The sequence below is a fragment of the Carcharhinus amblyrhynchos genome, chromosome 18 (assembly GCF_965287045.1).
Source record: "Carcharhinus amblyrhynchos chromosome 18, sCarAmb.v2.hapA, whole genome shotgun sequence".
NCBI classification, from domain to species: domain Eukaryota; kingdom Metazoa; phylum Chordata; class Chondrichthyes; order Carcharhiniformes; family Carcharhinidae; genus Carcharhinus; species Carcharhinus amblyrhynchos.
In genome coordinates, this window is record NC_137341.1 from 15,387,174 (window position 1) to 15,531,352 (window position 144,179).

Here is a 144,179-nt window from a genome sequence, read left to right on the forward strand (position 1 = left end):
TCAATTATAAGTAGAGGCTAGATGGGCTGGGACTTTTTTCCCCTGGAGTGTAGGAGGATGAGGGGATGACCTTATAGAGGTTTATAAAATCATGGGTGGCATAGATAAGGTGAATAGCCACAGTCTTTTCCTCAGCGTAGGACAGTCCAAAACTAGAGAGCATAGGTTTAATGTGAGAGGGGAAGTATTTAAAAGGGAACTGAGGGGCAACGTTTTCACACATAGTGTGGAGTGTATATGGAATGAACTGCCAGAGGAGGTGGTAGAGGTGGGTACAGTTACAACATTTAAAAGACATTTGGACAGGTATGTGGATGGGAAAAGTTTAGAGGGATATGGACCAAATGCAGGCAAATGGGACTAATTCAGGTTAGGAAGCTTGGTTGGCATGGAGGAGTTGGGTCAAAGAGCCTTTTTCCGTGCTGTATATCTCTGTGTCCCTATGCCTCTACTCTATGTAATCATTAATATAAAAGACCTGGTGGTGCTGGTTACAGCCCCCCCAGTATCATGGAGTAACACAATGAATGAATTTCAACATTAAACATGAATCTGTGTACCAATGTGCTGTGCACACGTACATCTGACATTTATTGGGCATAGGAAAAGTGAGTTTGAGAAATGGCCCAAGATTAGGTGGCTATCCTTCACATTCTGTAAAATTTATTAGAAATATTTGTGTCTGTGTTGAATGGACATTATGGATAGAAAAACACATTAACAATCAAGTAAATCAAATGAACTTTGTAAACCAGTGAAGTGATAAATGTATTGCAATTCCTCTTGTATGTAGTCAAACTGATGCAACAGCCCATCACCAGAGCGTATTACATCTAATGCCTTGTCTCTGTGACTAAGTGATGAAAAGCTGACACTAATAGTTATTTCCCATGGAGTCAAGCTACTGCTATGTTCCAACAATAAAGGGAAGAGAAACTCATTATCACCCTGTCAAACTTCATTTTTGGAGTGAGGAAAATAACAAATTTAATAATTACTCAGCCTGTCAGTTTTGAGACTTTTTTGTGATTATTGATTCTTCATCAGAGCAAAATGAACTTGTTCAACAAACTAGAATAATGGTGCCAGAGGTTGTGGCTGATGTTTATTTTCAAATCATTTATGGACTTCTCCCCCATGAAAGGATGGAGGCTTTGGATGAAAATATTCCAGAAATGTAATCACAGGATAGCTTGCTTCTAATTGTCCCACCATGCCAAACAATCCTTTTCCCATTTCTAATATCATTTTTAAAATTAATAAACCCAAGAGAACAAAGAAAATGAAAAAGAAACCATCATGTAGTTGTTTTAATGTGATCTTTGTGCCTGGTCTGCTTGCAGCAGTGCTGAGGACATTAATCTACACTCCCTATAGATGGTAGGATAGTCTGAGAGGTTGGAAATCCTACCTCTCAAGAATGACCATCTGCATCTTTTCCTTTTCCATGTGATCTGCTAGAGTAGTTTCGACCATCTGAGAGTGTCAGAGAGCAATTTTCCAAAGTATCTTTTTCTTGATTGGCCCTGGATTTGATTGTGTTTCTTTGCCTCTCCAAGAAGAGTTTATGGCTGTACGCGTGGGAGTTGGATGGAGAAGGGGGATGGGGGGCGGGTGGTGTTAGGATTGAAGCTTTACATTGACCATCATAACTTGGGGAAGATATGATGGACCAAACAGTATTTTCTGCCTGTCAATTTTGTATGTTTATAATCAATCAGTTGAGTCCATTAGGAAGAATTTTATCAGGTCCTTAGAGATAAGTTTAGGGATGAGGGAGCGAAAACTAAATCAGGGAAAAAATGTATTCTACTAGGTCTCCAGCATACTTCACTCTTCCTCCCGCTTTTCCTTCAAGCAACCTCTGTGCAATGATATAGCAGCAGTGGGAAGCCCATTAAGCTCATTTAATGGACAATTAGTAACATGTTTCCAAGGGTGATACAATTTGGATAATGTTGCATGGCCCTCACGCAGTGGCAGAACCTTAGCTGCTAAGAGTGGGCAGCTGCACAGCAGAACATTGGAAGAGGATGGAAACATGATGTAATCTGATCACTTTTTGGTGCAAATGGTGAGGCTGAGGGCATCCCCAGGCAGAGGCTGGCTGTTGCAAGGGCAACTCCTGGAGACTACTTTCACGGATGATGCTCAGGTTACAAAGATGGCTGCTGGTCCCAGCAGCCTTTACTCACAGCCCATTCCACTCTGCCCTGTTCTCTATCTCAGTGGCAGAGTAACACTCCAGCCAGTGTGCTGATTGGCCCTCCCTCCATCTCAATCCACCCACCATCCCTCATTAGATGGCGAATGAATCGGAGGTGGCTTGCTAATTAGTTGCCTCGACCCAAAGGGTGGGCTGCTCTGTTGGATTGGTTATGGAACTGTAAGTGGTCCTGACCTCCGAGAATCTTCTATATCAGGAAGATTCAGCCCATTGTTTTTAGTAACTTCCAGTCCATCTCCCCATGATATAGTAGTACCTTGGTCCAGATTTAATCTTTGGCTCAAAATTGCCCATCATCCGCTCACCCGTTGCCATTGTGAGGCCAGGCTGCATGGTAGCACAGTGGTTAGCATTGCTGCTTCACAGCTCCAGGGACCTGGATTCAATTCCTGGCTCGGGTCATTGTCTGTGTGGAGTTTGCACATTCTCCTGTGTCTGCGTGGGTTTCCTCCGGGTGCTCTGGTTTCCTCCCACAGTCCAAAGGTTAGGTTGATTGGCCACGTTAAAATTGCCCCTTAGTGTACTAGGATGCTTAGGTTTGAGGGATTAGCGGGTAACATGTATGGGGCCTGGGTGAGATTGTGGTCGGTGCAGACTCGATGGGCCGAAGGGCCTCTTTCTGCACTGTGGGGTTCTTTGATTCTATTATGGCTTGGGTCTCCCTTGTGCCAGTCTATTGCTGTGGTGCTGATCATTGATGAGGGGGGGCAGGAAATAGTCCAGGTCTACTTAAGGTTTGTGGGCGTTGGGGGGCTGAGGGGAAACTATACAAGGCTGACAATCCAGGACTGCAGTGGTGAGAGGGCTACCACACATGGCTGACAGTTTAAGGCTAGGTGGGAGAGGGAGTACAAGGGGGTAAGTACATAAGGGCTGGTGACAAGCTGCATGGGACAGGAGGAACTTTCTTTGTGTGCTTTGTGGGACCCCAATTTTCCAGTTAAAAGTGGCGTGTCAGACATACCCACTGGCTGCCGAATGGCATCTATCAAGGTGATAATGGCCAGAATGCCAATGTCCCAATGCCATTTTCAGGACACTATAACCCAGTTTAGCTGAGCAATTATAACCACCCAGGAAATGTAGCCTTTACGTGACAGAGGGACGGGAGGGCAAGGCGATAAGTGAATTTGATTTCCGTTGGTACGTTACAATGGTAAGAAGATTCATTAGTCATCTGGAGACCAAAATGTCAAAGTTCACATTCACAGGAAATATTTGTTTTTCCTCCAGCAGCTGATTGTTCTGTTGCACATGAGGGATGGCCTTTGACTCAGAAGTAACTGTTTGGAAAATTTGTAATTATTTCAAACTGTTTGGAGAATCGGTAATTGTTTTTAAACATTGTTGAAGATGATTTTTATGTGTAGGTTTGGACAATTTCTTGCTTTCCCCAGCCAGTGATTAGCATCAAGCTGCTGGATTGGAAAAGGGAGAATGGGTCTCTGAATGCCTACTTTAAGGAGTTAGTATCAAATGTAAAGGCCTCAATTTCACTTTTTTGGATAATAGGTAATGTCGGTCCATGTTACCTGGTGAGCCTTGACCTGGAAACAGTAGCAACAGGAAGGAAGTTAAAATACAGAGGCCATGTGGTGGACACAGAGGAAAGAAAGTTTAAGTTACTGTGAAAATCCCCTAGTTGCCACACTCCGGCGCCTGTTCGGGTACACTGAGGGAGAATTTAACATTGCCGAAGCACTTAACCAGCACGTCTTTCAGACTGTGGAGGGAAACCGGAGCACCTGGAGAAAACACATGAAGAGCTGGAGAGAGGAGGTAGTCAGCAAGTTGAGTCAGAGCTGGACTTCAGTCTGATCAGAAAACACTTTGAACATGCTGTTGTGCTTTCTTTCACTTCCAGATGACTGAATGGCCAGAATTGCCAATATTGTGCAATAGTCAAAGTGGTTCTGACAGATCTACGCCCCAATGACCGATGCAAACTGAGATTTGAGAAGGTTTTAGCAAGAAGTATGCTATCGTGCAGAAGATTGCATGGGCAGATCCCTGTTATATGTGGAAATTTCTGCTTGCAAAGGATCAGGTAAGTGTTAGAAAGAAAAAGGACTGGAATTCTACCCAAAAAAGGGAGAACCTTATTCCTGAAACTGATGCCAGATAATTTCTGGATTAATAGTCTAGTGATGATACCACAAGGCCATCACCTCCCCATGTGATGTGCCCTCACAACTTTGTACTAATTTGCAGAATTGATGATCTACAGCCCATGATGTGTGAATATCTGCATTTGTGTCTGGTTCCAAGAGACAATGTGACGTTGGTACAGGAGTGATGTCTTCCTAGGGTTTAACTGGGGGTTTTCAGGCTCACCTGTGGCTCCTGCAGATTGGGTAGGAAGATGGAAGATCAGTGAGTTCAATCACCATAGTCATTATGCATGCTAAGAGGGCTGAGGGGACAATGGAGAACTACGTCAAGGTGAAATCTTCAATGGAAATTCAATGGACACTCTGGCTGCAACAGATCACCTGTAACGTTTCCCATATATGGCACATGCATCTGGGACCTTCAGTCTTATCTTCATCTGAGACCCCTGACTAGAGGAGTGAGATGGCCAATGGCACTCCAGCTCCAATGTGTCATCTTCATACTATGTTAGCACAAGCAGACTTGGGACCCCCCACTTCCCCTGCACCACACCAGGTCTGCAGCGCTCCACCGTGAAGCAATAGAAAGCCTCATTAGAGCTCCATCTCGCTGAAGGTCCATTCCACCTTCACTGCTCCATCTACATCATGATGTCCTTTGAAGCCCCTCAATTCAGTGGTCCATTTCACCATGATACAAACCACCCCCCCCAATGCACCGAGGCCTACTGTGTTGACATTTCAGTGCCAGTTGGCATACACACTCAGATCCCTGAGTACACAGAGGAACGGGAACTTGACTATCCTTCTCTGATGTGGATATGCCGGCGTTGGACTGGGGTAAACACAGTAAAAAGTCTGACAACACCAGGTTTAAGTCCAACTGATTTATTTGATAGTAAACTCACTAGCTTTCGGATTTGTCCCTTCGTCAGGTGAATGGAGAGTTCTGGCCTCAGACAGAGCATATAAAGCATAGACAGTTTACAGATTACTGATTAGAATGTGAATCTTTACACCTAACCTGCTGTTCAAGTCCTAAAGTGGCCGACAATGTGAGTGGAAGGAGCACTGATCACAGGTTAAAGAGATGTATATTGTCTCCAGACAGTATGGTAAGTGAGGTTTTGCAAACCCAGGCAAGTCAGGGGGGTTACAGATAGTGCGACATGAACCCAAGATCCCTGTTGAGACCGTCGTAATGTGTGCGGAACTTGGCTATCAGTCTCTGCTCAGCGACTCTGCACTGTCATGTGTCGTGAAGGCCTCCTTGGAGAATGCTTACCCGAATGCATTCAGCCTCTGACCTTCGGGTAAGCATTCTCCAAGGCGGCCTTCACGACACACGACGGCGCAGAGTCACTGAGCAGAGACTGATAACCAAGTTCCGCGCACATGAGGACGGTCTGAACAGGGATCTTGGGTTCATGTCGCACTATCTGTAACCCCCCTGACTTGCCTGGGTTTGCAAAACCTCACTTACCATACTGTCTGGAGACAATATACATCTCTTTAACCTGTGATCAGTGCACCTTCCACACACATTGTTGGCCACTTTAGGACTTGAACAGCAGGTTAGATGTAAAGATTCGCATTCTAATCAGTAATCTGTAAACTGTCTGTGCTTTATATGCTCTGTCTGAGGCCAGAACTCTCCATTCACCTGACGAAGGGACAAACCCGAAAGCTAGTGAGTTTACTGTCAAATAAATCGGTTGGACTTAAACCTGGTGTTGTCAGACTTTTTACTGTGTTTATCCTTCTCTGCACAGGCCCATGCTATCTCTGCACTTTTGCCAGTCGTAGATGATCTTTGAACCTATGAAGTGACTGAAACCACATCATGGCAACTGACTTGGGCGGTGACCTCTGCCCAGGTCTTCTTGGTCAGGTGGAGCGGTCTTCTCTTGCTGTCCCTGGGCATGAGAATGTGCTGCCGACCACTGACCTCCTCCAGCAGGACTACCAGGCACTTATCAGATAAGCACGGCACAGAGTGCCCACCTGACCTGCCTTCCCAACTTCCACAATCACAGGGACAGAGGCCATGACTGAGGTAGAACAGGAACAGTTCTTGGAATCCTTCCAGGCAACTCCCTCAGCCTCCCCCCCAAGTCCTGGCAGCAGTCAGCCTCTTCCATTTTTAAACACCCCTCTTTCATTGGGTCTCCATTGGATCTGGCGCTGGATACATTCCCAGCTCCATGCAGTGCAAACCCGATCAGTAGACATGTTTCAACTGAATGGATCTTAATTGACCACCTAGTGTCATATCACATTGTGATTACAATGTGATCTCTGTCGAGAGCAGGTATTACTCCGTCTCCTGGGCACATCCTGTCTTTTCAATGATTCATACCAACTCTAATTTGCCTGGTGACTTATGTTGAATTTATTTTGATTCTCATTTGTGTTCAAAAGTTCCAACAAATGAAACCTTGTTTGGTAACTTCTTCAGTTTGGGGGGTCATTTGGTAAATGTAGCTGCTTTACTATACAGATTCCCCAGCTGGCAGGAGGCTGGGGTGGGGTTGGAAGGCTTATAGCGCATGGTTGAGAGTCCTTTGGAGATCCCATATCCAAACAGGGACCGGTTAAGTTAAACCTTGTGGTCCCACGGCAGGAAAATGTGGACTATTGTAGATGCTTAAATCACAAAATAATATTGCATTTCTAGAACTGTGTGGGAGGAATGAGTTGTAATGTGGCCACATGAGAGAGCTAACTATTGCAAAGAAGCCTTCTCTCAGTTGTGTGGGTCTAAACTGGGGCCATAATTCACAAGAAGGCAATTATCATCTCTCCAGGAATTGAAAATGACTATCATTATTTATTAATGTTGTACTGTAACCTTATTAATTTCTACCATGAAGCTAAATAATATCTAAGGGTTCTTTGGCCAAGCAACCAGCTCAAACAGAACACACTGGAGCATTTGGAAAGCAATTTATTACATCCAACAATTCAGAAGGGACTTTGTGCGATTATTCGGAAAAACATACTGGGATTTGTTTGACAAATGTGACCTATTTGGGCAGACTGTTCTGATATTTCCAGAGAGAATACAAACACTTTCATATTTCTTAATGTTGCATGCCCCTTCCACCACTAAATTCATTTGGAAGGGGAGAGTGAATGGTGGTAAAGAGTTTGGATTTTAAGTCCATCCAACAGTCTCCACTTCCCTCCAATTGCTGGTTACTGTTTTGATTGCCTGAATCACATAGTGTCATCCAAAGATACAACCATTTCAGAGGAACAGACATGCTCGATTGATGTAGACAAATAGAATACTCCCTTTGCCCCAGAGTTTTTTTAATTCATTTGTGGGACATGGCTGTCACTGGCTGTCCAGCATTTATTGCCCATCTCTCGTTGCCCTTGTTCAGAGGGCAGTTGAGAGTCAACCAAATGCTGTGGCTCTGGAATCACATGTAGGCCAGATGAGGTAAGGAGGGCAGATTTCCTTCCCTAGAGGACATTACTGAATCAGATAGGTTTTTCTAACAATCGACAATGGGTTTTATAGTCAATAGTAGATTCTTAATTCCAGATTTTTTTTTATTGAATTCAAATTCCACCATTTGCTGTGGCTGGATTTGAACCTGGGTCCACAGAACATCAGCTGAGTTTCTGGATTAAAGTTGAGCGATAATACTACTAGGCCATCACCTCCCCAGAGTCTATCCAATAATACTCATATTGGTGTGATTGACCTGTTAGGAGCTCTACTATCAGCTGGTAATTGATCATACATGTTAAATAGAAAACATGACCAAATCAGATCCCACGGATTTCTCAGTAACCTACACAGATATCAGTAAACACTGTAAATCATCCAATTTCATTGAAACTCTGTTTCACCAGGGTGGGGTGGGGAGGGCTATACAATAAATGGCAGAACCATCAGGAGTATAGACACACAAAGGGTTCTGGGTGTGCAAGTCCACAGGTCCTTAAAGGTGGCAGCACAGGTGGAAAGGTGGTGAAGAAGGCACATGGCATGCTTGCCTTTACTGGAAAGGTGTAGAGTATAAAAGTTGGCAAATGATGTTGCAGTTATATAGAATGTTGGTTAGGCCATATTTGGAATACTGCGTCCAGTTCTGGTCATCACGCTACCAGAAGGACACGGAGGCTTTGGAGACAGTGCAGAAAAGATTTACCAGGATGTTACCTGGTATGGAAGGTATTAGCTATAAGGTGAGATTGAGTAAACTGGGGTTGTTCTCCCTGGAAAGACGGAGGTTGAGGGGCGACCTAATAGAAGTTTATAAAGTTATGAAGGGCATTGATAGGGTGAACAGTAGGAAGTTTTTTCCCAGGTTGGAGTTGACAAACACAAGGGGTCACAAGTTCAAGGTAAGGGGGGCAAAGTTCAATACAGATATGCGGGGGACATATTTTACACAGGGTGGTGGGGACTTGGAATGCACTACCAAGCAAGGTGGTTGAGGCAGACATGTTAGGATCATTTAAGACTTATCTAGATAGCCACATGAACAGACTGGGAATAGAGGGATACAAACGGATAGTCTAGTTAGGAACACATGATCGGTGCAGGCTTGAAGGGCCGAAGGGCCTGTTCCTGTGCCGTTTTGTTCTTTGATTAAAGTATTTGACTCAAATGTTACGGCCATTCATTCCAGCGGGATTTTCCCATCCTACTGCAGTGAATGGAGATTTTGCTGGGCACCAAAGACTTTGCTGCAGCAGGAGTGTGGCATGAATGGCTGGTAAGGTCATGCCCTTCACCTTTGAATACTGAGGCTGGGATTCTCCGGTCTTGTTCATCCTGCCATTGCTGCCAGCATGAACGGAAAACTTGGCGCTCAGCCAATTCATTGTTCACTGCAGCAGGATTGGAGAATCCAAGCCGTGGAGGGAGTTTGGAGAATTCCAGCCCTAACCTCTGATTTCCTGCCAAATGTTGCCTTGGTAGGGTCTACCTCAATGACTGTTCAGTTTCCAGGGTTTCAGGCTCCTCTCCTGGTATCCTGAGTCTGCACTCCACCAACTCACAAGAAAAGCTGCAGCTCTTTAACCTTGCTAGGCAGAATACTGCAGGTTATCTTTGCTCCAGTGGCATGCATCACGGTGTCACCAACATTCTGCTGTCTTTTTAGGTCTCCACAATGGTGGCACAGTGGTCAGCACTGCTGCCTCACTGCACCAGGGACCCAGGTTCAATTCCGGCCTTGGGTCACTATGTGTGGAGTTTGCACGTTCTCCCCTAATCTGCGTGGGTTTCCTTCGGGTGCCCCGGTTTCCTCCCACACTCCAAAGATAGAACATAGAACAGTTTAGCACAGCACGTGCCCTTCGGCCCTCGATATTGTGCCGAGCTTTGTCCGAAACCACGATCAAGCTATCCCTTTCCCTATCATTCTGGTGTGCTCCATGTGCTGCCCAATAACCGCTTGAAAGTTCCTAAAGTGTCCGACTCCACCATCACAGGAGGGAGTTCATTCCACACCCCAACCATTCTCTGAGTAAAGAACCTACCTCGGACATCTCTCCTACATCTCCCACCATGAACCTTATAGTTATGCTACAAGATGTGCGGGTTAGGTGGATTGGCCATGATAAATTGCCTCAGTGTCAGGGGACTAGGAGGGTAAATGTGTGGGGTTAAGGAGATAGGACCTGGCTGAGATTGTTGTCAATGCAGACTTGATGGGCTGAATGGCCTCTTTCTGTATTTAGATTCTATGAACTTCTCCCAAACCTTTGCTACTTGAAGCTTGCCAACCCCAGTGCTTTTATTGCCTGGAGGCTTTTTCTTTGTTCCTCTCCCCAGTGGTTCCTCCTCCCACTGGTTGTCTCCTCCTCCCACTGGTCTCATAGATCATAGAATCCTACAGTGCAGAAAGAGGCTATTTGGCCCATCGCATCTGCACTGACCACAATCCCACCCGTGCCCTATCCCCATAACCCCATGCACTTACCTGAGCTAGTCCCCCTAACATTAAGGGACAATTTAGCATGGCCAATCCACTTAACCTGCACATCTTTGGACTGTGGGACAAAACCGGAGCACCCGGAGGAAACCCATGCAGGCACGGGGGAACATGCAGACTCCACACAGACAGTGACCCAAGGCCAGAATCAAACCCAGGTCCCTGGTGCTGTGAGGCAGCAGTGCCAACCACTGTGCCACCATGCTGTCTCCTTCCTTGGTTTCTCTCTCTCTCTCTCTGGGACCTCCCCGTCCCCTCTCCCTGCGTTCCCTCGCTGGATTCCCTTTTTTGGAATCTCTCCCTCAGGTCTCTCGCTGCCCTGTGTCCTGGGAATCTTTGATTATCGTGCCTCGCTCCAAGGACCAATGATTAGGTTTCTTGGGTTATCGGTGTATACACAATAATTTTGTCCTTATTCCTGGACCAAATAGTTTCAAACATTGGACTGTATATACTCCTGCTCCTGATCTGCACATGCTCTGAAACTCCTAAGGCCTGTCAGGACTTGTGGTCCCTGACCTCTGCCTAATGACAAAGTAAGTCTGGACCTCTTATCGCCCATCATTTTAGAAGTTCCTTAATCATAGAATTACCTTCATAGAAAGTCCTTAATCATAGAACTTTATTGTGTAGAAAGCCCTGCAGGCCAGCTCTCTGGGTGAGCTTTCCACTTAGTTCACTTGTCCAAGTAAACCTTAACCAATTTGTACCTGGAAACCTTGTTCAGTTGGACATGTAAATATTTCCCAGCTATACAAATGGGGCAAGATCCTCTTGCCTCCCAGCCGCGTGTTTCCTGCTGGCCCATTATTTGCTAATGGCTGGAAATTCCCATTGATGTCACCCCACACCAACAGGAAACCCTTGGGCAGGGTGCCCTGCCAGTGGGACTAGCTGGAGAATCCCATTATTGCTCACCCAATTTTTAAAATTCATTCATTCATTGGACATGGGCTACGTGGGCTGGCCATATTTATTGTAAAAAGTCTTACAACACCAGGTTAAAGTCCAACAGGTTTATTTGGCAGCACAAGCTTTTGGAGTCTCGCTCCTTCGTCAGGTGAGTGCGGTGTTGTGTTCACAAACAGGGCACATACAGACACAAACTCAATTTACAAGATAACGGTTGGAACGTGAGTCTTTACAGGTAATCAATTCTTAAAAGTATAGACAATATGAGTGGAGAGAGTGTAAAGCACAGGTTAAAGAGATGTGTATCATCTCCAGCCAGGACAGTTAGTGAGATTTTGTAAGCCCAGGAGTTACAGATAGTGTGACATGAAACCAAGATCCCAGCTGAGGCTGTCCTCATGTGTGCGGAACTTGGTTATCAGTCTCCGCTCAGTGATTCTGTGTTCTCATGTAAGAACACCATCCACCAAGTACGCGGTCCATATTCTTGAGACTTGGCCAACGTTGTCTACCTGATACGCTGCAGGAAAGGATGTCCCAAGGCATGGTACACTCTATGATAACGGATGAATGAACATCACTCAACAATTACCAGGCAGGAGTGTTCTCTTCCTGTTGGGGAACACTTCAGCAGTCATGGGCATTCAGCCTCTGATCTTCCGGTAAGCGTTTTCCAAGGTGGCCTTCATGACTCACGACCCATCTTGGGTTCTATCACATATGGATCTTGGGTTCATGTCACACTATCTGTAACCCTCACGACTTGCCTGGGCTTGCAAAATCTCACTAACTGTTCTGGCTGGAGACAATACACATCTCTTTAACCTGTGCTTAACACTCTTTCCACTCACTCCTTTAAGACTTGATTACATGTAAAGACTCGCATTCCAACGCTTATCTTGTAAATTGAGTTTGTGTCTGTACATGCCCTGTTTGTGAACACAAGTGTTCACTCACCTGATGAAGAAGTGAGACTTCAAAAACTAGTGCTGCCAAGTAAACCTGTAGGACTTTAACCTGGTGTTGTGAGACTTCTTACTGTGTGCTTACCCCAGTCCAACGCTGGCATCTCCACATCAATATTTATTGCCCATTTCTAACTGCCCACAGGCTGTTCAGAGTCAACCACATTGTTGGTCTGGAGTCACATGTAGGCCAGTCCAGGTAAGGATGGCAGATTTCCTTCCCTAAAGGACATTAGTGAACCAGGTGGGTTTTTCCGGCAATCGACATGATTTCATGGTTATCAGTAGATTACTAAAAGCAAATTTCTTTTCGTGAATTCAAATTCCACCGCCTGTCTTGGCAGGATTCAAACCTGGCTCCCCATAACATTAGCTGAGTTTCAGGATGAATAGTTTAATACCACTAAGCCATCATCATCTCAATGTGAAGAAATATGGATATACTGGAATATCAACACACACTTAACTATCAACACTGAAGAGTGAGTTGTGAGAATCATTGTGGTCATTCCTATTCCTGGTATTAATACGTTCAGGTTAATTATTCCATCGCTGACAAAACTCAGTCATTGTCCTTAATCAGCATTGTGTAAGCAGCAGCTACAAATGGATTTAACACACCAGCTAATATAGAACATATGCAAGCACATGATTAATCTTAGCATGTGAGGGCACACATTCCTGTAAGTGTACATAAGCAAAGCATTAATTCCGCCTCATTAACATCAAAGTGCAAATCTTCAAAGACAAAGTAGCTAATAGTGGCAGATGCAATTTCTTTGTACACAGTGAGACATGACTTTCATTGGATTCATTTTAAACTTGTGTGTGTGTGTGTGTGTGTGTGTGTGTGTGTGTGTGTTCTGTTTTGTGTGGCATGTGTGCATGTTCTGTTTTAGAACAAAGAAAATGACAGCACAAGAACAGGCCCTTCAGCCCTCCAAGCCTGCACCGACCATTCTGCCCGACTGAACTAAAACCCTCTACTGTTTTGGGGACCATATCCCTCCATTCTCATCCTATTCACGTATTTATCCAGAAGCCCCTTAAAAGTCATTATTGTATCTGCTTTCACAATCTCCTCTGGCAGCGAGTTCCAGGCACCCCACCACCCTCTGTATAAAAAACTTGCCTCGTACATCTCCTTTAAACCTTGCCCCTCACACCTTAAAACCTGTGTCCCCTAGTAATTGACTCTTCCACCCTGGGAAAAAGCTTCTGACTGTCCACTCTGTCCATGCCCTCAGAATCTTGGAAACTTCTATCAGGTCACCCCTCAACCTCCATCGTTCCAGAGAGAACAAACCAAGTTTCTCCAACCTCTCCTCATAGATAATGCTCTCCATACCAGGCAACATCCTGGTAAATCTTTTCTGTACCCTCTCAGAAGCCTCCCAATCCTTCTGGTAGTGTGGCAACCAGAACTGAACACTATATTCCAAGTGTAGCCTCTATAAAGCTGCAACATGACTTGCCAATTTTTAAACTCATTGCCCTGGCCGATGAAGGCAAGCATGCCATATGCCTTCTTGACTATCTTCTCCATCTGCTTTGCTACTTTCAGTGACATTTGTACCTGTACACCCAGATCACTCTGTCTATCAATACTCTTAAGGGTTCTGCCATTTACTGTATATTTCCTATCTGTATTAGACCTTCCAAAATGCATTACCTCACATTTGTCTGGATTAATCTCCATCTTTCATCTCTCCGCCCAAGTCTCCAATCGATGTATATCCTACTATATTCTCTGATGCTCCTCATAGCTATCCGCAAATCCGCCAACATTTGTGTCATCTGTAAACTTACTAATCAAGCGAGTTACATTTTTCTCCAAATCATTTATATATATTACAAACAGCAAAGGTCCCAGCACTGATCCCTGAGGAACACCACTTGTCACAGCCCTCCATTCAGAAACGCACCCTTCCACTGCTACCTTCTGTCTTCTATGACCGAGTGAGAAGTTTCACAACACCAGGTTAAAGTCCAACAGGTTTATTTGGTAGCACAAGCCACGAGATTTCAGAGTGCTGCTCCTTCATCAGGTACAACCTGGTGCTGTGAGACTTCTTACTGTGCTTACCCCAGTCCAACGCCAGCGTCTCCGCATCTTTTATGACCGAGCCAGTTCTGTATCCACCTTGCCAGTTCACCTCTGATCCCATGCGACTTCACCAACTGCACCAGTATGCCATGAGGGACCTTGTCAAAGGCTTTATTGAAGTCCATGTAGACAACCATCCACTGCCCTACCCTCATCAATCATCTTCGTCACTTCCTTAAAGTTAGTGAGACACGACCTCCCCTTCACAAAACCATTTCCCTTAACCCTGCTGGCCAATGCTTTTTCGTGACTCCTTTTAGTCCTACTTACTCCTTAAGTTTCTTTCTACTTTCCTCGTATTCCACACTTGCTTCTTGTGTTCCCAACCTCTTACCCTTGACAAATGCTTCCTCTTTCCTTTTGACTAGGCTCACAATATCTTTCGTTATCCAAGGTTCCCAAAAGTTGCCATACTTATCCTTCATCCTTACAGGAACGTGCTTGTCCTGAATCCCCATCAACTTACACTTGAAAGCCAATATTGATGTGCTATCAAACATCTGCTCCAACCTAGACTTGCATTCTTCAGTTCCTGCCTAATATTGTAATTAGCCTTCCTCCAATTTAGCACCATCACTTGAGGACTACACTTATCTTTATCCATCAGTTTCCTGAGTTGTGGTCACTGTTCTTAAACTGCTCCCCTACTGAAACATCGACCACTGGCTGGGCTCATTCCCCAATACTAGGTCCAGTATGGCCCCTTCCCTAGTTGGACTAGCTACATACTGTTTCAAGAAACCCTCCTGGATGCTCCTTACAAACTCTGCCCCATCCAAGCCCCTAACACGAAATGAGTCCCAGTCAATATAGAGGAAGTTAAAATCTCCCACCATAACAACCCTGTTACTTTCACATTTTGCCAAAATCTGCCGACATATCTGTTCCTCTATCTCCTGCTGGCAGTTGGGTGGCCTATAGTAAACCCCCGACATTGTGATTCACACCCCCATTCTTCAGCTCTACCCATATTGCCTCGCTGTATGAGCCCTCCGAGGTGTCCTACTGCAGTACAGCTGTGATATTCTCTTTAACCAGTAGTGCAACTCCCACAGCCCTTTTACACCCCCTTCTATCCCACTTGAAACATCTGTATCCTGGGATGTTAAGCTGCCAATCCTGTCCTTCCTTTAACCAAGTCTCTGTAATGGCAACAACATCATAGTTCCAAGTAATAATCCAAGCTCTAAGTTCATCTGCCTTACCTGTTACGCTTCTCACATTGAAACAGATGCACTTCAGTCCACCAGACCCTCTTTGATTTGCAATCACACCCTGCCTGCTCTTTCTCTGAGTCTTATTGACCCTATTCTCTAGTTCCCCTTCAGTTAATTCCCCTTAGCTTTGGTTCCCACCCCCCCGCCGCTAAACTAGTTTAAATCCTCCCGTGTGACACTAGCAATCATTGGGGCCAGAAATATTTATGCCCTTCCAGTTTAGATGCAACCCATCCTTCCTGTACAGGTCCCACCTGCCCTGGAAAAGACCCCAATGGTCCCAATATCTGAAACCCTCCCTCCTACACCAGCTGTTTAACCACATGTTGAGCTGCACTATCTCCCTATTTCTAACCTCACTGGCATGTGGCACAGGGAGTAATCCTGAGAATACAACCCTAGAGGTCCTGCTTTTTAACTTTCTACCTAACTCCCTAAACTGCTGCTGCAGGACCTCATCACTCTTCCTGCCTATGTCGTTAGCACCAATATGTACCACTACCTCTAGCTGTTCACCCTCTCCCTTCAGAATGCTTTCTGCCTATTCAGAGACATCCTGGACCCTGGCATCGGGGAGGGGGGGGGTGCAACATACCATCCTGGAGTCTCTTTCACGTCCACAGAAGCGTCTATCTGCACCCCTGACTGTAGACTAGTTAGTCTATAACGATTGCGCTAGTGCTCTTTGTCCCTCCCTGCGTAACAACAGAGCTAGCTGTGGTGCCACTGCTTTGGCTGCTGCTGCTGTTATCCCCTGGTAGGCCATCCGCCCCCAACAGTTTCCAAAATGGTATACTTGTTAGAGAGGGGTATGACCACAAGGGAATCCTGCACTGACTGCCTGCCCCTTCTAGCGGTCACCCATCTATCTGTCTGCACCTTGGATGTGGCCATGTCTCTAAAGCTCCTACCTATGACAATTTCCACCATCTTCATGCTCTTAAGTGCATTCAATTTTTTTTTAAACTTTATTCCAATCCAATCAAGTCAAATTAAACCCAATTCAGAGTCCCAACAAGTTGGGACATTCCCGATCCAAGCTGACAAGACAGGGCTCTCACCTCCTGTCTTGGGCTTGATCTACATGATCCAAGCTGACTGGAGTAGGTGTAGCTCCTCCTCCAGGGCTTGATCTTATTTGCATCTTAGCCAAATGGCCGAGATGCCGCTTTAAAAAATTGCTTCAAATGAAGCTGAAATGGAACCTAATGACTTCAACCAAGTGCAGCATGTCGATACTACACTTGATCTTAGCCAAAAGGCCGAGATGCATTCAATTGCTCTAACCTATCAATGCAGTCTGTAAGGAGCTGCAAGTGGGTGCACTTCCTTGACGCCAGATCTTCTGCCTCCCACTTCTTAATAGATGTTGCTGGGCCAACTTCTTCCCAAATGCACCAGTAAAGTCCCTCAGCTGCCTCTAACGGATACACTAACTCCTGTTTATCACTGGAGATGATCTTCCGTTTCCCACTTCTTGGTAAATGTTGCTGGGCCAATTTCTCCCAGAATGCACCAGTGAAGTCTCTCAGCTGTCTCTAGTCACGTCTGTGTGAGTGTGTATGTGCATGTGTGTGCACATGTGTGTATGTTTGTGTTAGCACACGTGTGTGTTCTATTTTGTGTATGCGTGTGTGCACGCGCATGTGTGTGTTGATGAGGCCAAGTGAGCAAGGGTAAAAACGACTCTCCTATTATGGCCTCTAAATCTGACTGTGACAAGGGTTTTTTTTGTGACTATAGCAAGGTATTCCAGCTGCTTAACCATTTAAGTGCTGGTTGAAAAGAAACTGGTCTGGCAGTCTTTCTTGATTTGAAACAAAAAGAGGTTAGTTTTTATTGAGTATGAAGTAAAGATATAAAGCTATTTAAATGGGTTAATCTGTGTCTTGGCCCCTGCAGCATGTAGACCCAGACACACAAATATGCACAATTACAAGTTTTACAGTAGGAAGTTATTTTCTTAGCCAAATCAAGTTCAGTGTAAAAAGAAAAATGTAGAGTCCACTGTTTAAGAGTCCTTTGCTTGTACCCATGTTCGTGACAGAGTTTCTTCATTGTAGTCTTGAAGTTCCAGGAGTTGAAGCACATGTAAGGGTATGAATGCTGGAGACAATTTCCTTTTAAAAAGTAATCTGTCCTGTTCCAAAAGATGATGACTTTTGTACCTGATGTTACTTTTGACGGAAATTCTCTATCTCTGTGCTGGTGCTATTTAGGCTGTAACAGAGATAGGGTCATAACTTGGGAGAGAAACGGGAGGAGGAGTATTGCTGCCCCTTTGGCAGGTTTCTTTTAGATCCTGCTCAGCAGCTGCAGGTTGTAATGCAGAAGATTTCACAAATGGTTATTCTAGTCACATAACCTCTTTCCCACTGATGATCTATGCTCATCTCTGGAAGGACTGTGGCTATTGTTTCATGGTTGAGGTGACTAGATTTTATAAGTTCCTCGTCATTAGCTTCTGGATGATCCATTATCCATCTTGATGAGAGAGGAGGAACCTCTTTCCATAAAGTTATTGTCCTGGTAGACTTTTTGTCTTGGTTGAATTGGCTGTTTCGTGGCCTCTGAAACATCAGTCCATTACCATTCTCTCCTTTGGCACTGTATTTCTGTCTCTGAGAGACATGCGGGGAGAGTGGCTTGGGTTTTCTAAACTGCAATGCACTGCGGGAGGAGTGAGGGTGCTGAGGCAGGCTGGTTAGAAGGCCCACCTCCGTTCGTGAGGACAGCAGCCCAGCTTCCAACGTCATTCATATGCCCCCGATACTCACCCCTCACTTTCCACATAGCCCATTCTCTGCTCCATGCTCCCTCATACTCTCCATGCCTTCTCCATTCCCTGTCATACTCCCCTCCCTCCTCCATGTCACCCCATACATCTTCCATTGTTACTCACCCAGTTTCCACTATGGATATACCTTAGGATATCTGTGAATTGGCCATAAAAATCAATAAAATAGAGCTATCATTTAATTTCATATTATAAAATCTGATTCTGAAACATCATTAAAAAATTAAATTCTTCCAAGTGATTAAGCTCTTCTAAGCCCAAACTTATATTTCACATCCAAGATCGACAATCCCTTAATAACCCTTTAAAACTGTCAATCAAAAAGTGAACCTAGCTCTTTGCTGAGGTAAATGGTTATGTAACTGAAACTCAGCCACATATTCACAATAGATTCAGTTGTAACAACTTATACAAATATAAACAAGGGAATCTTTTGAAACTGATAAAACTGATGGTCTTTTTTAAAATTGCAGATGGTGTTTCATTTCCATTTCAAAGCATTTCTTGTCATTCAATGGAATGGAGCAGGTGCTTAGGTTTAAACTTTCCACAGTAGGACTTATTAGCGCAAAGCGAAAAATCTCTGAACATTTAAGCCACATCCAAAGACATGACGGCAGTTTCCTAGCATGTTTTTCTGTAGTTTTAAAGGCAATATAGCGTTTTGCGATGGAGAAAGTATTCTCATGCACCTCAACGCTTAAACAATGTTGTTCAATGTAACAGTGAATCTTTTTAGGGCAGGTAACTATGGTGAAATTCATCAACATTATCATAACATCTAATAGTGAAGTTTGAAGTTGTCACAATATTCGACACGTACCGTTAATGTTTCAGACTCCAAACCAGGTTCCTCCTAATGGTTACAAACCCTTAATCCTAGTGAGCTTCCAAAATCTGCAGATGAAAATAGCATAGTCTTAGGGTGCTGGACTAGAACCCCAAGTTATACCAGACTAAACCTCAAAAATGTTTTCTATTTTGGCAAAAATGTGAGGATAGGATGTTTTGGTCCAGAAGTAATTCCAATGACAAATTAGGGATCTATTATAGTTACACAAACTTTATTTAATAACACAATTTAAATATAACTACAAATGAAATAATGTAACTATTAGCAGTTGAACAATACTTAAAAGTGAAAAGGAAACAGTTTTAGTTTTGAATTTATCTCTGTTTCAGTTCCAAATAAGCAACATTCCTCTTACAAACTTAAATGCCACTTTAAATACAGTTAGCAACCATAAATATACTTGTTATAATGAGTGTAGACATTCATGAAGCTTTCAGAGAAAAAATAAATTTCAGAGCCCACAAAATCCTTCTAAACTCAACCAGGTTTCAGCTGCAACTGCCTACATTCTCTCCGCTACAGATCCAACTCTGCACCTAAACCACATCATCACATGACCCTAACAATCACTCTAATCAGAACCCCAGGAGAACTTAACTAAACAAAAGTCCATTAGCGCTATCAAATTAACAAATTCCTAGCTGAAACGAGTAATTAACTTGCTTTTACAATCCTTGAGCTAAATGTTTACCTGACACACCCACTGCCTGTGGACTAAAGCTGAATTTTTAAATATTGCCTTTAAACATAAAGAACTATATATACATATATATAGTATATATATCTCAATTGCATTACCATCATCACAATGGGAATGGGAATTCAAATTTTGAATGGTCTTCACAATAGCAACTCAATCTCAGGAGAGGTGCATGTGCATTCCGCATCCACTATTTTCTTAGTCCGTGGAAAGGCTAGACAAAAGTAGCACGGGTTGTGGAAAGGCAGAGGAAATATCCCCCCTTCTCAGCCCACAATTCGGTCTAAGGTGTTTTTTTTCCTTAGATAGTTGGGATTATTTTGTACTACGGCGGTAGAAGCAGATTTAATCCTAATTGTCACAAGGGAAGTTGATAAATAGTTTAAAGGAAAGATTTATAGGAAGGGTGATTTCAAAGAGCTGATAATGATGAGGCACTTGGTCCACTCCTGTGCTGTGTGATTCTATGTTGCAGATGCTGTGGTTATGTTGCAATAATGGGTTACAACTGCCTGTAAGTAGAAGGAAGATCCCTAACTGTTTTGAATTGGCCCTCAGAAGATTAATGGATATTTGTATCAATTACAAGGCAAATGCAAGTGTACATTCATGATATAAGGTCCTTATAGTATTCCAATTCCTTTCCTTTTCCCACACCTAGTGACGCACTAACACAGACTTTTGTTTGTTTCCCTAGTGAGTTATTCCTGGAACAGGTCGCTAGTGTGTTGCCAGGGGCTTATAGCTTGAGGAGGGGCCATTTCATGCCACGCATGGCTGACCAGGAACCTTTTCCACTCCTCCACTAGCCATTGGTGTGTTGGAAGGATTTCAAGTTGACACTCAACCTGTTTGGCCATGTTACAAATGCACTTTCCTTGGCCATTGTGATAACCCCCAGTACTTACATGAGGAAATCATTGATTGACCTCTTTGTAAAGACCTGTTGAATATGAGCTCCCTGGGGATTGGTACTTAACTAACCAGGTGGAGCTTGTATGCTGAGCCCTAAGTAAAGCAAGCCCCTAAGCGGGTCCAATATTCCTTTGTCCCAGTTGGGGCCTGTTTGTGTCCACCACAGGTTTTTTGCTTTACTTTATTTTGTGCATTAAAGCACTGTTCATTTACAGCTGACTCCCAATGTTGTAGCCATCAAGTTCAGGGGCTGGCTCAGAGGCAGGGGCATTACCCACTGCGCCACAGGACTGCCTGCTTAGAGTACGATCACACCAAAGCTTTTGACATTGCACCAAACAAGACAGTCAGCATGGCTTTGTGAGTGGAAAATCATGTCTCACAAATTTAATTGAGTATTTTGAAGGAGTAACCAAGAAGGTAGATGAGGGCAGTGCAGTTGATGTTGTCTACTTGGACTTTAGCAAGGCCTTTGACAAAGTACTGCATGGTAGGTTGTTGCATAAGGTTAAATTTCATGGGATCCAGGATGAGGTTTCTAAATGGATACAAAATTGGCTTCTTGACAGAAATCAGAGGGTGGTTGTAGAGAATTGTTTTCCAAACTGGAGGCCTGTGACCAGCGGTGTGCCTCAGGGATCAGTGCTGGACCCACTGTTATTTGTCATTTATATTAATGATTTGGATGAGAATATAGAAGGCATGGTTAGTAAGTTTGCAGATGACACTAAGGTTGGTGGCATAGTGGACAGTGAAGAAAGTTATCTCCAATTGCAACGGGATCTTGATCAATTGGGCCAGTGGGCTGATGAATGGCAGATGGAATTTAATTTAGACAAATGCAAGGTCATGAATTTTGGTAGCTTGAACCAGGGCGGGACTTACTCAGTTAATGGTAGGGCACTGGGGAGAGTTACAGAACAAAGAGATCTAGGGCTACGTGTTTATAGCTCCTTGAAAGTGGAGTCACAGGTCGACAAAGTGGTGAACAAGGCATTCAGCATGCTTGGTTTCATCAGTCAGAACATTGAATACAGGAGTTGGAATGTCTTGTTGAAGTTGTACAAGACATTGTTAAGGCCACACTTGGAATACTGTGTGCAAATCTGGTCACCCTATTATAGAAAGGATATTATTAAACAAGAAAGAATGCGGAAAAGATTTACTAGGATGCTACTGGAACTTGATGGATTGAGCTGTAAGGAGAGGATGGATAGACTGGGACTTTTTTCTCTGGAGTGTAGGAGGCTGAGGTATGACCTTATAGTGGCCTATAAAATAATGAGGGGCACAGATCAGCTAGATGGTCAATATCTTTTCCCAAAGGTAGGGGACTCTAAAACTAGAGGGCACAGGTTTAAAGTGAGAGGGGAGAGATATGAAAGTGTCCAGAGGGGCAACTTTTTCAGACAGAGGGTGGTGAGTGTCTGGAACAAACTGCCAGAGGTAGTAGTAGAGGCGGGTACAATTTTGTCTTTTAAAAAGTATTTAGATAGTTACATGGGTGCGATGGGTATAGGGGGATATGGGCCAAATGCGGGCAACTGGGATAAGCTTAGGGGTTTTAAACGAAAAGGGTGGTATGGACAAGTTGGGCCAAAGGGCCTGTTTCCATGCCGTAAACCTCTATGACTCTATGAGTAAATGTCATGGTGGCTGGAAGCACATTGTATGTAATGCTTTTCAGCATTAATACCCCTTATCAATTCAGTAAAAGCTCCCTGTATAATTTTTAAAGGTGGGGCATGGGGCAGGTAACTTTCTGAATCCGTACTGGTGAGGAAAATAACTGCAGTGACTTTTCTATTTTAATTTGGAAGGAGACAATATGCTGGAGCGATTCCCCTCCACCTCCATCTATTGACTATAATAAAAAACCCACAGAAAATCAAAGCAGTGAGAATTACTGGAAACACTTCAAATTACTGCAATCACGAGAAGCACCCTTTGAACGAAACATCATCAGCATCCAATTCAGATGAACAGGTTTGTACATTAACGGAGCAAATGACAGAATGAATCTAATTCAAAGTAACGTTATCTCTACCTAATTTATGTACAGCATCAGCAGCATTTGATATTTCTATTCTGTGTTCAGCTTCAAATGCAGTGAGCCAATGTTCAAATGTTGATTTATATATATGGGTCCAATTGTCTCCAAGAATTGTCAGAGCTAAACAGTTTATTAACTTAATCACCCTTGCTTAAAGGGAAAAAAAAGTGACATAAAACATTAAATAATCATTAGTGTAATTAAGCACCAAGATGAAAATTAGGCAAAATGTCAATTTTATTATCAGCATTATTTCATTTCTGCATTGCAAAGCTTAAGTACTGACACTGAAATTATGGGTCTCACAGGGACTGGATTTGAGCTCCTTTGAAAAGAGAATTTGTTGCTTTTTTCCCTCCCCCTGTTCTTCTCCAGCAGTGACAGTTACTAGCCTGTGGCCTCATGAGTGACAGCAGCCTCCTCAACACCCATTACCAGTCTGAGAGTTTTGGCATGTCAGATATTGTTGAGGGAATCACAGTTGAATCACAAGTCAGCCTACGCTCCAGGGTGTCAGCTGTTGGACCTGCTGTGCTCATGCCTTGCTGTCAGAAGGCCATGGGTTCAAATCCTGTTCCTGGTCAGCGAGTGCAAAATCTAGGCTGGTACTGGAGGAATGCTGTACTGTCAGAGGTGCTGTTTATGTCTTGTGTGAAATGCTGGCAAATCATGTTGTACCTATATAAAACCTTCGTTAGGCTGCATTTGGAGCACTGCAAGCAGTTCTGGTCACCACGCTACCAGAAAGACGTGGAAGCTTTGGAGAGAGTGCAAAGAAGGTTCATCAGGATGTTACCTAGACTCGAGGGCTTTGGCTATGAAGAGTGATTGAATGAACTAAGATAGTTTTCACTGGAAAGACTGAGACTGAGGGGAGACCTGATAGAGGTCTACAAAATTATGAGAGGCATAGACAGGGTGGATAGTCAGAGGCTTTTTTCCAGGGTGGAAGTGTCAATTACAAGGGGGCAGAAGTTCAAGATGAGAGGGGGAAAGTTTAAGGGAGATGTGTGGGGGAAGTTTTTCACGCAGAGACTGGGCGTCTGGAACGCGCTCCAGAGAAGGTAGTGGAAGTAGGTATGTTAGTAACATTTAAGGGGCATCTGGATGGGAACATGAATAGGGAGGGAATAGAGGGATATGGACCAAGTAAGGGCAGAAGTTTTTTTTTAGTTTAGATAGAGCATCATGATTGCACGGGCAATAGGTCAAAGGCCCTGTTCGTGTGCTGTATTTTTCTGTGTTTTTTGTTACACTGACTCTGTTAGATGGATGATCATAAGAACATAAGAACATAAGAAATGTGAAATGTGATAGTCTTCCACTGCGTCCTGGCCAACATTCGTCATAAACAAATACAGATCCTTTCATTATGGGATCTTGCCGAGCCAATTTTAAACAGTCGTGAATGGCTACATTACAACACTTCAAAATATATTCCAATAGCAGTGAAAGCCTTTGAAAACAGGACGTAAGAAATAGGGGCAGGAGTAGGCCATTTGGGCCCTCCAGCTTGCTCAGTCATTCAATTCGTGGCTGAATTCTACATCAACACCACTTTCCCATTCTTGTATCTCTTGATTTCCTTGGTAGCTAAGAATCCATTGATCTGAGTCTTGAATGTACTCATTGATGGAGCAACCACAGCCCTCTAGGCTGGAAAAGCCTAGCTGGACTTGTTCTCTCACTCAACAATTTCTCTTTTAGCTTTTCTCATTTCCTGCAAATAAAAGCTGTGGTAATGCGTACCCGCTTGTGCCCCAGTCTTTTTGTGGGCATGTGGAACATTCCTTGTTCCAGTGCTAATCGGCCCACTTCCACATGTCTTTTCTCGTTACTTCAATGGCTGTATCAGTGCCGCTTCATGCCCTTGTTCGGACCTGGGAAAGTTTATTGCTTTTTCCTTCCAATTTCCATCCCACTCACATCTTTACCTGTCCCTGACACATCCCTACCCTTCCTTGACCTCTCTGTCTCTATTTCTGGCGATAGACTGACCACCAACATTCACTTCAAGCTCACTGATTCCAGTTATCACAGCCATAGCTCTTCACAACCCTGTTGCTATAAGTAGTCCATCCCATTCTCCCAGTTTCTGCACCTGCGTTGCATTGCTCCAATGGTGCTACCTTCCAGATGGCACTTCTGGCTTCCTTTTTCCTGAACAGAGGGCTCACCCCACCACCTACTGTGTCCGATTCATCTCCCGCACCTCTGCCCACACTCCTTCCCCTCCCTCCCACAACCATGATAGGGTCTCCCTCTTCCTCACTTTTCACCCCACCAGGCTCTGCATTCAAAGGATCATCCCCTGCCATTTCTGCCAATATCAGCATGATGCCACCACCCAACACATATTCACCAATACCACCTCACCTCATCATCACCTTCACTCCTAACCCCACCAGCATTCCACAGGAATGCTCCCTCCATCACTCCCTGGTCCACCCCTCCATCACTCTCCAGCTCCTCCTCCCCTTCCTATGGTATCTTTCCTTGCAATCACAAAAGGTGTAACATCTGTCCCTTTATCTCTGTCCTCCTCATTGTTCAAGGCCCCAGATACTCTTTTCAAGTGAAGCAGTGTTTCACTTGCATCTCCTTCAATTTGGTTTCCTCTACATTGGGGGCATTAAGTATAGACTGGGTGACCGCTTCATGGAAGACTTTTACTCAGTCGACCTGTGTGACACCAACCTTCATGTTGCTTACCATTTCTACTTGCCATCTTGCTCTCATTCCCACACGCTTATCCTTGGCCTGTTGCAATGTCCCAGTGAAGCCCAACACAAATTGGAGGAGCAGCACCTCCTCCTCTAATTAGGCACATTGCAGCCTTCTGGACACAACACTGAGTTCAGCAACTTTAGACCATGAAATCTCTCCTCCAGTTTGATCCCTTTTTTCTGTCCTGACACCCCCTCCCCTCACATATTCTCCTCCTCACTCCCCCACTCTTCCTCCCCCACAGGGTCATCTGTCTGTTGTGTCTTAAGTTTTGTCTTCAGAGTGCTGACTTTGTTCTGTTATTGAAGCTACCATCAACACTCTCTTCGTCTTATGCCCATCACATCTTTGTCAAATGTCTCCTAGTTTGGGGTGGCACGGTGGCACAGTGGTTAGCACTGCTGCCTCACAGTGCCAGGGTCCCAGGTTCAATTCCTGGCCTCGGGTCACTGTCTGTAGAGTTTGCAGGTTTTCCCCATGTCTGCACGGGTTTCCTCTGGCTTGTGTGGTTTCCTCCCACAGTCAGAAAGACGTGCTGGTTAGGTGCATTGGCCATGTTAAATTTTCCAAACAGGCAGCGGAGTGTGGTGACAAGGGGATTTTTACAGTAACTTCATTGCAGTGTTAAAGTGAGCCTACTTGTGAAATTTTAAGAACTTAATACTTTATCTATCTCTGAGCGCCAGTCTGCTTCATCTGCCTCACCTGCTCATATTGAGTATAAAATCTATCATGTTTCTCCCTCATACTGACTTGAAATGTTAACTCTGTTTCCTTCTCCAGACTTGCTGAGCTTTACCAGCATTTCTGTGTTTTTATTTCAGATTTCCAACACCTGCAGTACTTTGTTTTTACTGTGTTTCCTTGCGTGTACATCTCAAATACTCCCCAGTTAACGGAAGGAAACCCCTTCCCAGTTATTTTTCAGGCAAACTGGGACTCAATCTTGACTATCTTTTTCTTCAGTCTTCTTTATTGTGTGACTTTGACAAACACGTTTTAATTACATTGCTCAGGATGATGTGCTATTGTAAGGCCAGAAAGGAAATAAATTAAAGAATGGTGGATGTGTGGGAGACCAGAATGAAGCCTGATTGAAGGACGAGGGTATGGACTAAAACATCGTGTGTAATAGTTGCCCTGAATCAAAGCTGCAGGTCATTGTACTTTGATTACAAAAATATGTTTTCCTGATAGATGTGAATTTGTGTGGGTTTTGACATAGATCAACAAGGTCACAGAAAGCCTTGCATTGCTTATCAAGGTGCTCTGTTACTATGTTATTCCGTCACAATGGCATTGTGCACCCAAGTGAATGACATGAAATCAATAAAATTCCGAGCATATATCAAGCAATTCCATGAATGAGATGCACAAGGTCAATATCGTGGATCGTGACAAGCTAAATAAAGCATTAGTAGTTAGTCCTAATAGATGGCTTATTATAGGCTGGACTAATAGTGATTGCGGGTCTGAATCTCACTGTGGTAGTTTGAGAATTTGAACTTTAAAAGAGAAAGGAAGTAAAGGACTGAATCTCACTGTAAATGACAATAAAACTGTAGGACTGTCATAAAACCCCAACTAGGTTCACTAATACCTTTGAGAGAAGGAAATTTGTGTTCTCACCTGGTGTGGCCTGTCTGCGACTCCAGGCCCCACAGGCTTCTGTTTCTATCACCGCACCTAAGTCTTTTAATTCACTCACAGGATGTGATTGTCGCTGGAAAGGCCAGCATCTATTGTACATCCCTAACTGCGCTTTGGTACCTACCTTCTTGAACGGCCACAGTCTGTATTGTATAGGAACATCAGCAGCACTGGTATGAAGGGAGTTCCAGGGTTTTGACCCAGTGACATTGAAGGAATGAAATATTTCCAAGTCAGGGTGTGACTTGGAGGGGAATTTGAAAATGGTGATGCTCCAATGCTCCTAGTTCTTCTAGGTGATAAAACTCACGGGTTTGGAAGGGGCTGTCAAAGGGGCCTTGGTCAGTTGCTGTGGTGCATCTTGTAGATCATGCTATCACCAAGATGTTGTCAGGGCTCATAAACTTTGCACATCCAATGCCTTCAGCAATGGTAGCAGTGTGTACCATTTACAAGATAAGTAGCATCAACTCACCAAGAGTCCTTTGACAGCACCTTCCATTGTGTGGTAATGGTGGGGGGAGTGGATGTTTAAGGTGGTGGATAGCGCCCCAATCAAGCGAGCTGCTTTGTCCTGGATGGTGTTTTCCTTGAGTAATATTGAAACTGCATAACTTCACAGGGATTGATTCAGATCAAATCTAACAGCTCAAAACTGGTGTGTTATGGACAGGAGAGAGGCAAACTGAACTTCTTTATCGTCCCCTAGTCTGTCCGTAAGCAGAAGTGTTTTTGAATAATTTGTTAAGTCGTCTGTGGGACCTTTCCTCTAAAGTTTCAGTTTTTGTGGTCCAATTTTATAGCTAACATGTGGCAAACTCTCTTTATGATTAACTCAGAAGGTTAGTTTATTTCACATTCAAACGCCACATGGTGGGGAGGGGGGTGGTTTTTCACAAATACACACACACTGCTGGATACACACATACACACACAGACACAGACACAGACACACACACAGAGACACAGACACACACACACACACACACACACAGAGACACAGACACACACACAGAGACACAGACACACACACACTCGAAGAGGGGATAGAAGAGAAGGAGGTTTCAAACTATGGATAGCAAGAACCACAGAAATTAATATTATTTCATGTGTTGTCCAAAATCTGGGAAGTCAAAGTGCAGAGGGTATTTCCTTTGTGCTCACTCGTGTCATGTGATCTTAGGACTGATCTTTTTCTCAGGACTGATGATGTCCCAGCCAATAGGTTGAGTGTATTTGAGTTTCCACAGGGATAAGAGGAGGAATCCTGAAACTTCTACGAAAAGCTTCCAGAACAAATGGTCAATTCTGTGCTCAAGTGATTTGTGGGTTCCTCAGAAAGTTCATTTTAGAAATAGCAAGATGAATAAAGTCTACTGTACGCAGTTTGGACTTCTTTCATGTTTTATTGACATAACAGTAGAATAAAGTTCAACCACAGCCTTAACCTTGTGAGCGTACATATTCCTTACTCCATGATTATCAAGCCAAGGAATCGACAATGAAAAGTGAGCGAGCCATGAACAACACCAGGCATACTGAAAAATGAGATGTCAACCTGTTGAAGCTACAATGCACTATTACATGTAATTTTTAAATTCTTTCATGGGCCAGCTGATGAGGCCAGCATTTATTGCCCATCCTTAATTGTCCTTGAAAGTATTGTGTAGCCACCTTCTTAAACTGCTGCAGTTTATGTTATACAGGTACACACACAGTGCTGTCAGGAAGGGTGTTCTCTGTTTTTGATCCAACAACAATGAAGAAATGACAATTTGGTTCCAAGTCAGGATGGTGGGAAACTTGCGAGTGGTGATGTTCCCATGCATCTGTAACTTGTCCTTCTAGATGGTAGAGATTGCAGGTCTGGGAGGTGCTGTTGAAGGAGTCTTGGTGAATTGCTGCTGTTTATCTTGTAGATGGTACACGCTGCTACCATTGCTGAAGGCATTTGATATTCGAAGTTTATGAGCCCTTACAACATCTTGGTGATAGTATTGTAGGTTGAATAGTACTGAAGAACCAGCCATGCCTTAGTCAAACTCCTCCAGTAAAGCTACAACACTGGCATCTACAGAGACAATACAGAGATTTGCTCAGGTATATCCTACATGGAAAAAACAGGATAAATACAACCGGGCTAATTACTGCCCCATAAGTCCACTCTCAATCATTAATAAGTGTTGGAAGGGTGTCATCAACAATGCTAGTAAGTGACATTCACACAGCTATTACCTGCTCACTGAAGCTCAGTTTGGCATTTGCCAAGACCGCTCACCTCCAGAGCACATTACAGCCTTGGTCCAAACCTGGACAAGAAGAGTTGAATCCCGAGATGAGGTGTCAGTGACTGCCCTTGTAATATTTGACCAAATGTGGCATCGAGGAGCCTTAGCAGATAAAATATATGTATTCACAGGGATGTGGGCATCACTGGCTTGGCACAAATTGCCCTTGAGAAGGTTGTGATGAGCTGCCTTCTTGAATTGCTGCAATCCATCAGATATAGGAATGACCAAAGTGCTGTTAGGAAGGGAATTCTAGGATTTTGACCTTATGACAGGGAAAGAATGGCAATGTCAAGATGTGTGGTTTGGAGGGGAATTGTAGGTGGTGGTGTTCAAATGAATCTGTTACCATTGTCCTTCTGGGGAGATAAAGGTCATGGATTTGGGTCAAGGTCGAAGAGGCTTAATGTGTTGCTCCAGTGCATATTGCATATGGTACACACTGCTACCACTACTCCAACAATCACAACCATCTTCCTTTCTATCCAGTGTGACTTCAACCAGCAAAGATTTTCCCCCAGATTCACATTGATTCCAGTTTTGCTTGGGTTCCTTGATGTTAAGGACAGCCACTCTCACCTCACCTCCAGAATTCAGCTCTTTTGCCCATATTTGCATCAAGGCTGCAATGAGGTTAGGAAATGAATGACCCTGGCAGAACCCAAATGGGATGTAAGTGAGCAGGTTATTGCTGAGTAAGTGCTGCTTGATAGCCTGTTGATGACCTCTTCCATCACTTTGCTGAGATTAAGATGAGACTGAATTGGCAGTAATTGTTGGATTGGACTTGGCCTGCTTTTTGTGGATAGGGCACACTTCAGCAAGTTCCTACTTTGTTGGGTAGAGCCAATGTTGTAGTTGTAGTGGAACAGGTTGCCTAGGGGAATGGCTATCTCTGGGGCACAAGTCTTCATTGCTGAAATGTGGGATCCTGAAATCTCTGCAACATTCAGTGCCTACAGCTATTTCTTGATATGGTGTAGAGCGAATCAAATACACTGAAGACCAGCTTCGGAGCCTCTCTGGGAATCTGAGGAGGAAGTTGAGATGGATCACCCACAAAGCATTTCATTTACGTTGGTGTGCGAGGCTTCCCTAACATGGAAGATTGGGATATTTGTGGAGCCCCCTCCTCTAGTGAGTTGTTTGTCAACTACTATTCACAACCGGATATGGCAGGCAGGTCTCAGCCATTGATTATGGGATCACTCTGCGCTACCGATCACATACTGCTTCCACTGTTTGGCACGCAGGTAACTGTAGCTTTACTTGGGTGATACCTCATTTTGGTATGCTTTAAAGTTTGCTTATTAGTGTCACAAGTAGGCATACACAAAGTTACTTTGAAAATCCCCTAGTTGCTGCACCTTGGTTATTGTTTGGGCATGCCGAGGGAGAATTTAGCACAGCCAATTCACCCAATCAGCATGTATTTTCAACTGTGGGAGGAAACTGGAGCACTCGGAGGAAATCCATGCAGACACAGAGAGAATGTGCAAACTCCACACAATGACCCGAGCCGGGAATTGAACCTGGGTCCTTGGTGCTGTAAGGCAACAGTGCTAACCACTGTGCCACCATGCCACCCAGTTGGTGCTGCTCCTGGCATACAATCTTGCATTCTTTATTGAACCAGGGTTGTCCGTTGGCTAAGGGTAAAGTGGGGAAATGCTGGGCATGAGGTTACAGATTGTGGTTGTATATAACTCTGCTGCTGCTGATGGCCCACATGCCTCATGGATGCCCAGATTTGAGTTGCTATATCCATTCAAAATCTGTTCCATTTAGCACAGTGGTAGTGCCACACAACACGGTGGAGGGTATCCTCAATATGACGATGGATTTCATCTCCACAAAGACTGTGCAGTCCTCACTCATCCCAGTGCTGTCACGGATAGAGGCATCTGTGACAAGTAGATTGGTGAGGGTGGGGTCATGTGGGCTTTTCCCTTGTGTTGTATTCCTTACCAGCTGCCACAGAGCCAACTGTGTCTGTAAGGGGTCAGCTAGCTCGGTCTGTGGCGTGTTACCAAACTACTCTTGGTGATGGACTTTGAAATCCCCCCAGCCAGAATACATTCCATGCCCTTGCCGCCCTTGATGCTTTCTGTAAGTGCTGTTCAACATGGAGGAATATTGATTCATCAGCTGAGGGAGGCGGTAGGTGGTAATCAGCAGGAGGTTTCCTTGTCCATGTTTGACCTGATGCCAAAAGACTTCATGTAAATCAAAGATAGTGAGGGCTAACAGTCCACCAACCTTCCAACTGCATGCCACTATGCTGCCGCTGCCACCTGTGCTGCGTCTGCCCGGCTGGGAGCCAGACGTGATGTGGAGATGCTGATGTTCGACTGGGGTAAACACAGTAAGAAGTCTCACAACACCAGGTTACAGTCCAACAGGTTTATCTGACAGTAAACCCACAAGCTTTCGGGGTTTGCCCCTTCGTCAGGGAGCCAGACACCCAGGGAAGGTGATGCAGGTCTTTGGAATATTGGCTGTAAAGTGTGATTTGATGAGCATGACTAGATCAGGGTGTTGCTTGACTTTGGGACAGCTTTCCAAATTTTGGCACCAGCCCTTCACTGTTAATAAGGAGGACAAAGCCAGGTTGAGGCAGATAATGGGTGAGTGTGCTGTGATTACTGGCACCATGGGCAATCGGTTTCCGATCTTTGGGTAAGCATTCTCCAAGGTGGCCTTCACGACACACGCTAAGGAAAGACTGATAGCCAAATTCCGGACACATGAGGACGGCCTCAACCAGGATCTTGGGTTCATGTCACACTGTCTGTAACCCTCCCCCTCCATGACTTGCCAGGACTTGCAAAATCTCACTAACTGTCCTGTCTGGAGACAATACATATCTCTTTAACCTGTGCTTAATGCTCTCTCCACTCACATTGTCTATACCTTTAAGACTTGATTAGCTGTAAAGACTCACATTTCAATCATTATTCTGTAAATTGAGTTTGTGCCTTTATATGCCCTGTTTGTGAAAAGATCTCCCACTCACCTGACGAAGGAGAAGCAAGTGTTCCGAAAGCTAGTGGTGTTTGCTACCATATAAACCTGTTGGACTTTAACCTGGTGTTGTTAGACTTCTTACCTAGGTTGATGCCAGGTGGTCATTCTTAGCTTCATTCTTAGCTAAATTGAAGTCAAAGGTAATCATGGAGGAGAGACTCTCCATTTGTTGGCGTCATACCTAGCACAAAGGAAGATGGTTGGTGGAGACCAATCTTCTCAGTCCCAGGACATTGCTGCAGTGGTTCCTCAGGATACTGTCCTTGGCCTAACCACCTTCAGCTGCTTCATCAATGACCTTCCTTCCATCATAAGCGAGAAAGAAGTGTTTGCAGATGATTGCAGAATGTTCAACACCAATCTCACTCCTCTGCTAATGAAGTAGTTTGGCCACATGCAGCAAGCTATGGACTGGATTAGTCATATAAATACTATGGCTACACAAGCAGTCTAAGCCTGGGAATTCTCTGGTGAGTAAATCACCACCTACCTTCTCAAAGTCTATCCACCATTTACAAAGTTTAGGTCAGGTGTGTGTTGGAATAGTTTCCATTTGCCTGGATGAATGCAACTCTTTCAGCACTCAAGAAGCTCCACATTCAGCACAAAGTAGCCTATTTTGATTGGCTTCCTTTCCAAGTCAGTTTTTTTTGGCTGATATTTAATGTTTAGACAAGCTCAGACATTCTCCCACCTCCCACTATTCGTGCCAAGGATGTCAGACAAAGATGAGTGTCAGCAAGTCCCAAAATTCCCGTGTAGCCTGGGGAGATAGCGCAAAATTGCACATGGACATTAACTAATTGGCTGAGGTATTGGAGAACCAATCTGCAAGAACTGGAATCTTCATCGAAAGACACAAATTTAATCTTGCGTTTGCTGTATGATGTTGAAGCTGAGAATGTATCAGTGTTCATCCTTGACATATTACAGATGTACTCACATGTGCGTACAAAAGCCTACTCACATGCACTCCCACACCCTCACACATGCACACACTTACTCATGCATGCAATCATCCATATGCTCAGCAGATCATATGCACACTTACCCGCATATACACTGACCCACATGTGCTCACCAAAGTCACACACACACACACACACACACACACACACACACACACACACACACACACACACACACAGCCACTCTTACACACACACAAACTCATACTGAGGGGTGGATCATGGTTCTATTTGATTGTGTAACATGGGTGATGGCAAGTTGGAAGCTCATTTCATTGAATCTTACAGTGCAGAAGGAGGCCATTCAGCCCATCAAGTCTGCACTGACCATAATCCCACCAAGGCCCTATCCCCATAACCCTATGCATTTACCCTAGCCAGTCCACAATTTAGCATGGCCAATCTGCCTAACCCACGCATCTTTGGACTACGGAAGGAAATCAGAGCATTTGGAGGAAACCCTCGCAGGCACGAGGAGAATGTGCAAATTACACACAGATAGTGACTCAGTCAGGGAATTGACGCTGTGATGCAGCAGTGCTAACCACTATGCCACCGTGCCACTCATATCTCAATTCATTATTATTTCCATTGAAGTCAAGATTACCAGTTAAAAGCACGCCCGTGCAAGTAATCTGATATAGACTGAACATATCTTACTTATTACGATCAAATTAAATGAAATCTGATCCTCAGAGAGATGGTTTGACCTACACATCCTCATCAGTTGGCTAGAGCTAACACAGAATAGTAGATTTTATAACAGTTTGCAGAGCTGTACTTCAAAAGAACTTAAGCCAGAGATTTATAGAAGGAGACTGAATTTTCTTTGTGGTTTGTAGAGCAGAAATATGTGGTTCACGATCTAAAATGCTTGGCACCAGCACTGTAGGATGTGTGCAGCAATGGAAACAATCTAACACACCACAACTTACCCTTAGGAAAACTGTCCAAGCAAAGCATCTCCAAATAAATCAACCATGGCCATGTTGCTTAGCGGTTCACTCTATTCATTACAGGGTCCTCCCCTTCATCTCACTCATTTCTTTCTGTCCTGGTACTACATTTAATTTAATTCCTTTCTTCATGTACATCCTAATGCAGGGTTTCCTCTTTGTCTAATCTTTGTTTTTTTTTGTTCAACCTCATCATTCACTTTGATTGCTCCTCTTAGGTTCAGTTTGCTTTGTTCCTTTGTCAATCTCCTTCAGTTCATTCCTTTCTCGATCAAACTTTTCAGACCTTTGTCTGGACTTCCAGGGAGTCTAGAAAACACTATCCCCACAGAATTCCGAGCGGAAGTAGATAGTCTTGATCCAGACGACTGGTCAGCTAAGCTACAAGTTCAAGGCTCATTATTCTAATGAATCTGTGCTTACGTGTCGTAGTTAGTGCAATTAGGGTGGGCAACAAATGCTGATCTTGCTAGAGATACCTACATCCCATCAAAGAATAAAAAAATGGTCAGTGCGATGTCCTTGGCAATTTTGATTGTCTACGGGAGATGGAATGAAATTTTCCAGAGTTTCCCCCCCCCCTCATGTTTTCATTCCCCAGCTTGCCTTTCTATTTCCTCTGCCAGAGGATTGTAAGGCTAATGTGGGGGTGATAAGGTGAGTGGGATAAGGGTGGGGGAGGAGGATGTGTATAAACTCCATTAGTTGCAAGGTGTGTTGAGAATCCCACGGCTGAGAGAGCTGTCAGAGCAATGCAAATCTTTCCATTTCTTTTACGAGTTTCCTTTTGGAGTAATGGGCTGGAACCTTACCGGATTTTCCCATCCTGCTGTATTGAACGGAGATTTAGCTGGCTGCCAAATTTTCTGACCTCGCTGCAGCGGGACCATGGTGTGAGCGGGGTGGTAAGATCAAGCCCCGTGTTGTTTGGGCCCTTTTCCTGTTTGCTATTTTTCAGTGGTTATCTGTTCAGCCATCGACCCTAATCCACAGCGCTATATGGTGGCATGGTTAGCACTGCTGCTTCACAGCACCAGTGACCCAGGTTCGATTCCCGGCTTGGGTCACTGTCTGTGTGGAGTTTGCATGTTCTCCCCATGTCTACTTGGGTTTCCTCTGGGTGCTCTAGTTTCCTTTACATTCAAAAGACGTGCTGGTTTGGTGCATTGACCCAAACAGGTGCCAGAGGGTGGTGACTAGGGGAATTTCACAGTAATTTCATTGCAGTGTTAATGTAAGCCTTACTTGTGACTAATAAATAAATAAACTTTGAAAATTGAGCCACTCTCACTTGTTGAATAATTCCCCATCTTTCAGGTCCTCTGTACTGCACTTGTTCACGTTACACCGAACAGCTTCTAACTGCAAAGCAAGGTAGGTGGCTTGTTACTCAGAAGCTGTCTCTGCTCCTGGGAGAGGGGATGGAACACATTGTGTGAAGCACTGAAACTGAAAGAACCAGTGTTACATTTTACCTGCTTCACCTCCCAATGACAGATAATTACATGCATCAGATCCCCAAATTCTCTAGTGCTCATCTCACACAACTGTACAGCAGCTATATTAAGATGTTATCATGTTTTCACAGCACAAGCCAGGTTTGCATCTGAATGAGTGATCACTTTTATCAAGATGATTGTCAATTGCTGTATATTTGCGATGCATTTAACAAACATTAGTTTATAGCAAGCATGAAACTTGCCTGGTGATATTAAGCGGGCATTTGATTGGAGAGCCGTTTGTTCATTTGTGCGTTCTGTCACTGTAGAAAGAGACCATTGACAATATTCTTGGGAAGTAGCTGCTGGGAAGTGACTTTTTTGTTACTTTTTATTCCTTTCTTAAAGTTATAAAGCCAATGCGCAGAGTGGACTGTGCAAACCCTTAATCCATGTACTGACTTGCACCTAAACCCAATTCAGATTTCAGTGCTTGCAATAACCTGAAGAATTGATTGAATAACTCTTATCCTGCCTTTGTTGCCTTATGGGTATGGGGTCTTGAAGAATGAGCTAATTCGTGATTGCACAGTCATGGGTTTTTGAGATGAGAAATAAAGATAATCTTACATTTGATCACATGAATTGAACCCAATTCCTGGTCCCCACAAGAGAGTCATATGAGATCCAAGCTGACAAGAAAATGCACCTGATCCTGGGCTTGACCTGATGCTTGATATTAGCTATGCCTACAATGTAGGGTGGAATTTTCTGGCTGCACTCACTCCGAAACTGGAAAATCCCACCCGAGGTCAACAGACCATCCCATAGTCTGCCCCTCACCCGCTACGATTCCTGTGGCAGGCGGAATGGGAAAATTCACCCTGCAGTGTCTGCAGCTTTTTGTCACTGAGAGGCTGTAGCTATTTTGCCTCTTTTGTTTCGGTGAACATTGATAGGAGAGTGGAAGGTAGCTGGGGATAGGAATGTGGAGGGTTTGGTTCAGGTTGTGAGTTGCCCAAAGATGTCAAGTTGGAACTCGCAGATTGCCCAGGTTTTCATTAAGTGTAGCTGTGAATCAGTCTGGAAGCACAGTTCTGCAAAGAGTTTGCATTCATACGGTGCCTTTTGACCACAGGGCTTTTCAACAGACTTCATAGCCAATAGAAAGGAAGAAAGACTTGCATTTATATAGTGCCCATTTCACAACTTCAGGACATCCCAAAGTGTTTTTGAGTTAATAGATGAAAATAAAGAATAAGATCTTATCAAGACATCCTGGAGTGCTCCGCAGGCAAATGCATACTTTTAGAATTGTAGGCATGGGTGTAATAGCCTGGCTTTCTCTCTCATTAGTAAATGAATGACGAGTATTGATGGCCTCATGGTTATTATTACATAATAGGGTGGCAATAATGTAGTGGTATTGTCGAATCCCACCACAGCAGATTTTTAAATTTGAATTCAATAAAAATCTGGAATTAACAGTCTAATGACCATGAAACCATATTGTAAAAACCCATCTGCTTCACTAATCCTTAATTGATCTAGTCTCTTACACATGACTCCAGATCCACAGCAATCTGGTTGATTCTTGCTGTCTGAAAAGTTCAGCAATAAATACTGGCCCAGTCAATGTTGCCCATGAATGAATAAAAAGAAAATCACTTATCTCTGTGTCGAGTCTAGTTACATGCAGCTGGAATATCTGAGATATCTGGAATTAAGAATCTACAGAAGACCGTGAAACCATTGTCGATTGTCAGAAAGACCCATCTAATTCATTAATGACCCTTTAGGGAAGGAAATCTGCCGTCCTCACCTGGTCTGGTCTACATGTGACTCCAGAGCCACAGCAATGTGGCTGACTCTCAGCTGCCCTCTGAAATGGCCGAGCAAGCTACTCAATAAGGCAACTAGGGATGGGCAACAAATTCCGGCCAGCGACGCACATGTCCCACAGATGAATAAAACAGTTTACCTTGTCACTATGAATAACACATCATGATATGGAGATAAAATAAGCCAGGAAAAGAAATGGTACAGGAGGTTAACAGGCAGTGAATAATGTTACAAGCAGATACCAGACTTTGGTGTTTTCATAGAACCTTTACAGTGTGGCAGGAAGCCGTTCAGCCCATTGAGTCTACATAGACTCTTAACCAGTCACTGCCTGTGTGGAGTTTGCACATTCTCCTCGTGTCTGCGTTGGTTTCCTCCGGGTGCTCCGGTTTCCTCCCACAGTCCAAAGATGTGTGGGTTAGGTTGATTGGCCATGCTAAAATTTCCCCTTAGTGTCCTGAGATGTTTAGGTTAGAGGGATTAGCGGGTAAATGTGTAGGGGTATGGAGGTAGGGCCTGGGTGGGATTGTGGTCAGTGCAGACTCGATGGGCCAGGTGGCCTCTTTCTGCACTGTAGGGATTCTATGATTCCTCTTGGCAGTCCATCTGAACCTGGATAAATCACCATGCACATTTTCCAGTGTTTTTCCTTGCATTACCTTGTAAAACTCTACTAATGTTCACATCAAATGAGCAAAATATCAGAGCTTCTGTGATATCACTGTTTGAGACAGGTTTCTCTTAACACCAGCTTTCACAAGCACCCACTTGTTTATCCATCTGGCTGCTCATGAACACTTATTGTCCATCTGAACCTTTTCATTTCAAATGCTCTTATTCAAGCCTTGTCACTTCTGGATGGTCCAACCTTCACAGCCATACATTATCACCCACCACGCAAAGGCTTTCAGAAGACAGTTTTTGGTATAGTTGAGATGATGTGGCTACTCCAAACTCTTTTAAGTGAGTTCACACACTTTGACCATTTTAAGTTTAGGCTGAATTACTTGGAGACTCTGCATCTTCTGTATTAGCTGACCCAAGATAGTGGAAGGTATCAACGTGCTTTCAAGTTGAACTCCATCAATCTGAATCTTGCAGGTCTTTCCATCGAACCCCATCATCTTTGCCTTGCCGACATTGATCAGGAGACTGTATTTCTGGTTAACTTGATCAGGCTGATCCCTCAATTCCTGTAGGTCCTTTTACTGTGCTAGTGAACCGAATAATGTCATCAACGTATCTAAAGTTCAAAACTCATCACCTGCCAATTAGTATCTGCCCTTTGTATCCATCAAGTGTCTCTTTCCCTCGGAACTAATTCTGCTAGGATGTTTGATTTGGTTTGATTTAGTATAAGTGTATTGTTTCTTGCATGCTATACAGACAAAGCATCCATTCATAGAGAAGGAAAGGACTGAGTGCAGAACGTAGTGTTCCAGTCATAGCTAGGGTGTGGAGAAGGATCATCTTAGTGTGAGGTAGGTCCATTCAAAAGTCTGATGGCAAGAGGGAAGAAGCTGGTCTTGAGTCAGTTGGTATGTGACCTCAGACTTTGTATCTTTTTCCTGATGGAAGAAAGTGGAAGAGAGTATGTCTGGGGTGCATGGGGTCCTTGATTATGCTGGCTGCTTTTCTGAGGCAGTGGGAAGTGTAGACAGAGTCAATAGATGGGAGGCTGTTTTGCGTGATGGACTGGGCTTCATTCACAATCCTTTGTTCTTTCTTGTGGTCTTGGTCAGAGCAGGAACCATACCAAGCTGTGATACAACTAGAAAGAATGCTTTCTATGGTGCATCTGTAAAGTGTGAATAAATGTGCAGCATGGTGACACAGTGGTTAGTACTACTGCTTCACCGTGCCAGGGACCAGGGTTCAATTCTGGTCTTGGGTGACTGTGCAGAGTCTGCCCATTCTCCCTGTGTCTGCATAGGTTTCCTCTAGTGCTCCGGTTTCCTTCCACAGCCCAAAGATGTGCAGGTTAGATAGATTAGCCATGCTAAATTGATCTTTAGTGTTAGAGGGTATTATATGGGGTTACAGGGAAAAGGCCTGGGTGGGATTGTTGTAGGTGCAGACTTGAATGGCCTCCTTTTGCACTATTGGGAGTCTATGATTCTATGAAACATGGAGAGATCACACTCACCTGTCTAACCCTACATGATCTGGACCATTCTCTCTCCAGCTTGTTGTTTAAGGCAAAGCTTGCCAGCAAGTTGTTTAAATGTGGTGGGTATCTCATGTCTAACATTGTCATTCGGAGTTCCTTGTGTGAGACTGAATCAAATTCATCCTCAAAGTCAAGGAAGGCTGTGTCTATTGGCTGCTGATGTTTTGGGCTTCATGCATTATGGCTCTCGGATTAATGATTTGGTCGCTGGTTTCTCTGCCATGTCAAACAACATCAGCAGTCTGCTCTTTGCCTGGATTTGTTCCTGAATGATCTTGAGCAAGGTGGAAGAGTGAGGCTGTTGTTCGAGAGTTTGTGTGCTGTTTCAGGTCACCTTTCTTCAGAAGAGGGATAAAGATAGAATCAGTCCAGCCTTCTGGCCAATGGCAGGTCTCCCAGAGGATCACACATATTTTACACATCCTGTCCATTACTGATGCTCCTCCTATCTTAAACAGTTGTGCTGCTAATGTCTGGGCCTGCGGCTATATGACTGACCAACTGATGAATGACTTGCTGTCCCTAAATCTGAAGTGGAGGAAGCTTATTTTAACTTGACCTTTAAATTCTGTCATCCTTGTAAGGATACTCACAATATTTGTGTGGCAATTCTCTTTGCTGTTGTTTCACTCCTGTTAGAAGCTGCTGGAATGTAACACAGGCAAAGTTGAAAATTTAGTGTAATTGATTGAGGTGTTTGGGAAAGTTTCCGTACATTGCCTTTCTGAACCTTTGCTTCTATTTATCAGTGTCTCTATATCCTCTCACATCTTCCTTTAAATTCCTGGGTGGGATTTTCCGGCTGCGCTCACCCCAAGGCTGGATAACCTGTCCAAAGTCAATGGACCTTTCCATGGGCCGTGTCCCAACTGCTACAATTCCCTTGGTGGGCAGGATGGGAAAATCCCACTCTCTGTCTTTAAACCTTTGTAGCAATCCACATTCTTTTTCCTCTATGTCCCCTTCTTGGCTTCCATCAGGGAAAGAATCTCATCACGCTTTCTGTCTCACCAGGCTGCGCAGATCCTGCCATTTTCCTTTGTTTACATCCTGGAGGACAGTTTTTGTGGTTTGCCAAATCTCTCTGATGTCCTCAGCTCAGCCACAATCTGTAGAGTTTTGAGCCTGTTGGTGGTTCCCACCGCATACTACACTGTCTAATCCCCTTTAAACTCATTAAAATTCCGTCGTCTCTTTAAAACCTCTTTTGTTCTTTAGCCCACTCTGACCTTCAGTATTGTCACTGCCAAATGATGATCAGTGCCCCAGTCTGCTCTGGGATGGGTCTTACAATTCTTTAGACAGGCTCTCCATCATTTTGCTACTGCAATGTAATCAATCTGATTCTTAGTCTGTTAGGCAGCACAGTGGCACAATGATAGGCACTGCTGCCTCACAGCACCAGGGACACAGGTTTGATTCCCGGCTTGGGTCACTGTGCGGAGTCTGCACATTCTCCCTGTGTCTGTGTGGGTTTCATCCGGGTGCTCCAGTTTCCTCCCGCAGTTTGAAAGATGTGCTGGTTAGGTGCATTGGCCATAGTAAATTCTCTCTCAGTGTACCCGAACAGGCACCGCATGTGGCGACTGGGAATTTCCATAGCAACTTCATTGCAGTGTTAATGTAAGCCTATTTGTTATAATAATAAATACGACTGTCTTTGACGATTCTTTAACCATGTGTTGACCAGAACCAAACCATGATCCTGAACAGAAATCTCAAAAGCGCTCTCCAGCTTTATTAGCGTGTTCTAATCCAAATGGGCCAGTCACTGTCTGGACCCTAACTCACCGTAACCATAACCATTTAACCATTATCCTCACATCAATTTCGTTCTGAGGTTGCTCATAACCAACAAAATGCCTTTCTTTGGAGTTATGTTACCTTCAACACATCGTAATAAAAGTCCACAGCATCTTCTTCCATGGCAGTCGATGTAGGTCAATAAGCTTGAATGAAAGTGATGTCTGCTGGTTTTATGTTAAGGTGCACAACTATGACTCTACCACTGATTGGTTCATATCCCATTAGAGCTCCAGTAAATGCCTGTGTATCCACATTGTCGCTCCGTACAGGCAGAACGCAAATCCAGAGTAAACTCCAGTGAGACAGGGCTTTAAACTAATTGGGGGGGGAGGGTGTGAGGGTAGGTGACATTACGGGGTCTAAAGTTAAGGAGACAGTACAGGTAAGGGAAGAGGCCGAGGATGTCCCAATAATAAAGGGAGTAGGGGGCGTGAGTATGGTTGGTGGCGTGCTGGCAAATAGGGTCCAGGTGAAGGCTGGGATGAAGGCGCTTTATCTGAATGCACGAAGCATTCGGAATAAAGTGGATGAGCTGGTGGCGCAGATCAGCACAAATGGATATGATCTTGTGGTCATTACAGAGACGTGGCTGCAAGGTGACAGGGACTGGGAGCTGAATGTCCAGGGGTATCAAGTGTTTAGGAAGGATAGGCGGGAGGAAAAAGGAGGGGGTGCGTAGCTCTGCTGATTAAGGATAGCATCAGGGTGGTAGCAAGGGATGATATAGGAACCAAAGAGCAGAACGTGGAATCGTTGTGGGTGGAGATTAGGAACAGCAAAGGGAGGAAGACGCTGGTGGGTGTCGTCTATAGGCCCCCGAATAATGATCTGGAGGTGGGGCGGGCTGTTAACGCGCAAATAAGTGCGGCGTGCAGGAATGGGACGGCCATAATTATGGGAGATTTCAATCTACATATTGATTGGTCGACCCATGTTGGACGTGGTGGGCTCGAGGAGGAGTTCTTGGAATGCTGCCGGGATAGTTTCCTTGAACAGTGCGTGTTGGAGCCGACGAGGGAGCGAGCTATCTTGGATCTGGTGTTATGTAATGAGGCGGGTAGAATTAGGGACCTTGCGGTGAAGGATCCTCTTGGGGAGAGTGATCATTGTATGGTGGAGTTTCTGGTGCAGATGGAGGAGGAGAAAATGGGTTCCCGGACACGCGTCCTTTGTTTGAACAGAGGGGAGTACAGTAGGATGAGAGAAGAATTGGCGAATGTTGACTGGGGGAGCGCGTTGAAAGGTAGGTCTGCTGAGGAGCAGTGGAGGATCTTTAAGGAGATCTTTCTTGGTGCTCAGCAGAAATTTATTCCAATGGTTAAAAAGGACCGTAGGAGGAGAGGTAATAAGCCGTGGATAACAAAGGAGGTGAAGGAAAGTGTTAAATTAAAAGCGGAGGCGTTTAGAGTAGCTAAGAGTAGTGGGTGAGAAGAGGATTGGGAGAGGTTTAAATGTCAACAAAGATTGACAAAGAAGTTGATAAAGAAGGGTAGGAGAAACTATGAAGCTGGGCTAGTGCTTAATATAAAAAAGGATAGCAAAAGTTTTTATAAATATATAAAAAGGAAGAGACTGGCTAGGGTGAATGTTGGACCCTTAGAGGATGAGAAGGGGGACTTAGTGGTAGGGGATGGGGAAATGGCTGAGGTCTTGAATAACTTTTTTGTTTTGGTCTTCACGGAGGAAGACGTGAATAATTTGCCAGGTGTTAGCGATGGAAAGGTGGTAGGACTGGAGGGTCTCAATGACATTATTGTTACTAGAGAAGCGGTGCTCGACAGACTGGAGGGACTGATTGTGGACAAGTCCCCAGGACCGGATGGGATGCATCCGAGGGTTCTGAAAGAAATGGCGGAGGTGATAGTGGATGCCTTGGTGGTTATTTTCCAAACGTCGCTGGATTCCGGGGAAGTGCCGGAAGATTGGAAAGCGGCTAATGTTACGCCGTTGTTTAAGAAGGGTGGCAGGCAAAAGGCAGGGAATTATAGGCTGGTTAGTTTAACATCTGTTGTAGGTAAAATGTTAGAATCCGTCATCAAGGAGGAAATAGCGAGGCATCTTGAGGGGAATTGCTTGGTAGAGCAGACACAGCACGGTTTCGTTAAGGGGAAGTCGTGTCTGACAAATTTATTGGAGTTCTATGAGGATGTGTCTAGGGCGGTGGATAGAGGAGAGCCGGTGGATGTGGTCTTTCTTGATTTTCAGAAGGCGTTTGACAAGGTACCTCACAAGAGGTTATTGCAGAAGGTGAGGGGGCATGGAGTTGGGAGTAGGGTGTTAGCGTGGATAAAGGATTGGTTGTCAAATAGGAGGCAGAGAGTGGGGGTTAATGGGTGCTATTCGGATTGGCGGTTGGTGACTAGTGGAGTGCCCCAGGGGTCGGTGCTGGGGCCTCAGCTATTTACCATTTATATAGATGATCTGGAGGAGGGAACCGAGTGTATGGTGTCGAAATTTGCTGATGACACCAAGATTGGTGGAACGGCAAATTGCGCGGAGGGTGTGGAGAGTCTGCAGAAGGATCTAGATAGGCTGGGCGAATGGGCCAGGAAATGGCAAATGGAATTTAATGTTGGTAAGTGCAAGGTGGTTCACTTTGGTAGGAATAATGGTAGGAAGGACTATTACTTACGGGGCGAAAAACTGCAGCAGGCGACGGTGCAGAGGGACCTCGGGGTCCTTGTGCATGAGTCGCAAAAACCCAGCATGCAGGTGCAGCAGGTGGTCAGGAAGGCGAATGGGATGCTGGCCTTCATAGCGAGGGGGATTGAATATAAAAGTAGGGAGGTCTTGCTGCGGCTGTATAGGGCATTGGTGAGGCCGCAGCTGGAGTACTGTGTGCAGTTTTGGTCGCCGTACTTACGCAAGGATATTTTGGCCTTGGAGGGAGTGCAGAGGAGGTTTACTAGGCTGATACCGGAGTTGAGGGGGTTGAGCTATGAGGAGAGGCTGAATAAACTGGGCTTGTACTCGTTAGAGTTTAGAAGAATGAGGGGAGATCTCATTGAGACGTATAAGATGATGAATGGGACAGATAGGATAGAGGTGGAGAGACTCTTCCCGCTCAGAAAGGACAGTAGGACTAGGGGGCACAGCCTCAAGATAAAGGGGGGGCGGTTTAGAACGGAGTTGAGGAGGAACTTCTTCACTCAAAGGGTGGTGAATCTCTGGAATTCTCTGCCCGTTGAAGTGGTGGAGGCTGCCTCGCTAAATATTTTTAAGACGCGGGTTGATGGGTTTTTGATAAGCGAGGGAATTAAGGGTTATGGGGAGAGGGCGGGAATGTGGAACTGAGCCATGACAGATCAGCCATGATCTTATTGAATGGCGGGGCAGGCTCGAAGGGCTAGGTGGCCTACTCCTGCTCCTATTTCTTATGTTCTTATGTTCTTATGTATCCTGCCAATGTTGTAAGGTCACCTTGACCTTCCCAATGCACTTCCACAAATATTCCTGACAATCTCTAAGCTCTGATGAAGTGTCATCTCGACTTGAAATGTTGGCTCTAATCTCTCTCTACAGACGCTATCAGGCCTGCTGAAATTTTCCAACTTCTTTTGTTTCAGATTTCAGTGACCACAGTAATTAGCTTTTATCACAAATATCTGCACCAATTCTCTCCATTTCCCTTACAAGCAGCTTTACTTTACCAAGCTGAAGCATGCCATGCACATTCTATGTTCCAACTCTGAACTGTGCCTGGTGGCATAGTGGTTAGCACTGCTACCTCACAGAGCCAGGGACCCAGGTTCAATTCTGGCCTTGGGTCACTGTGGTCTGGGATAGATATGATGGACAAGACATTATGCACCTCAGAAGTGAACAATCTTGTTGTGTAGATCATATGGTATATATTTAAATAGTTGTATGATTGCTTTAAGAACTGATCACGTGATTTGATGGTGATGTCAGGGTATTTCACAGGCTGCTGTTCAGTTTCAGTTTGTACTCTGCAGGCAAGATCTCTTAGAATAAACCTTATTCTTGTTAATTTGAGTCAATATGTGCAAACCACATCTTTTTCTTTTTGTTTGAGATCCATAATGCCTAACATAGAACATCCTCCAAGTATGAAACTCTTCTATATGGCTGTAGTTGAGAGTGGTATCCTTTTTAAATATCCCACCAGATCATGTGAGGATATCAGACTCTTTAATTGTACAGCCATCACTGAACCAGACAGGGAAGGTATTTGATGAGCAGATCTTGCTTGACGAGATAGGCTCTTGAAGAATTTTGACAAAAGTAAAGTGTCATGAACAATCACTCCCTGTCTCAGTGGTAGTGTTGGTTGCGATCAAGGAAAAGATTACAATCCTTCAGATCCAGGACAGATCAGTTTCTGAACTCATTTGTGGCCTTCTCAATAAGAACATCAAACAGGAATTTGATGTGTGAATGAAGTTATGCACTCAACTTGGGACTCACTGATTATTTTAATACATTAGAATAGTTTTTAATACATATTTAATTGAAGTTAGTTTATTTATATACAATTTTTCAACAAATGAGCAATGTGCCCAAAATGAATTTCTGCATCGACAATAAAGTGAAATTGAATTTGAATTGAATTCAGTATCAGTATAATCTCGTTTTGTACAATTCGATATTGTGGCGGATTTCCTGATAGTTTCCACAAGAAAATATTACTCTTGACTATTGGTATGAATCTCTCTTATCAGGGCTTCTCTACTGCTGTTAGGAGACAGTAAGAAGTTTCACAACACCAGGTTAAAGTCCAACAGGTTTATATGGAATCACGAGCTTTCAGAGTGCTGCTCCTTCCTCAAGTGAGTGACTCACATGATGAAGAAGCAGTGCCCCAAAAACTCGTGCTACCAAGTAAACCTATTGGACTTTAACCTGGTGTTGTGAGACTTTTTACTGTGCTCACCTGAGTCCAATGCTAGCATCTCCACATCATGGCAACCATCGACCCTACAAACCACCAGCACAAAGTAGATAGGATCTCCAAGAAAATCGCGCACTTTGACACTCACCTGATGAAGGAGCAGTGCTCCATAAGCTCATGATTCCAAATAAATCTATTTGACTTTAACCTGGTGTTGTGAGACTTCTTATTGTGCCCACCCCAGTCTAAAGCTAGCAACTCCACATCATGGCTGTTAGGAGATACAAAACACTTCATGCAGGCACTTGTGGTCAGGCAATGTGAACCATACTTTTTTTTTAAATGGATACTATTTAGTCTTTTAAGCTCTCATTTATGGGAAAGTAACCCTTTCAACCTTCTAGCTCCATATTCTAATTCTTCCCGTTAAACGACCATCATTCTGGAACCTTCTCTCTGCCCTAGTGTTCCCCTTTCTACCATTTAAATTGCTCGAATATTATTCAGCGCCAGTCCCTTTAAGAGAGGCAGCCTGCCTTTAAGAAAAGCACAGTAAAAAGTCTGACAACACCAGGTTTAAGTCCAACCGATTTATTTGATAGTAAACTCACAAGCTTTCGAGGTTAAGCTCTTCTTCAGGTGAATTCCCAGTCTAGGATAGATGTATAGGATAGATTCCCATTCACCTGAAGAAGAGCTTAACCTCAAAAGCTTGTGATTTTACTATCAAATAAATCGGTTGGAGTAAACCTGGTGTTGTCAGACTTTTTACTGTGTTTACCCCAGTCCAAAGCCGGCATATCCACTTTAAGAAAAGCAGGCAGAATGCACCAATTGGTATCTGTTAGGCTCTCCTGCTGTATGCAGGGCAGCCAGCATTGTGTGAAGGATGCTGGCAGCTTGGGAGACACTAAACTACGTGTGACAATCATGCAGATGAAGTGAGTGCACCAAATTATTGGTGGTGTCATATGTAAGATGCAGCGTTTAACTCCTTCAGGGAGATGTGAAAGATCCCATGATTCTATTTGAAGAAGAGGGGCAAGAGGTTTTCTGGTGTCCTTCGCTCCGTCATTTGTTGTCATGTCTTTAACTACCAAACTTTGCAAGTCCCTCCATAAATCTCTCCCTCTATCCTCCCTAATGACATTCTTTCAACTTGATCTATCTCCTGTTCTAATATCATCTTCAATGTCTTGGTGACAATATTAATTTGATAATCCTCCTGTTATGTGTCTTCAACACATTCCAACGTTAAAGCTGCAATATAAATGCGTGTTGCTTTTGTGTTGACTAGGGAAGTTTAATCGCTTGGATGATAAATATTTAATCACCAAAAAAATCCAGTATATTTATCAGATTGCAGTTTGTGGAATTTGCTGAGTGCAAATTGGTTGTTGTATGTTTTTCTACATTATAATAGTTAATATTCCCTCAAAAGTATTTAACCGAAGGCACCATGTATATACATACATAGTAATGGAGTGCAATCTATTTATTTCTTAGGGGGCTCAGAGCAGGAAACTTCTCTTGCTCTCATGTCATTATAGATGAAAGATTCATATGGAGAAAGCCCTTCAGCGTTTCCATTGTCAGCCAGTTTCATTCCGGCTAATATCCTAATAGATAGAAAGTGCTCCTGGCCTCAGTAATGTAATTGTGAATGTACTTCAACTCGTTCTTCATTACTTCCAGTGAGTGTTTAAATCATTGCCTTTGGAATACAAAAGGTCAAACTGCAACGCTTCATTATTTAAATGGTTGTTCTTGCACCCTTCAGGTCTCGCTGTTTTTCTCCTGAAGGTCATGCAGGATGCCAGCACCCTCCTGTATAATATTGAGTGCCCATTGTTCACTTGGGCGTGGACAGACAAAATTTTAAAGTGACCCTGTGGAGAGAGAATAGAGCCAGCGTTTTGAATCTGGATGACTCTTTGTCAGAGCTCAGCCTTAAAAACCTACCTCACTGGCCAAGCTTTTGATCATTTGGAATTTTGTTATGTGTCAAATTTAGTTTTATTACACTCTTATTATGGGAAGGCGATAGCCTAGTAGTGTTATCGCTAGACTACTAATTCAGAAACTCAGCTAATGTTCTGGGGACCCGGATTCAGAACCTCTCCTCAACTCGCTGTCACACAATCGTTGTCGGGAATGAAAACACTGACTTATTTTTCCATGTTACAGCCAACCTAGTGCCTTTAAATACCATCACCATCACTCACAACACCTTGTAGCACCTTTAATAAATGGACTTATCATTTATTAAGTTGATTTTTCTCTACATCCTAGCTATGACTGTAACACTGCATTCTTCACTTTCTCCTTTTCTTCTCTATGAATGGTATGCTTTGTCTGTATGGCATGTAAGAAACAATACTTTTTTTCCTATATACGAATACATGTGACAGTAATAAATCAAATCAAATCAAATCAAACTGTAATCGAACCCGGTCCCCAGAACATTAACGGAGTTTCTGGACTAATATTCTAGCGATGATACCATTAGGTCATCACCTCCCTATAATAAGTGTAATAAAACTAAATTTGACACATAATGTAATGCCAAATGACCAAAACTTGACCAGGGAGGTAGGTTTTTAAGGCTGAGCTCTGATGAAAGGTCATCTAGACTCAAAACGTTGGCTCTGTTCTCTCCCCACAAATGCTGTCAGTCCTGCTGAGACTTTCCAGCATTTTCTGTTTTTGTGTTAGGTTTTTGAAGGTCGCCTTTAAAGGAGAGAAGTGGGATGGAGAGGGGCAAAGTTTTGCAGGGGGAGGTCCAGAACTTAGAACTGTGGCAGCTGAAGGCAAGACCATCGCTGGTGAAGTGTTTCAATTCAAGATGCCAGTATCAGAAAAGCAGTTTTCTTGGAGGGTTATGGGGTTGGAGGCTGTTACACAGATAGGAAAGTGAAAGGCTAAGGAGGAATTTGAAAAGAAGGGTGAGAATTTTAAAATCGACATGCAAACAATTAAGAGTCAATGTAAATCAGTGAGCAGAGATGATGAGTGAATGAGATTCATAAATTCATAGAATCATAGAATGGTTACAGCATCGAAAGGGGCCATTCAGGCCATGGAGTCTATGCCATTACGTTGATTAGCTGTGCTAAATTGCCCCTTAGTGTCGAGGGATTAGCAAGGATAGGGGCTTTGTTGGATTATTGTTGGTGCAGGTTCAATGGGTCAAATGGCCTCCTTCTGCACTGTAGGGATTCAATGAATTTATGATCTGTGGTTTAGTGGAATTGGCCTTAACTGCACTCCCCAGATGAACCATCACTCTCACCAGTATTCAGAGGAGAATTATGCCCTGGAGACTCCTACATCAACTTGTAAGCTCCCTTTTGAAAGCTTGATGTGGAGGTTCACCAAGGGTGCCTTGGAACAGTCAAATCTAAAGGTAACAAAGACAATGGTTTCAGCAGCAAGTGACATTACAGAGGTGGGAAGAGGCAGCCTTAGTGATGTCTTAGATGTGTGATTGGGAAGTTCATCACTGGGCTAAATGTGACACCAAGGTTGCAGATTGTCCGGTTGAACCTCAGACAGTTGTCAGGAAGAGGAACAGAATTGGTCGCTAGGCAATGGAATTTGTGGCAGGGCTTGAAGACCTGATTGGTGGAAATTTCTGCTCATTGGACGTTGAACAAGCAATCTGACAGTTCAGAGGTCGAGCGAGGTGCTGGAGAGGTAGAACTGGGTATCACCAGTGCACACGTAGAAATTGCGTTTTTGGATAATTTGATGAGAGGCAGTACATAGATAATAAAGAGGATAGCTTCTTGGAGACTCTAGAGGTTAGAGAGCAGGAGAGAAGTGATTTTCTGGTCAGAATGTGATAGATAAGAATGGAGCCAAGTGAGAGCAAAGGGCAGTCATTGCTACAGGTCTGGAGTCACATGTAGGCTGGTCCAAGTAAGGACAACAGATTTCCTTCCCTAAAGGAGCATTGGTGAACCAGTTAGGTTTTTACAATCAATGATCATTTCATGTTTGTTCTGCTGAGTCTAGCTTTATATTCCAAACTTTTAATTGTTTGAAATTAAACTTGACCAGTTGACAAAGTGAGATTTGTACCTCTATCCCCAGAGCAGCCAGCCTGGTATTACTAGTTCAGTGACATTACCACTACACCATCATCTCCTCACAGCTTGTGGGCTCAACGACATCAGCCTTTAGCTTTCTGACTGGGTTTCACGGATTTCATCCCCTCGGTTCACGTGATGTGCTATAAATGGGAACAACTGTTGGACATTCCACCATCTAATCAAGTTGGTATTGGCGTGGAATTTTGTAATTAACTGAATCATTGCAACAGTTAATCAGTTTCAAAGCTCTATCATTTGTCAACATTTGTCTCACCTGTTTTAGCAAGTCCTCAACTACCTTGACTCTTTAGTCTCCATTCTTTTCAATATACTCAGACTGTTCTGTATTGAATTCTTGTACGTGTTGATGGTGCTGATTTGGACTAAGGTTTTTGCTTCCTCACAGAAGTGATGCAAGCTATTCAGATAAAAGCCCATCTCCAGAGAATCTGGCCCAACTCTAAAGACTCAAGTGAGCCATCTAGTCTGACAGCACAGAGCTAAGGGAGTGTTGCAGTAGCTGATGTGCCTACCTTCAGGCCAGATGGTAAATTGAGTCGCTGTCTGCCTCTCAAATGGCTGTACATACAAACATATGAAATAGGGGCAGGAAAAAGCCATTCAACCCCTCAAGCCTGCTCCACCATTCAATAAGATCTTGGCTATTGTGCTGTGTTTTAAAAGACACAGGCTCAGCTACCCCCAACAACCTTTCATTGCTTTGCCTAACACCAATCTACCTACCTCAGTCTTAAAAATATTCAATGACCCTGCCTGCACCGCCTTCTGATGCAGAGAGTTCCATAGTCACACAACCCTCTGAGAGAAAAACATTCTCCTCATCTCCATCCTAAGATGACAAGATCTAATTTTTAAAGCAGTGCTCCTGTTGCTGATAAAAGAAAAATACTGCAAATGCTGGAATCAGAAATAAAAACAGAAAATGTTGCAAGTCTGGCAGCATTTGTGGGAGAGAATAGAGCCAACGTTTCGAATCTAGATCACCCTTCATCAGCTTCCCTGGTATCCCAATTCACTTCAGCTAGCTTAGCCTTCATGCCAACATACTTTCCCTTGTTTAAGTTTAAATACTAGTCTTAGACCCACTCATAACCTTTTCAGTGTAAAATTCAATCATATTGTGGTCACTGCCTTTATTCTGCCATCATTAATTAATCCTGTCACATTACACAAGTCTAATATAACCTGCTCCTAAATTGGTACCAGAATGTGCTGCTCTAGGAAACTATCTCAAAAGAAATCTATAAACTCCTCATCCAGGCTATTACTGCCAATCTTATTCAGTTTATATGTAGATTGAGGATATTCATGATTATTGGTGTCCCAATAATCATAAGCCCCCAGTATTTCTGCTTGTATTCTTCGTTCTCTATTGTGGTTACTCTGAGGGAGCTTTTAGACCATTCCCACTAGTGATTTCTTTCCTTGACTATTCTTCATCTCCACTTAAATCGATTTCACACCCTGATCTCCTGAACCAAGATCATGTCTAACCATTGCACCAATGCCATCTTTGATTAACAGTACTACCTCTCTACTATTACCGAGCTTCCTATTTTTCTTGGTTCTTCTTGAATGTCAGATAAAATAACTCGTGCCATTGATTCGAGAAGGAACTTCTCTCCTGTCTCTTGGACAACATGTATCCTTCAATCAACATCAGCAAAACGGATTGGGTGCCCTGCACGCCCCGTTGCCACTGCAAGCGAGGATGGAGAATTTAGCACTCAGCCAAACCAGAAAGCCCTGCCAGCTTGAATGGCCATAAGATTCTGCCCATTATCTGGTTGTCAACACATTTATATTGGTGGGATATTGCTCTGTGATTTTGATTTGATTTGAATGGATTTATTGTTGTCACATGTATTAACATACAGTGAAAAGTATTGTTTCTTGTGTGCTATAGAGTCAAAGTATATCATTCATAGAGAAAGAAAGGAGAGACTGCAGAATGTAGTGTTACAGTCATAGCTAGGGTATGGAGAAAGATCAACTTAATGCAAAGTAAGTCCATTCAAAAATCTGACAGCATCTGGGAAGAAGCTGTTCTTGAGTTGGTTGGTACGTGACCTCAGACTTTTATATCTTTTCCCCGAAGGAAGAAGATGGAAGAGAGAATGTCTGGGGTGCGTTGGGTCCTTAATTATGCTTGCTGCTTTGCCGAGGCAGCAGGAAATGTAGATAGAATCAATGGGTGGGAGGCTGGTTTGCATAACGGATTGGGCTAAATGCGAGGCCTTTTGTAGTTCATTGCAGTCTTGGGCAGAGCAGGAGCCATACCAAGCTGTGATACAACCAGAAAGAATGCTTTCTATGGTGCATCTGTAAAAGTTGGAGAGAGTCATAGCTGACATGCTAAATTTCCTTAGTGTTCTGAGAATTAGAGGATTTGGTGAGCTTTCTTAACTATAGTGTTGGCGTGGGGGGACCAGTGATTGCATGTCAGAAGTACTTTATAATGAAGTATGCATTCAGTAAGTACATGATGTGGAGACGCTGGCATTGGACTTGAGTAAGCACAGTAAGAAGTCTCACAACACCAGGTTAAAGTCAAACAGGTTTATTCGGTAGCACAAGCCACAAGCTTTCGGAGCACTGCCCCTTCATCAGGTGAGTGGGAGTTGTGTTCACAAACAGGACATATATAGACACAAATTCAATTTACAAGATAATGGTTGGAATGCGAATCTTTACAGGTCTTTTACCTGTCTTTACACGGAAATTATGATGGAGCTTCATAAACTTCTGGTGTGGCCCTAACGCAAATATTGTGTCCAATTCTGGCAACTGCGTTTTGGCAAGGATACAAAGGCTTTAGTGAGGGTACAGAGACTGTTTGCAAGTTTGATTTTGGGATGAGTTGAGAGGAGATTTGGTGGAGATGTTCAAAATCATGCAGGATCTGGACAGAGAAGACAGGGAGAAACTGTTCCCATTGGTCTACGGGTCGAAAACCAGAGGACACCAATTTAAGATGATTGGCAAAAAACAGCCAGTTAGGGTCTGGAATGTACTGCCTGAGGGTGTGGTGGAAATGGATACAATTCAGGGCATTTGGGGAAAAGAATTTGCAAACTTACAGGAAAAGTGGGCCTGGATGAATTGCTGTTGCAGAGTATTGGCATGGACGTGATGGGTCAAATAGCTCTTTTCTCTGTTGTAACCATTGTCTGTTTCTATGAGTGAGATCAGCAGAATAGTAATGATCTGAAACGTGGTGAACTTATCTATTTCTCCCCTCTGGTCTAAACGGCTTCCCAAATGTTCCCGAAGGCAGGCAGTTGCTCCAAGCTTCTACATGCCGTGTTTCTTATTGTGAAATCACTTCCAGCTGGCTTTACCACATTTTTCCCTTCCCTTGGCCTGGGGGTGATTTACTTTAACGCTTTAAATTGAGTTTTATTTTTCCTGTTGGATCAGGAACAAGGGGCATCTGTGGCTCTGGAGACTTTAGCGCACTCAGCCGCAGACTGGTTGTAGTATTTGGAAAGGTGACGATCTCAGCGCTTCAAGCCAGTGTGCAAAGCTCTCTGTGCAAATGAGTTACGGCCAATGCAAACAGAAACAACAATCAAATTGGTGCTTGACTTGTGCTTGACTGAGTGTTGAGGCTGAGGCAGCTTCGCTGGCTGGCGGTTACGGACTGTTGAGTTGGTGGAAAGGAAACGTATTCATCGCAAGTAGAGGCGAGCTTTCACTGAAGAAGGAAAAGACACAGTCCTTGGGTAAGTTGTTTTAAGTCAGGCACGAGGAAATAAAGACTTAGATTTATACAGCACCTTAGGACATCCCAAAGAGCTTGACAGTCCATGAAATACTTTTTGAAATGCAGTCACCATTGTAATGTAGGAAATGTGGCAGCCAATTTTCAAACAGAAAGCTCCCGCAAACAGTAAAGTGATAGTGATGTTGACTGAGGGATAAGTATTGATGATAACTCCCTTCTTCTTTGGATTCGTGCCACAGTTTCTTAGAATGCAGACAGGGCTGCAGTTTAAAGCACCTCCAACAGTGCTGCACCGCCCCGGTACTGGACTGTCAGCCTCAAGGTTTAGACTCGGATTCACTAGGTTGGGTATTTAAGCTTTGATCTTGTGATTCAGAGGCAAACATGCTAGCCACTGTTTGGAGCGAGAGTGTTTTATCCAATTTAATTCACTGACCGAATCCATTCATACTAACTGTGTGCGAATGGATATGTTTTGAATGAGTTAAAATCTTACTCTATGGTTTTAAGTGTGAGTCCGGTTTGGACTGCTTCCATTAAGCGCACAAGAACAAATACAGCATAAATCTCATTGTAAACCCATACTGCCCTTGGACATATCCTACAATTCATATGCTCTTTCCTGACATCTTCGGAACTCATTATTATTAATAAGAGGCGTACAATGATGGATGTGCAAAACTCTGATTAAAACTTCTGAATGGTGTTCTCATGGTGGAAGATGCCAAGTGTTTATAAAGTGTTTCTTCCTAACGGGTCAGAGTTATCAAGAGTGCAGTGAAAGTATTTAAAAGACTCAGTGAGGGCTGTAATAATCACATATTGAATTCAGTATTGCTTCAAGATTTGGTCTTCTGTTTAGTTGATCTGTCTAGATTGATCACCTATTTAAGCACTGTCTCAGAGATTACTTGTTGTATTTGCTATTAAGTGTAATTATATTACTGCAGGTGATATATTATTGGCACGGTAGAATTGAAGCAATGATCAAGGCTGCAAATTTATGGAGAAGTGACAATTTTTTATGCAATGATTAGTTTTGCTAATTTAGTTAATGAAATAAGTAGAAGCATAAAAATCAATTCCATCCTCTTAACTGTGAATCTGGGGGATGACAACGATCTATACTGACTTCATGTGGGTGAAATATTGCGCCCATTCCTTCTCATAGGATCAGAAAATCATTATGAGGGATTTTGAGTCCAAAATATGGGCGAGTTTGTGTCGGGCAGGATGTGCTACACTTCTCAAACCCAAATCCAACCCACTTCTGGCACATTCCCACGCAGATTTCACTAAACTGGGACAGTGGTGCAGGCATAAGTTGCCTCCTGAAATATTATAATGAGGCTGTATGCATTGTCTTTAATCTCAAATTTGCATTTCAATCTCTTTGGTCAGCTTCCCCTAGCTTTGGGAGAGCAATCAGCTAATGGGTGGGGAGGATTGTGGGATCCAACTGTCCAAGTGCCTTTCTACTTCTAGCTGGATCCTGAAATACCCACCTTTCTCTCTCCCTGCAATTGAATAATCATTCCTTCTGTCACCCCTCCCCACAACTCCCACCCTGAACTATGATGTCTAAAGTACCTTGACCCTTCCAATGTCTTTCTACAATCCAGCCTTTCTGCTCTTCCCCTCTCTTCGTCCCCCCCAACCTGATTTAACTTTAACATACTGTTGCCATGTCTTTGACCCTCTGACATTTCTAGCCACCCTTGTTTCTGAACCCTCAGAGCCAATTTCTCAACCATTCCCAATGTTACTCGCTCCTATAGTGACCCCTCGCTCACCTTGCCTAACCCCACAATCAATAAGCATTCCCCACCTCTACCACTGACATATATTTGCAGCAGCACGTACCATCTACAAGATGCACTTCAGTTATTTCACTCAGGCTCCTTAGACGGCACCTTCCAAACCCACAACCGCTCCCATCTCTAGAAGGACAAGGGCAGAAGTTGCATAGGAACATCACCTTTCTAATTCTGAGCCCATTCCCCTTCTAACCCCACACCATTCTGACTTGCAAACATATTACTGTTTATTCTCAGTTCCAGAGTAAAAGCCCTGGAACTCCCTTCTTCCAGCACTATGGGTACACCTACACCACATGGATTGCAACGTTTTCCACCATCTTCACAAGGGCAACGAGGGATGGGCAATAAATGCTGGCCTAGCCAGTGATGCCACACCCCACCAACAAAGAGAAAATACAATCTCTTGCTCCTTCCTCTCTCTCTCAGCCTGGTACCACATACTTTCCATAGTCATTAGACTAAATGAAGACCTTGATGTTAATCAGGCTTGATACAAAACCTAATGGAAACTTATTCTTCAATTACCCGATTGCAAAACAGCCCCCATCACCCTCTCCATCCCATCCCTCACCAACCTCACCCCCATACCCTTCACCCAGCCCCATCACTCACCCATCCCCATCCCTTACACACCCCGTCACCCTGTCCCACCCCCTCACCCAGCCCCACCCCCTCACCCAGCCCCACCCCTCACCCAGCCCCATCCTCCCCCACCCCTCACCCAGCCCCATCCTCCCCCATCACTCACCCATCCCCATCCCTTACACACCCCTTCACCCAGCCCCACCCCCTCACCCTGTCCCACCCCCTCACCCAGCCCCACCCCCTCACCCAGCCTCACCCAGCCCCATCCTCCCCCATCACTCACTCATCTCCATCCCTTACACACCCCTTCACCCAGTCCCACCCCCTCACCCAGCCCCATCCCTTACCCCTCCTGTCATTCAACCCTTCACCTAGCCCCATGTCCCCACCCAGCACCAAGCTCTCTGTTCTGGCTGGCAGTGGGCAGTGTGGGTTGCGAGGTCAGAGAATTGCAGCCAACAACTCTGTTTCTCTTCCACAAAGGCCGGCAGACCTGCTGAGGTTTTCCAAGATTTTCTGCTCTGTACTTCATACTTCCAGCATCGGCAGTATTTTGCTTTTTATTAAATAACTGGATCATTTATTTCCATGCTGTTGATTGGGAAGTAAATATCAGCTAGGGCAATGGGAAGAACTCGCTGGCGCTCATTTGCTTTATTGCCATGGGATTGAATATGTTTGGCTGAGGAGGTAGCTGGGGTCTCATTTTAATGCCTGTTCAGTACCTCATACAGTTTAGTAATGTATTAATGGGATAGCCTGAATGTTGTGCTCAAACCTCTGGAGTGAGATTTGAACTCACAACCTTTTGACCACTTCATGGCCACTGAACTATATTTTATATTATAAATTTGTATGTTCACAGTTAAACTGAAAACTGCCGATGTCAGTCGGGGAAGAATGTCATTAGACAAGTTTATGTAGGTAGTTGCCATTATAAATGTGGGCATCCACCCCCTGATATCAGTCCCCCAAGAGGGCATTGGTGATCATGGACTTCTATTGGATTGGCCCATGATTGGCAAAGTACTGCAGTATTAGTTGTTGCCTGTATGGCTGACCAGGAAGTGCTTGTGATGATACTGTGCCTTTAAGATATGTATTTTAATCATGTTTCACTGGATGTTTCGAATAGTCCCTTGCATTTTGTCAGAGCCATTTTGTCTACAGTTGGTATCCTCAATTGTTACTGAAGCAGTATAATTGACATCATGTTAGTTTTAATCTGAACTAATGCAGTATTCTGTTGCATTGGGATAATTGATTGATCAATTCATATGACTGACAACAGCTAGGCTTTCACAGAGAATTCCCGCTTATTTATTTCCAGATGCTGTTTTGGAAGCTGCAAAGAGAGAGATATCCTTTCCTCTCTCAGAAGTCTGAAGTGTGCTGTTAGTTTACCTTTAAGAAGTGTTTTTTCTAATCATGTACTCTGTAGTTGTAAGCAAACTTTTTCAGTTTGTTTTTCTCACTGTTGCTGGGCTGTCTACGAAAGTCACTTTATTGCTGCTTAAATGGGGGTTTGTTCATTTTACTGGAACGTTTATGACTCTGCATTATTAGGAGAAAGCTTGGTTGGCAGGTTAGGTGACAGGAGTTCTTTTGTTTTCAGTTTAAGCTGCTGTTTAGTTTGAATTTTAGTTTTAGAAGAGGCATCAAGCTGACAAGAACTCTCTCTCTCTCCCTAGTTTTGGAAATTCTATTGATTAGTTGAAAGCGAGGTCTTGCCTTTCTGAAGAGGGAAAATCAGTTGTTGGTGACTTGCCTAGAGTCTCTGATATTCTTGGAAGCTGTTCTGACTTCTAACTGTTCTGAGTCTATCCAGAAGGCTGCAAACTTCATCCAAAGGTCTCAAGTCCAGTATCACATCTTTGCCGTGTTCAAACTGTGAAAAGGATCTTTTGCCTATGGGATTGGTTTGATTGGATACATTAGATATATTTATTAAGGGCTATACATTATAGTGGTTGTTTTGTTTCTTGTTTGTAATGGATAAGAGTTTTTGCTAATTTTCTTACTATATATGTTAACTATATTCTTAAATAAACTGTGTGATAAAAGTTCCCTAGTGGGTCATTTGAATCAAACCTGAGTTAAACATATCATGCTTATCCGAGCTAAATTCAAGAGACAAAACTGATGATCCAGGCGGGCTCCATAAGAACTTTGGAGTTTATGACCTGAACAATAACAGAAGACTGAAAGCTGCTAGAGAATAGGCTTACTTCCCTGCTTTGCTGTCTTGAGGATATACCCTTCTCTGAAAACTGCCACTTGGATGAAAACTGTCTCTGAACTCTGAAAACTGTCCCTAGGTGTTAAAACTGGAAATCCAGTATCACATGAGCATACTTGTTTTAGTACTAACTAATCTTGAAGAAGAGTGTTTGTCTCTGGGGTACTGTTGGAACAAGAGAGGTAGCTAGCTGTTAAGAATTGTACTATATCACGTTTCAGCCTTGTAATTGGCAAAAGTTATGCTAATTCTTTTTGTTATATTCTAACGGTGTTCTTAAATAAACTTTGTTTGATCAAAGATTCCTAGTGGGTCAGTTGAATCATACCTGGAGTGAAATATACTCACCAATGCCAAAATCAAGTCAAACATAGGGTCTAGGCAAACTTCACAAAACACCTTGGAGTTTCTGGCCTGGGTCTTAATATGCTCTCAATCTTTACTGAGGACTTGCCTTCTGATAATCAAGCTCTTTGAACACATCATGCATTCATCTTTTGTGGCCATGAAGTCCAGAAGTGAGATTTGAACTCAGAGCTTCTTTCCCAGTGGTCAGAACATTACCCACTGTGCCACAAGATCTTTCTAAATATGGGTGTAGGAATTTATAGGGAAAAGCAGGTGACAGGAAACGTGTATGGATGCGTGACATGCTTTGTCTTTTTTTGCCAAGGAACCCGATTTAATTCAAAGTGAAAACGGGCAAGTGTTTACCAGCTTGGAACTAATGCATTGCCAGTTCAAGTTACTTAATTCAATGCAAGCACGCTTGTCTACTGCTCCTCACACTCTGACTAAGATCAAAGCCAAAAACAGAAACTTGTTGAAGTGTCGATGCAATACATGGTAAAGAGGATGGGTTCAGTCAGACCGTTGTTCTAAAGGTCACATCCTTTAGCCGTGATTAGCTGCTTAAGATTCACGTCACCTAAATGTCACTCTCTTGTACCAAACGACCGCCTATGTGAAAAGCTGTTAGAAAATTACAATAATGAACATGCTTCTGAATGCGTGAGGTGAGAAAATTTACGCCAGAATGATTTTCTGGACAAGGAATGATTATCATATTTAAAGCTCTGATTATCTCACAGAATGTCCAATTATTACTGCTTACATCTTTCATTCAGAAATCTTTTCCCAACAAGTCTTTGCAGGAAAATCAATCTGTAGCTTTGCACTCAGAGAGTCGAAAGGTCTTTGTTCAGTTTTTAATTACTTTGACAGATTAAGTAAAATAGAATCATAGGATCCCTATAGTGAAGAATGAGGCCATTTGGCCCATTGAGTCTGTACTAACCACAACCCCACCTATGCCTTATTTCCGTAACCCACATTTACCCTGTTAATCCCCCTGACATTAAGGTCAATTTAGCATGGCCAATCAACCTAACCTACAATTAGGGCTATCTTCCCAAAAAAATTCTAAGTGAAACAAACGTCTGAAAACCAGAGTGTTTGTTTCACTCTGGTCTTTTTCAGCGAGCTGCCCACACTTTTTGCAATTTTCCTACAAACTTGTCAATTGTTTTGGCAGTTGGGAGTTTCATGATGGTGTAGTGAGGCGTGGAGCCTAACCTTGCTGGGAAAGGACCCCTATCCAGACAAACACCCAGACCGCCAGGCATGCATCCCTATCTCCCATAAACTGAGATCTGTCAACACGCCCCCTCTCACCCATAACAAACATTGCTCCCCTAACGACCCAACGCTGGACGCGATTCACGTTATTAGCCTCCCACTCAAATTTCCTGCCTTGTTATGCTAATCTACCAGCACAGCGGGGCAGAAGGTTCATGCCTGATATTCCTCTAATGAGTTAGCGTCTCACAGTACCTGATTTCCAGTGGTGTCTGCTCTGTGCCGGAAATCAGCAGGGAGGCGCAAAGACTATTTAAATGGCCATGTTAATATTATTTGAATGTGATTAGTAGGCTCGAGAGTGAAGTCTCCACTTGCATCTCCCGTCCCACCAGAGTGTTTCACTCCAGTGGGGAAGTACACTAGCTCCCCACTTTCGGAGAACTAGCAGACCGAACCCTGCTGTACTGAAGGGAGGGTGCAATCGAGGACTGGGAGGTGGGGGAAAATGCCCCCTAGACATTGGCACCTTGGCAGTACTAGCCTGTGCCCCCAGCACTGCCTAAGGGGCAAAGTGCCAATGCACAGGGAGCACTTTGGCGTTGCCCATCGGGCTCGGGGCAGTGCTAAGGGGGTGGGCCTGATGGGCCAATCAATGGGGGTGAGGGGGTCCAGCTGCCATTCTGCATAGGGGTCAGTGGTGCAGGGAATGAGGCCAGTGATTGGGAATAATCCCTTCCCACTGTATTTTAATGAGATACATGTTAGTGACCTCTGCAGTGCACCGAGTGTGGGAGATTCTTCTCCAAACTCCCACTGAAAAAACTAATACAAATTACACCAGTTTTCACACAAACTTGACACTTTGAATTTTTTTTGGAGAATTCCGGCCATGTATTTCAGCAGTAAGAGCTTGCAGATTAATTTTTATGTCCTTCTTGTGTGCAAATTCACCCACTAGGAGATTTTGGGGGTGGGGCAAGGAATAAGGGTGGGTAGATAGAGTTAAGGTATGGATCAGCCGTGATTTCATTGAATGATGCAGAAGAGGCTCAAGGAGCGAAATGGTAAACTCTGGTTCCTACTTCAGGAAATCTGACCATCAATTTCCTGCCCACAAGGTTTAAATGAATGCTGCCATCGGGATGGAACCTTGCTGCTGGGAGAACTTACTTGGAGACTGCAAGTGTTATAGAAAATTTGGGGGAAGGATATCCCTGATCTCCAGGATCGAGGGGTGTTATTGGGGTTGAATGCCAAGCATTTGTAAAAGTCATTTGCACAGGATAGAAGCTGATGAGACGTGAAATCCCTCATGTGCAACACCTGTGTAACAGGAATAATCCTCCCGATGTTTACAGAACTGAGAGGTAAATGGATCTGAGGAGGTGAACATGTAGAAACCTGTTTACACATCTGATAGTGGAATGAAAAGGAAAACACATTGTGAGTATGAGAAGCAACGGGGAAAATTGTGCCGGAGGGTATGTCTCATTAAAAAGCAAACACATGGAATAGAACCTCCCCCCCCCTCCAATCCCCTCCTTAAATCTGGGTGGGGTCCAGCGGCTGATTAAGTGATGTTTGGAATTGCTTTTTGCTCTTCAAAGCGTGAGAGAACATGAGAAAATATCAGCACAGAAAGCCGCTCCAGGGCTGAGAAAGGAAGGAATTCAGCCAATGAGAGCAAGTCAACGAATGTAAAATACTGCAGCTGCCGGTAACCTGAGACAAAACGGAAAAAGACTGGAGGTGCTCAGCAGGCAAGTCAGAGGGAGCACCGGACAGCTGATAGAGCCTTCCTCGAAATGAAAAGATGTTACAGCTAACCAAGAACGCAGCAAGGAAAGGAGTGAAGAACACAATCACTACACTAACCAGAAAAGACATGGAGTAGATAAATAAAGTGGGATGCTTGAGAAGCCGGTAAAGTGAAGCAAGATCTATCAAGTCAGTGCTGAAGGAAGAACATTCAGGTGACTTGAGAATTTGCATACAAGGAATGTGTCATGGCATGCTATCTGTTTGAATGACTATCTCATTGAATGAGACTTAGAGCTTAACTCGTGGGATGGAGGAGTGTCAGAGGGTTTTATTTATGGTGCTTTTAGATTGAGCTCAATGACAGAAATTGAAATTTAATAAGCACAGACAAATTGCTTACAGCTGTTTTGTCATTGAACTCTGATGGAAAGAGAGGCTGCAGGTTCCAGCTCCACGAGGCTGCAATGTGCCGCACCAAGGAACCCCAAAACTTCAGAGCAATGGTCTGAGCAGTGTTCCGTGGCTGGAAGGGTGCTGGTATGTGTGTGTGCCATGTGTGTGCTGGGAACATGCAGAGGGGGCAAATCTTGACAAAATCAAGCAGTTTCGCATTTGGCATCTGATTTGCCATTTTAGACACTCCAGCTTCAGGTAATGCACTTTCTTAATCACTCCCAGATGAACATATGTTTAGCTGTTATAAGGGACGCCAGCGTGAGAGCTACATAAAAGGAACAGCATTTAACTTTGAGGTGATTTTGAATTTCTTTTGCTGCTGTTGAGTAGTGGAAACATTTTGTTCAGTACTGTTGGGGGAGCGGACAGAAGTTTTGTATTTGATGGGGAACGGCTCTGGACTTTGACATGGGGGTCAGAAGGGTTGAGAGGCCTCTCAGAAGGGAGCCTGCTTTTAATAACAGGGGAGAAATTCAGAGCCAGGAAGAGAAGTCATTGTTCTTCTTCTGTTTCCGGGACCCTTATTCTCCCTCTCACCAACTGTACTTGTTTCCCCCCCTCCACCCCCAATCATGCATGATATTTATTCTCCTTTCAAGATTCACCAATCAATTCAGCGAACAATCACAGGAAGAGCCAGGTAAAATGATAACACACATTGCTGTCAGTTGGTTACCAAGATTGTCTGCTATAAATGCAGCATGAGTCATTGATATTAAGAGAAACAGCAACTATATAATGCTGTGTTAATTTGTATGTGCACCCTATCGGTGATTGCAATGTGACTATTACACAAACTGGAGGGGGCAAATTTTGCTTCACCAGCAGCGTACAATTTGACCGGAAAATATCCCAGTATTTATTTCTAACACTGTGCAGACTGTAACACTGATTTTGGTGCCTGTCTCAGTTCTCATTAATATGTTCTGCACATTGCACCATTTAGACATGGTGACAATAAATTAATATTTGGGAAAAGATTCAAAACTTATAATCTAGATAAACTGTGATATTATTCAATATAATTACTTCACACAAGGGGTATATTTGGTTCTATTTTAAACTCATAGGGAACAAAGATCAAATATGCCTGACTAATGAAATGGAATGATTGAACAACATTGATTTTCACTGTCAGTGAGAAGCATTGGAGCCCTCAGGTGTCTCTGTTTGACACAAGCTCTAAGAGGCCAGAGGAGGACAAAGACTGAAAACTCACAATTGTATCTGTGTTTTCTTGATTGGCTAGCCTGAAGATTCTGTTGATTACTACTTCTCACTACAATATATCTTAAATATCTATATTATGATATTTCAATACCTGAAAAAACTCAAAGACGAGGATTGAGTGGAATAAGACAAAAGTAAGCAAAACGACAAGATTGAAGTCAATGGAAAAGATGCTTGAGAAGCATGTGCAGTGTAACACAGGTTATTGATTCACTATGAGTCCATTATGTACCCTTGTCCTGGCAATCACACTCCACAAACTTTCATAAACAACAAAACAAACAGAACTCCAGCCATGATTCTACTCTCTATCTGTTCGATAATTATGGATGAGACAGGCCATCGAGCTGAGCTCAAGTCATCAATCCAAATGATACATGCATTAGGGACAGGAATTGGCCATTTGGCCCCTTGAGTCTGCTCTGCCATTTGTTAACATTGCCTACGTTAGACCAGTGACTACAACTCAAAGGTACATAATTGGTTGTGAAGCAATTTGGGCCATTGTAAAAAGTGCTGCATAAATGTAGATTTTGTTTTTCTTTCATTACACTTATATGCTTTCAGCAGAGTGACTGTAGTGATGGTAAAATTTGAGGCCCAATGCTGATTCTCGAATGATAATTAATCACAGAGCAAATTAGGAAAATGTCTTCAAAGAAATTGACATTCACAAAACAATTCAACTCTGTAGCTAATACAGCCTTACCATTCTCTCATCTTTGATACTAACTTACTGTCATACAATTTGATTGTACATTGTGAATTTAGAATCTTTCCACAGGTCCCATAGTATGTTACAATAAATGTGCAAATAATATATTTTTTTCAAATCCTAATTGTTGTTTGAGTTGTGAAAGGAACTGGCAAATCAAGTGAGAAAACAATTCATAAGTATGAAATTCCAGCAGCAAAAAAGTACGACAACAAAATTTCATGTGAAATCATTTTTAGAAGGTATTGTGGGATTGGGTTTCTGTAAAGGCCCTTTATGGGAAAAGTCCTTTAAGGCTGTTTCTCTGGAATTTCAATAGATTGTTTTTTGACCAAAGTTACTATGGCTGATTGGAAATCCTCATTCCCAGGGAAATGTTAATCACACAGGGTTCTGCTAGATTTAAAACAGGATGGCACAGGGGAGGGTGAAACTAGGATGGGGCAGAGATTTGTAAATCTTTCTGTAAGTAACATCTTTGCGACAAATGGGGATTTCGTTCCCAAATATTGCAGGAGAGATAAAACAAACGATAATACCCCATTTTGCAACACCCCTGGTTTGTAGTCTTTCTTATTTTAATTGTGATGAGGTCCAAGATTCTCAACACAGTACATCATCAGAATCCTGTCTACTTTAGGGTATAATTAAAAAGTCAAACTGCTGATAACATGTTTGTTTACATTCAAGAGAATTATAAGTGCACAGTGTTTAATTTTGAGGTGCCAAACCTTAAAGGTGACCTAGCCAAACCTCAGCCTCTCCTCCTCAATCCCAAACTCCATCTCCCCACTGCCCTCCAACCTCCCACCAACCTCCTCAATCTATCTCCATTCGCCTCAACCTCCTGCCCATGTTATAATGTAACCAATGATAACATTGGGGCAGCACGGTAGCACAGTGGTTAGCACTGCTGCCTCACAGCACCAGGGATCTGGGTTCGATTCCTGGCTTGGGTCACTGTCTGTGTGGAGTTTGCACGTTCTTTCCATGTCTTCGTGGGTTTCTTCCGGGAGGCTCCGGTTTCCTCCCAAACTGCAAAGATATGCAGGTTAGGTGAATTGGCCATGCTAAATTCTCCCTCAGTGTACCCGAACAGGTGCCGCAGAGTGGTGACTAGGGGATTTTCACAGTAACTTCATTGCAGTGTGAATGTAAGCCTCTTTGTGACTAATAAATAAACTTTATCTGTTATAATGTAACCAGTGGTAACATGCCATGAGGATCAGCTGATCTGGTAGACAAGTATAAATAAAAAGCAGATGGGGATTGTAGGGAGCTGGTGTGGCTCAGGGCACGGCCTCAATATTGGTGTAATGAAGTTTCTTTACTAAGCCTTTTTCTTTGATTTTCTTTGTGAAGTTAGTTCTTTCATTGCTTGCAGCTGACGTATCCTCACTGCTGGATGAACAGTCCGTGCCCCTAAACTGGCCTCCGCCAAATAAAACCCGAGATCTTCCACCATCCCCCCCCAAGTTTGTGTGCTGATGTCACAACAAGGCGGGTCACCGGGGTAATCATGCAGAATGATCTCCCCTTCCCCCTATTTTCAGGCCCAATTGAATTTACCCCGCTTTTCCCAGAATTTTCTCCCCTCTTGTCCTCATGGTCTCTGGATGTTGAGTCCCTCGGCAGAGTGACCATCCTTCATGTGTGCACACCAAGAGAGGGGTTGGGGATGGCTGGGGAAGGGCAGTAGAAAGTATCAAAACTGAGTCTCACCATGTCCTCAGCTGTACATTGACCAGCTGGGAGTGCTGCATAGATAGCACGGCACCCTGAATTATTGTTTCCACCCTACCCTCAGACCAGAGAATAGCACTAGGTGAGATCTGATAAGAACTCAATCTAGCCTGGGACCAAAAAGCGAGGGTGGGGAACGCAAGAACACAAGAAATAGCAGCAAGGGATATGGCCCATTGAGCCTGCTCCACCATTCATTATGACCATGCCTGATCTTGGGCTCCAACTCCATTTTCCCGCTCCCTCCTTATATTCTATAATTCCCAGAAAGCCCAAAACCCTGTCTATCCCATTTTTACATGTATTCAATGATGGAGTACCCGCAACTCTTTGGGATGGAGAACTCTAAAACCCTTTGGATGAAGTGATTTGCTCCTCATCACAGTCTTTCATAATAACCCTCTTATCCTGAGAGTGCATCCCTGTGTTTCCCCAACCAGTGGAAACAGTGGGGGGAATTTTCCCATCCTGCACTATGCAAAGGTCTGTTGATGTTGGGCAGGAATTTTCTGACTGTTGGAATGAGCATGGCCAGAAAATCCCACCAGCTCTCTAATTGTCCATCCTGTCAAGTCCCCTCCAAAATTTTGCAGGTTCAATGAGAATACCCTTCATTATTCTAAACTCTGGAGAATATAAGCCCAATCTGTTCAACCTTTGATCGTGGGACAACCGTGTCATCCCAGGGACCCCACAATATAGTAAACCTTCTCTGTACCCATCTCCAATGGAAATATATCTTTTCTTAAATGTAGAGACCCAAAATGCACAAAGTGAGGGAAAGGGATGACGGAAGAGTTGAGAAAGAGGAAGGATACAAATCAAGTGTAGGGAGTGTGTTAGAACAAAGAACAAAGAAAATTATAGCACAGGAGCAGGCCCTTTGGCCCTTCAGGCCTTCACTGACCATGCTGCCCAAAGAACAAAGAAAATTACAGCACAGGAACAAGCCCTTTGGCACCCACCCCAAGCCTACACCGACCATGCTGCCCGACTTAGCTAAAACCCCCTACCCTTCCAGGGACTGTATCTCTCTATTCCCATCCAATTCATGTATTTGTCAAGGTGCCCCTTAAATGCCACTTTAATATCTGCTTCCACTACCACCTCTGGCAGCGAGTTCCAGGCACCCACCACCCTCTGTGAAAAACTAGCCTCGTACATCTCCTTTAAACCTTGCCCCTCACACCTTAAACCTATGCCCCCCTAGTAATTGACTCTTCCACCTGGGAAAAAGCTTCTGACTATCCACTCTGTCCTTGACTCTCATAATCTTACAAACTTCTAACAGACTTTTACCCATCAGAACGAAAACCCCCTATCCTTCCGGGGACCATATCCCTCTATTCCTATCCCATTCGTGTATTTGACAAGATGTCCCTTGAAAGTTGAAGGGAAAGAAAAGGGCAGAAAGGAAGGGAAGGGGAGAGTAAGTGGGAGCATGGTAATTTCCTAAGAATGAGCTTATTTCAAAGCTTCTCCTGGACTGATTTTTCAAATTCATACTTCACCCAACCTCTTCCACTACCAATCATTTATGCCACGTTGCATTTTATTTTCACAACATCTGCAAGATTTGCTCATTCTAACTCTGCTGACACCCCTTCAGTTATCCTAGTGGGTTAGGATTAATAAAGCTTAGTCTAACCTTTTCTAGTCCAATAACTCTCATGGGCCAAAGCATTTTTCTAATCAGACTTACATTAAGAGGAATGATTATACCATCAGATAATACACAGAGTGTGATGTGATTTCAGTACCAATTTACAAACATTGGAACGATGCCAGCAATGTGCTTATTTTAGGATTGTATGTACAGAGTACATCTGACTGTATACACAGCCTGAAGACGTGCAGTTTATCTTAAAGAGACTATTGCTGGCTTGGCTCAGTTGGTTGCTTTCTAACCTCTGGCCAGAATGTTCTATCTTCTGCTTCAGAGGCTTGAGCACATTATCTAGGCTGACATTTCACTGTGGGACTGAGTGGAGCGAGAAAGGTGCCCTAGACAGGCAACGGCTGCCATTCTCCCATCCCACTGCGATAATGTTTCACTGTAACAGGCCTGGAGAATTGCACGTTGGCCGATTTGTGGAGTTCCCGCGAGCGTTTACTCCACGCTTGTGTCTCCCAGACCTGGATGTCTGGCAGCATCTGCGCAGCACTGGAAATTGACTGGGTGTGGGGGCCAGCATTTAAATGGCACATTACATACTATTTAAATGCTATTAGCCAACCTGGAACTGAATTCCCCCGGCCCGCTTGCATCTCCCACCTTGCCAGATTTGTTTCACTCCAGTGGGGATTACAGTGGCTCCCCACGTTCGGGGAGCTGGCAGCCCGACCCCGCTGGAGTGAAGGCGAGCAACTGGGGCCTCCAGTAGGTCGGGTGGTGGGGGATGGTGCCACCTGAACATGGGCACCCTGGCAATGCCAGCCTGGGCCCCCGGCACACTGTGCAAAGCCTAGTAGTTGGGGGGGAGGAGTTGCTTAGAGTGCGATCGGTGGGGATGGGACTCTCACTGCCACACTGCCATTGATGGGGGCTGGAGGGAGGCTAGTGATTGGGGTGGGCTGGGGGGTGTTTGTCAGCCAGGGGGGGGATCTGCTGCAAGGGGGATCATCATTGCTGGGTGGGGGGAACGAGGGTCGCTGGGGATTGGGGCAGGCCTGAAAATGGATGGGGAGCCACGATCGGGCCATGGGGTGGGGTTCAGGGCAGCACTGCTGGGATCCAATCTGGTCTGCGATCGAGAGGTTGACACTTCGGGGCCACTGCGCATATGCAGAGGCACACTGGTTTCAGTCTCTTCAGCAGGAATAGAACCACTCCTGAAATCTAATGATGTTCATTTTAGCAGCCGCTGCATTGCATAGAATGTGGGAGATCCTAGTGTGAACTCCCACTGAAAAAACACCAGCATGAATTACTCCAGTTTTCCCGCAAATTCAACACTTTTTTGGAAGAATTTGGGCAACATCTTTCTTTTCTTTTTACACCAGCCCATGTGTAGGTGCATGAAGTGGTTATCTATTCTTCTATAGAGTAGCAGCATCAGACTGATTCCTGGGATAGTGGGTCTGATGTATGAGGAGAGATTGGGTTGATTGGATTATATTCACTGGAATTCAGAAGAATGGTGGGGGGGATCTCATGGAAACCTATAAAATTCTAACATGACTAGACAGAGTAGATGCAGGAAGGGTGTTCTCGATGGTGTTTTTAGTTTATTTATTAGTTTGACCAGTAAGCCTACATTAATACTGCAATGAAGTTACTGTGAAAATCCCCTCGTCGCCATACTCTGGTGCCTGTTTGGGTACGCTGAGGGAGAATTTAGCAGGGCCATTGCATCTAACCAGCACATCTTTCGGACTGTGGGAGGAAATCGGAGGAAACCCACGCAGACACAGGGAAATCGTGCAGACTCTGATAGCGTGACCTAATAGGGGTCCCTGGAGCTGTGAGGCTGCAGTGCTAGCCACTGTGCCGCCCCTACCAGACTCATCAATTGTATCCCTGATGCAAGACTCCCAAATAGGAAAGTCCTCAGACCATGTCCAACATTCATGGGAGTCTTTGTCATGTGATCAGGCTGGCCAAAACATAGAAGTCTCATTCGGGAAGGAACCGGACACATTGAGCATCTTTGTTGGGAAAGTATAGAGGCAAAGTCAACACATCAGAGAGAGCACACGGGTCGCCAAAGAATCCGTCTACCCGACCCTTCAAACACCACTTGCGTGTGGCTGGGTCTTCAGATCATGCACTGGACTTCTCGGCCAGCTGACCAATTGAAGCAGAGCGTAAGCGATCACCCTCCATCCTGAGAAGAAACAAAAGACCTTGATGGTTTTCAAAGAGCGGGTGATAGAGACAGATTAGAGCAATGCTGATGTTTGTACTTCACTTTGAGGTTGGTGAGCTCACAGACCATAATGATAATAATGTGACAAAATGAGACATTACATTGACATGACTAATAGAGTCATCAACAAATATGGGAAGTTTGTCATTGAACAGGTTGAAGAGACAAATATTAGATGGTTTGTTATATTTCCTGATTATATTTTTACAATGTACCACATCTGATTATCCAAACAATTCACCCCTCTCTTATTACCAAATGAACTGGAACAGATGACCTCCCGATATTACTTTCTAATCTTTGGAAAATGTACTGCCCTTTTTCCCATTTAAAGAGAAATAGCCTTAAATCCCTGTTCTCATAAATACCAAACTCTGTGTACAGTCTTTGCCCCAGGGTATGAAAGGCAGGCAATAAACAATCTGTAAGTGCTGTGTTTTTTAAACTGCAGTTGGAATCGGTTCTTGTGTCGGATTGCAAACAGGAAGATTTTCTCCGCAACTTTTGGCAGACGCCGTAGCTCGGGTCCACTGCCATCAGTGCTGATATTTTCTAATCACTTTAAGACCATCCTCAAACAATTTGGTATCATCTGTATAACATATTTAGAAAAAAAATATTCTTGAGGGATTCCCCTTCAATAACCTCGAAGGCCAAGATTTTACTTCCTGACCGTAACACAGAACATTGGCCTAGGTTGATTCCATTGTAATTCTCTTCCTGCACCTAATGGCTAGCACTGCTGCCTCACAGCGCCAGGGACCTGGGTTCAATTCCGGCCTCAGGTCACTGTCTGTGTAGAGTTTGCACATTCTCGTTGTATCTGTGTGGGTTTCCTTTGGGTGCTCTGGCATCCTCCTACACTCCAAAGATGTGTGGGTTAGGTTGATCAGCCACACTAAATTGACCCTCGTGTGGGGTTACGGGAATAGGGACTGGGTGGGATTGTGGTCGGTGCAGACTTGATGGACTGAATGGTCTTTTTCTGCACTGTATGGATTCTATGATCTTAATGGTGCACTAAGGCAGACTTTTGTGTCTCCGCAGCCAGTTATTCTTTGAACAAATTGCTGGAGTCTTCTGTTTTGAGCTCCACATTAAGTGGAGCTGACCAGGAATCTCTCCCCCTCTTATTGCCTGCTATTCGTGTGTTGGAAGTATTTTTTGCAGGTTGACACTTAACCCCTTTGGCTGCATTATGAACGCACTTTCTTTCAGCCATCAAGTCCTGAGATGGGCCTTGAAACTGGAGCGTCTGGCTCAGAGGCAGGGATGTTACCCACTGCGCCACAAGGCCTCCTCTAGGGTTATAAATTCTCAGCATATTTGTCATTGAACAAATGCAGATTTTTACAGCAAGTCTGAACCCAATCAATAGGGAAATGTGGATTAAGAAGAAGCACATCCGGTCACATTAGTTTTGGTTATCACGCATAACCCAAATTCATTGCAGTTTTTTCCCAATTAATCTGATTTGGTTTGATTTATTATTGTCACATGTATTGGGATACAGTGAAAAGTACTGTTTCCTGCGTGCTATACAGACAAAGCATACCGTTCACAGAGTACATCGGAGAGAAGGAAAGGAGAGGGTGCAGGATGTAGTGTTGCAATTACAAATAGGGTGAGCAAAGGTACTGTAACTTCTCAGTGTGCCCTCTTCACTCCAAAGAATTGGGGCACAGTTTTGCCAGCCTGCTGCTTAACTAGTGTAGTGAGCTGGCAAATGGGCAGGCAGGCTGGAATGGGAATTGCTGGTCACACATTTCCTGGGCCATTTTTTATGGTGGAATCAGCCTCGTGCTCGGAAACAGTGCAAGGTTGTTTACTATTTCATTGTCAGCATTTGAATCTCAGTGTACCCGGGACAGTATCATCCGGGCTTGCTAATGTTTCTCCTCCCTTACCCTGCTGAGAGATGTTACTACCAGGGGGGATTAAAAATGGTCCCAATCAATGGAGGCCAGATGTAATGGCCTCACTGGTGGGGGTAGAGGCCATTGAGGCCTTTCCGGGAGGTTGAGGGCAGGGGGCTGCCCTTTGGGCAGTGCCACTGGGTACCCTGGCAGTGCCCACTGGGCAGTGCCTAAAGAGCAGGGCCTGAGGAGGCTGAGCTTTCTGGGGGTTGGGCAGATGGGTGGTGGTGGGGGTGGGGGGAACCACTGTGCACATTGCACGGCAATCGGTGGGGAATGAGGGTGCTGATTGGGGCTGGCCTTCGAGTGGGCGGGATGTGGGGGATGTCAGGGAAGCTATCAGGAGGCCGGCGATCGAGAGGCTGGCAATGGGGAGGCCAGTGCGCATGGACAGTTGCCAGCTCAGCATGCCTTTTGGTGGGATTAGGCCTCACCCACCCCCCACTGTCGGCTTGAATCCCCCAGTGGATTCTGTGAAGCAGAGATTGCTTGAAATCCAACCAACTAAGTTCACCTAAAAAAACGGGCAGGAAAATCTCCAAAGTTCTTGCCTATTGGGCACTTAGCTTTCTTTCAGTGTTAGGTATGCCTCCGTTGGCAGGTTGTTTCTCCAGAGTCAGATAGTTGTGAGATTAAATCCCACACCAGAGACTTGAGCAGAAATATCTGGGCTGGCACTCCTGTGCGGTCAGGAGGGAGTGTTGTATTGTCGGTTGGATGGGATGTTAAATTGTAGGCTCTGTCTGCCCTTTTAAGGTGATGTGAAAATCTCATGACTATTTTTATGGGAAGAGCTGGATGCTATTTGCTGGTGCCCTGAACAATAACTATCCCTCTACTTACATCACTAAAATATAAGCAAAATATTACAGATGCTGGAATCTGACACAAAAGCAGAAAATGCTGGAAAAGCTCAGAAGGCCTGGCAGCATCTGTGGAAAGAGGAACAGAGTTAATGCTTTGAGTCTATATGACACTTCTTATGGGTTGGGAGGGGATAGGAGGTGGAAAGGGATGGATGAGTGCCTCAATGATTAGTGACAGGGGAGTGAGAGAGGTGTTACACAGCCATCAGAGTCCGCCTTGTTGTCTAACGAGAGGCATGCACTCGGGGGTCGTGCGTGGGCTGCTCTTGGATGTTTCGAGAGTGGCCTAGTACTTCGTGTTGATGTGTGTGCTTAAAACTGGACCAGCAGATGGGCACCACAACAGCTCAGTGACTATCACTGCTAGCTGTGCAAACACATGGATTTGGGCCAGTGTCTGTGGGAGTTTGCACATTCTCCCTGTGGTTGCATGGGTTTCCTCCGGGTGCTCCAGTTTCCTCCCACACCCCAAAGATGTGCTCTTAGGCTGATTGGTGTAACAAATTGTCCCTAAACTATTCTCCCCTGAATATGGTTACAATAGGGGTACCATAAGCATACACACGGGTCAAGGTAGGTGTAGGAAAATGCTTTGTTAAGATGGTGGCGCGGGCTCGTTGGGCTGAAGGGCCTGTTTCCCATGCTGGGTTGTTCTTTGTTCTTTGTTCTTCAGAGTTTTTAAGCTGGTAGGAGATTGTTTTCACTCCAGCAGGTACTGATTATCTAATCACTGGAGGCAGTTATTTTGACTATTGGGAGTTGGACCAGCTGACTTCAATGACTATAGTGAGATTGTGGAATTCCCAAAAGCACATTTCAGTCATTACAGTATTGCAGTCATTGTGATAAGTGACAATGGCCTTCAGTTCATGAGTGAAGAAATCAACTGCACAAAGAATTGGAAAATTCAACTCAATGCAATATCTCCACACTTTCTGCAGTTGAATGGAAGTTTAAGCTTATTTATTAGTGTCATAAGTAGGCTTACATGAATACTGCAGCAAAATTACTGTGAAAATCCCCTAGTTGCCACAATTCGGCACCTGTTCGGGTACACTGAGGGAGAATTTAGCACAGCCAATGCTGTCCGTGTGGAGTTTGCATGTTCTCCCCGTGTCTGCTTGGGTTTCCTCCGAATGCTTTGGTTTCCTCCCATATTCTGAAAGATGTGCTGGTTAGTTGCATTGACCCAAGCAGATGCTGAATGTGATGACTAGGAGAATTTTACACTAATTTCATTGCAGTGTTAATGTAACTACTAAATAAAGTTTACTCTACTTTCACTGTATATACCATCATTAAATCATGCAAGTCCCACAGTGGTATGCATCCGTGTTGTAATTTGCTGTTTGAATGATATTTTCATCACTGGGCAGTGTCATCGCTGTAGCACTTGTTGTTGTTGGCATTGTTCTATTTCCATTGTTGGAGACTGGTGGATGCCTGAGAGCGATGGCCATTCTATACCCTGTGCAGCTGGTGAGATCCTACCTTTCTGATCAGCCTATCTGCAGTGAACAAGAAGCTTCTCTAGTAGTTTGCATATGCCTGTCTTTTTTTTAAGTTCATTCAGAGAAATCTGGACTTCACTGGTTCACTGGTTAGGCCAGCATTTATTGACCATCTCCTACTGCCTTTGTGAAGATGGTGGTGAGCTGTCTTCTTGAGCCTTTGCAGTCCATACCGTTTGTGCTGACGTATTTGGTCATTCACATTCACCATGTATGATCGAGGTGAAGTTTATACCCTAATGAGCCTCTCCAATGCACGGTTCTGGTTTGGCAGTCTTTTCAAATAGAAATGTGGCTTTTTGCCATTCCAGCTTAATTCACATCTATTAACAATTTTAGCTTCAGTAGCTTTTTTGCTATATTTGTGGTGTGACGATGGATTACTTTAGGATGGACTACTTTCCATATATCAGCTTCTCTAGTTACGATTGTATACATCTGGTCTAGATTTGGTTGATTTCTTGATGATTCCTTGGGTGATTTTCACTGCTGCCTACCCTTTCAGTGGCACAGTGGTTAGCACTGCTGCCTCACAGCATCAGGGACCCAGGTTCAATACTCAGATTGGCTCATTGTCTGTGGAGAGTTTGCATGTTCTCCCCATGCCTGAGTGGGTTTCCTCTGGGTGCTCCAGCTTACTTCCACAGTCTGAAAGATGGGTCCCTGGCGCTGTGAAGCAGCAGTGCTAACAATACATGTGCAGAGACTGATGAGAATAATGAACAATTTATTAACGCATGAGAGCTCTGTGTGTATTGAGTAATTTAGGTAATTTAGGCATACAAATTTGTGTTTTGTTCATTATGATAAGGAGGATATTTGGGATTTTTAATCAGTAAGGGAATCAAAGATTATGGGGATAAGGCAGGAAAGTAGAGTTGATGATCATATCAGATCAGTCATGATACCATTGAATGCAGGTGCAATGGGCTGAATGGTCTACGTCTGCTCCTATGTCTTGTGTTCTTATGGCAATCATGTACTAAAGTCCTACCTGGCTTGCCATGATCATGTGACCTCTGCCATGAGGCACAGTCAAAGACAGCCATGTTTAAATTCAGTTCTAATAAAGAGATTGCATGAGAAGCAACGTACTCTTTAAGTTTGTAACAGAGCAGAACAGTGAGCAGGAAGCTGCAGCGGCATTGGTTGTGTTCGAAGGCCTGTATCTTAGTTTAAAGGTTGCCAATTTGGATTGGACATGTTACTGCAGGTAACATCACATGACTCCAAGCCATCAACTTCTCCAATCCCACTTGCCCACTTTTGATTGCCTGGTGTGCACTTCACCGATTGGATGAAAAGTAACTGTCAACCAGTGATTTCTTCCCATCAGCAGTATTTTAATAATGAATAACTACAGAAAAAAGGCTCATTTTTAAAATGCCACTATGCCTTTTCTCCAGGGCCTCTGCTCATAGCAGGACATTAATCTTTAATCCTTGGAGATTGCAGGACAATGCAGGAATGTTGGCAGCCTTATCCTGTTTTATGGGTACTGGCAGGGACAAATGTTGATTATTTTCTGTATCCTCCTTTGCACAGGTTATTCTGCTGTTGAAAAATGAAAGCTTCTATTGCTCTGATTGTTTCCTTGCTGGCTGCTGCCGTCTCGTCGAAAAGACTTCGCTATCAAAAGCAGACAGTCCAATCTTCATGTGTCCGATGTTGCGGTCCATTGGAGAAGTCAGCGTATTCGTACGGATTGTCGTCCAGCCACAGGATGGCAAGTGACCATCCTAACTACCCCATGCCTGAAATCAAGCCCAAGATAGACATGACTATACTGAAAGGTACGGGTCACAAATTTCAGCCTGGCTTTATAGCAGCATGGGGGCTATTTCAGTTCCAAAATGTCGGCCATAACGCGCTTTGTTGCAAGTCACACCAGACACTGTTTTGGTAATGGTGTTAGCCTGTGCAGGGAGCACCCACTGAAGGAATGTGGATTAGACACATTGCAGATTGCATATCACTGATTCAAAGTCATTGCACTCAGTTTGAGCTCAATACTGCTGGCAACGCCATCTCTTAAACACATCCCAAATTTCTGATTTGACTTGATTTGATTTATTATTGTCACATGTATTGGTATACAGTAAAAAGTATTGTTTCTTGCATGCTATACAGACAAAGCATACCACTCATAGAGTACATAGGGCAGGAGGAAAGGAGAGGGTGCAGAATGTAATGTTACAGTCATAGCTGAGGTGTTAAGAATGATCAGCTTAATATATGGTAAACCCATTCAAGAATCTGATGGCAGCAGGGAAGAGAATGTTCTTGAGTTGGTTGGTACATGATCTCAGACTTTTCTGTCCTTTTCTTGATGGAAGATGGTGGAAAAGAGAATGTCCAGGATACGTGGGGTCCTTTATTATGCAGATTGCTTTTCCGAGGCAGCAGGAAGAGTAGATGGAATCAGTGGATGGGAGGCTGGTTTGCGTGATGGACTGGGCTACGTTCACAATCCTATGTAGTTTCATGCAGTTTTGGTCAGAGCAGGAGCCATGAACATGCATTTAGCCGCAGATTGGACACCTCACCAGTACGATCTAAAGAGATCGACAATTATTTTAGCTGCTGATTGATTTTACTGGCTCTTGCTGGGATTGTTTAAGTGCTTGATACTTCCAGAATTCCTGAAACATGTTGAAATCCAATGTGACATGAGCTGAAGAACTCTGTACTGGCTTCAGGAATTCTACACAGGCCACTTGCTCCCTGACATGAGTGCCAGCATACCAGGAGGGTAGAGCAGAGGTGACACAGAGCAGGGCAGGTTGCTGGAAGAGGGAGGAGGAAGGGGGCAAAAGGGTTCTCAGCCATGTATTTTTATAGTGTTCAAGGACAATTCTCCCATCTGAATAAGGAACAATTTATGAGCTGTCTGTTGGTCAGTAAGGATGCCCTCATGAAATCTGCCACAGCACTCAGCCAGAACAGCAACCTCTGAGTGAGGATGAGGATGGCATTGCAATGGCAGTGAAGGTGACTGGTGATCACAAACTTCTCCCTGGCTGAAGCAGATGCAGCCTCTCCCAGTTTGCCATCCACAGTTGTACAAGGGGTTGCCATGGTGGCACAGTGGTTAGCACTCCAGGGACCCAGGTTCAATTCTGGCCTTGGGTTTTTGCCCGTGTGGAATCTGTATATTCTCCCTGTGTCTATGTGGATTTTCTCCCACAGTCTAAAGATGTGCAGGTTAGGTTGATTGGCCATGCTAAATTTCCCCTTAGTGTAAATGTGTGGGGTTACAGGGTTACAGTGGGGGAGAGAGCCTGGGGGTTTGATACTCTGTTAGAGATTCAGTGCAGACGTGATGGGCTGAATGGTCTCTTCTTCACAATAGGAGTTCTATGATTCTAATGGACATCACAAAGGCTCTGTATTCCCAAACATCGAAATAGATTTCACTCTCTCCTGGTGGAGAGGAGCAAGTGGTGTATGTCATGGCTCCGAGGTGCAGGGTGCCATTGACTGCATGGACCTTACTTTGTGGGTACACTACCTGTCAACTCCGATATCTACTGCAACTGAGAGGAATTCCAGTCCCTCAACAGGCAGCTGGTGTTGACCGTACTCAGTGTTAATCATACAGTCAATGGCCAGTATCCTGGCAGTTGCATTCTGTGTTTCTCCACTGTGCCAACTTCATTGAAGCCACCTGTACAAACCAGAGGGTGGCCATTAGGTGACAAGAGCTACCCTCTGAGGACATGGTTCATGACTGCCCAACCTCACTGTACCTTGCCAGCAGGTAAGAGGTGAGCAGAAAGAGGAGGAGGAGGAAGGCAGGAGATAATCTGGACATCCCCTTTCTATGTGCCTTTATGTGCCCTGTTTCTGATCAGAACTCCCCACTCACCTGATGAAGAGTCAGAGGCCCGAAAGCTAGTGGCGTTTGCTACCAAATAAACCTGTTGGACTTTAACCTGGTGTTGTGAGACTTCTTACTGTGTGTGGAGTTTCTCTTTGTGTCTGTGTGGGTTTCCTCCAGGTGTTCCAGTTTCCTCCCACAGTCCAAAGATGTACAAGTTAGCCATACTAAATTGCCCCTAGTGTCAGGGGATTAGCAGGGTAAATATGTGGGGTTACAGGAGTGGGGCCTGGGTGGGATTGTGGTCAGTGCAGACTCGATGGGCTGAATGGTCTCCTTCTGCGCAGTGGGGATTTTCTGTAATATTCAGACCTCCAAAATAAAAACTGCATTAATAAAAAAAAATTGCATGTTAATCTCTCCTTACAGGCTCCAAAGGAGAGAAAGGGGAGCGAGGACTGCCAGGGAAAACTGGTAAAGAAGGATCCATTGGTCCCATTGGTGCTACTGGCCTCAAGGGGGACAGAGGACTAATGGGCATTCCGGGGAATAACTGCAAGCAATATTATGCTGCATTCTCGGTCGGCCGCAAGAAGGGGCTCCAGAGCAAAGAACTCCAAATGCAGCTGATCTTTGACACGGAGTTTGTCAACCTCTACCGCCACTTCAACATGTTCACTGGCAAATTCTACTGCTATGTCCCGGGGGTCTACTTCTTTAACCTCAACGTGCACACCTGGAACTTTAAGGAGACGTACCTCCACCTCATGCGCAATGGTGAGGAGATGGTGATCCTGTACGCACAGCCTAGTGAACGCAGCATCATGCAGAGTCAGAGTGTCATGCTGGAGTTGAGTGAGAAAGATGAGGTTTGGGTGCGTCTTTACCAGGACAACCGAGAAAACGCCGTCTACAGCGGCGAGGGTGATGTCTACATCACATTCAATGGCTATTTAATCAAGGCAGCAACAGCAGAGTCAGACTAGGAGGGTAGAAGGCAGTGTGGAGGAGCTAACTTCACCAAGTTAGATTATGCCATTTTGAGGACAGATTGCACAGATTGGGTTATATTCCCTTGAGTATAAAAAAATTAAGGGGTGATTTAATTGAGGTTTTTAAGGTGATTAAATGAGTTGATAGTACTGATAGAAAGAAGCTATTTATTCAGGTACAAGAGAGCAAGTAACTCACCTCCTGATTCTCCAAAGCCTGTCTACAAGGCACTCATCAGGAGTGTGATGGAATACTCCCCACTTGCCTGGATGAGTGCAACTCCAACAACACTCAAGAAACTTGACAGCATCCAGGACAAAGCAGCCTGTTTGGTTGGTGTCCCTTCCACAAACTTTCACTCTGTCCACCACTGATGCACAGTGGCTGCAGTGTGCACCATCTTCAAGATGCAATGTAGGATCTCACTAGGGCTTCTTAGACAGCACATTCCAAACCCACAACGACTACCATCTAGAAGGATTTGGGCTACAGACACATGGGAACGCTACCACTTGGAAGTTCCCCTCCAAACCACTCTCCATACTGACTTGGGAATATATCGCCGTTTCTTCACTATTGCTGGTCAAAAGCCAAGAACTCCAACCAACACCACATGGACAGCTCACCACCACCTTCTCAAAGGCAATTAGTGATGGAAAGTAAATGCTGGGCTAGCCTGAATGACAATATAATGAAAAATGTCTTAAAATTAAAGTTAAGCCATTCAAGGATACAGCAAAAAGTTGCCTCTTCACATAGAGGTTAGTGGAAGTATAGTGTTCTCTATCCCAAAAGCAACATTGAGATTGTGATTCAACTATAAATTTCAAAACAAATTGATAGATTTTTGTTAGGCAAGGGCATTGAGAGATATGGAACCAAAATGGGTCGATCAATTAGCCATGGCCTACTTGAATGGGAAGAGGTTCAAGGGGTTGAATGGCTCACTCATAGAATCCCTACAGTGCAGAAGAGACCATGCAGCCCATCGAGTCTGCACTGACTCTCAGACAGAGTATCTTACCCAGGTCCTCTTCCCTGCCCTATCCCTGTTAGCACACACACTTTCCTTGGTTAATCTATCTAACCTACACAACTTGGGACTTTGAGGGGAATTTAGCATGGCCAATCCACCTAACCCACACATCTTTGGAGCGTGCGTGAAGAAACCAGAGCACCTGGAGGAAATCCTGTTGCTGTGATGCAGCAGTGGTGACCACTGCGCCACTAGCCTCTTGCTCCGATATTCCTTAACTTGTCTATGACCCTCCTTTATTCAATTTCCTTGAAACCCTTCCCCAGTATAAATTTGTCAATCTTAGTGTTGAACATTTTAACTGAATCCACTGTCTCCTGTTGCGGGGGTGAATTCCAGATTTCCGCTAACCTTTGGACACAAAAGTGCTCCATGGTTCTATTTAATACTGAACACATTCTCCTTTTAGTGGTCAGCATTTTCAAGTTCTCTTGTGTTTGGGCAGTACTCACAATCTGCTTTTCTGACCAAGGTCATTGACCCGAGACAGTTCCCCTCTCCATGGAAGCTGCCCGACTCACTGAGAGTTTTCAAGCATTTTCGACTTTTATTTCAGATTTGGAGCATCTGTGGTATTTTATGTTGGTTTCAGTTTTCACAACCTGGATTGGTTTCTTCCTTCATGATATTTCGACTTTCCCCACCCTGAAAGATGAATAGCTGGCATCCGATACCTCAACAACTTGTATTCATATAGCACTTAGTCAAAGGTCATTAGACATCTCCCAGGAGTGTTACCAGACAGAACTGGACACAAAGCCATGTAAAGGTACATTCAGGCAGGTGACCAAAGCCAGAGTGATAGAGAGGCTGAGAGATTTAGGAAGGAATTCCTGAGATTACAGCCTAAACAACTGGAGGCATGACATGGTGGATCAGTTTGCGTATGGGGCCAGAATTTGAGGAGCCCTAGATCCCAGAAGGTTGTATGGCTGGAGAAAATAACCAATATAGGAAGAGTTGAAGACAAAAATGAGAATTCTAAAATTGTGGTGTTTCTAAACTGAGGGGTGGACTCTGCCCCCCTCCATCCACCCACCAGCCTCTGCCCTCCCCCCACGATGGCATCTTAACCAACGCTGGAGGCACCATTGGCTGATAGCAGAATTTTCTGATCCCACTGACATCTACAGGGTTCTCATTGCCCCTCAAACTCCACTGCTGGGGAACACACCATGCTGGTGGTGTCGTGGGAGAACTGCAAGATCCCGCTGGCGGGAAAGACCAAACATTTTGTCCACGTTGGCCAGCAGAAGAAGGCTGATGGGTGAACGGGGTTTGGTGTGAGCTAGGCTAGATTTGGATAACCTCAAACTGGATTTCAGCAGTTCTCATCAATCAATGGCATTGTGACTGGATCCTTTTATATAAATTACAAAGAGAATTACAAAATTAAGTAACTGTCCATTGAAGTGATAGATCACTCTTAACTCATTATCCATTGTGAAATGCACTTATATTCTTGTGTACATGTTACATTTTCTAATAAAAAGAGGGCATTGTATGCTTTTCTACTTGTCCCGTCAATAGTCTTTTACTAGTTCAAAGTCTCTTTAGCCTTCATTTTTATATCGTTTTATAGTACAGACACAAACAGAAACAAAATAGTAATTAAGCTACTCAGCTTTCAGGAGCAGTCTTGTTATTGAAAAATTAATCCTGCACAATAGGATTTCAGTCATTTCAATTAAAACCAGGAATGTAAATACTTTGAATTCTTTTCTCCCTTCCTCTTTTTGTTTTCTTCCCCATTCTAAATTTTTTGTTTAACTTTGACTTTTCTTGCCACAAGGTGTAATCCAATGAGGTGTTAAATTGAGGTCCTGACTGAGGTGCCTCTAATATGTGCCTGAATATTCTGTCATAGAAACATACTTTTTGACAACAAATCATTTTTAATCTATCAACTGGAAATGTGAATTGGACTTCTAAAAATTGCCTAACTTTTTTTTGAAAAAGTAGACTAAAGTGACTTGAACTTGCAGCCAAGATGGCTACTTAATTTGCATTACATTTCACATTCCTGCCCTATTCAGATCAAGATGGCAAGTCTGCAAAAACTCATCGCTGACGACGGCTTCAGAGGAATGTGGGTGAACTATGTTTCCCAGTCCATTAGCACAAGGTCCAGATACTCAACCCTGTGGAGACAAGCAACCAGACCAATCACCTGAACAATGGGACCGTAGTTAAGAGGGGGGGATTTCTGACCTAATCCAGTTACAATTGGAATACACGATCATGTTTGAGTGACTAGGCAGCTGGAGAGTGCAGTCACATGACAAGCTAACAATTTGTATGTTTTGAGCACATGTTTTCTCAGAAGACTTAAGGAGCATTCAGCTAAAAAGCAGAAAGATCCTTCCTCCTCCTCTCTCTCTCCACCCAACTTGCAAGCTCTTAGACCCTGTCTGCTCTTGTTTTTCTCTCTCTCTCCATGTGCAGCAGACATAAATTTTGAAGGAAGAACTCAACTCCCCAGGTCTGCTTTCAAAAGAATAGGTCAATCATCAATCTGCAGTTTTAAACTGCCTCAATGTTGAAAGCAAAAGGTCACTGAATGAAAGCAGCAAGACTACTGAATTCAGCCTAATGTCAGCAAGAGTTGCCTCACAACGCCCAGGGACCTGGATTCAAATCCTGGCTTGGTTGGGTCGCTGTTTGTGTGGAGTCTGCACATTCTCCCCACGTCTGGGTGGGTTTCCCCTAGGGTGTTTCCTCCCACAGTCCAGAGATACGTGGGTTAGATTGACTGGCCTTGGTAACTTACTCCTTAGTGTTGGGGGATTAGCAGGGTAAATATATGAGGATAGGGCTTGGGTGGGATTGTTGTTGGTGATGGCTTGATGGCCAAATGGCCTGTTTCTGCACTGTGGATGTCTATGGGTTCTAACTCACCAACTAAAGATTGTGAATTCCTTATATGAACTCTAGTTTTGTCCACCTATCCTTCCCCACTCTCTAATATGTATTTCTGTGCATTTGAATTTTGAGTAATATGTTTGTGTTTGTGAAAGTCGATGCATGTTTTATTATTTAAAAAAAGTGAACCTCTTTCTTTGTTAGAGTCAAGAAAACTTGCCCCATTGGCAGTTTTATGATTGCAGCATGGAAGCCATTAAGCACTTGTTGAATTAGATAGTATCCCCTTTTCACATGAAAGACCTGTTACAGAGCGAGGAGAGGGGGAACCATTCCATTCGTCACCTGGTCATAACAACGGCATTATTATTTTGGAGAAGAGCAGGGGCATTCTCTCTGGACATTGATCCCTCAGTTAGCACCAAAAGCACATCACTAATTTCATGCTATTGAATTATTATGATTATTGGGTTGTTTTGGGGGAGTTTGCCATGTGCCAGTTGGCCTTTACGTTCCCTACCTTACAGCAGCAACAATTCAGGAGTACTTCACTGGCTGTAAAGGACTTTGGGATGGCCTGAGGTTTTGCAGCCCCTACATAAATTAAACTTCTCTCTTTCATTAGTTTAACATAAAGTAGCGTGATCTCCTTTTACCAAGTTTATTCCTCTGCTCTCGTGCTTCGGTTTGGCCACCATGTTTTTCTTAGAAAGCCTCTGACAATGTAAATCATTTTGGTTTATTTTCACAGAATTATAGAATGATGCAGTCTCATTCTCTGTCCCCTCAGCTAGCACAGTGGTTAGCATTGCTGCTTCACAGCGCCAGGGACCCGGGTTCAACTCCAGCCTTGGGTCACTCTCTGTGTGGAGTCTGCACATTGTCCCCATGACTGTGTAGGTTTCCTTCCACAGTCCGAAAGACGTGCTGGTTAGGTGCATTGACCATGCTAAATTCTCCTTCAGCGTACCCAAACAGGCACTGGAGTGTGGCGACTTGGCGATTTTTACAATAACTTAATTGCAGTATTAACGTAAGCCTAGTTGTGGTGCTAATAAATAAACTTAACTTAGGCAGTGTCTGCCTGGGTGGACCCCTATGAAAATCTCCCAAATTTCTGTAGCACTGATGCAGGGTATTTATTCTGTTGTGTTCTGAGTGGCTGTCTAAATGAACCAATCAGCTAGTTCCACTCTGGTGTCCCTTCCCCACAGGTCTGTCTCTGGGAGAGACAATAATATTGGGGCACTGTCACTGGACTAGTAATCCAGAGATCCAGGCTAATGGAATTCTGTTTTTCTCTCAACAGTTACTGCCAGACCTACTGGCTGCGATCTTACTGGCCGTTCACTCCACACCCCCGCTGCAGCGAGGTCAGAGAATTTGGTGACCAGTCAAATCTCCATTCATTGCAGTGATGGGAAAATGCTGCTGGTGTGAACTGTGATAAGATTCCGACCACTGCGTTTATCCAGCACTTTCTGTTTTTAATTCAAATTGCCAGCATCCACAGTATTTAGTTTTTATTACACATGGTAATACTCTGGGGAACCCGGTTTCAAATCCCACCATGGCAGACAATGAAATTCAATGAAATAAATCTCCAAGTTCAGGTGATTAATGTATGTCAAAAAGAGCACTAATCCCAGTGCTGACCCCTTGGAGAATGCCACGGCACATTTTCCTCCACTTTTAAAACAAGTATTCACCATTATCACTGCTTTCTGTCTCTTACCCAATTTTATGTGATGGAATAGAATCTATAGAATCCCTACTGCGCAGAAGGAGGTCATTCAACTCACTGACTCTGCACTGACTTTCTGACAGAGCATTTTACCCAGACCCAACTCTCTGCCCCATCCCCATAACCCCTTGCATTTACCCCATTAATGCCCCTAGTCTACACATCTTGGGAGACTAAGGCTCAATTTAGCATGGCCAATCCACCTAACTTACACATCTTTGTACTGCGAGAGGAAACCAGACCACCTGGTGGAAATCCACGCAGACATGGGGAGAATGTGCAAACACCACACAGACAGTGACCCAAGGCTGGAATTGAACCTGAGTCTCTGGTGCTGTGAGGCAGCAGAGCTAACCACTCTGCCATCATGCTGCCCATAATTGGGCACTTGCTATTCCTTTAATTTTATGGGTATCAATTTTGCAAGTGAGTCTAAAATGTGGTAGTTTATTGAGTAATGTAGATATAATATGACTGGGCCATTCTTTGACATTTAAAAATGTTATAGAATAAAGAAGGGCAACCAGTGAGTTAGCATACTCATTGGCAATCCTCAGAGTAACAGCAGGCTCAGGTGAGTAACACCACTTCTCAGTACACAAAGAGTTAATTGAACTTAATAAGAAATTGGATTATTATTGCACTGGTGAGGACATCAACCTTTGGTAAAATATATGAATAAGTGTTTGGAATCAATTAGAAACGCAATACTTTGTGTAAGTAGTGTAGGTTTCTATTGAATTATGCTCCTTAATAGGAAATAATAGGAATGAATGAGGTCTCCAGATGATTGTGTGCTTTTCTGTGTTGTTTGATTATGTTTTGTGCTGGTCACTGAAGGAGACCATATTTATTAAGTCAAATTGGACAACAGGGAGGGTCAGTTCATTTTCAACACATTAGTCATTGTACTTTGAGTCTGATCAAAACAGATTAAACAACGACTCATCATTTTAAACCAACCCATTCGAACAACAGCATTTATGGAGCATCCCTAATGTAGCAAAACATTCTAAAGCACTTCACAGGACAGTAATCAGGCAAAATGTCACTGAGGCATATTTATGTTAATGGCTTTGTGGGAATTGCTAACCTGGGTCCTTCGTACTGACGTGTCGCTAGAATGATGATTCCAATTCCCTTTCCCACATTTAGTGGTGCACTATGGTCTGTTTCCATAGCTAGTGATTCCTGGAAAGGTCACTAGTCTGTCACCAAATGCTTACAGCTTGAGGGACACCACTCCACATCAAGTGTGGCTGGCCAGGCGTCTCTCCCGCTCTTACCGCCAGCCATTGGCGCATTTGGAAGGATTTGTTGGTTGATACTCAAGCTGTTTGGCTGCGTTATGAATACACTTGGTCATCAAGTCCTGGGGTGGGACTCAAACTCAGATTGGAGGAGTTTTCCCATCCTGCCTGCTACAGGAATCGTAGTAGAGTGGGGGTGGGGGTGAGGGGAGACATAAAAACATAAGAACATAAGAAATAGGAGCAGGAGTAGGCCATCTAGCCCTTCGAGCCTGCTCCACCATTCAATAAGATCATGGCTGATCTGAAGTGACTCATTTCCACTTTCCCGCTTTCTCCCCATAACTCTTAATTCCCCTGTCTGTCAAAAACCTATCTACCCGTGACTTAAATATATTTAGCGAGGTAGCCTCCACCACTTCAACGGGCAGAGAATTCCAGAGATTCACCACCCTTTGAGTGAAGAAGTTCCTCCTCAACTCTGATCTAAACTGCACCCCCCCCTTATCTTGAGGCTGTGCCATCTAGTCCTGCTAACCTTTCTAAGCGGGAAGAATCTCTCTACCTCTACCCTATCCATCCCCTTCATTGTCTTATACGTCTCTATAAGATCCCCCCTCATCCTTCTAAACTCCAACGAGGACAAACCCAGTCTATTTAGTCTCTTTTCATAGTCCAACCCCCTCATCTCCGGTATCAGCCTAGTGAACCTCCTCTGCACTCCCTCCAAGGCCAATATATCCTTTGACATAGACTGTGCATCGATCTATTTACCTCGGACGGAATTTTCTGGTCTTTGGATGAGCATGGCTGGAAAATCCTGCCCAGAACTTCAGGTTCAGAGGCAGGGACACTATCCACAGCACCTCATGAGTGATGAACTTGACAGCAATGTCCTGTGGCATTGTACAATAATTCCCCATACTCATGAATTTCCGACTGTACCTCTCTTTGAAGTAGCCTAAAGTTTAAATCAAATAATGACTTCACAAATCACAATAAATCTTAAGACATAATACAACTACAACAGTGTAAGCATGTACAGGCACTCACTTTATCTGTACAGCACACATGTAAAATATGGGAGCTCCATTATGGGCTACTTCATTGAAGGTATATGCAAATGGCATTGGATGTGGGTTCAAATCTCACTATGGCAGCTAGTGGAATTTAGGTTAAATTAATAAAGATGGAATTGAAAGGTTAGTCTTTGTAATGGTGACCAGGTAACCATTGTCGATTGTCATAAAAACCATCTGGTTCACTAATGCCCCTTTAAGGAAGGGAATCTGCTACCGTTACCTGGTCTTGCTGGCATGGGATTCCAGACCCACAACAACTCTTAACGGCCCTGCTGGATTCCAGGGGTGAGGTCAGAGAGACTGCCCTTGACATCAAAGCGGCATTTAGTCAAATGTGGCATTGAGTAGTCCGAGTAAATTGGTGTTAATAGGAATCAGGGGAAAATTCTCCACAGGTTAGAACCATCGCCGGCACAAAGCTGGTTGTGGTTGTCGGATGCCAATCATTTCAGCCCCAGGACATCACTGCACGAGTTCCCAGGATAATGTCCGATCATTTCCAGCTGCTTTACCAATGGCCTTCTCTCCAACTTAAGGCCAGACGTGGAGTGTTTGCTGATGATTGCACAACGTTCAGCACCATTTGCCATTCCTCAGACCCATCTATATGCAGCAGCACAACATTCAGATTTGGGATAATAAGTGACAAGAAACACTTTTGCCACACAAGTTCCAGACAATATCTCCAACAAGAGAGAACCTAACTGCTTCTACTTGACACTGAAAGGTGTTACCATCACTGAATTCCTGACTGCCAAGCCCAGTAAAATTCTTAGTCATAACTTTAAACATGGACTGTGCTTATATGGAAGCTTCTGGAACTGCTGTTATTTATTTAAAAATGCACACTGATGAACTGTTAAGATGGTTGCCGAGGGAGTCATGTGATTGTAGAATCATAGAGTCATCGAATCCCTACAGTGCAGAAGGAGGTCATTCGGCCCATCGAGCCTGCACCAACCATAATAGCATCCAGGCCCTATCCCCAAAACCCCACGAATTTATGTTGCTCATCCCCCTGACACTAAGGGAGAATTCAGCAAGGCCATTCAACCTAACCCGCACATCTTTTGGATTGTGGGAGGAAACCAGAGCAACCGGAGGAAACCCACGCAGACACGGGGAAAATGTGTAGACTCCACACAGACAGTGACCCGAGGTCAGAATTGAACCCAAGTCCCTGGTGCTGTAAAGCAGCAGTGCTAACCATTGTGCCACCGTGCTGCCCTTCTTTGCAACCTCATCTCAGACTATCAAGCTTCTGGAAAATTTCAACTTTCAAGGGCTCCCCCTTTGAATGAACTTGCTTAGACTCCTTGGTGGAAAACACTCCCACCATTGTTTGAAGCTTACTACAAATCACAGGGGTGAATTTTCCCACCCTCCCTGCCACGAGAATCGGAGCGGGCAAGGGGCGGACTATGGAATGATCCATTGACCTCGGGTGGAATTTTCCAGTTTTGGGATGAGCGCGGCTGGAAAATCCTACCCACATTGTCAATGAACTTGTGGGTAGAATTTTCCAGTCCGGCCCCCCACGGGAATCGTAGCGGGCGGGAGAGGACCATGCAAAGTTCCATTGACCTCAGGTGGGATTTTCTGGACTTGGGGCAAGTGCGGCTATAAAATTCTGCCCATGGACTCTATGACTACAGATTGGCAACGTAACAAAGAAAAACTGATGAGACAATTGCTCATAAACTAAATGTGAAAGATTACCATCCATATTGTATCAATGGCCACTAACCATGTGATTGAAACTGATTCTCCGATACTTTATCCCCAAACTCAAAAGAGACATGGGGCAACTTGCAGAAGAACACAGACAAGACAACAGCTACAGAAAAAAAACCTTTCTGTTTTAAGCTTTTGAAAACCAAATAACTTGAAAGTTTAATTAAAAAGCCTCTTGCCTCATTTCAAAGATCTTGAGGTCACCTACAGACATTAGGCCTCTAGATACAACAGCCATAAGTCCATAAGTAACTTGCTGAACATTCTTCCCTTCAACATAATCCTGATATCCGACCCTCCATCCATTAGAATGCAACAGAACTACAACCCAAGAATGGCCAGAAGCATTCTTCTTCATTGGACCCTCAAAGACATACAAATTGTTAACTATTCCTTGGTTTATACTTATAGAAGTGCTCTACCTTCTTTAATTGTACCTTTCTTGAGTGTGTGGGCATGTGACAGATGTAGTTTAGATCTTGGGAGGACAGTTTGTCAATAAGTAATTCTTGTTTTAACCCAGGCAAGCGTGATTCTGGTATTTTTAGAATGAACCACGCACTACTAGGAGTTTAGAAATACACATCTACCTTTTGTGGATGGCATGGTGGCACAGTGGCTAGCACTGCTATCTCACAGCACCAGGGCTCAATCCCAACCTTGGGCGACTGTATGGAGCTTGCACTGTCTCCCTGTGTCTGCATTGGTTTCCTCCGAGTGTTCCGGTTTCCTCCCACAGTCCCAAAGATGTGCAGGTTAAGTGATTGGCCATGTTAAATTGCCCCTTCATGTCCCAAGGTGCAGATTAGGGGTATTAGCAGGGTTAATATGTGCGGTTACGTGTTTAGGGTTGGGGGCCTACGCAATATGTTCTATCAGAGGGTCAGTGCAGACTTGACGGGATAAATACCTCCTCCTGCACTGTAGGGATTTTATGATTCTGTTCAAAAACAAACCACACTGATTTCAGACAGAATGGAAGGGAATTGAGAATTTCAGTTTGTTTCTCCTCCCTGTCTGTAACATTCACTGTTAAAATCTTGTGGAGTTACCATTAACCAGAAACTTTATTGGATCAGCCATGTAAATACTGTGACTCCAAGGGCAGGTCAGAAGCTAGGAACCCTGTGATGAATAACTCATCTCCTAACTCCCCAAAGCCTGTCCACAATGTAGAAGGCGCAGGTCAGGATTGTGATGGAAGACTCTCCACTGCTTGGATGAGTGCAGCTCCAAAACACTTGAGAACCTCAACACCATCCAAGACAAAGCAGCCCCCTTAATCAGAATCATCCATCACCTTAACCATCACTTCCTCAATCATTGACACAAAATGGCTGCAATGTGTGCCATATAAAAGACATACTGCAACAACTCACAAAGACTGCTCCAACAGTACCTTTCAAACCCCATGACCTCTACCCATAAGGACAAGGGCAGTAGGTGCATGTGAACTCCAGTACCTGCCAATTCCCATCCCAGCCATGCACCATCCTGACTTGAAACTATTGTTTCTTCGCTGTCGCTGGATCAAAATCCTGGAACTCCCTTCCTAACAGCACTGTGGATGTACCTACACCACATGGACTGCAGCAGTTCAAGAAGAAAGCTCACCACCACATTGTCAAGGGCAATTACCATGAACAATAAATTCTGGCCTTTCCAGTGATTCTCACATCCTGAGAACAAAGAAAAAATTGTTCCTCTGTTTCTAAGCCGACTCTTTGAGAGATATCCAATTCTTACCTTTCTTACAAGCATCAAGGAAAGTGCTTTGACTCACTGTGCCTTCACTGTCTTTTTGGAAAGAACTATTCAGCTAGTTCCATTCTCCAACGAATAAATTTGTGCCCTTCTTCATGCATTTATCCAATTCCCTTTTGCAAGTTATTATCAAATTCACTTTACCCTTCTCAGGCATCGCATTGCAGATCACAACAACATGTTGCATAAAACAAAATTATCCTTATTTTGTCTATGGTTCTTTTGCCAGTTATCTCTCTGGAGATTATTTCTCCTTCATGAAAACCCTTCAGGATTCTGAATGCATCTATCAAATCTTCCCATCAGCTTCTGTATTCTAAAGTTTCCTGATACCCCACATACTCGTGTGCTGAAATGACAGCAGCTGATTTGGAGAGGTGCTGCGGGGTGGGGGGTAAACCCATGCGGAAAATCCAGTTGAATAGGCCTCAAACCAGCCCCCCCAAGCTCAGAAGAACATAAGTGAGTCTCTTATCATCCCCAACACAAGGGAACAGCTAACAAGCTGCTGAGCAACTGGCAGACAGAATGAGCACACGCTAGCATGAAATTGCTCAGTCTCTGTCCCCGTCCGATAATTCCTGTCAAGGATTCAAATAGATTTGGGGCCAGTTGTTGAGGGTGCAAAATGTTGTGTTCTGCTCTTTTTGGCTAACTAACTAAACTAAATCAAATGAACAAAGGGACAAATTAAAAGGGCGCAGCTCCCAAAAGGAGGGGAACCGCCCGGAACAAAGGACAAAGTAGAAAGGAAACTTAAAACATCAAATCAAAAGATGATTAAGGGGTTCAATAATGCACCCCAGTCCCTGCGGGGCCCAGCAGGCACAGAAGGCATTAACAGTGCCCCAAAATGTGCGTTCCAAGGAGCACCAAAAATGAATATTTCTTATCAGCTCCAATTTAATCACAGATAATTAAGAAGACCTTGGTCAGATTAAACTGAATGGAATTAACCAATAACACAAAGGCAGTTGAGTAAAGGGATGGAATTCAGACGGAATGTAGCTCTCAAGGACATCTTGAGCTGAATGCATAATAAATTCAGCTGATATGGGGAAAATGGAAATGGTAAGATCGCTGAAGGCTAAATATCTCACTGTTCATTTGGCTCCATTTCATATCTCCCCCCGCCATGGTCACCAACTCCCCCTGCTTTCTTCCTGATGATTGCACTGAGTGAGTTAGCGGCTGGGCTTGTTACACACACTGATTGGTGTAAATGTAACCCTGGGCACACATGCTGCATCCCTAGCACCCCATCTGTCAAGTGGAGTGATTGTTACTCAGGAGCTGGTCACACCGATTCTTCACGAACATTAGAAAGATGTGAAGTGCAGCTTTAGGAAGCTTTTGAAAGCTTTGACTTTGTACAAGTGCACTTGTATGGATCTTGAAGTTAGGTCAGAATGTCTCAACTGGTTCCAAATTAAATTTTAGATGAGTCAATGCCTCAGTTGCACTGCTGATTTTTGGTGAATGCAACATCTTGACACAAAAAAGTACAGGTTAATGGCCTTATATCTTACAGCACACAGTTACCATAGAGCCAGAAATTGCTGGGATAATGGTAAAGTATTTGCAATACGTGTTATTATTAATTTGTAAAAAGTTTCAGCAATTTGCAGAGTAAAAGATCTATGCCATGAGTTCTAATCATCTATAAATTGCTGGATGAATCATACCCCTCTGTCTCCCAAAGTTCCTACTTTGCCACGACGTTCCTCAATGAAGTTAATGCGGATTGTGATATCATTTGTATACGATCTCGAAATGAATTGATTCTCACTCCAGCCATTTCGGGCAGATAATTAATGTCATTGATAACTCTTTTGTGACCTGCTTTATGGAGTGAGACATGACACTCGCCCTTGAGGATGGATAGAGAGCCAGTGAAACTGTGGACTCTCACTCCGGACGGCAGGGATTTTCCTCTGGAGTGCCCTTAAAAGTAGATTCTTTTTATTTATCTCAGCTGTTTGTTTTGCCATCCTTGCCATCTACATGCCTGTTAATGTAGGAAGGCAATAATTACTTGGGGGGTGTACCTGTGTTGAGAAATGCAACTTAGATTTCTTCCAGAAAATAACAGTTTGGGATACAGTAAATGAGTAATATTATGCATGAAATGTGTAAGTGTAGCATGCTTACTGGGGGTGGGGGGACGTGGGGGAGGGAAGGGCGAAGAGAAAGATGGGCTTTGGAAACCATGGGCTGGAATTTTACTGGCTCGCCTGCAGGAGAATTGGAGTGGGCAAGGGGCGGACCATGGAAAGGTCCAATGACCTCAGGCGGGATTTTACAGTTTCGGGATAAGCAAGGCTGTAAAAGCCCTTCCCAAAGTTTTCCACACTGGGAGTTTTCCTCATTTCATCGCCAGGGTCTGTTGCTGGTTATCTGATAGTGATTGATGGCTAAAATGAGTCCATTATTGTTATTTGTTTAAATTTGTTTTACTGGACGTGTGTGCGGCTGGCTGGGCCAGCATTTATTGCCCATCCCTAACTGCCCTCCATTTCAGAAGACATTTAAGAGTCAACCACATTGCTGTGGCTCTGGAATCCCACATGCAGACCAGACCAAGTAAAGTTGGCAGGTTTCCTTCTCTAATGAGCATTAGTGAATGAAGACTCTCCACACCCTCCACACAATTTGCCGTTCCACCAATCTTGGTGTCATCAGCAAATTTCGACACCCTACACTCGGTTCCCTCCTCCAGATCATCTATATAAATGGTAAATAGCTGAGGCCCCAGCACCGACCCCTGGGGCACTCCACTAGTCACCATCCGCCAATCCGAATAGCACCCATTGACCCCCACTCTCTGCCTCCTATTTGACAACCAATCCTCTATCCACGCTAACACCCTACCCCCAACTCCATGTCCCCTGACCTTCTGCAATAACCTCTTGTGAGGTACCTTGTCGAACACCTTCTGAAAATCAAGAAAGACCACATCCACCAGCTCTCCTCTATCCACCGCCCTAGACACATCCTCATAGAACTCCAGTAAATTTGTCAGACACGACTTCCCTTTAACGAAACCGTGCTGCGTCTGCTCTATCAAGCAATTCCTCTCAAGATGCCTCGCTATTTCCTCCTTGATGACGGATTCTAACATTTTACCTACAACAGACGTTAAACTCAGTAAGGATAGTAGGACTAGGGGGCACAGCCTCAAGATAAAGGGAGGGCGGTTTAGAACGGAGTTGAGGAAGAACTTCTTCACTCAAAGGGTGGTGAATCTCTGGAATTCTCTGCCCGTTGAAGTGGTGGAGGCTACCTCGCTAAATATTTTTAAGACGCGTGTTGATGGGTTTTTGATAAGAGAGGGGATTAAGGGTTATGGGGAGAGGGCGGGAAAGTGGAACTGAGCCACGACAGATCAGCCATGATCTTATTGAATGGCGGGGCAGGCTCGAAGGGCTAGATGGCCTACTCCTGCTCCTATTTCTTATGTTCTTATGTTCTTAAATGGGTTTTTATGACAATTGACAATTGTTTTGTGGTCATTGTTAGATTTTTAAGTCTAGATTCTTTTACTGAATTCAAATTTCACCCTCTACCTTGGTAGGATTTGAGTCCTGGTCCCCAGAGCTTGCTCTGGGTCTCTGGATTACCAGTCCAGTGGCAATACCACTGTGCCACTGCCTGCCCCTTCATGCAATATTATGTAACTACCCCAGGAGATTGAGGTAAAAGAAGTGGTTCTTGCTCTTTCACCGTTCAGTAATTTTTAGGGCAGTGTAAAGGTATATTTGCTGGGTGTTTCGTTGTCTGTAATCACGATGGACAAGGCCGCTGGTTCCATAGTTCATGTATCAAGAATGTTTGCATGTTTTACACACCTCCCCTGCCATTAACTCATCAACTTTCCAAGGACTAACACAACAGTTCTTGAGCACAACTGGGTTACAATGTCTGCTCATTCCAATTAATTATTTATTTTAACTTTTTCATTCTTCCTCTTTCCTCTCTCTCTCATTCTCCACTGACTTTATTTCACTCCCTTTTCCTGTCTTTAATTTGACTCGAATTGAGGCAGGGCAGATAGTCAAGAGCTTTTCCCCCAGGGTGGAAGTGTCAGTAACAATGGGTGGTGGGGGGGTGAGGGCACAGGTTGAAGGTGAGAGGGGGAAAGTTTAAGGGAGATGTGCAGGGGAGGTTTTTCACACTGAGTGTGGTGGGTGTCTGGAACACACTGCCAGAGGGGGTGGTGGAAGCAGGCACATTAGCAACATTTAAGAGGCATCCGGATGGGTATATGTATAGGGAGGGAATAGAGGAATATAATGCAAGTAAGGGCAGAAGGTTTATTTTAGTTTAGTCAAGGCATCATGATCAGCATGGGCTTGGAGGGCCAAAGGGCCTGTTCCCGCGCTGTACTTTTCTTTATTCTTCCTTCTCTGAAATTAACTCTGTTCTTTCATCACCCTTTCCTGTCATTGGTCAGGGAGAGTAACCATTGGGAGTGATGTTGTCAGATGCAGTGTTAACTTTGTTGCTCCATTATCGGATTGATATTCCTGCATTTTGCAACAGAAACAAATGTAAGTCGATGTCAATGGTGAGGATAAAAGCTCCGTTAATATTCCTCATCACCAAACCTACTATTGCAGCAGTATTTGGACTAGAGCTCCGACGCAACCTGGCAGGTGGTTTAGACTGGCCAAAGATAACAAAATTTCACTGGGGCATCATGGCTAAACTTCTCAACCATGCTGCCAGCTTACTGTCCTAGAGTTAGCCTGGGCATAACGGGCTGAATTCTGTCTTTCTGTGCTATCTGGTTCTATTCCATGTCCTGATGTAAATATACAGTGCGGACCTGTTATAATGTGATGGTTGAGGGTCCATAAAATGTTATCATGAAAAAAGCAGGGTCGTGCTAAATCGGGATTCAACAAAATCAGCGTTCAAACTGATTTTCCACCATAAATGAAAGGGCAATTAATTCTTTGTGAAAACTAAATGTTCCCAATTATAGTTAACATAGAAAAAGGCACGCATAACATCTGCCTAGAACCCTACCTCCTGTATAAAACTGGTCAATTAAAGATAATCCATTGATACTAGTTGAGAAGGTCATTAGTTTGCCTCATTACATGGTGTCCTAAGCAGCCAAACTAGTGAGGAAAAGGGGAAGCATTATGTAATAATCTTGTATCCTTCTTGATTTTCCATGTTCACCCAAATATTATAACCGCCACACATCACTACCCCATCCATTTCACGTGTGTGTTTATCACAAGCAGTAATGCTAGACTTGAGGAATGAAACCTCGTTGTATGTTCAGATTCTCAGCATCATTTAGGTGGCTGCTGGGTTAGGTATAACAAACAACCGTATGTCGAGTAAAGAAATTCTCCCCTTGACTCCGACTTGGTACATATATCTTGGTAACAACCTCAGAAGAACACCCACCATTGTGCACTTACACTTCGCTCGTTAGCATTTCTGTGGCACTAAGTGATGTTGCCAGTTTATGCCTTTTGAGGAGCAGTTTTAACTTTGAGACAGTCTAGAGGAACTCTTTGAGCTGGCCGACAAGATTCAGGCTTGACTTTAGCCCAGGTCCAAGAGATGATGGAATCATGAATGATCCAATCTCCCACATTACAGTTTTATTAAATATAGTTTTATCTTCCTTTGTAATTTTAATGCTGCAAACTGATGAAAATCAATTCATTTGGGTTCATTTTCCTTTATTTAAAGACCTTAGAACAGACTGCATGCATCTGACACGTTTGTATTATAAATGTCTGCATAAATTGCATTAAAAAAGGGTCCAATGAATCATTACGTTACATCCGAATTTGCGCTAAATCAGGGCGTGTTAAATTGGGGTTTCACTGTACCATAAGGAAAGGTTATGAGACATTACTCACATTGGGCATGAGAGCGTGCATGGACTCCAATGGAAAAATTAAAGAAAAGATTCCATTTACATGGTGCATTTCACAACTGTAGGATGTCCCAAAGCACCTTTCAAACAATGAAGTGCTTTTTTAAGTGTTACTTGTTGTTTTTTACTCAGGTTTCTTTAACCTAAGAATGTTATCAGAGACTGTTGTCCATAAAAACCAATCTTGTTTATTCTACATGCATCTCAATACTCTATACAAAGTGGTACTTCTGATCCCCATCAGATCTGCCTCTTAGTCACGTGGCATAGTAACATCATTAGTTACATTAATATCAGATACTCCCAAAGTTATTCCTTTGCAGTTGTAATGTAAGAAATACAGCAGTCGATATAGGCATTGAGAGGTAGAACCTTTGAAATGCCTTAGCCAGTGGTGCATGGTGACAGTAGATTATTCCAGTTAAACGGGTTGGGATAAACCAAACGTCGTGAATTTAAACCAAGCACAGAAGAGTGGGAATGGACAGGATCTTGGCCAAATCTCGCCCCCTAGTTTGGGGGCGTTTAAGAGATCTGTGGATAGGTTTATGGACGAAATGGGATTGGTTTAGATTAGTGGGTTAGTGTTGTTTTTTTAAAAGCTGGTCGGCGCAACATCGTGGGCCGAAGGGCCTGTTCTGCGCTGTAATGTTCTATGTAATGTTCTATGTTCTAAATCTTCTTTTTCCAGACAATAATGAACGTCTGGAATGTGCTGTCAGTTATTTCAGTGGCTGCCGACTCTATCTTCAAGAGGGAGCTGGACCCGTTTCTTCCGGATCAGAAAGAAAGGAAATGCTTTTATGGGTAATATTTGGTTCATGTGATCTCCTGGAGTGATTTTAATCACTTTAGACCTTTGATGGGATCAGAGAGGAACTTTTAAGAGTTTTAATTCCCTTATGCATCCTGGGCTTCTCCTCTGTCGAGGGTCAATTATGACATGAAAATCCATTTCATTTCGTTTTTGTTCAAACTTTCCTGAGGATTGCCTGCAGCTTTTAATTTCAGTTACATCCTCTGCTTTCTTTGATCAGCAGTCCACATGCACTGACTGAACAGTTGGTAGTCCACACAATGTGATTAAACCGTTAGTGGTTTAGTAATTTATTATTTTCCATGTTGTAGCGATTAGAAATCATAGAATCCTTCAGTGCAGAAGAAGGCCATTCGGCCCATCGAGTCTGCACTGATCATAGTCCCACCCAGGCCCTATCTAGATAACTCCATTCATTTCGAGTCATAGTGCGGAATTTTACCAGCACGTCTGCCCAAATTTCGCACGATCCCGAACAAGGCTGATGGAGAATGCCATTCTCCAAGCTGAGCCCAACCCCGGAATCAGGGCTGACATGTCGGTAAAATTCCGGCCATAGAGTCAGAGAGGTTTACAGCATGGAAACTGGACCTTCGGCCCAACTTGTCCATGCTGCCTTTCCTTTTTAAAACCCCTAAGTTAATCCCAATTGCCCGCATTTGGCCCATATCCCTCTATACCCATTGTGCCCATTTAAATATCAATATGCTTCTTAAAAGACAAAGTTGTACCCGCCTCTACTACTATCTCTGGCAGCTTGTCCCAGACACTCGCCATCCTCTCTTTACCCTAGCTAGTCTCCCTGACACTCAGGGGCAATTTAACATGGCCAATCCACCTAACCAGCACATCTTTGGACTGTGGAAGGAAACCGGAGCACCCGGAGGAAACCCACGCAGACACGGAGAGAATTTGCAAACTGCACACAGACATTGACCCAAGCTGGGAATTGAACCTGGGTCCCTGGCGCTGTGAGGCAGCAGTGCTAATCACTGTGCACTCTAGGCTTGGTCAAACCTCATTCTTTCTAAAATGTAATTTTGCCATCCAGTTGTTTTGCTTACATTGCTTAGTGACAGCAAACACAAATGTGAAACAAATTCAGTGTATTCTGAGCACAATCAAACGATTGCTAATAGTTCTCCTTTTGTTTACACAACTGGGAATCCTGTACTCAAGTTCAGCTGAAATGGATATGGAGGAGGGATTGATGCTGCTTGTTTCCGGGCCCTGAGTTCTCCGTGGTTAGCACTGCTGCCTCACAGTGCCATGGACCGGGATTCAATTCCCAGCTTGGATCACTGTCTGTGCGGAGTCTGCACATTCTCCCCGTGTCTGTGGGTTTCCTCCGGGTACCCTGGTTTCCTCCCAAAGTCCGAAAGATGTTCTGGTTAGGTGCATTGATCTGAACAGGTGCCAGAGTGTGGCAACTAGGGCATTTTCACAGTAACTTAATTATGGTGTTAATGTAAGCCTACATGTGATATTAATAAATAAACTCTTTTAAAATGCTTGCACACCCCCCAATTTTCATTGCTCCAGCATCGTAAGGTATACCTTTGATTCATTTATTTATTAACTTTATTCTTTCATGGGATATGGGAGTCGCTGGCTGCATTAATAGTCTGGTGATAATATGACTAAGATATCACCTTCCCAGTAGTTATTGCCCTTTCCTCGTTGCCCGGAGGCAATTTATAGTCAGCCACATTTCTGTGGCTTTGGAATCACTTGTAGGCCAGACCAGGTGAGGATGGCAGATTTCCTTTCCGAAAGGACATTAGTGAACCAAGTGGATATTTCCGAAAATTGACAATGGTTTCACGGTCATCAGTAGATTCTTAATTTCAGATTTTTTTAACTGAATTCAAATTGCACCATCTGCTGTGTTGAGATTCCGGATCCCCAGAACATTAGCTGAGTCTTTGAATTAATGATTCAGTGATAATACCACTAGGCCTCTACTTTCCCAGTATTTGGCATTAAATTCTGGAATTCTCTTCTTTATAACCTCTTTACAACCTACCCCTTTCTCCAAATTATCATCTGCCCAAAAAAAATCCTTCTGTGGCTTGGAGTCAAATTTTGTCCTATAAAGCTCTTGTAACTAGCACATTGGGATTTTTTCCCACATAAAAATGCCATTTAAATGCAAGTTGCTGTTTTTGCTTTAAAAGAACTAGGCTTGGGGTTTGATGTGCAACATCCAAGCTATCTAGTTTAGCAACACTGCCATAGTATTCAAGACGTCTTTCCAGGTGCCCCTGATATTAGGCCCCCACATTTACAAACCAGCGACCTAATTTCTGCTGGAGAGCTCCAGCCGGCTCTTGGTCTGCCTGGTGGGGAGCAGGCACCAGACCTATTTCACTCAGGATTTCCAAATCTACTTGAAGCTTACCCAACGCCACTTTGAAGGATAGGCCTTCACTCGTGTCCTCTCCTGCCGTTGTCTCTCACGCCCCAGTTTTTATTTGAAGTTTGCTAGCAGTGAAACATGGAGTCTCATTTGGTTCCCTGCTGAACTGTGAGTTGCCCCCAGAGTTGCAGCTTGCGGCGTTGTTGCAAAATAAGGTCAGGGGCCTAATTTTGGTTTTGAGTTTCTGACCCCACATGGCCACACCAACCAGCCTTCACCTGAAAAACATGCCGAGACCAGCTTCTGCAGCAATGACCTTCATTTGACCTATCAATGATCTCCACTGGTGACCTATATTAGTGCTTCCATTTAACATCACTGATTTACTTTAAAACAAATCCATCCATTTGCTATTATTTTAGTCACCTGTTAATTAATATTTGGTCCTTTCTACAGTAAAACAATTCTAACATTCACTTACAAATTCAGTAAATGTCATTGCCTTCTCTGTCTTTCAAGCCATCTACCCAACTTGCATTTATGTGGCACCTTTAATCATAGGATTCTTACAGGGCAGAATGAGGCCATTTGGCCCATCAAATCTGCACTGACAACAATCCCACCCAGGACCTATCCCCATGTACTTATCTGCTAATCCCCCTGACACTCAGGGGCAATTTAGCATGGCCAATCAACCTAACCTGCACATCTTTGAAGTAAACATCCCAAGGTGCTTATGTATTCCTTTGATTACCACCCCTCCAATTAATTCTCCAAGCTTATATTTTGGTGTCTTTTAATTATGCTTTGTTAACATTAATCACTCATTGTTTTATCTGCTGTATGAGAATATTAACCAGTTTATTCTGAACATGTTTGCAGTACTTGCTAAGCAGTTTGTGTTAATTTGAACATGTTATTACTGTTTTTTTCACTGTGTGCATTCATTAAGTTATTTATTTTGCATGTGTTATTCCCTGATTATTTTAAAGACATTAATGCCTCTATTTAATTTGTTTTTATTCCAGGCTCATTACCATTTTAATTTACTAACTCATCTATTTTTAATGTGTTACTATCACCAGTAACACACAGACAACAAATGTTAGGGCCCGAACTCTCCCATCCTGCCCCCCACTGGAATTTAAACGGGCGGGACGCGGAGAATGTGAAACACCATTGACGGTCAGGTGGGAGTTTCTGACTTTTAGACCCGCGTGTCTGGAGAATTCCGCCCTCCATCTTCATGCGGTAGTACGTCTACCTGAGTGTCTATTCTTTGCATGCAGGACCTTCTGATTAATTTGCTGCTTATTTGCCTTGAGTGTCACCTCTTGTTCCATTCACACAGGCTAAAAGATCCCACATTTACCTTGTGCTTTTCACCCCCTCAGAATGTCCACACGTGCTTTAAAGCCAGTGAAATCTAGTGGTGTAGGAAATGCAGCAGCGAATTAGTGCACAGCAAGATCCCAAAAGCCACAATGTGATGAATAACCAAGGATCCTGGGCGGGATTTTCCAGGGTGGTTTCTGTCAGAGGAGGCAGCTGTTGGTGAGTATTATGTATATTGGGGCAAGACCCCTTTAAGGGAATTGGTCAGGTGACCTAGAGTGTAGGATGAGCTGGTTGGGAACCACCCTGAGTGGCCAGTCAAAGTTTGGAGTGTGAGCAAGTAGACTGAATAAAGATCTGTGTTCCCTGGTGCCTGGTTGTGGAGTAGTTCTGGAGGAGATACCTCAGTACTCAGAGATTTAGCACTGGGATCATCAAGAGGTTGTTACAGAAGGTCAGGGGGCATGGAGTTGGGGGTAGGGTGTTAGCGTGGATAGAGGATTGGCTGTCAAATAGGAGGCAGAGAGTGGGGGTCAATGGGTGCTATTCGGATTGGTGGTTGGTGATTAGTGGAGTGCCCCAGGGGTCGGTGCTGGGGCCTCAGCTATTTACCATTTATATAGATGATCTGGAGGAGGGAACCGAGTGCAGGGTGTCGAAATTTGCTGATGACACCAAGATTGGTGGAACGGCAAATTGCGTGGAGGGTGTGCAGAGTCTGCAGAAGGATCTAGATAGGCTGGGCGAATGGGCCAGGAAATGGCAAACGGAATTTAATGTTGGCAAGTGTGAAGTTGTCCACTTTGGTAGGAATAATGGTAGGAAGGACTATTACTTACGTGGCGAAAAACTGCAGCAGGCGACGGTGCAGAGGGACCTCGGGGTCCTTGTGCATGAGTCGCAAAAGCCCAGCCTGCAGGTGCAGCAGGTGGTCAGGAAGGCAAATGGGATGCTGGCCTTCATAGCGAGGGGGATTGAATATAAAATTAGGGAGGTCTTGCTGCGGCTGTATAGGGCACTGGTGAGGCCGCAGCTGGAGTACTGTGTGTAGTTTTGGTCGCCGCACTTACGCAAGGATATTTTGGCCTTGGAGGGAGTGCAGAGGAGGTTTACTAGGCTGATACCGGAGTTGAGGGGGTTGAACTAAGAGGAGAGGCTGAATAAACTGGGCTTGTACTCATTAGAGTTTAGAAGAATGAGGGGAGATCTCATTGAGACATATAAGATGATGAATGGGATGGATAGGATAGAGGTGGAAAGACTCTTCCTGCTCAGAAAGGACAGTAGGACTAGGGAGCACAGCCTCAAGATAAAGGGGGGGCGGTTTAGAATAGAGTTGAGGAGGAAGTTCTTCACTCAAAGGGTGGTGAATCTCTGGAATTCTCTGCCCGTTGAAGTGGTGGAGGCTGCCTCGCTAAATATTTTTAAGAAGCGGGTTGATGGGTTTTTGATAAGCGAGGGGATTAAGGGTTATGGGGAGAGGGCAGGAATGTGGAACTGAGCCACGACAGATCAGCCATGATCTTATTGAATGGCGGGGCAGGCTCGAAGGGCTAGATGGCCTACTCCTGCTCCTATTTCTTATGTTCTTATGTTCTTACAGTGTTTTGTGTGGCTCACCCATTCTGCCACCGAGGAACATGCGTGGGAGATCAAAACATCTCGCTGACAGGAAGGGCTGGAAAATATGGGCCTTCTGTTTATTTCAGGTGTTGGTTAAGGCATAAATATTTGCCAGGACACATTCATGAAATTTCCCATATTTACCGTTAGTTGCAGTTTAGAATCTGGAACAAGATTACCTCTTGCCTGTCCGTTTTGAATTTCCTTCCTTTAGCCAGGAGTTCCAGCTTCAGAGGTGCAATGTTAATTTGACTGACTTCCACACTTGCTGTTACTGCTGCTGTCAAAAATTTGACCTTTAAATACAACAGGTCTTGCACTAGTAAATCCTCCAAGAGCTTCCCTGGAAGGATTGTCAACAAGACTTTGATACTGAACCAAATAAAGAGATATTCAGACAGGTGGATTGTAGTCAGAGGGGTATGTCTTAAAGAGATAGCTGGACAAGCACTGAGACTTAAGAGCGCACTCGTCCCTCCCGAGGTCAATGGATCTTTGTATGATCTTATCCCGCCCACTATGGTTTCCAAGATGAGTGGGGTGGGAAAATTCTGCCCTTAGGAAGGGAATTGCAATGCTTAGGCTCTTGGCATCTGAAGGTTTAGCTATCCAGTGAACAGGTGATGAAAACTGGGGGTGTACAGGGACCAGAACATGAGGAATGTAGAGATCTTGGGTTCAATCTGCTGTGAAAGTATTAATCATTTTCTGTATTTTGAATCCTAATGGTAATCAAGAGGCAATAAACTGGCATCTTATTCTTCCAGCGCACATCATGCAAGATGTGGGCCTTAGAGGTGATGCAATGCAGATTCACAAGGATAAAACTGGGGCTAAAAGGGTTAAACTATGAGGACAAGTTGCATTGGCTTGTATTTCTTTGCGTGAAGGAGATAAAAGTGTGGTCTAATTCAGGTGTTTAAGATGATTAAGGGAGTGGTTAGGATAGATAGCGAGAAATTGGCTGGAATTCTTCGGCTGTTTACACCCCGCTGCCGCTGTCAGTGAGAACAGAGAATTTGATGCTCAGCCAAGTCTCCGCTGACTGCGGCGGGACTGGAGAATCCCAGCTGCAATGGGCAAAGCTGGAGAATCTGGCTGATTATTCCCTCTGCTGGGGAAGTCTAGGACAAGATGGCAAAATCTTCAAGTTAAAATCTGGCCTTTGGGCAATGGTGTCTAAGCACTTCCTCACAGAGCGAACACTTCGAACTCTCTCCCCTAAGCAACTGGTAAGGTTGGCAGGGTCAATTGAAAATGTCAGAAGTGAGATTGGTAGACTTTTATTGGGTGGCATAGTGGCACAGTGCTTAGTATCACTGCCTCACAGCGCCAGGGACCCAGGTTTGATTCCTGGCTTGGATCGCTGTCTGTGTGGAGTTTGCACGTTCTCCCTGTGTCTGTGTGGCTTTCCTCTGGGTGCTCCACTTTCCTCCCATAGACCAAAGATGTGCGGGTTAGACTGATTGACCATGCTAAATTCTCCCTCAGTGTACCCGAAGAGGCACCGGAGTGTGGCGACTTGGAGATTTTCACTGTAACTTCATTGCAGTGTTAATGTAATGTGACTAATAAGTAAAATTTTAAACTTTAAGTCTAATAAAAGATAAAGAACCAGGTCAGGGGCTGAAACTGTTTAAAGATAAGTGAAAGATAAGGTGGAAGCTACCAAAATGATTCAACAGGCTAAGAAGTGTGACTTAGGGGTCTTGGGTGTCACGCTGGAGGCCTTGGTGCAGGAGGTAGGCAGGAGAAGAGAGATTCTCTTTCCTGGGGCCCTCCAGCCATGTACTCAGAAGGCAGTAGGAGCAGGCGGGCATCTTGGTCAATGCCACCAGTCTAACCCTGAGAGTCTGGACACAGTGTCATAAGAGGTTTAATGATTTCAAACTTTCACTTGATCAATGTATCCTCACCTGCCCTATGCTACCAGCTGCAACATTAGCTTTACACATGGCTCCAGTCACCAACACCTCTTTCAATCACCTCCCAACCAACCCTATTAATCACGACTTCTTTCTCACATTTATATCTTTCTCCAAGGGAAGAGAATCTCTCTCCTCCTGTCCTCCTCCTGCACCAAGACCTCCAGCGTGGCACCCAAGACTCCTAAGGCACACTCCTTAGCCTGTTGAGCCATTTTGGTGACTTCCACCTTGCCTTCCACTCATCTTTAAGCAGTTTCAGTTCCTGACTGGGTTCCTTATCCTTTAATAGAGTTGCCAATCTCAGTTTTGACATTTTCAGCTGATCATCATACACTGAATAACTGCCGGAAGCTCCCATAGCGTGCACACTCTGCCAGCTACCATGCTGCCAGTGATGGTCCATGCTGCTCCCTCTCTCTCACAGTACAAGCTGCTAACTGGCTGGTGAGAATGCTGCCCCCAGCAAGGCAATGGTGCTGGAACGATTGGAGCAGCCACTGAGGGCAGTCGGGATGAAAACTCCATGGGTAGTGGCGGTATGTTCTTGCCTGATAGAGGGAGTGTGCTGTGACTGTCAAGGAGCATGGTGGAGTCCGGCTCCAAATTAGCACACAGCTTTGTGAAGAGCTTGGATGTCACACTTTCTGGTGTGGCAGGTAATGGTCAACTCCATGGCAAAACCCGTGGACCTGACCATGATGTAGCCCCTCATGGCTATTGTCTCAGCTTCCATTACAGCACAGGCAGAAGCCAGGCACCATCTTCATTCCACAACAAAGGCTTAGGCAGAACTTGTGAATTCTCAACCTGTTGCTATACAACCTCAGACTGCTGTCACCATGCCTGTGGATACCAATGTTCCAATGGCGCCCACAATAGTCCAATAGATTATTCGGATTAAAAGTAAAACACTGCGGATGCTGGAATCTCAAATAAAAACAGAAAAGGCTGGAAAATCCCAGCGGGTCTGACAGCATCTGTGGAGGGAGAAGCAGAGCTACCGGCCTTGATTCTCCCGAATTGGGACTCAGAATGCACGCCAGCTGGAAAATGGGAGAGTTTTCCACTGGCTTTGGCAGCTCCTGTCAGGTGAGATTCCCCTAGGATGGGAGTCTCCTGGTTGGGCTGCCCCTTCTCGTTCTAGCAAACCTGAAGTTAACCCCTGGCTTGGTGATTTTAGGCAGGTCTGTGACCAATATCTGCTTTCCTGCCTGAAGACCAAGCAAATTCCAAAGTGGCTGGGTCACTTTAATTTCCATGCTCCCCGAGTCTCATGGCAAGCTTTTAAATCATTGCCAGATTCCATACTGCAGCCGAGGTTTCCCTTTCTCCCTGTCAGAAGCTGCAGGTGTGAGCAGATTCCTTTGAAGTCCCCTGACAGATAGGGGATATCAATCTCACCTGAGTTTCCATTCTCCACAGCTTTGCACTCACTCCCAATCTATTCACATAGCTTAGATTTGAAATTTCTGAGGCTTCCTAGCAAGTTGAAAGCCTTGAAACTCTCGCCACTCCACTGATGGAAGGCAGGGGTGGGGGGTCAGAGTGGAAAAGGGGGTCAGGTCAATCGCATGCCTGCGTGGTGTTGTGGGGGGGGTGGTTGAGGACACCTCTCATTGCTGAAGGGTTGGGGCACTTCCTGGACCCTCAGGGTCCAACATGCCAGGTCCTCGCTTCTGCCCCACCACCCTCAGCTGCTCAACCCCAAGAGGAAATGTTACTATTGACCGGGAGCAAAGGGTGTATTCAGCTGCCTTTCAGAGTCAACCTGCACCCTCCCCACATCCAAAATCACTCTTTGTATCCTTTACCAACTGCTACAAACTCACCAAAGCAACCCATACTTCCACAAACTCTGCAAGAACCAGTCGATAGCTATAAGAACTTAATCTAAGCTGGTGTTGCTTTTAAATAAAACTGGAGATGGGACTCTGGTGCTGCTGAAGGTATGTTCAGCTCAGAACGTTTAAGAGAAGGCGATATCTACATTCAAAAATGACAACTGGTCAGTATCAAATCAGCCTCACAAGCTGGCTCACATCGTGATCTGCCTAAATAAAGGCAAAATATCAACTTCACTTTCAGTTTCCACCCCTCCATCACCTTCAACCTGTCCATCTCTGACTTCTCTTCCTTTCCTTGAACCCTCTGTCTCCATTTCTGGTGATAAACTGTGGACTAGTATCCATTACCTCATCAACTCCCACAACTACCTTGACGACAGCCCTTCACACCCCACCTCCTGTAAGGACTCCATCCCATTCTCTCAGTTCCTTCACCTCCACTGTGCCTGAAATGATGATGTCACTTTCCAAAACAGAGCTGCCGATATGTCTTTGAGCTTTGCCAAAGAGTCAGATTTGAAACATTGGCTCCATTCTCTCCCCATGGGTGCTGTCAGAACTGCTGAGTTTCTTCAGCATTTTCTGTTTTGTTTCCATAATCTGCCTCTTCTGCATTCAACCCCTTCACCTGCAATGTCCTCAATAAGGTGGTGTTTGGCACGCAGAATGCTGGTAGAAGAGGCATGGACCCTACCTCTCTGTTACACCAGCATTCGTAACATTGAACACATCAGTACCATAGAGCTAATCTCTGAGACCAAAGTAGCTGAGGAACTGAAGACACGATGAAGGATTCCACACATGTCCAGCTAATTGAAAATAATGGAAAGCAGAAAAGGGCATTAAACATAATGCTAATGACTAAGCGTGTGGGTGGGCATTTGCTCACTGCATATTGGTTACTGAAAGTTTCCATGGTGATGATTGATCGCAGCAAGACCTTTGCTATTTAGCATTGTAGGTAAGCATCCCATTCGAACATTCGGTGCAAACTCATGACCAAGATGATCATTATATCACTCCCAACTGTACGCTTGAAGTTACAATCATTAAGCAGAGAACTATCTGGCCATAAACAATGCCAGTTCTGTTACGAATAGGAGGGGAATGAATTTACACAGCCCTGGTTTCTCCTCTCATCATCAGAATGGTTTTCACTTCTGATTTCCCCCTTTTTAAATAATTGCATATTTTACCCAACCCTCAGTTTGAAGTGTTCCAATCTTCTATGAATTCACAATGAGTTTATTTTCCAGACACAGAAAATGCAGAAAGGGGTTTTGCAACATTCACCCCTTTTGCCGGCATACAATAAAAGAGGGATAATGGAGAAAAAGCAGTAAAGGACAAGACCATGATAGAAATAGGAATTTGATTTGATTTATTATTGTCACATGTATTAGTAAACAATGAAAAGTATTGTTTCCTGCCATTATACAGACAAGGTATAGTCTTCATAGAGAAGGAAAGGAGATAGTGCAGAATATAGACTTCCAGTCATAGCTAGGGTGTAGAGAAAGAGCAATTTAATGCAAGGTAGGTCCATTCAAAAATCTGAGGGCAGCAGGGAAGAAGCTGTTTTTGAGTTGGTTGGTACGTGACCTCAGACTTTTGTATCTTTTTCCTGATGGAAGGAGGTGGAAGAGAGAATGTCCGGAGTGCGTGGGGTCCTTGATTATGTTGGCTGCTTTTCCGAGGCAGTGGGAAGTGTAAACAGAGTCAATGGATATGGAGCTGGTTTGAGTGATGGACTGACTTACATTCATTTTTGAACTACTTTTGTAGTTCCTTACAGTCTTGGGCAGAGCAGGAGTCATGCCAAGCTGTGATATAACCAGAAAAAATGCTTTCTGTAAAAATTGGTGAAAGTCATAGTGGACATACCAAATTTCCTTAGTCTTCTGAGAAAGTAGAGGCATTGGTGGGCTTTCTTAACCATAGTGTTGGCATGGGGGGCTCAGGACAGGTTGTTGGTGATCTGGACACCTAAAAATTTGAAGCTGTCGATCATTTCTACTTCGTCCCCATTAATGTAGACAGGGAAGTGCTCTCCACTACACTTCCAGAAGTGCAGTTTTACGTGAATTCAGTGTCCAGAGTCCAGGCGTTCAATGGCGTATGCCTTCAGAGGGTAGCAGGGTGACGGTTGCAGAATGATTTGGCTTTGCAGAATCGAGGACTTCCATGTTGGGAGAACGCACGCAGAGGTGGATTAGGCTTGAAGGCACAGATCCAGAAGCTGCAATGTTCCAACAGTTCACAACATAAATGAGGGCCAGGCAAATTTACCTGGACAGAACTCTTTTGGCTGCTACCTGTTTGATGTTAAAATGGTGGATAGTGAGAGTGCAGTTCCACGATAGTCCCAATTCCGAATGCAGAGTGGCAATGGGAACCCTCCCGCCCATCACCACTGATCTCCCCCACCCCAAGGCTGCATAAATTAATGGGCCCAGGACTGAATCTTCAGGCCCACAAGAATCTCCCATCCCTCCGCCAGGAATGTTTCACTTCAGCAGGATTCGGCCACCAGCTCCCCGCTAGTGGGGGGCTATTGTAAATCAGCGCAGAGCTGATGGTGTCGGAAATCCAGTGGGTCGGAGACAACCCAACGGGAAGCCCGCTACACGGCTTGAGTGTCCTGGCCTGCTGCTTTAGACTCTGGGAGAATCGCCCCAGTTAAGTGACATCTGCCAATGTAGCAACAACGTCTCAATTTCTCTGCTCCCCTCATGCATCCTAACCCACCCTCCTCTAACCCTGTCATGCTCCATTCTTTTAGGTCCAGCCCTAACATGGTCACTAAACTAGCTGATAGGGGTGGTGCTGTCTGAACTGAGTTCTGTTCTAGCGGAGGTTAAAGATTATACCTAGCACAAAGTGGTTGTTGGTGGTCAATCATCTCATTCCGGAGACATCGTTTGCACGAGTTCATTCAGTTGTTTCATCAATGACCATCCCTCCAACAGAAGATCAGAAATGCAGATATGCACAGTTGTTTGTACCAAGTTCAGCACCATTGGGAACCCCTCAGACACTGAAGCAGTCTGTATCCACATGCAGCAAAGCTTCACTACAGAGGATACGATTAATATCCCAGAAATAGCTGTAAATCAGGAGATGGAAGAGAGGGAGCAACTCAAGAAATTACATTCACCAGTCAACTTACTCCTGTTATCACGTGAACTGGGGACTTAGAAATTTTTTTAGGAGAATCCCAGCCAGGATCAATGGAAGTACTTGAGGTACAGTCAGGGGAAATTAAAATAAACACAACTGACTGGGGCATGAGTAGAAATCGATTAAGCTTCAATGGTAGCCTCTTTCAAAGCACTGTATATTGAAGTTGACAGCGATCAAACAGTTCCAATGCACTAGAGAAAGCTGAAAAGGTTTCAGCTTGCCAGGAAGTCTCGGAAACTTCACATCTAAGCTGTGTGAATACATTAGGGCTGGATGTGCAATTGTGGAGAATGGATTCCCCCACACCCTGGGTGGAAATTGATATTTTCTCTCGATCAGAGGATTTTAAAGGGGTCTGCTCACACCTGCAGCTTCTGATAGGGAGAAAGAGAAATCTCTGCTGCAGAATGGAGTGCTGCAATTATTTAAAAGCCTGCCAGGAGCAAGGAGATTAAAGTGACCTGGCCACTTCAGAATTTTCACAGCTTAACAGGAAAGAATACCGAAGTCAGTTACAGGGCTGCCTGAAATCACCATGTCAGGAGTGATCTTCATGTCCGCCAGGGCTAGAAGGAGCAATCCAGTCATGACACCTGCATCCCAGGGGAGAGTGACAAGGTCAACCATTTGCCCCCTGCCCGAGCCCATCCAACCCAGGATCTTTGAGGGATTCTTCTTCCACAGTCTGGCAGGCACAGAGGCAAATGGCCTCCAGGCAAGGGTGTCAGTGCCAGGGGGCAGTGTACCATTGTCACTGCCAAGATGCGTAGCCAGAAGGTGAGGGAGTGGGGGCATGAGACTGCCTTTGTGGGGGTCAAAGGGGGGGAGTGGTCAGGTCACCCACATGCCTGCAATGTATGTTGAGAGGAGGTTATCCATTATTTGTGGGTGTGGAGGGAGGATGTACATTTTTGGTGAGTGGTTGGTGATGCTTCCTGATCAGTGGCTGGGGGTGGGGGGTTTGGGGGACATCATTTCATTTTTTGGGGATGGGGCCCGTCTGAACATGGAGATTGTGGCACCCTGGCCTACAGATTCCTCAAAATGACCTCATTAGCATCTTTCAGGTGGGTGAATCCCACCTGCCGGACACTGATAATGTGAACAGGAAACATTCCTGTTTTCCCCACGGTGTGGGTGCTTAGCCTGAAGGTGGGAGTATTCTGCCCTTTGTCTTTACGTCTGCTCTAGAGCTTTAATTCTTTCTGGTGATTGCTGTTGATGTTCAATAATTCCTAGCGTGCAAATTTCTCACCCTGAAACTGGAAAATCCCACACAAGGTCAACGGGCCTTGGTATTGATTTGCCCCCTAACCACTACGATTCCCGTGGCGGGTGGGACGAGGAAATAAACTACCCCCCCGCCCCAGGTTTCCAAAACTTCTGAGTCTGATTTTCAGCCTGCACTAGTTTTACCCCTATTCCATTGCTCCATCAGCATTCCAACCTTGATTTCCAGCTCTCTGCAAGATGTTTCCAGTGGCCTGACAATTTTCACCAGCTTAGCGCTCCGTAACTGAACACATCAGGGTTCTTCCTCAAACTGCTGCAACTTATCTTTCCTCTGTCAGAATAACTTGTCAAACTGAATCATAATCATTCTTTCGTCTGCTGCTCTGCTTCTGCGCTCTATTTTGTTTATCCGATTCTCAGATTTCACTTCAAGGTGAGTCCATCACTCCCTTCTAACAACATTCGATAATGATCTCTCCCTTCTCATGCTTTGCCTGTTTTCAGACCACTGACAGGTTCCTTTTTTGTAGTTGCATCAAACTTTGCTTCTATGTTCAACATTTCCTCCTCCTTCTTGTTATATTTATTAGACAATTCTCCTGAGCTGTTAACTTGTTCCAATAGTTGTGTTCTTTCTTTGAGTTTTTCCATTGCTATCTCCTCCAGATCACCCTTGAACACTCGGACAGTTTCTGCCTCTCTGCAGTGTGCCCATTTCTTCAGCTCATTTGTGTTTTCCACACCACTGGTCGTTCGATCTTTCAATTGGATCTCCAAAGGATTTCCAATAATAGTTCTGGTAATGATAGCTCTGCACTAATTTCTGCTGCAACAGCACGGTAACTCTGGCACTAGAGGATACAGGATGTCCTACATTAGTGCCATGGGTCAAACTGTTGATGTATTTCACTCTGAGACTAGCAGTTTTCTAGCTCATCACAAAATTGATAATATCCATTATGGGATTTCCTTGGCTCTTCTCAAATTCCATGCTATGGCCCCTGTTGCTGAATTTTGCTTGTGCCCTTTCTCCCTTTATTCACATCTTCATGCTCTAAGTCCAGTTCCTTCAATGCTTGTTGGTGAATGTTGTCCTGTTTCTTACTGGCCCTTATAGATTTCTGAGTGACTTCCACCTTTTTCATAGTTTGTTTTGTTTTTTTTCTTGGCTTTAATATAGCTGGGCCACTTCTCATTTAGATTAGGGTCACAAACTTTTACCTCATTTTCTCTTTGCTATAATTCTCGGTAAAGTTTATCCAGCTCTTTATTCTTCACTCTTACTTCTTCTTCTGCTGTGGTTTGTCTTACTTTCTGACTGTTTACAGCCTTGACGTTTGCATGTAGCTCATTACGAAAACTTGCAAGAAACTTCTGATCACAATACAAAAGGATTGGATGCAACTGAGTCTTGCTGCCTTCAGCTCTTCATTTAGTCATTTAATGTCTTTCAGTCCCCTCCTTCTGGGGGTGTATCAGTGCCCTCTTTCTGATGTCCTCTATCTGGGGCCCATTGATGCCCCCTTTCTGGAGAGTCTTCCACTGCCTACACAGAGTCTGGCATTGCTTGAGGGCTTAATCCATCCTCTGAGCTCCAGCAGCACCTCTTCCTTGAGGTCTAATTCTCTCCTTTGAGGCGCTGCTTTATTTATGGACTCCCCCCTCCTCTTTTAGAGTTGCCCTCTATCAGGGATCTTCTCTGATTTTCCTGTCCCTTTTCCTTTGTCCCTTCTTGTGGTCATTTCATTAAATGTTGTACAACTTTAAATGCATTACCACTTCAAGGCCGTCAGCTTTTTTTTAAAAACTACCACAGCTGCTTTTTCTCCCTCTGTCTGTGACTGTACTTTTCCCATGCTTTTGCAGTTTTTGCAGGAATTACAACTCCTTCTACTTGGACTCTTTAAACTGCTTACTTATCCTTGTGCTGCCAGAAGATTTTGATTTCTGGAGTTTTTTCCATATTTTGGCTGGCAGGCTTTTCTCACCTTGTTCCAATGTCCATCCTTTTGTTGATTTCACAAGTGACCTCTGCACTGTCCAGTTGCGACAATGTCTTCCGTTAAAAATAAACTTCTTAGTTTGTTTTCTCTTCTTTATAGCAGGTAGACAAATACTTGTTTTGCTGAAACTGCCAATCATCACTGTCTGCAAACACTCAGTACCAAGATTGCTACCTGGGCACCCTGTTCAGATCAAGAAATCAGCAAATCTCAGCTGCTTGAGGCTTTTCTTCCCTTTTCCTCTTTCTACTTGAGTTTAAAAAAGTTTATTTTATTAGCGTCACAAGTAGGCTTACATTCACGCTGTGAAAATTCCCTGGTCGCCACACTCCTGTGCCTGTTTGGCTACACTAAGGGAGAATTCAGCATGGCCAATGCCCTTAACCAGCATGTCTTTCAGACTGTGGGAGGAAACTGGAACACCCAGAGGACACTCACACAGACATTAGGAGATCATGCAGACTCCTAAGCTGGGAATCAAACCCAGTTCCCTGGTATTGTGAGGCAGCAGTGCTAACCACCGTGCGACTGTACCACCCCAACATGTTTAACTTCTTTCCACATGTTTCCTTTTAAAATCTGAAGTACAGCTTTCTTCCAGCTGGGAATGCCTTCCTTTTTACTTCAAAAGCTCCTATCCTTTTTTTAAAATCAAATTTCACTTTCCTTGCCCTCGAAGGCTCAACTCTCTTCATTTTTCTTATATTTTTACTCGCGGATCACACCAGGTTTGATACTTCAATTGCCCCTCAGGGTCAGGCACTATCTGGACAACTCTCTCTGAGTCTATTCACTGAGTCCATTCGCCCAGAATAGAGACTTGAGTGGGTATCCCTCTTTTCCATTAAACTGGATACTCACAGGTAGGCTGTGCCATTCAATCAAATCCATCTCACTGCCAATATATGTCGGGGCAGTCCAGTGTCAACAAGAGATTTTAGCTTTTGTTAGGAACAGAAGGTATTTATTGAATAAGGGAAACTTGCTACAGGAGTTTACAGCTCTATGCTGCCTTGGAGACAAGCTCCAGTCTGTATGATGTTAACTACATGGCTGCCAAAGATTCTCCTCTGGGCCAATCACTTACGTTCAGTTTCCATTGGTCCCTCAAGTCAGGTGACCTATTTCTGCTGTACTGTCTTAAAGAGACAGACACCAGATACATAACAGTGTGCGAAACTGATGAGACAGTAGAAGGATTTGTAGAAAAAGGCTGGGATTCTCCCAAGCTGCTGTGCAACTCGAGCATGCAGTGAGCCTAGGAGAGATCAATGGAAGACCCTCTGCCGGGATTCGTGACTGGTGTCTGGCTGATTGCAAGTCACCCTGGTCCCTTTTTCTGATGTAAGCAGCTCCGTGCCGGAAATTGGCGTGGAGCTGATTATCATATGGAAATGCCATGGATCTCAACCATTGGTTACCAGCGTTACTCACATTATAAAAGATTGCCTTTAGGAATAACATCCATGCCAGCCCTATTCCAAAGATCAATTGGTGAGATTTTAAATTGTCTCTCTAGTGTACAAAGGCCATCCTGTCTAATCAAATAGTCTTCCCAACTTCAACCTCATCACCAAAGAGAGTAGAAGATTCTGCCCAATGCGTCAAAACTATCAACACTACCAACATTTGTTTTGGAAATTCTTTGAGGATATCGGTTAACACCATTGTCTCCACAAAAGCCAATATAAACACTCAGACCTCTGATCGCATATAACTTGGTGAGAGGCAGGGAGCGGGGACAAGGGTATAGCGTGGGTGGCCATCGTCAGCCTTTGATAAAATGTGCCTGCTTGCTCCACTGGGAAGGAGGCCTTGTTTCAGGAGGCTGCAGATGTTAACAATGACCTGTTGGGAGAGCCGAGCTTCCTGAGGTATTGGCATTGAGGCATGTGGGGTGAGCTGGTCCTGTCTGCCTGCAGTTGGGGCCTCACCTTATTCTAGCTGCTTCTCAATGTGTATTCACTCTGCCCTGTGGAGGGACAATGAGGTTGAGGAGAAGACAGCTGGCGATGCCACTCATGCTGTTCCTCAAGTAGTTGGCATTGGCATGGCCTCTGCTGTCGTTCCTCGACAGAGGTGTGAGGTAAAGCTGCTTCCATGCCATGATGAAGGCTGGCAGCAGGAAAGTGCAGCTGAAGTTGAGCGAAGCGTAAGACAGGGACTTGTCTTCAAAGGAGTTGACGATGACTTATCGAGTTGTAGAAACATCCTATGAGAGAGGAAGTGCTTTGTACAGTAACCTATCAATGGCCATGGCAGGAGCTCCAAGCCGCTCATCATTCTGACTTGGAAGTATACCTCCGTTCCTTCACTGTGGATCAAAGGTCTGGAACTCCCTCCCTAACAACACTGTTGGTGCTCCTTGTGGATTGCAGCGGTTCAAGAAGACAGCGTACCACCAGCTTGTCAGGGGCAATTAGGGATGGGCAATAAATGCTGGCCTAGCCAGTGATGCCCAGGTCCCCATGAAGGAATAAAATAAAGCTCTTCAGTGTAACTGCTGAGAGCCTCCCAGCCTGTCAGTTTCACTGAAAGAGCTCTTCCCATGGAGCACTCTCCTCAGTCAGGAAAATATGGTCCAACCTGAAGCCAATCAAATGAACTGGGGGGGGTTTAAAGGGGCAGCCTCTTAAAGGGGAACAAATGGACAAATAAGAAATGAAACTTAAAACATCAAAGTAAGATGCGATTAAAGGGGTCAATGCCGTGAAATCCAGGGGCAGAATTTTCCCCTCCCGCCCGCCGCGGGAATCGTAGCTGGAAGGGTGGACCTTGGACAGGAATTTCCAGTCTTGGGGCGAGGGCAGCTGGAAAACCCCACCCCAGGAGTCAGGCCAAAGGGCTTCATAACTGGTTTCTTCACAACCTCAGCAACTATTTAATTACTTACTGAACGGCTGCAGGAGGGTTCCCCATTCACTGCCCACACATCCCAAGGGAAAAGCGACACAGCACAGGCCGCATTTGGATCCTGGCCCGGTGCCAATTCCTGACTTTTCCAACCCCGGTTGGCCCCCAGACCTGCCTCCGGTGGACTGCGGAAGGTTGTGACCATGGAATCACAGCATAGAGCCCAGGCAGGATAGTTAAACGGCATTGATTTTGTTTGAGTTATATCTCAGTTTGCTCAGCCATTGGGATAACTTTTTGCATGGGTTAACAGGTGATTTGATTTGCCAGTACCTATTCCTTGCACATCCTTCACCGCTGGAAAATTAAATTAAACATACATTAGAACTATGTCAGATTTGATGTCAGGATCACAAAGTGATTCTCAGAATTTACACTCCTTTGATCTATGCAGGATTCTGGGCTCTTTATTTCTCTTAATAGATTTTTTAGTTGGGAGCGTTATCACCAGCCAACACACATGATGAATTAAAGATTGGCAGAGTGAGGTATTTTCATGAATTCAACCGATTAGACAACACACTGGAGGTATATAGCGTTATTCAGTCGTTGTCTATGCAAGAGCAGAGTTTGAGTGCTATTGTGATTATAGGTGTGAGTTGTGACTCAGTGGGGAGCACTCACACCTCTAAATCTGATGTGTGTGGTGGAGGAACCTAATGCGGATGTGAAATCTAGGCTGGGGGAACCTAATGCAGATGTGAAATCTAGGCTGGGGGAACCTAATGCAGATGTGAAATCCAGGCTGGGGGAACCTAATGCAGATATGAAATCTAGGCTGGAGGAACCTAATGCAGATGTGAAATCTAGGCTGGAGGAACCTAATGCAGATGTGAAATCTAGGCTGGAGGAACCTAATGCAGATGTGAAATCTAGGCTGGGGGAACCTAATGCGGATGTGAAATCCAGGCTGGGGGAACCTAATGCAGATATGAAATCTAGGCTGGAAGAACCTAATGCAGATGTGAAATCTAGGCTGGAGGAACCTAATGCAGATGTGAAATCTAGGCTGGAGGAACCTAATGCAGATGTGAAATCCAGGCTGGGGGAACCTAATGCAGATGTGAAATCTAGGCTGGAAGAACCTAATGCAGATGTGAAATCTAGGCTGGAGGAACCTAATGCAGATGTGAAATCTAGGCTGGAGGAACCTAATGCAGATGTGAAATCTAGGCTGGAGGAACCTAATGCAGATGTGAAATCTAGGCTGGGGGAACCTAATGCAGATGTGAAATCTAGGCTGGAGGAACCTAATGCAGATGTGAAATCTAGGCTGGAGGAACCTAATGCAGATGTGAAATCTAGGCTGGAGGAACCTAATGCAGATGTGAAATCTAGGCTGGAGGAACCTAATGCAGATGTGAAATCCAGGCTGGGGGAACCTAATGCAGATGTGAAATCTAGGCTGATACTCTAGCCTTGGTTCAATGGCATGTTGACATTGAACCGAAGATCTGTCTGTCCTAGAGGACGATGTGAAAGTTCCTATGGCACTACTTTGAAGAAGAATCATAGAACCCCTACAGTGCAGAAGGAGGCCATTTGGCCCATATATATTTGGCCCTATTTGGCCCTGCACCAACCACAATCAACCCAGGCCCCACCCCCTTAGCCCCGTGGGTTTAGCCAGCTAATCCCTCTAATTTTTAGATCCCGGGACACTAAGGGGCAAGTTAACACGACCAATGCATCTAGCCAGTATATCGTTTGACTGTGGGAGGAAACCCACACAGACATGGAGAGAATGTACAAATTCCAGACAGACACTGACCCAAGCTGGGAATCAAACCTGGATCCTTGGCGTTGTGAGGCAGCAGTGCTAACCACTGTGCCACTGTGCCGTCCCAAATAGAGGGGCTTGTCTGATCATTATCGCATTGCTGTTAGTGACACAATGCTGTGCACACATTGGCTGCTGTTGTTCCTCAATTCCAACATGTATTTATCAGCAAACAAAGTCTCTGTGAGCCAAAGCAAACAGACTCATGATTGAAACTACAGCAAAGTCTCCTGAGATTATTTCTACTCCCAAGATATATAATCTCTCAAGATTATTTCTACAGCAAAATGCATATTGTTGTCGAGGTTGAAATTCTCCAGGTGTTCATATCCTGCTGCCACTGTAAGCGAGAATGGAGAATCTGGTGCTCCGTTCACTGCAGTGGAACCAGAGAAGCCCGCTGGTGTGAACGGCTGGGAAAGTCCCACCACTCAGTATGTGCATAATATCCCTCAGAGCAGCAATTAATGTGGGGAATCAACTGAACATCGTTCCAGCTGGGGTTTGTGGGACTCACCTTCATTCTTTTTTAAAGTCATCGCTGGAAATTAAGTCAGTTTACATTGTGCTTGCACTGTACTTCACGTTCAGATTGCTCCCTGATACACAGAGAATCCCTTGTCAAGATGTGCAGCATTGAGCTCGATAGTGTGGGGGCAGTTTTGAACATCTCATTAACTGTGCTGTCTGTGGAGGTGGCAGATTGTAAAGTGCATTGAATTAATCGATGACAGATGTAACGAGGGAAACAAGCAGTGCCTAACTTCAGAGATGCCCTGTCCTTCCTCTGTTTTCATTCTTTACCACTATTGATGCTGAGATCTGGCTTTTAACTTGCAGCAGGGAAGCTCCCTTGTGAATTAATCTCCCGCTGTGTAAAAGCAACAGATACCAAGGATGATTTTAAATACCAATCTGGAGCAGGAATTTTTTTTTGCAAAATCATCTTTGCACTCTGTTGGAAAGTTTAGTCCCACTCCAGAGACACATAATCCAGGTGGTCATTCCCAGTGTCAGTACTGAAGGAATGCTGCATTGTCACCTCTGGATGCCACCTATTGGACGAGCTCTTAAGTAATTCAAATATTTTCTTCAATAAATGAGGCAGGGACGAGGTACTTCATATATCATTCACTTGGGCATTGCAAGTCAGAAGGCTTTGAAGTATTCTTCTTTCCAAGTTGCCTCACCACCTTTTACATTCACCGTCTTCATTCCCCACATTATGAACTCAATACTTCGCCTTCCTTCTCAGAGCTACGTCTGGGACATTATAGCTGAGGTAACCTGCCTTTTAAATAAATATTTTACTCCATCCTTAAAGTTACAAAGCCAATGCTCAGAATTGACCAGGCAAACCCAAATCCATCCCTTGCTTGCCAAAAACCAAAAACCAAATTCAAGTTGGATCCAATTCCTGGAGAAACACAAGATTCAAGCTGACAAGAAAAGACATCCCCTGTAAAAAGCTCATGGAGGCAGAAGCTCCTTCACCTGAATCCCTTTGTTTACAATTCCAACAGCAGTACACTGAGCGCTATCAATCACTAATCTACCTTTGGGAGCGGCAGAGGAACTGACATTCCTGGTTATATACAGATTAAAGTCTCTCTGATTGGCCCATCAATTGGCAGGGAGTTTATATTCCATTAGGCCAACTTCAATGGCCTGATTATAGTCATTACACACCCCATTTTGTGTTTGATCTGACGCTTGATCTTAGCGAAAAAGCTGAGAAGCGATTAAATTCTTGAGTGTCTGCTTGTAGTGTTACCCTAAGGAATGTGGGAACATGACTGATATGTCAATGACCTTTCAACTGCATGTAGAAAAATCCAATATAACATTTGGAGTAGAGCAGGGGAATTCTCCCTGGTGGTCTGATCAACCGTCAACTAGCATGTTTTACGCCTGTGGGATGTCAAACTGAAATGCAAATCTTTCAAACAGCCCTGTCCCTGAAATTTGGGACTAAACTTTAAGGCACTTCTGCTTGCAAAGTAGGGCACCACAACTTGGGGGAATCTGTTGGATGTATTTTTAATTTATGAGATGTCACTGGCTGGGCTAGCATTTTGAAATTCCATCATCAGCTATGGTGAGATTTGAACCCAGATCTTCCTGAGCATTACCCTGGGTCACCAGCCTGGTAAGAAGTCTCTCAACACCAGGTTAAAGCCTAACAGGTTTATTTGATAGTAAATGTCACAAGCTTCTGGAATGCTGTTCCTTTGTCAGGTGAGTGGAGAGTTCTGCTCAGAAACAGGGCAATATAAAGGCACAGACAGTTTACAGAATACAGAATAGAGTGCGAGTCTTTACAGCTAATCTGCTAAAAGCGTTCCAAAAGCTTGTGGCGTTTACTATCAAATAAACCTGTTGTTCTTTAACCTGGGGTTGTTGGACTTCTAACTGTGTTTGCCCCAGTCCAATGCCGGCATCTCCACATCATCACCAGCCCAGTGACAACCATCACATTCCCTTCTCTTCTAAGCTGTTAATAGTCTGTCATTCGCTTACAGGAAAAGAAAAAAAGTGGCCTGGCATTTTTATGAAGAACAAGAAATAAAAGTAAAAAGCGAGAACTCGTACTTTATTCAACACCTTCACCTCAGCGTGTCCCGTAGTCTTTCATAGCCAATTAAATACTTCCCAACTGTAATCACTGTCATAATAGGAAAGTAAAAGGTTAACTTCTTTGTGATTCTTAACCAAGTGCCAATGTGGCGAAGAACATTTTTATGTTCAATGTTTTTCCTCATGTTCCGTTTTTGATCTCTAACAGGCTGTGATCCTTTCACGCTAATATTTTAAATCATCCATTTCACAGAGCTGGACTGTTCACTAAACCTTTCAAATTCAAATTCATGCCAATAAGTCAAGATGAAATCATCCTCTGGGTGATGGCTGCTAATGGTACCAAGTGAAGTTAATCTGAGCACTGTCAGTCAAAGTCACACCGCACGTAATTCCAGAGCACAGCCTGACCTTTAATTCGATGCTAATAGAGGTTATAACAAAGCTGACGCACATGAGGGATTGGAATGATGTCACGAGGGGCAAATACGAGCAGTTTATCAATCTCATCTCAGCATCAACGACAACTAACACTCTTAAAGCAGACAAATGTCCCATTGCGCTTCACACGGGTGTAAACGAGACAAAAGGGCTCGGCCAGCAAGACAAATTTTTAAAAAGCAAAGTGATGCAGGTCCTGGGAATCCTGAGTTAGAACAGCAACTGCTGGAAATTCTGAGCAGGGGCAGGCAGCATCCTGTGGAGATGGAGACAGCGTTAACGTTTCAGGTCGATGGTCTTTCTCTCCGAACGGGAAACGTTAGAGGGAGCAGGGTGAAACAGACAAATGGGAATCTTGTCAAAGAGAAGAGCAGAAGAAGTTCTTCGAGGATGGAATTCTTGGAAGAGAAGTCACAGGGGTGGGATTTGTGGAGTGTCTTAACTCAAGTGATTGCAGTTAAGAAAAAAATCACGCTAAGAGGCTAATTCCCTGAACAGTGGGTCAGCCGCTCAGAAGCACAGCCATTAAAATCCACAGAATCCATAAAATCCCTCTACAGTGCAGAAGGAGGCCATTTGGCCCACTGAGCCTATACCCACTCTCCAAAAGAGCACTCTACCTAGGCCTATTGAATCTGCACTAATAACAATCCCACTCAGGCCCTATCCTGCAATCCCATGCATTAATCATGGTTAATCTACCTAACCTGTACATCTTTGGACACTAAGGAGTAATTTAGTATGGCTTAGCCACCAAACCTGCACATCTGTGACACTGTCCTTTGTCCTGGATAATACTTAACCCCCAGTGAAAACCATTAAAACAGGTTTTCTGATCATTATCACAGGCCTGGCTTTGGAAGCTTGCTATGTGCCAACTGATTGCCTCATTCCCTACCTTAGAGAGGGAGGCAGTGATGTAGTGGTATTAGAATCACAGAGGTTTTGATTCCCCATGGTGCAGAAGGAGGCCATTTGGCCCATCGAGTCTGCACCAACAACAATTCCACTCAGGCCCTAACCCCATGTGTTTACCCTGTCAATCCCCCTGACACCAAGGGACAATTTAGCATGGCCAATCTGCCTAACCCCCACATCTTTAGACTGTGGGACAAAACCGGGTCACCCGGAGGAAACCCACGTTGACACGAGGAGACCGTGTAAACTTTACATACTTTGGGCGATAGAGCAGGAAAGGCGGGTGATGTACAGAAGGCTACAGTCAGAGAAATGATAAGTGCTGGAGGGGTTGGAGGGCTGGAGGATGCCACAGAGCTGGAGGAGGGCGAGACCATGAAGGGATTCAGAAGCAAGTGAAAATTTTAAATTGGAGGAATTGGCCAGCCAATATCGAGGGTATCCTCAATGGGATGGTAGAGCGACTTGGTGAGGAGTAGGATATCGGCTACAGAGCTTTATTCCAACAGTCCAAAAGTGAATGGCAACTTGAATTTCTATAGCACTGCCTAGGTACTATAGCTGAGAGCATGGTTCTGGTCAGGAGCAATGAAAATAAGATAATGTGCAACTGAATAGAACTGAAGGAATACAGAGGCCTCTGAGGCCTGCAGCATTGGTAGAGGATACTGAGATTGAGTGAATCCACGGAGTGATTTGGACACATGGATGAGAATTGTATAATTGAGGCATTTACACATCATTCTTCATAACAAGAATGGACTAGAATGCTCAAGCATCGATTGTTGGGGGATAGAAGTGTGTAGTGAAGTTTGGAGAGTCTTGAGGAAGACAGGGTGGTGTTTCCCACATTATCTCCATGCCAGCGACAGAGGGCAGCTCTGCTGATAATTCCTGTCTGACAGAAAACCTGGAGGCACCCTTGGGTCTGGTAAAATGGGGTAATAACTTAAGCCTCTAATTGTAGGCCTCCACCATCCATCATTTTTCAGAACAAGTCAACAGTCACAGGCACTTTTGTGAAAGCCTTAACCTCTCGAAATCCTGATGGGACTCATACAGATGGAATCTCAGAGAGATTGGAATGCAGGATTCTGGAAAAATGGAACAAAATTGCCTCCATTGCCTTTTAATGTCAGTCAGCCTCATCGAGTGACCTGGGAGAACACTGTCTTTCTAAAATGTTCAAGACATTGTTGGTGCTCACAAATTAAATGTTGGCTGTAAGTTATTTTGCTACAGCACATAAATGGACTCAATAACCGGCAGAGCTGTCCGTCATTTCCCATTCAAGCCATCCAAAAGATTTTTTTTGTCTCCTTAATGTTCCCTAATGCTACATTCTCCTGTCAAACAGCAGTTGATAAGCTGAGGATGAATTTTTACCTGGGCCAGTCACTGGCAGCTAATTAACCGGTGATTGACAGCTTAATGAGCAAAGATTGCAGTTGGGTTCACAGCACTCGATGGCAACGTCTCATGGGGTGGTAAAGAGAGTCACTCAGATCCCTCTCCCACCTCATGGTCCCAGATAAACCCAGCGTCAATTAACCCATTTGCAAGGTGGATCATTTCATTGGCTGCGTGTTTCTAAAGGTACATCCTCAGCTTTCCAATTTCATGATTGACCATTACATTTGACTTGCTGCATGCATTTACCAAGAGATACATGGATTATTGTTCACTTATATCAGCCTTGCATCCAGAGAAGCATAGTGACGGAAATAAGCTGGATTCTTGTAGGCAACGTAGCTGTGTATAATCACATTTCTGTTGTTATATTTCACAAGCCTAACACCATGTTTTCCAAGTGCATGCTCATCTCCCTTTTATATTCACATGTTGATCTGTTGCTGTTATTTTAAAGAAAAACTGACACTTTTCCCAGATAGTTGCCAACATTAAGCGTGTGAAGTTTGTTCAAAATGGTGGCGCTGTAAGGAATAGCATTAAAGCGATCCCTATATGTGGGATTGGCTCTCAGCTACAGTACCTAGGCAATGCTAGAGAAATGCAAGTTGTTGGACACTTTTGGACTGTTGGAATAAATCTGCAGCCAGTATCCTATCCCTCACCAAGTCCCTCCATCATCCCATTGTGGACACCCTCAATACTGGCTGGCCCAATTCCTCCAATTTAAAATGTTCACTTGTGTCTGAATACCTTCATAGTCTCGCCCTCATCTAGTTCAGTGATCTCCTTGCTCTGCTGCACGTTCTTTAATTTTAAGTGTCATAAGTAGGCTTATATTAACACTGCAATGAAGTTACTTGCAAATCCCTTAGTGGCCACACTCCTGTGCCTGTTTGGGTACACTGAGGGAGAATTTAGCATGGTCAATCCATCTAAACAGAATATCATTTGGACTGTGGGAGGAAACTGGAGCACCCGGAGGAAACCCACACAGACACAAGGAGAATGTGCAGACACCGCACAGACAGTGATCCAAGCCAGGAATCGAGACTGGGTCCCTGGCGCATGATGCAGCAGTGCCAACCACTGTGTCACTGTTCCAGCTCTGATCAAACTTCTTCACTTTAAATATTAACCTATATCCATGTAGTTGCTCACTGATCTGTCGAGGGCTTGACACGATTTCCTTCCTCCTTTACATTTTCTACATGGCAACAGTGACCGTGCTTCCAAAATACCCCCTTAACTTCAAAGCACTCTGTTGTATGCTGTGATGGTGACAGGCGCTATATAAATATATGTTCTTTACATCCCCCCCCCATGGTGTTATGCTTTATCTTTCTTCTAGTTTCGCGTTTTTGAGTGAGGCATTTGGAAAAAGATCTGAAGGTTGGTTCCAGATGTCTTTTTTCTGAACAGAAGTCCATTTTTCGGTTTATTTCTGTGCCGGATCGATGTCAATTAATTAATGACTTTCAATTCTCGTCAGTAATAAACTAAAACACCAGAAGGTTGACTGCACACTCCCACTGGGAGAGGATATGAGAAGCACATGTTTCCTAAATGAAATGGGTGAAATATTGTGCAAAGTGTGTCACTGAATTTCTGCCAAGCGTTCCAGACAAGAAAATCATAAAATTACCCTTTACAAATTAAATTATAAACTTGAGCATCTCCTCACAGGGAAACCTGGGCGGCACGGTGGCACAGTGGTTAGCACTGCTGCCTCACAGCCTCAGGGACATGGGTTCAATTTCCAGCCTCGGGTCACTGTCTATGTGGAGTTTGTAAGTTTTCCCCTTGCCTGCATGGATTTCCTCCAGGAGCTCCGGTTTCCTCCTACACTCCAAAGATGCGCAGGATGGCTGGATTGGCCATGCTAAATTGCCCCTTAGTGTCCCGGGATGGGTAGGTTAGAGGGGTAGCAGGGCAAATATGTGGGGTTATGGGGCCTGGGTGGGATTGATATCAGTTCAGACTCGATGGGCCGAATGACCTCCTTCTGCACTGTAGGGATTCTATGATTCTAAGTTGTCAATTGAAAATATCAGGACTAAGACTGATAGATTTTTTGTTAGATAAAAACATGAAGGGATATGACATTGAGGTAAATGGAGTTGAGATATAGAATAGCCATGATCGAAGTAAATAGCAGAACTGGTGGAAGGTGCCCATAGAATCCCTAATGCAGAAAGAGGCCATTTGGCCCATTGAGTCGGCACCGGCTCTCCAAAAAAGCATCCCACTCAAGCCCTCCTTGGCCACTCTATTCCCGTAACCACCTACATCTACCACACTATTCCTTCGAACCTGCTCATCTTTGGGCACTAAGGATCAAGTTAGCATGGTCAATCCACCTGACCTGCACATCTTTGGACTGTGGGAGGAAACTGGAGCACCCAGAGGAAACCCATGCAGACACAGGCGGAATGTATAAACTCCATTCAGATAGTCACCAGTTGTTGGAATATAACCTGGGTCTCTGGAGCTGTGAGGCAGCAGTGCTAACTATTGTGCTGCAATGCCACCGATGTGCATGGCCCCCTCTTGTTCCTGCATTTCTATTCCACATTTTGCCCATTCCCCATCCTGACATTGCTATTTTGGCCAGATTTATTCAGAGGGCTCCCTGATTGATGCCAATAAAATGACTGCCAAATTACAACCAATGTGTTGGTTCAGGGGCAAGGGTGAATTAGGGCAATTCATCTACAGTCACATCATGGACAGTGGCAAGTGGTGCATTTGCTTGGCACGTTGCCTTTATGCATTAGCTGAGAGAAGGCCCTTTTCCTCAATGCTGTCTGTTTTCTCAATGCCAATGAATGCGACCATTGCCTGCACAAGGCCAGTGATCAGGAGAGCCGGCTCCTCACTCTTTGTGATAAGGTGGCAGGGTTCCAGTTTGTGTGGGTCAATAAAGAGGATGTGATGCACCACTAATGGACTGTAATGGTATTTTTGAAATAGCATTGCACTCATTAAGATCGATTTAAGAGGCAGCATCTAAATTTGCAGTTCACTTTAGTTTATTGTAATTGCAGCTGCTTAAGGGAGACGTCAGTCAGAAGCTGATGTGCCGGTCCCTTACATAAGCTCCCTTATATATTACAGATAGTTCACATCCACCAAACTACACTCCAAGTGGCAAAAATCTACACTATTTGGTTTTTGTGCACAAATATAGCCGCTTGGTAATTGAGGTTAATAGAAAATATATTGTTTAATAAAACAAGTTATCTATTCACACACAAGAACAGAGAATAATGCAGCAGATCTGGCAATATCTGTAAAGTTTATTTATTAGTGCAGCAAGTAGGCTTACATTAACTCTGCAATGAAGTTACTGTGAAAATCCCCAAGTCATCACATTCTGACGGCTGTTTGGGGACACTGAGGGAGGATTTAGCATGACAATGCACCTAACCAGCACGTCTTTTTCACTTTTGGAGGAAACTGGGGCATCCGGAGGAAATCTACACAGATAAGGGGAGAACTTGCTGTTTAGATGCATTGGCCACGCTAAATTCTCCCTCAGTGTACCGAACAGGTGCCGGAGTGTGGCAACTTGTGGATTTTCACAATAACTTCGTCGCAGTGTTAATGTAAGCCTATTTGTGACAATAATAAATAAAACTTTAAAAACTACACGGCTTGGGACATTAAGGTGTAATTTAGTACAGCCAATACTCCTAACCTACACATCTTCAGACTGTGGGAGGAAATCAGAGCACCCAGGGGAAGCATGCAAACTCCACACAGGTAGTTACTCCATGCCAGAATTGAACGCTGGCACTGTGAGGCAGTGATGCTAATCATTGTGCCACTGTGCTGCCTATTAAAGGCACTTTGTAAAGGCAGGTTGTTGTTGTTTGTTGTAGTGTGAAACGATGGAGGGTCACCAAGAACATTCACATCCATATATACAGTAAGTAACAGCTGTGGCCAGCACAAGGACTGACCTGAGTTAGAAAACTGTCATGAAACCCAACACAGTAACGGGTAGCCAGGAATGATTACAAGGCAGTGATGTATCCAGAGGCTCAGGTGATTCTTATAAATCATTCAAATTTTCCTCTCGTGATATATCGAGTCAACTGAGTCCTTGGTCAGATTATTATATGGCAATCACACCTGGAAGTCCATTATTCAAAAACACCTTTCAACACAGTTTGGATCTGAAAGCCATTCTGTAAGTCTCTGCAAAATTTATTGGTGACTCAATTACACTGGGCCCAATTACTGCTATTTACTGAGTCATTTGCCATATTGTGGGGTTTGCAACATTCTCAACTTCACTCTCTCTAACACAGCTTAAATTGTTAAAACAAATCAATCCATTGAGCTAAATGAGAAGAGAGTTTATTCAATACCAAAGCTTTGTTTGACCCCAGTTTTGATTGAAATTGGGTTTTTGGTGGTTCCATTTGTGACGGTCATGCCTTACATGCCATTGTGGAGAAGGCAGAGAGTGGTGGTAAATTTCTGAGGACAGCTAATTTTGAGGAGGAGACTCTGTAAGATTTTGCAGTTGACGGAGTCAGACGCTTTTGTGAGGTTGAAAGGTCAGATAAAGCGGTTGATGCAGTTTTTTGTACTCCTCTTGAATTTCCAATGCAGTTTGGATAACATGCCCCTTAATGGGTGAAAACTGTACTGCGACTCTGGAAGGAGGTTCCTAGGCCATTACGAGGAGGCACTTAAGGAAGATCTTTGCAACAATCTTCCCCGTGACAGAGAGCAGGAAGATTCCTCTGAATTCAAGGTCCTTGTTAACTCCTTTCCAAAGAATTTGGGAAAATTTCACGAATATAAGAACTTTGATATATTGATCTAAGATTTAAAGTTTATTTATTATTGTCACAAGTTAACACTGCAATGAAGTTAGTGTGAAAATCCCCTAGTTGCCACACTCCAGTGCTCAGGTACACTGAGGGAGAATTTAACATGACCAATGCACCTAACTAGCAAGTCTTTGGGCTGTGAGAGGAAACCGGAGCACCCAGAGGAAACCCACAGAGACACAGAGAGAACATACAGACTCCAAATAGACAGTGAGCCAAGCTGGGAATCAAACCCAGCTCCCTGGTGCTGTGAGGCAGCACAGCTAAACACGGTATGGGGTTCCTTTGTTTGCAATAAACTCCCAATCATAAATGATGCCAGCTTCCGGAGCCTTCACCATATGGCAAAAGACCAGTTTGAATAAAGAATTCAGAAAGTTTATTCATCAACAAAAAAGTTAACAAGTCACAGGTATAAAAAGCAACGTGTCAATTAACAGAAATTAACAGTAGATCAGAGTAAGAGGAACAGGTTTAACGTTAACAATTGAACAGGGGGGGCGGGTGTGAATGCCCATCCCACTGCGCTGCTTTGTGCTGTCAGCTCCATGCCTGAGATTGGTGTGGAGCTGTAAAATTTGAGTCTAATTAGGGCCCGAGACTGAAGTCTCCGGGTTCGCTAGCCTCTCCCATCCTCCCTCGAACCAGGAATATTTCACTCCAGCGAGTATAGATCCTCACTAGTGGGGAGCTGGTGGCCAGACCCCACTGGAGTGAAGGTCCACCAGATAGTTGGGGGTAAGGGGGAGTGCCCCCTGGGCATTGCCACCTTGGCAGTGTCAACCTGGCCCCCTGATACTACCCAAGGGATAAAGTGGCAATGCTCAGGTACATCTTGGCACTGCCCACCAGGCATCAGGCAGTGCCAAAGGCGGGGGGGAGCCTAATGGGGCAGGACCTATTGGGAGAACAAGGTCTCTTGGGGGGGGAGATCAGTAAGTGTGGGAAGGTCCCGCTGCCACTTTGCACTCGCCAGTGACACAGGGAGGGGCTGGTCATTGGGGTGGGCTGGCACAGTTAGCCAGCTTGGAGGAGGTTCTGAGCTGGTGGGGGGTCAAAACTTGGGGGTATTTGGGCCTGCTGGTGGTGGAGGTGGGGAGATCGGGACTGTCAGGGCAGGGGAGATCGGGACTGTCAGGGCAGGGGAGATCGGGACTGTCAGGGCAGGGGAGATTGGGACTGTCGGGGCAGGGGAGATTGGGACTGTCGGGGCAGGGGAGATCAGGACTACAAGGGAGGGAGGGGAAGCGATCGAGGCAGCCCGGGAGAGTGGGGGAGAGCGAGGCTGGCCCGGACATGTCTGTGGGGCCCACAATCGGATTGTGGGGGAGGTCGGTAGGGCAATGACAGGGGTTGTGGGATTGGCCAGTGATCGACCTGGCCAGCCATTTGGAGGTTGGTAGTATAGGGTACCACGCTCGTGCCAATTTCAGCATTGACAGATCGGCACGTGCGCAATGGCCCTCTCAGCGCTATGTTGCTGGCCTCTCCAGCAGGAATAGAGCCTACCATAGCTTTCTGGATTGATTCACGCTCATGCACTCCACAGTGCATGGAGTGTGGGGGATTAATTATAAAAATCCCACTGAAAAACTAACAGGATGTACTTCTGCTTTTAAGCGAATTTGACACTTTTTTTGGGAGTTTTTTTGGGAGAATCCCACCCTAGATTCCCCACTACCCTTCTCGGACTAGGACATGAAGTGACATCTTAAAAAACATAGACAACACAATAAAACAACGGCTCTTAACATATTTCTATAAACATCGCTCTCTCCATCTCTACCTACATCTGTCTCCTTATATCTCTATTTATGGGCAAGATCTTCCCCTCCCATCTGCCAAGGGAATCGTAATGGGTGGGACACTACCATGCAAAGATCCACTGACCTTGGGCAGGATTTTCCAATCTTGGGGGTGAGCAGGGCTGGAAAATCCCGCCTGAGATCTCTCTCAACATCCCTCTCAAGCCAAAATGCTTTCCTGATATCCCTTTCTTATACCTTAAGAAAGTTGCAAGCCGACTAAAATAGGTGGGATAGTAAGTTGTGATAATGAAACAGGACATTTACAAATGGATAGGTTAAGTGAAAGGATCAAAATTTGGCCGATAGAGTTTAACATAGATAAGTGTTTTAGTAGGAAAAATACAAAGGAAATTATTATCTAAGTGGAGAGAAACTTCAGACTGCTTAGGTGCCGAGGGATCTGGGTGTCCTTGTGTATGACTTGCAGAAAACTAGTATGCAGGTGCAGCAGGTAATGAGGAAGGCAAATGGACCTTGCTAAAGGAGTAGAATATATAAGTAGTGAAGTATTGCTGCTACTATACAAAGTATTAGTGAGACTGCACTTAGAAAACTGTTTGGGTCCCCTTCCTTGGGGAGGGAAGTAGTTGCGTTGCAGGTAGCTCAGAGGGGGTTCACTAGGTCGATTCCAGAGATGAGGAGTTGATTTTGTGAAGAGTGATTGGGCAGTTTAGACCTATACTCCCTGGAGTTTTGGAGAATGTGAGGAGATCTAATTGGGGTGTACCAGATGATGAGGGGGATTGACTAAGTAGACGTGGAGAGGATGTACACTCTTGTGGGGCAATCTAGAATAAAAGGTCATAGTTTTAGGATAAGGGGCAGCAGATTTAAAACAGAGCTGAGGAGAAATTACTTCCCTCAAGGTTTCATCAGTGGAGTTGACTACCCCAGGATGTGGCAAATGTGAGACTTTGAGTGAGTGTAAGGAAGAGGTGGACAGAGTTTTAATTAGTAAAGGTTTGGAGGGTAATGGTGAATGGGCAGGTAATGGAGTTGAGGCCAGTATGAGATCAGCCATGATTGTATTAAATGGCAGAGCAGACTCAAAGGGCTGATTTGCCTACTACTATTCCTAGTTCTTACGTTTCTTAGCCAATTGTTGGAAAATAACCAATTGGTCTATAACTTGTCAATAATAAATAAGAATTAGCCCATGGGGTTTGAGCTAATTGTGTACATTGTCTTAGCTTTAAGACAATGTTTCTATGGGTAGGATTCAGTAAGAAGTCTCACAGCACCAGGTTAAAGTCCAACAGGTTTATTTGGAATCATGAACTTTTGGAGCACTGCTGCTTCACCAGGTGACTGGAGGTTAGTTCACAAACACGGGATATATAGGCAAAGGCACAATTGCAAGATAATTACAGATTGGCATGTGAACAATGGTTGGAATGTGAGTCTTTACAGTTAAATCAAGTCTTTATAGGTACAAGCTGTGTGTGTGTGATGAGAGGGATAATCACAGATAAGCCATAGGATTTTGCAAACCCAGGCAGTATGGGTTACAATTAGTGTGACATGATCCCAAGGTCCTGGTTGAGGCTGTCCTCATGCATGTAGAACTTGGCTATCAGTTTCTGCTTGGTGATTCTGCGTTGTCGTGTTTCTTGGAGGCTGCCTTGGAGAAGGCTTACCTTAAGATTAGAGGTGGAATGCTCTTGACTGCTGTCTTGATTATACCTGGAAAGACTTGATTACCTGTAAAGACTTGCATTCCAACCATTCTTCACTTTCCAAACTGCAGTTATCTTGCAGTTGTACCTTTGCGTATATATGCTGTGTTTGTGGACTAACCTCTGCTCACCTGATGAAGGAGCAGCGCTCCAAAAGCTCATTTCCAAATAAACTTGTTGACTTTAACCTGGTTTTGTAAGATTTTGTACTATGTCCCTTCCAGTCCAACACTGGCATCTCCACTTTATGGGTAGGATTCACTAATCTCGTTTGCCCTGTCATGCTGTCTGTATTCTGTCTGAGAAGGTGAAGCTGTGGTGTTGGAGGAAGAGCACAAACCTTCCAACAACCCATCTACTCGGCACTTCCAGCATCACCTGCCCCACACACGGCAGACTCCACACATTGGACCTTTCAGCCATCTCAGAAACTATCAGACTGGAGCTGAAGTAATCATCCCCGATCCCGAGGGACTGTCTCAGAAGAAGACAAAGAAGAAGCTCCAGAAGACAAGTAGTTCATCTTAACAGAGAACACTCATGTAGTGAAACACCTACATTTAAATTGAAGCAACTCACTCTGTTATGTGTTAGTTCTGAAAAACAACCCACTGCCTATAAACACTCAACAGCTGAAGGCCTCCTGGGATGAGGTGATGAGGTGAAGTATTTTCTCCATGTGGGGACTGGTGGAGATCTTTCGTGGTAGATCGCAGAGGAAATGCCAGAGCTTCTGATAAACACAAACTAAGTTTGATAATTTCCTCGGGGCACAGAGAGGATTGCGATCAAATGCCCACTGAAGACTTTTCACAAACTTTGAAGGCATAAGAAGTTAGGGCTGCGATCAACAGAGTCCACTTTCAGTTGATTTAGCTCAGTTGGCTGGATGGCCAGTTTACACAGCGACACCAACAGCAATGGTTCAATTCTCATATCGGCTGAGGTTATTCATATAGGCCCCGCTTTCTCAACCTTGCTCCTCAGGTTAAATCACCACCAGTCAATTCTCCCCCCTCAAAGGGGAAAACAGCCTGTGGTCACCTAGGACTATGGTGACTTTACCTTGAGTTAAGATTTGTAACTGTCATGTTTACAAAAGAATTCTTGCATTTATATAGCACTTTTCATGACCCTGGGGAGCCCATGTGCTTGACAGCCATTAAAATATTTCAGTGATGTAAATGCTGTTGTAATGTTGGCAGTAATTTATGTGCAGCAAGATCCCACAAACAGTCACATGACAGAGACTAGATAATCTGTTTTAGTTGTATTGGTGGGGGACGGGATATTTGGCCAGGCCACCAGCGACAACTTCACTAGTCTTCTTTATAATATTGTCATGTGGTCTCTCACACTGTCTCGAGAGGGCAGGCATGGCCTTGTGTAATAAGTCCTCAGAAGTCCCTTCACCAAAATCCCATTATTTACAAGTCTGACAGCAGCTTACAGAATGCTTTCAGTTAGCAGTCTACACCAGGAGTCCCAGAGGAGCAGACACTCCGGGTTAAATATTAAATACAGAGCAAGAGGCTCCCTGATTGGCCCATCAATTTGGCCCTTAATCAGGGAGTTCATACTCTAACAGGCCCGTCTCAATTGCCTGATTAAAATCATTGTACCTTGGTTTGATATCTACCCAAAAAACAGCATTTCCAACAGTGCAGCACCTCCTTAGTACTGCACTGAAGTGTGCACTTGGAGTTTTGTGCTCAAGTTTTCAGAGTGGGTCTTAAACCCACAACCTTTTGACTCTGAGGCAGGAGTGTCACCAGCTGAACCATGGCTCATAGCACAACTGCCACAAAGAAATAATTTGTCGTCCATCCAACAGCGTCTCATCCAAGTGGAAGGTACTTTCCCATGGTGACCTGAACCAAGAAAACTGTCTCTGTTTACACAAGAACGGTGAAACATTGGTCAGGGATTTCAAAGAATGGCAGAACCAATAATTAATGCCAAAATCAGCACAGAAAGATTTAGGAAACCCAGACAGAATGAAAAAGGCAGCCTTGATCATGTTAGCATGTACTTGCTGTGCCTATTCCTGCAGGGCCATCCCACACTGAAAACCAGCATCCTTCCGAGAGCCATGCAGCAGACACTGCTGGGCCACTCACCAAGGGAATACACAAAGTTGTACAGTCGAGTATTGGATTTGTGGATGGATAAAATGGATTTGGTGGTGTTCTTGTGGTGTGTTTTATTTTTGGGAAGATACCAAGAAGACACACTCTGCCGGTTGTTAGCCGAGGGATTGGAAAGTAGGTTTCTGGAATTTCATTCCAGGAATGGGGCAGCATGGTGGCACAGTGGTCAGCACTGCTGTCTCACAGTGCCAGGGACCCGGGTTCAATTCCGGCCTTGGGGCACTGTCTCCGTGGAGTTTGCAAGTTCTCCCCGAGTCTGCGTGGGTTTCCTCCGGGTGCTCCGGTTTCCTCTCACAGTCCAAAAGACGTGCTGGTTCGGTGCATTGACCCGAACAGGCGCCAAAGTGCTGGTGGCCTGGCTAAATATAGTGCAGAAGGAGGCCATTTGGCTCATCGAGTCTACACCAATCACAATCCCACCCAGGACCTATTTGCAAAACCCCACATATTCACCCTGCTAATCCCTCTGAAACTAGAATCAATTTAGCGTAGCCAATCAACCGAACTCACGCATCTTTAGCTTGTGGGAGAAAACCGGAGCATTATTCCCTCAAACTTACTTCCATTATTCCTTCAAAAATACTCCCATTATTCCCTCCAAAAGATTCCCATTATTCCTTCAAAAATACTCCCATTATTCCCACAAAAAGATTTCCATTATTCCTCAAAAATACTCCTGTTATTCCCTCAAAAATACTCCCATTATTCCCTCAAAACTACTCTCATTGTTCCCTCAAAAAAACTAAGCAAGCTGCTCTGATATTTTAATCACGGATCGCAGACACACTTTTAGCCAAAGATCTGCAATATAACAAAATGAATTTGAGATAAGGACAAATCTCTCCCGGCCGTGTACAATATTACAGGTGGAAAAAGAAATGAAAAGGGCTTGAATTCAATCTCAAAAGACTCCAAGTCCTATTAATAGACGGCACACCGAGACTCTACATAAATTACTGTTTATCTGAATTAATTTTTTTTTTCCAAATTATCCGTTTAACATTCTTGTTGGGTAAAAAAGAGAGCACTCAACCCAACACTGGATAATGAGAATGCCAGCCAGAATTAAACTCACTTCCAGGTTTGATTTAAAATGATTGACGTTATTTTAGCAAGGTTAACAACACATTCCAAATGACCTTTACATTCTTCAGTTAGATTGCAGCGCTTGTTAAAATACATTTTTCCCTTTTAAGTAGGATCTCTTGTTGCTGAAAAACATGGTGTTAAAGCCCTGTGCTGAGCAGATGAGTCATCCTCAGTGAACCTGCTGCACAATCACAGCTCATTTTGCTCTTGAAAGTAGAAAATGTAATTCATTTGGGCCTCCTAGCTTTGCTAATGTTGCTAATGAGTAATGGATGGTGCACAGGAGTTGTCACGAATGTGAAGTCTTATCCCACACACAGTGCTTGGCCTGAGAGGATGAGTTTAATTGTCTTCAAACTTGAAAAACTATGTAAAATCCTCTAGCAGTGCTGTCACATATAAAAGGCGAGTTAACCAGGCCGAAGGATTGGCTCTTCTCCAGCAAGTAATATTTATCTGACAACCAACGCTGTAACAAACCGACCATCTGTCGTTGTTGCATCGCAATTGCTGGACCTACGCTCTGCGCGGTGTTCCTTCATTCCGGGTGATGTTCCCGTTAAGTGGTGGCACATTGTTGCCTCATAGCGCCAGGGACCCGGGTTCAATTCCAGCCTCGGATGACTGTCTGTGAGGAGTTTGCACGTTCTCCCCTTGTCTGCGTGGGTTTCCTGTGGGTTCTCTAGCCATTCACGCTAGCGGGATTCTCTGGTCTCACTGCAGTGAATGGAGATTTGGCTGAGTGCCAAGTATCCCGCAGCAGTCGCAGGGGCATGAATGGTGTGATTGGAGAATCCTGACCATGGTCTTTTGGATGAGAAGTTAAAGCAAGAGCTGCTCTCTCAGTTGGAGGTATTGCAAAGAAGAGCAGGGGGGGTCACCTGATGAAGGAGCAGCACTCTGAAAGCTCGTGCTATCAAATTAAACCTGCTGGACTTTAACCTGGTGTTGTGAGATTACTTACAATGTTTATCCCTCAATTGACATCCAAAAAGCTGATTCGCATTGCTGTTTGTGGGAGTTTGCTGTGTGTAAATTGGCCATCGTGCTTCCTACATTACAGTAGTAGCCACACTTCTTCAGTAATTAATTCGCTGTAAAGTGCTTTGTAATGTCCATTGGTAATGAAAGGTGCTACGTAAATGCAAGTCTTTCTTTCTTTCAAAGGTTTTGATCGGGTTGGTATAGCCTGAGGGAGTGTTTGGCGAGAGGAATGGAGGATTTCTGAAGTGGAGATGATAGCAAGGGTTGAAAATGGTGGTTAGGATCTTTCCATGGATGGGAGAAAGGAACAGATCTCCTGGTGGTGGCACAGTGATTAGCACCGCTGTCTCACAGCGCCAGGGACCCGGGTTCAATTCTGGCCTTGGGTCACTGTCTGTTTGGAGTTTGTATGTTCTCCCCGTGTCTGCGTGGGTTTCCTCCAGGTGCTCAGATTTTCTCCGACAGTCCAAAGATGTGCGGGTTAGGTAGATTGGTCATGCTAAGTTGCCTCTTAGTGTCAGGGGAATTAGCAGGGTAAATACATGGGTCCATAGGGATAAAGTTTATTTATTTATTAGTCACAAGTAGGCTTACATTAACACTGCAATGAAGTTACTGTGAAACTCCCCTAGTTGCCACACTCTGGCACCTGTTCCCTTACACTGAGGAAGAATTTAGCATGGCCAATGCATCTAACCAGCATGTCTTTCGGACTGTGGGAGGAAACCAGAGAACCTGGAGGAAACCCATGCAGACACAGGGAGAACGTGTAAACCCCACACAGACAGTCATCCAAGCTGGTAATCGAATCCGGTTCTCTGGTACTGTGAGGCAGCAGTACTAACCACTGTGCCACTGTGCCACCCTGTTGCCCTCCTGTGGGTTTCCTCCAGGTGGATAGGGCACGGGTGGGATTGTTGTCGGTGCAGTCTCGATGGGCCATGCGCCCTCCTATTGCCCCGTAGAGTTTCTATGACTTTTCCTCTGATTATTCCTCCTGTTCTATATTTGTGGGATTTTACTGTGTGCAAAATAACTGTTAACTTTGTCACTGCACTTTAAAAGTAAATCTTTGTCACTCTACGATCTGCCTGTGATATGAGCCTAAACAACTTTCAGTCATGGTGATATCGTTCCCACTCCCAGTGATCTGCCTGCAGCATGTAGGAAGTCAGAATCCTTCCTGGGGAAATGGAAAATCCTTTAAAGACAGCATATGGATTTTGTGCCAAGGCAGACTCGACTAGTGATCCGATCTGAGTTCTGAACCTTTTGACGCATGACCTCAGCAGCACATGACGCTGTCCACAGCAAAGGTTACAGAATGATCACTTGAATAAAGATGATAATTACCTGCTGTTGCAGTCAATGCTAATTAAATGTGCAGAATGAATGAATACTCACAGTTAGAGTGGTACGTATACTGCTTTACATTAACAACCACAAAAAGACATTAGCCCTCTGGGTGTATATAATGATGCATATGTCATCCGACATCAATCTTTTTCCTTTAGATATGCAATAGGTTTATTGCTTCAGCGACTCACACTCCACAGATTATTTGGCATCTTTTAATCATTGACTTTTAAGCAGTAACACTTGGGAATGTGCCTTGTTTTTTTGAGGTGAAGATGACCATGTTTATTATCTGGGCTGTCTGGTAGGGCTCTGATGAGCATATACGTGAATGCTAAGGCTAGCTTGTGCCTGGCGTTTACTGCTGCAGATCAGATAGGATCCCCCAGGTGGTTGAGTTTTAGATGAATTGCTGGCTCAGGATTTTCTCTTCTGCTGTCACTTTGCCTTCGAAGGAGGCCACGCCGCTTTTTAATTTAGTCATGTCGGGTGCAGCGATCCTGGGCAAGCTTCTCCCAGGACACAGGTCTGATATCAACCCTCCGGAGAGTCCTCTTAGTTCTTCCTTCCATCACATTGAGCATGCTCCTCGGACTGGAGCTGTCCAGTGAAGATTCACTGGACAGGCATTCTGGCAACAAGATCAACCCCACTCAGTTGCGACTGCCTCAGTATGGTGTGGATGCCTGGCATGCCAGCTTGGGTCAGCACCTCAGCGTCTGGTTCTTTTTTACCCAACCTCCGTCTGATCTTCAGAAGCTTCCCAAAGACAGCTTAAATGATAGTGGTTTCTTTTCTTGTCGTGACACTGGTACACAGTCCAAGTCTGGCATATATAGAGCAGAATGGACAGGGCTATTATTCTATAGACCTTTGGTGGGCAGACTTACCCCTCTTCATTCTCAGAATGATATTCAAAGTATGTCGAAGGCTCTGGCAATTCCCGCAGCTGTCTCTTCACTGGTAAAGACTGATGGAGATTGTACTTCCAAGATGATTGAACTTACCCATTGCTGACGGGTTCTGGTCATAGACTCAAACCTTGGGCTTGAAATAGTTCTTTCCTGGACCAGGCTTGTACATTATGTCATTTTTCTTTGTGCTGGTTGTAAGGCCGAGGTTGTCACTCGCATTGGACAACAAATGCATGCATGTCACCCTATTATACTATTAAACTAGAAAGAGTGCAGAAAAGATTTAGAGGATGTTACTGGACTTGATGGGTTGAGTTATAAGGAGAGGCCGGATAGACTCTTTTCCCTGGAGTGTAAGAGGCTTAGGGGTGATTTTATAGAGATCTATAAAAAATGGGGGGCACAGATCAGCTAGATAGTCAATATATCTTCCCAAAGGTAAGGGAGTCTAAAACTAGAGGGCTTAGGTTTAAGGTGAGAGGGGAGAGATACAAAAGTGTCCAGAGGGGCAATTCTTACACACAGAAGGTGGGGTGAATGTCTGGAACAAGACATTCCAGAGGTAATAGTAGAGACGGGTACAATTTTGTGTTTTAAAAAGCATTTAGACAGTTACATGGGTAAGATGGGTATAGAGGGATATGGGCCAAATGTGGGCAATTGGGATTAGCTTAGTGGCTAAATTGGGCGGAAGAGCCTGTTTCTGTGCTGTAAAACTCTATAACTCTATGTTCAGCAATGTAACAGGAACTTGCTGTTCTGGGCATGAGAGTGTACTTGTTGCCTTATTGACCTGCTTTGTATATTTGGAAGTTCAGTTGGGAAGAATATCAGGAAGGAAATGGAGGGAGGTTTCCTTTGCGGTCTATGTGGACTAAGGCACGGTAAGAAGTCTCACAGCACCAACAGGTTTATTTGGTATCACGAGCTTTTAGAGCGCTGCTTCTTCATCAAGTGAGTCTAACTCAATCCCATACTGGCATGTCCACATCATGTGGAGTAAAATCATTAACTGGTTACTTACATCAACCAGTAACTTATAAAGCTGCTTATAAAGAGGCTTGGCATTAATTACACAAATGTCACTTAAGAATATCATTGTAGAATGTCTATAATGCAGAGGGAGGTCATTTGGCTGAACAAGTCTGCACCCACCCTCTGATAGAGCATCTAACACAGGCTTGCCACCCCACCCTACCCCAGTAACCCCACATATTTACCTCCTTAATTCCCGTACCCCATTTTTCCCCCTCCCACCTAATATGGTTAACCATTCACCATTCCAGATAGTTCTTTTGTATGAAAGAAAACAATGTTTATGTCCTTCAATTATTTTGAATTAGTTCATTATTCAGTTGCCACAGAGGGAGCAAGATGCTTTAGCTAATGAGCCTTGTAATCAAACTGAGGAGATATCTATAATGGAACAGTCCTTCACCTACATGCCAGGCATGATCAAATACATTTGCATAACTTGAGTCCCACTCCAGGCCCAAACAATTAGAGCTGACACTCAGAGCAGTACTGAGGGAGTGCTGCACTGTTGTAGGTACCATCTTTCAGATGAGATGTTAAACCAACACCACCTCTGTTCTCTCAGGTGGATATGAAAGATCCCACAGCATTAATATAAGAGACATTATCCCCATTGCCCTGATCAATATTTATCCCTCATCACGAGACCAGATTATCAGATCATTTATTTTTCTTCTTTGGAAATCACTCACTAATGAGTATAATTGTCCACCTAAGAAACTCAATGTTACTGGATATGTTTCCCTGAGTCCTTCCATGGCTAATGAGCTTGACTCTAGAGCCACATCTTTGAAAGCATCCTTAGCAGGTGATTCCAGGAGGTGGTATTGATCTATGGACTCAAGGTAGCTGGCATTTGTTTTTCAGGCTCCTTTTCCAGGTCTCTTTCTGTCATCAGATGTTCTCAAAGAATGGTATCCCTTCAAACAGGAGGTTCTTGCAGGTGGATATCTTTCCAGGCATTGACCTGAGCAAAGGTCTCCCAGGCATTGACCTGAGCAAGGATCTCCCAGGCATTGACCTGAGCAAGGTTCTCCCAGGCATTGACCTGAGCAAGGATCTCCCAGGCATTGACCTGAGCAAGGATCTCCCAGGCATTGACCTGAGCAAGGATCTCCCAGGCATTGACCTGAGCAAGGTTCTCCCAGGCATTGACCTGAGCAAGGTTCTCCCAGGCATTGACCTGAGCAAGGTTCTCCCAGGCACTGACCTGAGCAAGGATCTCCCAGGCATTGACCTGAGCAAGGTTCTCCCAGGCACTGACCTGAGCAAGGATCTCCCAGGCATTGACCTGAGCAAGGATCTCCCAGGCATTGACCTGAGCAAGGATCTCCCAGGCATTGACCTGAGCAAGGTTCTCCCAGGCACTGACCTGAGCAAGGATCTCCCAGGCATTGACCTGAGCAAGGATCTCCCAGGCATTGACCTGAGCAAGGATCTCCCAGGCACTGACCTGAGCAAGGATCTCCCAGGCATTGACCTGAGCAAGGATGTCCCAGGCATTGAGCTGAGCAAGGATCTCCCAGGCATTGACCTGAGCAAGGATCTCCCAGGCACTGACCTGAGCAAGGATCTCCCAGGCATTGACCTGAGCAAGGATCTCCCAGGCATTGACCTGAGCAAGGATCTCCCAGGCATTGACCTGAGCAAGGATCTCCCAGGCATTGACCTGAGTAAGGATCTCCCAAGCACTGACCTGAGCAAGGATCTCCCAGGCACTGACCTGAGCAAGGATCTCCCAGGCATTGACCTGAGCAAGGATCTCCCAGGCATTGACCTGAGCAAGGATCTCCCAGGCATTGACCTGAGCAAGGTTCTCCCAGGCATTGACCTGAGCAAGGATCTCCCAAGCATTGACCTGAGCAAGGATCTCCCAGGCACTGACCTGAGCAAGGATCTCCCAGGCACTGACCTGAGCAAGGATCTCCCAGGCATTGACCTGAGCAAGGATCTCCCAGGCACTGACCTGAGCAAGTTCTCCCAGGCACTGACCTGAGCAAGGATCTCCCAAGCATTGACCTGAGCAACGACCTCCCAGGCACTGACCTGAGCAAGGATGTCCCAGGCATTGACCTGAGCAAGGATCTCCCAGGCATTGACCTGAGCAAGGATCTCCCAGGCATTGACCTGAGCAAGGTTCTCCCAGGCATTGACCTGAGCAAGTTCTCCCAGGCACTGACCTGAGCAAGGATCTCTCAGGCATTGACCTGAGCAAGGTTCTCCCAGGCATTGACCTGAGCAAGGATCTCCCAGGCACTGACCTGAGCAAGGATCTCCCAGGCACTGACCTGAGCAAGGATCTCCCAGGCACTGACCTGAGCAAGGTTCTCCCAGGCATTGACCTGAGCAAGGATCTCCCAGGCATTGACCTGAGCAAGGATCTCCCAGGCACTGACCTGAGCAAGGATCTCCCAGGCATTGACCTGAGCAAGGATCTCCCAGGCACTGACATGAGCAAGGATCTCCCAGGCATTGACCTGAGCAAGGATCTCCCAGGCATTGAGCTGAGCAAGGATCTCCCAGGCATTGACCTGAGCAAGGATCTCCCAGGCACTGACCTGAGCAAGGATCTCCCAGGCATTGACCTGAGCAAGGATCTCCCAGGCATTGACCTGAGCAAGGATCTCCCAGGCATTGACCTGAGCAAGGATCTCCCAGGCATTGACCTGAGCAAGGATCTCCCAGGCATTGACCTGAGCAAGGATCTCCCAGGCATTGACCTGAGCAAGGTTCTCCCAGGCATTGACCTGAGTAAGGATCTCCCAAGCATTGACCTGAGCAAGGATCTCCCAGGCATTGACCTGAGCAAGGATCTCCCAGGCACTGACCCGAGCAAGGATCTCCCAGGCACTGACCTGAGCAAGGATCTCCCAGGCACTGACCTGAGCAAGGATCTCCCAGGCACTGACCTGAGCAAGGATCTCCCAGGCATTGACCTGAGCAAGGATCTCCCAGGCATTGACCTGAGCAAGGATCTCCCAGGCACTGACCTGAGCAAGGTTCTCCCAGGCACTGACCTGAGCAAGGATCTCCCAGGCACTGACTTGAGCAAGGATCTCCCAGGCATTGACCTGAGCAAGGATCTCCCAGGCATTGACCTGAGCAAGGATCTCCCAGGCATTGACCTGAGCAAGGATCTCCCAGGCATTGACCTGAGCAAGGTTGTCCCAGGCACTGACCTGAGCAAGGATCTCCCAGGCATTGACCGAAGCAAGGATCTCCCAGGCACTGACCTGAGCAAGGATCTCCCAGGCACTGACCTGAGCAAGGTTCTCCCAGGCATTGACCTGAGCAAGGATCTCCCAGGCACTGACCTGAGCAAGGATCTCCCGGGCATTGACCTGAGCAATGATCTCCCAGGCATTGACCTGAGCAAGGATCTCCCAGGCACTGACCTGAGCAAGGATCTCCCAGGCACTGACCTGAGCAAGGATCTCCCAGGCATTGACCTGAGTAACGGTCTCCCAGGCACTGACCTGAGCAAGGTTCTCCCAGGCATTGAGCTGAGCAAGGATCTCCCAGGCACTGACCTGAGCAAGGATCTCCCAGGCATTGACCTGAGCAAGGTTGTCCCAGGCACTGACCTGAGCAAGGATCTCCCAGGCATTGACCTAAGCAAGGATCTCCCAGGCATTGACCTGAGCAAGGATCTCCCAGGCACTGACCTGAGCAAGGATCTCCCAGGCATTGACCTGAGCAAGGTTCTCCCAGGCATTGACCTGAGCAAGGAACTCCCAGGCATTGACCTGAGCAAGGATCTCCCAGGCACTGACCTGAGCAAGGATCTCCCAGGCATTGACCTAAGCAAGGATCTCCCAGGCATTGACCTGAGCAAGGATCTCCCAGGCATTGACCTGAGCAAGGATCTCCCAGGCACTGACCTGAGCAAGGATCTCCCAGGCATTGACCTGAGCAAGGTTCTCCCAGGCATTGACCTGAGCAAGGAACTCCCAGGCATTGACCTGAGCAAGGATCTCCCAGGCACTGACCTGAGCAAGGATCTCCCGGGCATTGTCCTGAGCAAGGATCTCCCAGGCACTGACCTGAGCAAGGATCTCCCAAGCATTGACTTGAGCAAGGATCTCCCAGGCATTAACCTGAGTTATGAGCTCCCAGATATTGTTGTCCATGTTGCATTTTTCATCCGGAGCCTTTAAGTCATTGCGTTTTGTGGGAGCTTGCTTTGCGCAAACTGGCTGCTGTATTTTCTATATTACAACAGTGACGACATTGCAAAAGTACTTCAACGGCTGAAAAATGTTTTGGAACATTCTGTGGCTGGGAAAGGTGCTATATGAATGCAATTCTTTTTTGTTTCTCATTCAGTCTCTATTTCTACTGGTTCCTGGTCACGAAAATATTGCTTATCATCATTTAAACCTAGGAATGAATCAGACGGGGGCAGATTGTTTTCGAATTTCAATTTCACCAATAAAATCTAAAAAGCAGTCAAGCATTCATAATTTATTCTTTGCTGGTAACACTGAGTTGAGGAAAGTGCGGAGGTAAAATGAAATAGAAGCTCTGTCAAAGCCAAACAGAAATGGCCAGTAAATTTTAAGTCAAATAGTCCATGACTCGTTGTCCTGGTCAATATTTATTCTCAACTGACATCACTAAAGCAGATGATCTGAACTTATTACCGTGCTGTGGGTGCCCATGAACCCTACTTTGCTGCAATGACCACAATTCAGAAATATTTCATTGCTTTGGATTGGCCTGTGGGTGTGAAAAGCCCAGACAAACTCAAGTTTTAACTTTCCTATATATACAAACAAATAAGGGACGATTTCAGGGCAGGCATGATGAAGAATGTTTTAGTAGAGATTGCAAGGAAAACCCTCAACAAGTTTGGTACGCTAGGCTTCATCTGTCAGAATATTGAGGACAGGAGTTGGGACATTATGTCACAACTGTATAAGCCATTGGTAAGGCCACATTTGGAGCACTGCATACAATTCTGTCATTCTGCTGTAGGAAGGATGTTATTAAAGTGGAAAGGATGCAGAAAGATTTACAAAGATCCTACTGGGACTGGAAGGTTTGAAGTATAAGGAGAACTAAGGAGAAATAGTCGAAAGCTTCAAGTT

The 144,179-nt window shown here is 44.5% G+C and overlaps 1 protein-coding gene and 1 non-coding gene across 7 annotated transcripts; one reads left to right on the plus strand and one right to left on the minus strand.

Moving 5' to 3' along the window:
- The first annotated feature begins 4,104 nt into the window (after positions 1–4,104).
- Positions 4,105–82,261, plus strand: LOC145354870 (complement C1q tumor necrosis factor-related protein 1-like). Of its 6 annotated transcripts, XM_080206425.1 has the most exons (4): positions 4,105–4,274; positions 22,585–22,750; positions 76,222–76,469; positions 78,926–82,261. In XM_080206425.1, the coding sequence occupies exons 3-4, from the start codon at positions 76,241–76,243 to the stop codon at positions 79,480–79,482; spliced, it is 786 nt and encodes a 261-aa protein (XP_080062551.1). In that variant the 5' UTR covers positions 4,105–4,274; positions 22,585–22,750; positions 76,222–76,240; the 3' UTR covers positions 79,483–82,261. The 6 variants fall into 6 exon arrangements, with proteins under 6 accessions (XP_080062551.1, XP_080062550.1, XP_080062554.1 ...); XM_080206424.1 differs by lacking the exons at positions 4,105–4,274; positions 22,585–22,750 and adding an exon at positions 54,058–54,382; XM_080206428.1 differs by lacking the exons at positions 4,105–4,274; positions 22,585–22,750 and adding an exon at positions 60,034–60,044.
- On the minus strand, positions 16,582–16,773 carry LOC145355198 (U2 spliceosomal RNA). The gene has a single exon (XR_013888934.1). It is a non-coding gene; the product is annotated as a U2 spliceosomal RNA (small nuclear RNA).
- Positions 82,262–144,179: the final 61,918 nt, after the last annotated feature.

Excerpts from the sequence above, each read along its gene's own strand:
- LOC145354870 (XM_080206425.1), top strand. The coding sequence starts at position 76,241 with ATGAAAGCTTCTATTGCTCTGATTGTTTCCTTGCTGGCTGCTGCCGTC. Across the intron at positions 76,470-78,925 it reads AGACATGACTATACTGAAAG|GCTCCAAAGGAGAGAAAGGG; the intron begins GTACGGGTCACA and ends CTCTCCTTACAG.